General features: G+C 39.6%; 7 protein-coding genes and 1 long non-coding RNA gene across 10 annotated transcripts; 3 read left to right on the top strand and 5 right to left on the bottom strand.

The window, feature by feature from the left end:
• The first annotated feature begins 3,007 nt into the window (after positions 1 to 3,007).
• LOC115422077 (amphoterin-induced protein 3) lies at positions 3,008 to 6,131 on the top strand. Its single transcript, XM_030138133.1, has 2 exons — positions 3,008 to 3,368; positions 3,975 to 6,131. The coding sequence occupies exon 2, from the start codon at positions 4,023 to 4,025 to the stop codon at positions 5,403 to 5,405; it is 1,383 nt and encodes a 460-aa protein (XP_029993993.1). The 5' UTR covers positions 3,008 to 3,368; positions 3,975 to 4,022; the 3' UTR covers positions 5,406 to 6,131.
• A 6,298-nt stretch (positions 6,132 to 12,429) lies between these two features.
• On the bottom strand, positions 12,430 to 26,863 carry tasorb (transcription activation suppressor b). Of its 2 annotated transcripts, none has more exons than XM_030138109.1 (23): positions 26,458 to 26,863; positions 24,721 to 24,866; positions 24,361 to 24,453; positions 24,188 to 24,260; positions 23,818 to 23,909; positions 23,602 to 23,736; positions 23,359 to 23,483; positions 23,223 to 23,254; positions 23,008 to 23,113; positions 22,791 to 22,894; positions 21,623 to 21,732; positions 21,381 to 21,453; positions 21,184 to 21,258; positions 20,171 to 21,043; positions 19,228 to 19,523; positions 17,206 to 17,308; positions 16,245 to 17,107; positions 15,598 to 15,720; positions 15,160 to 15,319; positions 14,963 to 15,071; positions 14,686 to 14,864; positions 14,386 to 14,520; positions 12,430 to 14,191 (listed from the first exon to the last, which is right to left on the bottom strand). In XM_030138109.1, exons 1-23 carry the CDS (start codon positions 26,759 to 26,761, stop codon positions 12,954 to 12,956), a joined length of 5,547 nt encoding a protein of 1,848 aa, XP_029993969.1. In that variant the 5' UTR covers positions 26,762 to 26,863; the 3' UTR covers positions 12,430 to 12,953. The 2 variants fall into 2 exon arrangements, with proteins under 2 accessions (XP_029993969.1, XP_029993968.1); XM_030138108.1 differs by having other exon boundaries at positions 12,430 to 14,194.
• Positions 26,864 to 28,004: 1,141 nt separating this feature from the next.
• asb14b (ankyrin repeat and SOCS box containing 14b) lies at positions 28,005 to 32,025 on the bottom strand. Of its 2 annotated transcripts, XM_030138126.1 has the most exons (10): positions 31,963 to 32,025; positions 31,255 to 31,423; positions 31,131 to 31,183; positions 30,913 to 31,044; positions 30,637 to 30,795; positions 30,303 to 30,548; positions 29,532 to 29,700; positions 28,861 to 29,395; positions 28,569 to 28,722; positions 28,308 to 28,483 (listed from the first exon to the last, which is right to left on the bottom strand). In XM_030138126.1, exons 2-10 carry the CDS (start codon positions 31,377 to 31,379, stop codon positions 28,308 to 28,310), a joined length of 1,749 nt encoding a protein of 582 aa, XP_029993986.1. In that variant the 5' UTR covers positions 31,380 to 31,423; positions 31,963 to 32,025. The 2 variants fall into 2 exon arrangements, with proteins under 2 accessions (XP_029993987.1, XP_029993986.1); XM_030138127.1 differs by lacking the exon at positions 31,963 to 32,025 and having other exon boundaries at positions 28,005 to 28,483; positions 31,255 to 31,379.
• A 1,091-nt stretch (positions 32,026 to 33,116) lies between these two features.
• On the bottom strand, positions 33,117 to 59,652 carry dnah12 (dynein, axonemal, heavy chain 12). The gene is made up of 73 exons (XM_030138104.1): positions 59,468 to 59,652; positions 57,505 to 57,592; positions 57,385 to 57,411; positions 57,117 to 57,306; positions 56,951 to 57,014; positions 56,702 to 56,860; positions 56,394 to 56,589; positions 56,014 to 56,202; positions 55,745 to 55,898; positions 55,572 to 55,663; positions 55,301 to 55,479; positions 55,067 to 55,202; positions 54,836 to 54,961; positions 54,613 to 54,747; positions 54,105 to 54,298; positions 53,778 to 54,021; positions 53,500 to 53,685; positions 53,203 to 53,403; positions 52,898 to 53,092; positions 52,669 to 52,790; positions 52,443 to 52,578; positions 52,213 to 52,359; positions 51,958 to 52,077; positions 51,067 to 51,223; positions 50,796 to 50,968; positions 50,523 to 50,675; positions 50,178 to 50,417; positions 49,833 to 50,078; positions 49,000 to 49,119; positions 48,810 to 48,919; positions 48,512 to 48,695; positions 48,262 to 48,402; positions 48,100 to 48,183; positions 47,673 to 47,861; positions 47,415 to 47,537; positions 47,050 to 47,238; positions 46,808 to 46,959; positions 46,419 to 46,557; positions 46,135 to 46,301; positions 45,782 to 46,037; positions 45,364 to 45,660; positions 44,978 to 45,156; positions 44,577 to 44,769; positions 44,312 to 44,473; positions 44,027 to 44,221; positions 40,908 to 41,041; positions 40,654 to 40,816; positions 40,479 to 40,559; positions 40,181 to 40,357; positions 39,954 to 40,085; positions 39,747 to 39,836; positions 39,528 to 39,668; positions 39,177 to 39,418; positions 38,920 to 39,067; positions 38,679 to 38,824; positions 38,358 to 38,572; positions 38,076 to 38,268; positions 37,790 to 37,982; positions 37,503 to 37,675; positions 37,253 to 37,393; positions 36,968 to 37,126; positions 36,590 to 36,885; positions 36,179 to 36,432; positions 35,943 to 36,083; positions 35,724 to 35,861; positions 35,408 to 35,641; positions 35,122 to 35,310; positions 34,902 to 35,005; positions 34,612 to 34,816; positions 34,366 to 34,503; positions 34,168 to 34,259; positions 33,495 to 33,562; positions 33,117 to 33,338 (listed from the first exon to the last, which is right to left on the bottom strand). The coding sequence occupies exons 1-73, from the start codon at positions 59,650 to 59,652 to the stop codon at positions 33,145 to 33,147; spliced, it is 11,895 nt and encodes a 3,964-aa protein (XP_029993964.1). The 3' UTR covers positions 33,117 to 33,144.
• Positions 59,653 to 63,496: 3,844 nt separating this feature from the next.
• On the top strand, positions 63,497 to 65,912 carry LOC115422090 (glucose-induced degradation protein 8-B homolog). The gene is made up of 5 exons (XM_030138160.1): positions 63,497 to 63,608; positions 63,932 to 64,060; positions 64,169 to 64,365; positions 64,517 to 64,714; positions 64,827 to 65,912. Exons 2-5 carry the CDS (start codon positions 63,943 to 63,945, stop codon positions 64,998 to 65,000), a joined length of 687 nt encoding a protein of 228 aa, XP_029994020.1. The 5' UTR covers positions 63,497 to 63,608; positions 63,932 to 63,942; the 3' UTR covers positions 65,001 to 65,912.
• A 5,507-nt stretch (positions 65,913 to 71,419) lies between these two features.
• Positions 71,420 to 86,413, top strand: slc17a9b (solute carrier family 17 member 9b). The gene is made up of 13 exons (XM_030138132.1): positions 71,420 to 71,790; positions 72,927 to 73,124; positions 75,231 to 75,370; positions 76,315 to 76,414; positions 78,767 to 78,897; positions 79,044 to 79,140; positions 80,919 to 81,015; positions 81,184 to 81,271; positions 82,003 to 82,037; positions 82,205 to 82,320; positions 85,381 to 85,436; positions 85,590 to 85,619; positions 86,014 to 86,413. The coding sequence occupies exons 1-13, from the start codon at positions 71,666 to 71,668 to the stop codon at positions 86,190 to 86,192; spliced, it is 1,392 nt and encodes a 463-aa protein (XP_029993992.1). The 5' UTR covers positions 71,420 to 71,665; the 3' UTR covers positions 86,193 to 86,413.
• Positions 86,414 to 91,691: 5,278 nt separating this feature from the next.
• Positions 91,692 to 115,982, bottom strand: LOC115422096 (uncharacterized). Its single transcript, XR_003935786.1, has 4 exons — positions 115,838 to 115,982; positions 97,044 to 97,126; positions 96,600 to 96,712; positions 91,692 to 92,053 (listed from the first exon to the last, which is right to left on the bottom strand). It is a non-coding gene; the product is annotated as an uncharacterized LOC115422096 (long non-coding RNA).
• bhlhe23 (basic helix-loop-helix family, member e23) lies at positions 113,724 to 115,497 on the bottom strand. Its single transcript, XM_030138161.1, has one exon. It carries the CDS (start codon positions 115,095 to 115,097, stop codon positions 114,414 to 114,416), a length of 684 nt encoding a protein of 227 aa, XP_029994021.1. The 5' UTR covers positions 115,098 to 115,497; the 3' UTR covers positions 113,724 to 114,413.
• Positions 115,983 to 139,813: the final 23,831 nt, after the last annotated feature.

Consider the following 139,813-nt stretch of genomic DNA (forward strand, 5'->3'; position numbering starts at 1 on the left):
GTATGTAGTAGATGATTAGGCCCTCGTGACAAGCAAACAATCTTTCACTGTCTGAAACTCCTTTTCAGCAGAGGGCTCATCCAGACTCCAAAATCACCCAGGGAGAGAAAAGAAATAAAACTCAATACTCCAAATCTTTATCCAGGCACTGACTCATTCATATTTGAGAGGCTGGCTGTCAGCCATGCTAACAAAACACAGACTAAATACTGAACAAGGGTGAGTATGTTCAGGTTCAAGGGTTCATAATTGGATGACAGAGGCTGTGAAAACTCCTCAACTGCATCCTGAACAGAGTGAAGCAGTGAAGGAGAATGGTGATGAGGCTACTTTTTTGTTTCTACTCTTACACTTTGTTAACTTTGATCAAGGCAGTGTTTATTCACTATTGTGTGATACACTGGCTTAATCATGAATATGAGAAATTAATATTGATGACAGAAAATACAGAGACCTTGCTTTGTATTCACCATTGTGGAATAATGTGAATAGGCTGCTATTCTGTCTATAGTTCACATCCTTTTGAGCCTGATTTTCTTCATAAGCACTGCAAATGTAAAGGAAGAATAATAATAGGGGATGTCTTAGATACATTTCTGCAATCCTCCATTTCAGAGCTTTAATGTTCAAAAACATTCCTGCCGCATCTGAGAATATACCGCTTTATATTATCGACTCTTAGTGAGCTTCACTGCTTCTCAAGGGCAAGATAAGAGCAGACACATCCCTGTGCTGCTGTGTGTGTGTGTGTTTCTTTTTCTTTTTTTCTTTTTTCTCCCTCTGCAGCAGATGGTAAAGAGAAAATCACTTTCTGCTGGGGGCAGGATGCATCAGGGTCAGGGTTTAAGCTTTGAGGTCCACTCTGAACCTGGCTGATTTGACAGACCTATTTTGCATACTCTGGGTCTAATCAAATATATGCGAAAGAGGAAGGCGGGATTTGCAAAGCAGCTTGATTCAAAGATACTGATTAGATTAGGGATTTTGCAGAACAGCAGGCCGGATACACAGAGCTCTGTATGACAACATACAGGAACATGCGGAAACAAATAAAGATTTAGAAACATTTGCTGTGCACAGTAAGTAGAGAAAGGTGAGCTGATAAGGGCCCCGTGGAAACTCTACAGACTGTTACTGTATGACAGGAGGCAATAAGCAGAAAATGACAAAAATAATTGTCCTACAATTTAAGCGAATAGGACTGGGAAAAAACTTGACTATCTCCTCATCTTGTTTACCTGTTCATGCTTAGATTGAATTGATCTCAGAGGACAATGACAAATGACTGCACTCTAAAATGACGGATACTTTGCAGATGGGAAGTCAATACAGAAAATAATGAGGTACTGAAATGTTCATGTTATGTCAACAGTAGGAAAAACAAAATCTGCCTGAGGAAATAAAAAACTCCCTTTACAATTATACTGTAGCTAAAAACAAATGCAGCTACTGACGCCATACTGGCATGATGATGCACCTTATTGAAATGGCTCATATGCATATTCTTGTCACCGCATCAAACCATGAATCATTACCAGCTTATGCAGATGAACACACTGGTTTCTGGGTCTTATGTGATCTGTTTAGGGACACAGCATACAGTTCAAGATTAGAACAGCTTATTCAACATAAAGGAGTGTTACATAATACCTTAAAACAATCAATGGAATATGAATATTTTAAAAGCTTCAGGCAGGGTATTCTTTACAGTAGGACAAAGTTCAACTGCAGGAAACTAGACAAATTAGCCTACTTTAAAGCAGTGTCAGTCATGATGTAAACCCAGATAAACATAACACCTACAAGATGGGCCTGTTTAGAAGTCGTTGCTAACATAACTTATTTAAATGTACATGTGTGGGTGTATGTATTTCTTATGTGTTCCAGCCAAGCTGATGACTAGCCTTGGGACAAGATTGTATGCAGTGCCACAATGCCAGAGATGGTGGTAGCTTGTTCATTTGAGCACAAATACAGGAAAATATGCCTCTTTATCCTTAATCCTGTCCTTAAACACTGGAGGAGCAAATCTGATCTGAGGCTGAAGTCATATACCCAGCATCCCTTTCAGTTTCTTGCATCAACCTTCTCGAAGACTCCCCATGAGCTCCCATCAGCCCACCTTTAAAGATGCGAACCCCATCCGGTGAGCCTGAATCCACAGGGAACAGGCTGTGCGCCTCAGCAAAGTGAGTGAGTGGGAGTCATTCAAAGCCCTGAGCACTTACAGGAGGGAGGGAGCAGAGAGTTGGGGGTAGCAGTGAGGAGGTGGCTGCTAGGAGGCAAAGCTAATTCACTGTGACAGAAATCAGAGCTGTCAGGACCACCATGACCAAACAGCATGGACAGCATATATCCAGTCAAACCCACAGCCGGAAGGAGAAGGAGGGATGTTGGGGGCTCAGAAAGAAAGGAGGCGATGTGGTGCATAAAGCACTCAGAGAGAGAGAATGTGTGTGTGACAGTGTGTGTGCAGGGGCAGGGGGCAGGTGACATTTATTCAGTCACATCCAGAAAAATAGAAACGACAAGGTAAGGGGACACAGAGGTAAGAACAGAGTGAGAAACATCTTCATTACAGGAGCTAACTAAACCTGCAGTGAGACAAAGACGGACAGACAGGAGTGGCCAAATTGCAGTTCCCACAATAACAGGGGAATTTAAAGCAAATAAATAAGTAAACAGTACAGTAGACATAGATAAATTTCTGTCCTTTGGGATTACTGGTGAAAGGTTACCGGATAACACATGCAATATGCATGAGGAAGCTCCAAGTTTCAACTAATCTGTTAGTAAGCACAACACTAAAAGTTTCATGGAATTGAATATTAATAGATTATTGTGGGAAAACTGATATTGTTGTGCGAGGGAGAAGGCGATCGTTCCCAGGGAAGGGCAGCCACCAGCATCATTACTTAATGATGAGAGAGGGAGACACAAGACTGGTCTCTAAATGACACAGAGAAGGAGGAGGGGATTGTGGGAGATTAAGAGAGCTATGTGCTGTTTGTTATACACTGCAAAGCACTGCAGGATGTTTGTTGAGCGACGCTCTCATTTGGGACAAAGACAGAGCCAGCAGGGGACCCTAAACTTGGCTGAGGAGAAAAGGCAAAAGCAGTGCATTGTTTTTCGATTGCCTTGAGAGGAGGATCTGAGGAGCACAAAGGATTAGACTGCAATGTTGTGCTTATTCATCGATGGGATCCAACTTAGAAATGGAAAAAGCGGAGTAAAGTTGGAGTCTCATGTTGTTGCTAAGCAGTTTACTTTGGATTTGTGGTTCAGAAGTTTCTTTTTCTTGTGTCTTTTTCATTTTTTGGAGGGAGAATGGGATTAACTAAGTGAGCCAAATTGCTCACTTGTGTGTAAGTGTTTTGAACTTTCCCGCTTTCCGCTTTCACATAGACACACTTTTAAGTCAGTAGCAGGAAATGTGTTTTAACCATGAAAACATTTAAGATACCTAAAACTAGCTAAGAAGAAATTTATTTTTGAGGCAAAAATCCCCTTCTACGTATTTTGCTAATATACTATTGCATCATAAACTCTAAAAATGTATTATATTGTAACATAGCCTTATTGTTGAAATTAGATTAGATTAGATTAGATTAGACATAGATGAGACTTTATTGATCCCACAATGGGGAAATTCACAGGTCAAGGTAGCAACAGAATAAAATGCAAGAAATGCAAATGTAAAAAAATGTGCATGCATAAACATAGTGCAAAAAACAAAGAATATAGAAATAGTAATGACTGCATTTCTTGACATCTTTTGACTGTGTGAATTCATTGAAATTTCAAGGTTAAAAGCTAAATTATGTGGGGCTACAGTTATGTTTGTACTTGTTTGAGATTAACCTTGCAGTCATGTTCTTCATTTGTGCACCAGCTGAAAGCAGCTGGTGGGGTGTAAAAGGATAACTTTTTAATGCATCATACTGTGTCTCATTTGATTCTTATCTGACCAGGGACAGCCACAGGGATTAGAAAACGGGAAAGATACAACTTCCAGAAAAATGACCTTTGGAATGTATTCAATCTGTTTCCTGGTGCTGCTCTATCTCTTCCATGGCTCTGAGGAGATCTGTCCGTCCATGTGCCTCTGTGTGTCTGATATAGTGAGCTGCAGCTCCAGCGGTCTGACCAAACTACCTCAATCTCTGCCCTCTTTCTCCGTCACCTTGGACCTCAGCCACAACCATTTTTCCTGGCTCGGTCCCGGCAGCTTCAAGAAGATGTCCAGGCTGGAAAACTTGCAGATGGCTCACAATCAGATCAGAACCCTGGGGTACGGTGTCTTTCACAATGCGTCTGGCCTTAGGCACCTTGACCTGTCATCTAACAGGCTGCAGGTGGTGGAGGAGCACTATTTCCAGGGTCTGTGGAGGCTGGAGGAGCTCCTTCTGTTTAACAATAAGATTGCACAGGTGGAATCTGGCACACTGAGTGGTCTGAGCAGCTTAAAAAAGGCTTATTTCAGCCTCAACCAGATCACACACTTTCCATTCTTCTCAATCCGAGACCACAGTCATCCTTTCCTGACCATGCTGGACCTGTCATCCAACCGTCTGAACAGATTGCCATGGGAGGATGTGAAAGCGTTGCCTGGGTTGGTGCAAAGGGGGTTATACCTTCACAACAATTCTCTGATCTGTGACTGTTCCATGTACAGCGTGTTTTGGCACTGGCAACTACGAAACTATGACTCAATGAAGGATTTTACAGATGAGCACACTTGCACCATCTACGGGGACTCGCATGCTTCTATCAGATTCCTGCTGCACAACCGCTTCTTCCACAACTGCACTGTGGAAAAAGCCGTGTCAGAGCCTGTGACGGTGTACCTCTCGGCAGTGTCAGTTTCAGAGGGGGGAAAAGTGCATTTAGACTGTGAAACATCCCTCAGAGGCGCAAACCTCTCATTTACATGGCTCTCTCCCAGCAAGGGGCGTATCACCCAGGCTAGCGTAAATGACACGCTAATTAACGTTTTTGCTAATGGTACCTTGGAGATTCAAGGAGCCAAGGTCAATGACTCAGGTCTGTACGTGTGCACAGCTGTGGATATTAAACAGGCACTGAATGCAACCCGGGAGGTGAATGTGACAGTGGTGCTGCCTGCTCAAGAAGCGTTCAACACAGGCTACACAACGCTGCTGGGATGTGCCGTGACTTTGATTCTCATCCTCATGTACCTCTACCTGACTCCATGCCGCTGCAGCTTCTGTAAACAACCCAAACCTGCAGCCAATCCCACAGCCGCCTACAACCCAAACGCTCTAACCTCTGTATTCTCCCCCTCTATGAGAGATGAGCATAAAATCCCCACTGATAAGCATGTAGCATTCCTGGAGCCTATGATGAGCGATGATGGAACAGAATGGACACCTAGAAGTTAATGTTTTCTCGAGACCTCTGGACAAACCAAAACTCATTACTCAGGAATTAGCACAGATCCGTTGATAGCAACTCTTTTCTGACTGCCAGCTGCAGTTAAGACTTCCTGAACATGAAAACAGGTCAAAAAAAGAAAAAAGAAAAAAAAAAAAACCAGCAATATCTTCTGCTCTAATTCTGCTCGCCTCTGTCATCTGGCCCCTGGTTGAAATTGAAAGTTTTACTGTGGTTTATTTCCCATCTGAACTGACACTGCTAAATCACAGTACAGCCATTATCGGCCCTAAAAATCAGCTAATAACTTCTCCATGCACTCAGGTACGCCACTGGGGGGGAAATATTTCTTTTGAGATCAGAAGACTATCTAGCTCGCTTTTCGCAGAAAGTGTTTAAACAAGATGAAAAGCTTTGGAAAAGCACTTTAAATGTATGACTGTAATGGATTGTAGGAAGTAAGTTCAGCCTGTGTATCGTAGTTGAAGGTACTTTATAATTATGGTAGAGATAGGCACCAGCACGACCCAAGCAGGAGATCATATAGCTCATATATGCTTTCAATACATAGCTTGAACATGAGGCACCTAAAACCCTGTTGAACTTCCAAACACCTTTGTTCTCTGTGTTCTTATAAATGATGCAGTCCCTTTAGATCAGTTGTCTGTCCTGCTGATACAATCTTGGTTTTGAACACAACGATCACATGTTTCAATAAAAGAATTAAGACCCAATGAAGAACCAATGACTCATTCTGTGCAGAAAATATCGCTTTAAGCAAAGAAAGTCTTATCTGGGACAAAACAGTGGTGCATCCTGCAGCGATCCATTAGACATATACATATCTCCTACAAACCTGTTGCATTAATCTGGCAACAAAAAGCATTGAATTTCTATCCTTTGCTTTGCTTATCTGGCACATAGTGAAATACAGAAATCAGGAGTGTCAACAACCCAAAAACAAACACCAAATGGACCGTTCTTCAAAGACAGCATCTCTTTGATCAGACACAGCACAGCACTTTGAACGCTGCGGAACAAACACAGCCACAAAATTTGAAGTGAAGTGACAAATACTTCACGCGGCGCTGACGCAAACCCGCAGGGGGGCATTACTTTGTATAGCTTTATGATTTTTTTTTAATTCAGTCTAACATGCTTCACGATGACAGAATTACACACCGCGGCATCAGAGATGAAAGATGTTGAAGAAGGACTTTGCATGCAGTGCCGCGGATGTTGAACATAAGTGTGTGGGATGAGAACATTAAGTCGATGACATGAAAGACCAAAGAGAGCATATGGATGGATGGAGATGAAGGGATATTCAAAAGCTGATGAGGCAAACAGTAGCCTTGAAAGAAACAAATCAATTTTCTTTAAGTCCAAGCATCCATAATGTATTTGATTGTACTTTAATCTCAATGCAAACACTGGGTGGGACTAAGGATTGCATCCAGATTGAATAGGATTAGATGTAATCCCTCATATAATGTCAAAGAGATGCTGTAGGAACTGCACATCTCACAAAAGTGAACAAGTCAGAAGAGGAGGCTTCTTTGATTATTTCTAAATCCTTAATTAAAACTTGACTCCTTTCAGGCCTGAGGAGGCTAATATTGTTGTGCAACTTGAATGTAAATCCACAGACCAAAAAAAAAGGGAAAAGGTGGGGGCTTCAATCAAATGGGCAACGGTGCATAAAAGTGGGACAGTTTGATCACTGCTGAACTCTCAGGGATTAAACAGAAATCCTTTTGGCTATGAGAGCACTGTATTGCAATGCACCCCTCCATTTAATCACACTGCAGTTACCATTTTGATTTTTTTTTTTTTTTTTTTGCAAACTTCAAATGTGTTTGCAATGATGAGCACGACTCAAATTCCTGAAATAGGTTATATAACACTATGTGAATGTGTGATGTAACAACTCCTGTCAGTCTGACATGACCCAATGTTTTTCAGCGACACTGTACTAGAGATATTACGTGTGAGATGAGTTCAGGGTTAGGTTTTAGGAGATTACAACAAGGATAAAAACCAGGTGCTTCGTCAATTTCAGTATTTCTAAATCCCTCTAATCTGGTTGTGCTCTCTGACACAGCACACACAGCTGGGCTGGGATTTATTGTTTGTGATATGATTAGCAGATGGGTTAAAACATAGAGGACATGATTTGAGCATTTTATGAAGGGTTTTCTATTTTACAGACGATCCACAGGTGACCCTGGTTATGTAAGGATGCTGCTGATTTAGGAAACAGCCTCAGTGTGGGCTGTATGATGGGCCAAGTTAGTATTCTGATGCCATTTGGTACCCTGCATTTCATTTTAACCTTGTGACAGCAGGCACTTTACAGACAAAGAGAGACCTCAGCGTTACATTTGGACAAAGAACTGTAAAAGCACACCATAAATAATCATTTTGCATTATTAAACTGTTCAGCATTTTCCTTTTTACTTGACACATCAAGAGGCTGTTAACAGCCTGATGTCAGCACCATTAAAATATCTCCTGGTTAATTTGCAGTTGAGTTCTGACGTTTACATACCCTTTTGTTAAATGCATCCAAAATCAGATTCAGTCACACTTCCAAACATTTCATTTCAATACAAAGTATAATCCCTGTGTTAGTCCAGATAATTTATTTTGATGATGTGAAATTTCACAGTAGATCATATTTAACTGAATCACATTATCATATTTTCACAGGGTAAACATTTTACATATTATACAAGCTCACATTTGGTGGCGCTGCCTTTAAATTGTAACTGTAAGATGGATCAAATACCTCGTAGAAGTACAAGAGTCAGGTTTGTTGGTCTCCTTGGATTCACTTTCAGCTCATAAATCCTCTATTGGATTAAAGTCAAGGCTTTGTGAAGGCAACTCCAAAACTTTATTGCCCATATTTTTTGGATCATTGTCCTGCTCAAAGATCCATTTGCATCCAAATTTTAGCTTCTTGGCTGATGTCTCCAGACAGAGATAGCGCATAATTTTCCTTCTTCATGATCCTATTAGCTTTGTGCAATGCACAGTCGCTCTGCAGAAAAACAAACTCCAAGCCTCATTTTTCTTAATCCAGATACAAAATGTTGATCAGCTGCATTTTTGTCTCATCTGATCAGAGAACATTTGTCGAAAAGGTAAGGCCATTGTCACAACACTCATTTCCAAACACATTTTTTTACTCTCTTTACTATGGATGGATATGTTTTATACCAGTGTCCTCCAACATCTTTATCTGCTTCTTTAATTTTTTTCTGTGATACTTTGGGACCAGTTCCATCAAAGTACCTTAAAGACAAAGAACCAGAAACATCCAGTTTAAGTTATTTATCACCTATTATTATAATAATATTCATAAAAATAAAGGTCATTTCTTCTACTTTACAGAGAAAACAGGAGAAAAACTGACTTTTTCATCAAAATATATCATTAACAGAATATAAAAACAAGTGTTTACAACCGCTATTTATCAAAATACATTGGTTTTATTGGTGAATCAATGCTGAAGAAGATGAGTGTTTCTACTTTCTTTACAGAATCTCTGAACATCCAAATGGATCATTTCTGCCACAGAGAAGCTGAGGAAGTGTATTTTTCATGAATTATTCCAATATATTGATAGGATTAGTGGTTCAAAAGTAATAAAATATTTTAGATCAGCAGAGGCTGTTGGTTGCCAACAGCTGTTTAGGTCTTTGAAGGTTAATCCTTCAGAGCCAGTATATACCGTGGATGCATTTAGATCCATAGCATTTTTTTTTTTTTTTATGTGCTATTGTTTACAAAGATGACCATGATACCTACAATTCTGCAATGTCTTCTGAGGTAAAAGAAGGTATTTAATCATTTTTTTAAAGTTTGAGCAGATTTCTTGGACAGATTTTTGGAGTTTCCATTGGTGACAAATGAAAGCCAGAGGTCATAAATTACAAGCACTGGTACATCCCACGTGACTGCTGGTAATGATGATTCTCCAGACAGAAGTTTCTAAAGTCGTGATATCAATATATGGAAAAAAACAAACTAAGCTTCACAGGCACAGTGAACTTTGTGTGTGACCCTGTGAGATAAAATAAAAGCAGAAACTAAACATTCTCTCAAATTTTCTCCTGACATGTCAGAAGTTTTTGGCTAAATGAACAAAGAGAGGGAAAATTTATCAAAGTGAAATTGTGTGGAATTTTAAGGCTCACCTCGGCTGCATGTACTAACATTTACACTTCAATGGGTTTTCTTAATAAGTATTAACCTGCACAGAGACGGGCAAACATTCATGGCTCAGTCTTTCTCCTTTTTCTTCAAATTATTCTGAACTGCTTCAACAAATTACCCAGATGTAAAGGAAGGGCCCCTGGATGCTTGAAAGAACGCCTCTCTGCAAAGAAAAACACTCCATCAGGCTTCAATTAAAGTATGCACTTCCCTTTCCAGAATAATTGTTTTTCCCAGATCAGTTGGGCGCCAGGGATTCGAAATCATCTTATTCACGAATCTAATTACTATAAAATAGGGAGCCTGAAAAGGACGTGTTGAATTGCTTTCATTGGTGGAGGGCTGCCTTGACTGTCAACAGTGGCTATTACTGAACTGTCAAAACAGTCATCAGGCAGCAGTGGAGGTATCCACCAATGGGAGATACATGCACATCTCACCACAGACTGTGACAAGGCCCAGTGTCACCAAACCAACTAAATCTCTTATTTCATTCTAATTGGACAGTTTACATAGAATATGTGCTTGGAATACACACAGAGAACGTTGTACTGTAGATCTTTTTTTTTTTTTTAAAGAGGTGGGCTGGTTGTGTCTCAAAAAAGACTGAAATAAATGTGTACCATCACTCAGCAGACAACAGCCTGTTTATCATACCTCTGCACTGAATATGAACGCAGGCCATGTTCTGGGTTTAAACATCAGCTCAACAGCTTTTTTTTTTTTTTTTAAGCTGTACAAAGCAGCTGGAAGTCCGATATGTTAAACAGGATTCTGGTCTCAGTCAGACCAACACTGTGCCTGAATTAATCAAACATAAAAGAGCACAAACAAACTTGCATATCCAGCAAAGCAGCTCGGTCTAAGGCATTTGCTGGGAACAGACTTTCTCTCTATCTCTCTGGGTTTTATGCGCTTCACTGAATAGAATTTATTTAGGTATTATAAGATTTGACAAGCACAATGACCTCAAAGTATTGTGAGCTTCATGTTGTCGCTCATGATCACTTTGCAACCACATTCTCTTGTCGTTTATTCTGCCTCTGTGTTCAGCTCGTGTCATTTCTTCCATTGGATTTATTGTATATTGTGATGTTGCTTCCTTTGTTATTAGATATCACTCCTGTCAACATAAAGACGACAATGAACTTTAATGAAATAGTTTGCTTCCACTCAAAACAAATCTTCAATAGAATGACTGAAATTGTGATATAATGTTTTTTACACTTGCGTACATACACAGCTTATTGGGTACTTTTCCTCTTGGATTGGTCACAAGTTTATTTACATCTTTCTATGTCTCTACGCTACAGTACATTTTAAGCCAGTTTCAGTTACTTCTGAAACTCCTGTCCATAAAAAATCCTAAAATTAAAAATGAAATTCATTCTGATTATGAGGGAAGTACTTTTTCCTAGTCACCTGTCATTCAAAGGGAATTTTAACTCACAGGCTCGCACTAAAAATAAGCCATAAACTAGTGGAAAGTGGAGGATTTCCATAATCTCAGGTGTTGAGGCAGGAGAAGTGATACTCAGTTCCACTCACTCATACAAGACCAGAGCTACATTTTCAATTCAAGGCCACAGCCCTACTTCCTGAACGCGTTACCTGAGGAGGTAACACAAAGGGAACTCCACAGTTCATGCCATTTGATCAACATCGGACCTGCCTGAAAAGTAAACATGATCTTCTTGACAAGGCTTTGTTTTCTGTTACTGATAAGATAATCTAATTAACTGAAAGAAAATGTATTACTTTTGACAGGAAAATGTGTTTCTGCTGCAAAGATTCTCTTCCTTTTAAATTCTAAGACCCATACGACCAAGAAAAATCTAGTATTCTAAATATTAATTTTTATGAAAATTATGTCTCAATCTAATAATGAACTTTCAGTCATTTCAATCCTTATATTTTATATTTCCATCATTACCTTCTTCCTTGGATAAAGTGTATAAATTGCAGACTGTGTCCAGGGCCATTTTGAATGTAAATATATCTATAAGAGTGTGAATTGTGAAGCAAGATTTTGCTGAAAAAGCTTGAGCTCAGAAATGTGATGGGCCTTAGCCTGCAATTGATTTATTGGGAAAAAAAATGTCTGTGCAGCTTCTCCAAAGTTACCATGGCATATGCATTGCACAACTGGAAACAGGCTCAGGAGATAAAAACCATCACCCTTGCGCCACATGAAGGAGAAACAGCGCCCTCTGGTGTTCCATCCTGCACCTTCTAGTCCACTGAGCTGATGAAACAACACAATAAACACACAGAGGATATCAACCCTGGGCTGCTTCGGCTAATGATCCTTTCAGAGAGCCAACTGCACTCAGCACAGTCTCAGAGATTTGAAGTGATGCATTTCCTCTAAACTGTTCTCTACACACAGCTCACACTGCAGGAGAAAATAGATTTAACTGATTCCTACCACAGTGCTCAGCAGCCTTTGCCACAGTGAGACAAGGAATTCTCCACAGCATTTTACATATTGTGCTATGGTTTTATTTCCCCTGCTATGGTGTTTTAGATTTGACAATAAACCTCAGAAGGACTTGTTGAATCTTGACAATTCCAATTTATAGTACTTTTTTGTATTTCATCTATAACTGAGTTCATGTTCCATGACCTCACAGTGGTGCTAAATTACTGAATTACAATTTTTTTTTTTTTTTTTTTTAAGTTTTGGGGCCCTTGAAGAGGAACCCCATAATTACTAATCTGTTTTTTTTACTCCTTTCCTTACGTTTATAATTCATAATAAAGATGGCTGAAGAAAACATGGAGCTCTGAGTAAGACAGTAAGACAACTGTGATTTACATTTTTAATGGTTTGCTCGACACTGTCATCAAACCCATCACGCACACACACAAAATTTGAAATGTTTATTTTAATAGAATTTAGGACAACCAAAGATGTCAAATAAAAAAAGAAAACCAACAGCAAAAGTGAATTTTCATTCACTATTTTTTTTTCCTTAAAAAAATATCAGCCTTTCCCGTTGTTCACAAACCGTTTCATTACCGGGACAAACAGAAACAAACATGATAAGTTCCATGAAGCCGGAAGGCCATTAACATTTGTTGGCAAATATAAATATAGTGGTTTGAACAAGGTCTCAAATAGCTCACATGGAAAGAGTGTACATACAGTTTACACGACAGTAGGACACTCGGCACTGCCTGTATCAATTTTTATTAATGTAGAAAACCAGGAACCTTATTTGCGGATTTAAATCAATTATTTTTATGACAAGGAAATATATACATTCATCCAACACTAACAGTCTCTGGAGTATAGCGTTCATGTTGCCCCTTTGACCTTGTTTGATTGTCTATTCAGGAGCATAATTGTGAGAGTAAGTGTAGTCCGAGTAGTAATTCTGTGCACCCCCCCTGCCAGCTGGGAAACCCCATAGGCAGGGTGGACCTCCAGTCCCACCGCCTCGCTCATGCCCTCGTCCTGGACGGGGCCAAAGTCCAACAGGTGGAGCTCCTCTCCCTCGAAAACCCCCTAAAGGACCTGGGCCCATTGCACCCCGCAAAGGCCCATGGTCCATCTGTCCAGGGATGCCACCTATACTACTGTAGCCCCCGCCGCACATTGGATGTGGTGGAGGCATCTTAGGTCTAACTGCAGGGCCCCCTCTGGTGGCCGCCGTGGGAATACCCACAGAAGCTCCAAGTTTGTCAGCGCAGTTCAAATGAGTCCTGACCCCCTGACTACCAGGGGTGTTACTTCCCAGGATGTCCCCACTGGGGTCCATGGGGCCAGATGCAACCACACCCTGGCTGTTGGCAGTCTCACAAGTGCTGGTCCTTACTGTCCCCCATGCACCCTCCCCAGGCCCACAGAGTGTCCTCTCTGCTTGTTGTGTGGGAGTCCCACTTGCATTTTTAGGAATGCCTGCAGGGTAACCTGGTTGGGCTGTGTCACTATGGTCTGAGAAGGGAACAGAGGTGGTGAGCGGAGATGTCCCAGCAGCCCCAGCTCCTCCAGTGTCTGAGCCATATGTGTGACCCAGCATCATGAGGTGAGGTGGAGGAGGAGGTTTGACCTCCAAAGGGAGTGTTGCCAAGTTGGCTAGAGGTCCTGCTGTGGCGATCACAGGTGGGGTGGGGGGTGGTACTGTGGTAGGAGCTGTAACTGCAGGGCGATATTCAGTTTCTTGAGTGCTGCTGCAGGGTGAAGCAGGATAGGCTGGGGATGCTGCGTAGCTAGAAGAGCCAGTGTAGGATGACCACGAAGCTGAGGGACAGAGGAAGCTCTGATGAGGATTTACAGGGAAACCTCCAGGTGACAAGCCGCCAACATCCGAACCCACACCGATCTGGTTGGCTGCTTTAAACTGGGAAATGGCTGTTTTGAGAGCGCTGTATTCAGACAGTGTTGGCGTTCGCTCAGGAGTGGCCTGTTGCTCTGGAAGCGGAGGACGAAACTCCTCCATGTCTGGTGGGGGAGGCAGTGGAGGCTTCTCACCTTCCTGCCTCTTCTCTAAGGGATCTGATATGGTGGGTGGTTCACCATCATCAGAATCTAATGACATGTCCTCTTCCACACACTCTTCATTCACTACTGGGAGAGTAGGAGAGGGAGGAAAGAAATGGAAAAAAGGAAAGCACAGAGGAGGACATAAAAATGACAATGTGTTACTGATACATTCATTCAAGTTGAAAGAGTGGATAGGAAAAAAAGACAATCTGTACTATACAGGAATGAACATCAGCAATGGAACACTACTTAGCGTTGCTGTTCACAATACGAACCAGTAGAAGGTGGCGTCGGTAGCTCATTCTGATTGATCGAGCCGATCAGACTGTGGAAACCGCTCAGAACATCATCGATGCTTGCTATCACTATTCCATTCCTGGAGTACTGTAGAAACATCTCAAATGGCCTCTCTGAAAATGTACAACATGAAAATATAATTCATCATGTCCACATTTAAATCAAGTTTCCAATAAAAGCATATCTCATTAAAAAAAAAAAAAAAAAACTCACTAAAATATAAATATACAGTGGTTTGCTTGTGATGGTTGTGTAAATGTAATTTATTAGAGATGTACCTGTGAGGAATATAAGATGCCGCTGCTGGGTGTGCTGAGCTTGGAGCTTGATGAGGCATTCTAGATCTGGAGCCTGACGCGACTGAGTGTCGCATTCGTGATAAGGAAGGAATTCCACCAGGTGCTTCTTCTGATAGAGTGTCAGGAGGTTCAGCAGCCCCATGGCGTTGGTGTTCAACCTAAGAGAGAAGAGGGGAAAATATGCCAATAAATATGTTGCTAGAGATGCTCCTCATCACAGTGATCAGTGTACTAGCTGAACTACTTAAACACTGACCTGCCCAGCTCTTTAAGTTTCTTCTGGGACTTGCAATGCACCTTCCACTGCCAGGGGTGTTCTGGGGTGCTCTGCTCCTCCAAGAACTTCAGCAGCCCCTGCAAACGATCTGGACACAACACCACAAACTATGAAAAACCCCAATCCAACTACTTTATACAGAAGCAATTTTTTTACAAAACAAAGTGTAAACTCACCCTGTGTTATGTGGTCAGGATTGAGGACAAATTCATCAGACACCATGAATCCGCCAGACACAAACAGTTCATTATAAGTGTGGTTCTTGACATCGTCCAGACTGTCCACTCCAGCAAAACTAACTGAAGGCAGCTTCTTCAAAGACACCAGTGCTGGGATCTACAGGGTGACAAGACAAGACATTTACAAATGTTCCTCTTTTGCCTTCTGCATTAAATCTCTGGTGACAGCAGAAAACATACCTAACATGCTTTCATTTAATGCCACATTAAATCTACAAGGACAACTTATCCAATACAGTACATGTCAACTGGTGTAACATGGAAGGAACTAGTTTGATCACTGTTGTGCGCCCAGCTGCTGCTGAGTCGTCTGATTAAAGAAGCAAGTGTAACTGTGATGAAGAGTAACATCACGGTTACAGCAGCTGTTCATACCTTGTGCACGTGAGCGGCGATGTCCTCATTCTGAATGATGATGAGAAGCTTATCTAAACTGCCGCTGTTTTCGAGGAAAGTCTGTGGGCTGCATTCGCTGTTGCCCAGGCTTATCAAGTACTCCTTTGTGACAAGACAGAAAGAGACATAATTTTAAGAGGCCGACAGATGAATGCGTCCTCTCTTAGACATACAAATACTGACTGAGTGACAAAAGCAGAAAGAGCTGAACACTGATTCATGAAACCCGGAGCAACAAAGAGGGATGGTTTAGGATTTCACAGTCCCACACAAGGCCTACAGTATATTTTCAATTGTGCAGGCCAGTCCATTTTCTGAGGAAGATCACAATGACTTGTAATAGCTCAGAGCTGAAATATGTGCTCATTTAATTAAACAATGAGCTGAAAATAGGAGGAAACATAGACCTCTTTGCACTATTGTAAATTTAATATCTTGGGATTTAAGCTATTGTTAGTATTAAACAAACAGGCTGTAGGTCTCACTGTGGAATCTGGTCAAATCTGAAGGACATCTTCCTCTGTTTAATATTTTAATCAACTGAGCGACTCATTATAGAACTAACGCACAGGATAATCAATGTAAATGCCTGTTCATTGACGCCTTTCTTTCAGCTCATTCTGTACCTTGATCTCCTTGCAGACGGTGCTCTCCTCTGTCTCGTCTCCAGAGTAGATGTAGAATTTTACCGTATTCTTTGTTACATCCTTAAATATTTCCACCAAGCTGCTGAAAACTTCAGGTTTTAACTGACCGATGAGGCTGCCAGCCAGCAGACCAGAACCACTGCTAGAGCCAGGATGTCGGTTTTGGGAGCTACTCTCTGGAGATCCTGCAGTGACGTGAGAGGGAGAATAGATATCTTCCTGCTCTGTTAAAGCAGTGTCTGTTTTAGTCTTAGCAGGTGCGGCATCTTTGACCAGTTTACCACTCTGAGGACAGGTGGCACTCCTGCTATGAGACGACTCTACTTTAGTTTTTGGGGTCTGGATGAGAGCGGGGGGAGGTGTTGTAAGATTAGATGGTGTCACTGGGGGAGGTGGGGAAGCGACCTTGGAGGGAGCAGGTGGGGCAGGGATCAACTTGTCCATCTTCTCACACAGTGCTTTGACATAGACGTGGGTGAGGACGGGGGAGACGTAGGGGACGACAAAGTCAGAGAAGCAGCTGTTGGGCAGCCAGCGCTGGCGTTGGGGTAACCGTGGGGGGAGGTGCGAGGTATAGCAGATGTGGTGACTCTGCATAATATTTTTAATATCAGAAGTGAGGCTGTGAACTTCCTGGTTGAGTATGGTGTCCAGGCTAATTGACGGCCTGGAGGGGAGCTCCTCTGTGATGGCTACTGTGGGTGGTGCAGCAGCCTTTTTTGTTTCCATGACTGCAGGCAGCTTCGGTTCTGGGTGGCTGTCTGCCACGGTCACAGCCTCCAGCACTGGCTCCGGCTCCAGCTTTGGCTCCGGCTTGGGCTCAGATACAGGCTGCACGTTGTCTGGAGGAAGCAGAAACGAAACTTGTCACACTTGAGCTATTTCTATCAAATCTACAGCAAAAACAAGGAAAAGAGATGTGGTCGTTGTATTGTGGTACCTTCACTGGTGGGGGCGACCCAGTTAAGGGTTTCTGAGGTGTGAGGTTGCTCTATTGGGGACCCGGGGCTAAAGGGACTGCCAGGGCTACAGTCCATGTCCTCCTAAACAGAACACATCCAGAAATTTTAGCAAGTCAAATTACACATTGAGTGAAAACAGTATTTATTAATATTTTTACAAACAAAAAAATCTATTTAATTCTTTAATTGAATTTCTGTGACTGAAGATTTTCATGACGAACTGACAAAACACTGTTGTATAAATTTACTAGCGCATATCTGAACTAAATCCACTGAGAAAAGAAACTGAGGTGATGTATGGGTCTGTCCTGACCTGAAGCGCATGTATAATCATTAGTATAAATACTGATTAAAGCTTTATGAAATAATGTCAGGTGATGTGACAGTTGTACCTGAACATTAAAGTCGTATTTACCTGACATCATTTTTTTTTTTCAGTTGATCTTAAATGAACCACATAGATACCCATTAAGCTAATTTCCAGGGACTGCATTCATAAAGTACAAGTACAAAGAACTGCTCCAGGTAATGAAAGACTTTCTATTCAATGTTGCGATAAAACACCGAATAACAATCAGATACTGAAATGCTACAGATTAGCATAGCATCTGAAGGAGATAATGTTTGACTAACCAACAATCCCAAAAATGTAAGAAGGTTGAGCCATTTTAGGTTTAGATACAAAAATTACTGGACTTTTAAAGGAACATAAAAACAGAGTAATATATAAAGATCACTGTATGAATAGGGCACTTTGGAACTCAGCTTGTGTTTCAAACACCTTTTCGTGGTGGATACTTTCAAGCATGGTTCATTGTGTATTCAACAGAAAGCTTTATTCTTGATATTCACAGCATTGTATCATGTCTTAACAGACTAAAAATCTCCAAATATGTCAAGTTATTGCACTCTAGATTCTCTGCCCTTTATCAGACAGCAAATTTTCTTTCAGTCCTTGAAAAAAATGTATCAACTAATCAGACCTTTCAAAAGCATGCGTCATACCTAGAAGCATCAAAAACCAAATTTCTGTCAAACTGTTTTTATTCACATTTTCAATGAGTAAAAGCACTGAAAACTAAAAAAGGTGAAATATTGCAATATCTGGGAGAGGTAGAAAAGTAGAGAAACTGACAAAAACATATATGTGAGGAAATGAAAAGAAAATACAATTATTAAATAACTGTATGTGAGCACCAATAAGGTGAAGTGCAGTAGTTGCTTGAATTAATACATGGAACACAAACAGTCAACCTACGAGATGGAAAACAGCATAGAAACAGTACTCTGCATGAAGGGCTGCACAGTTATATGTTAGATGAGGGGTCTGACACACTCAAAGAGTTTCAGACCACATTATAGGGCCCAGACAAGTAGATCAGTTCAGAGGCAGCAGCTGACAGGTGCCTAGAAGTGCATGGACCTATTCTACTCCTCAACCAACAGCTCAGGCAGTATGTTATCATATAAAATATACATGTAATGGAAAAACTATGTGCTGTATGTGTCTCTGTGCTAATGCTGTGTGAATTAGGATGGGTAAAATGCAGACATCTAATCTCCCTATAAAAATAATGGAGTAAATGTTCAACCTCCAAACCCTGATGATGATAAACCAGGTCTTAAAATACACACAACAGCAGAAGACAAAAATGTGTATAACTGGGCATTTTCCTTTGTACATTTTCTGAAAACTCAGTTAAAATGTGTGATGAGTTCAGACAGACACCCACTTACTGAGAAAAAAAGCTCGCTTTTCTCTGAGAATTTTCACTTCTAAAAAAAAAAAAATCATTTTTACAACAGGATTCTGTTGATACTTTCAGGCTACAGTAGAAAGTCTCCAAAATGATTTGCAAAATGTTTATGAATGCAGCCCCAGGACTTTTCAAAAACTTCCAAGGGTTTACATATTTTTGTAAAACTGCCATTTTCAATTTTCCTGATTTCTCCTTTGCTAGTACAAACCCTCAGAAACATATTTCAAGTTAACCTCTCACCTCTGTGTAGTTTGTCTGTGATGCCAACTCGTTTTGTTTCCTGTGATCAGGGTCAGGGATGACAGACTCCCTCCTCCCAGAACCTGTCGATGGCTCTCCTTCATTTGACACTGACCCTTGAGCCATGGCTTTGTTGAGAGTGGCCACCAGGATTTTGAGAAGGCGCTGGGTCTCGTTGACCGCTGCGGCGTGGGGCCCATGGGCCCTCAGGTCGGTGTCATAGATGCCTATGTTCTCCATCACTGCTGTCAGATTGTCGCTCTGTCCCTCGTCTCCGATATCATCCACTTGGGCTCCTAACGGGACACATGATAATTAGCAGCTGCATTTGGTAAGTTAAAAAGTCAAAGTGAAAAGTTTTATATGTTTACCAGGTGTTTGTGATGAGGCACACGTTGATTGATTTCTGAATCACGCACTTGTCAGTTTATACAACTACAAATTTTACAGTTATTTTAACTGCCCAGAATAATACAACTAACCCAGGAGTTACCAGCCTTGGTCGTTGAGATCTACTATCAGCATGCTTTTGATGAATCCCTCTTCCAGCACACCTGACGGTCGTTATCAGGCTTCTGCAGAGCTTGATGATTGGCTTATCATTTGAATCAGGTGTGTTGAAAGAGGGATACATCTAAAACCTGCAGGATAGCAGATCTCAAGGACCAGGGTTGGTGACCCCTGAATTAGCCACTTAGTAATAGCAACCACCATCTAAAATTAAATGGTTTGGTCTAAATACCATTCTTTATCTTAAAGCCAATGGCCTGTATTTTTTTCCGAAAGCAGTTAAAGCAAATTAACCAGACTGCTGCAAAACTAACGCATCACATCTTTCAAAGTTATTGCTTTTGGACACATGAAAAAAAAAAAGCGTTATTTGCTAATTAAATTAAACCAGTAAAAATGAATGGACACAGACATTCACAGCAGGGCTGCGTACCTCGACTGGGTTCTCCGTTGCTCAGTGAATCTGTGCGTTGGTGCTTGTTCATGCCTCCCCCCTCATCTCCTTCAAATTTCCTCTTCAAACTGTTAGAGTCCCAGGCCCCGTCCTCGTCCTTCGTTGGATCCTTTACAAGTGCTTTCTTACGGAGTTGAATCAGCTTAAGTAACTGTTTCATTTTGTCTTTATCGTACTCGTTCTGAGACAGCCGCAACCTCTGAGCCTGAGGCTGTGACTCAGTGTGGGCTTTGTGCTGCACCTGGGCACCGTTCGAATGCGCCAACCCCGGCCTCCGCTTGCTTCTGTCTGGAGGTGGTTTCTCCTGGACTGGCCTCTCTGGAGGTGGCCTGTCCTGTGCCAACCTTTCTGGAGGTCTCTCTGCCCTGTCAGAGCCCCGGTCTGAGCCACCCCAGTCAGAAACAGGACTGTACTCGACTGTGGCTGTAGCAGGTGCAGGTACAGGAACAGGTACGGGTACAGGCACAGGTACAGGCACAGGTACAGGGTTTCGTATCCTTTCAATTATATCCTTTGCCTTGTTGAGAGGTAAAATATAGTTTGAGAAGTTGTGGACATAAGAACGCAGTACAGCATCCATGTTAAATTTGGGTCTGGGCACTGGCAGCGGGTTGATTCGATCGTCCACATTGTGTTTGTATTCAGGCAGAATAAAAGGCCGCACCGTGCCTGTATCTATACGAGTCAGGTAATCTGTGGCTTGACGCTCCACTCCAAAGCTCAGGTCCTTTCCTGGATTTGGGCGCAGCTTGAACAGGGCGTAGTGCAGAGCAGGGATGAAGGGCTCCATGGAGGACATGATGGCAGGCCGGGGCTCACCAGTCAGGGGCTCTGGCTCATACAGTCTGGATGCTGAAATGAAGACACACGGTGTTACAAGAGTCAAGCTTTCGACAATTTTTTCTTCATCAAGGTGCACCCTTTCATCCCTTTTTTTTTTTATTTTTCTACTTGGAAACATCGGCAACAGTCCGAACAAAAATTATACTTACAATACTTAACAACCATCCTCGACTCCTGAAAGATGAATAATGCTTGCAGGTTCTTCTCAACTCGCCCCCGCCGCTCTAGAAAACAAACAGTGATTTTTTTTTTTTTAAGCTTAACCCTCACCAGAGGCAACAAGTAGGTGTTCAACTCACATAGGAGACAACTATGAGTAGAGAGAAATAAAAAACCTGATCTGTACCTTTGGAATCATGCATCTGAGCTGAGGACAGCAGGAAGAGAAAGCCCCGGTCAAACAGTGACTTTACCAGCACCTGAGAAAGAACAGAAGGCACTGCTGTCAGAATCCCCAAAAGAGTGGAGTATGACACTTAAAGGAGCACTTAAAACTTATGTGATGCTGAAAATTAGTTTGGATACTAGTAAATGAGGAAATACTGCAAGTCTTTTTCTGCAATATCAACTGGCTAGAGGCTGACTCACCATCCTGTCCCTCTCCAGTTTGTTGACCAGTGCTGCCAGGCTGCCACTGGTTGGTTTGCCTTTTCCATCCACCACATCAAACAGACTGCAGGACATCCCAAATTTCATCACTGCAGACAAAAAAAGAACAAATTAAAATACAAAGCAGATAAATAACACATCTGTGTTTTTCATTGTTTAATCTACACTCCCTCTTACTTAATATAGATTATATATTTTGTCAAATTCGATAGCCCTTTCTATGATGCATTTTTGGCACTTACATTTAGAACAAACTGAATTTTAATATTCAGCTAAAAGCAGTGATGGAAGAGACAAGCTGTTCAGCAAGGCAATGTCACCATGGCAACTTGATGTGAATGTTTTATGAGACATGAACTCATGGGTCATTCTGATCTGACTGTAGTTAATGGGGGAAAAACACTTTAAGAGAAACATATCAACACTTATGAAGCAAAAAGGTGTTTTGCTTACTACAGCACCCCTAGTGGTCAAGTTACACATCTTGCACATCTTTAAGAAGGTGTCTGGGGTCCACTTGCCCAGTTTCTTGTCAATACACCAAACAGTTAGTGAGACATAATCTCACTCCCTGTTTGGCAGATTCGTATCTGATATCGATTGGAATATGTAACAAATGATGTAACAAACAAATGGTTCTGAAAATATAAAATCAATGTGAAAACTTTTATCAGACTTGGGAGATTAGATGGAGCAAATAGGACAAATCTTTTGACCTGTGGAAAAAAACACTAAATACAGCCTTAAAAAAGGACCTTTAATGTTGATCAGAGGAATTGAAATATTTATCTTGTGTATAACTGAGTGCTCAAGGTGTAAATATGAACCTTTTGTGAAAACAATCGGGTGACTGTACCCAAAGTCCCAAATGTAAAATGTTTTCACTGTATGGTTCTGGCGGCTGCTATAACTTTAGTAGGAGTAGAAAAATGATGAACAAAAGGTAAAAACACACTGGGTGCCTACACTGTTTTGTTTACCCCTTAATAATGCACCCTGCTCCCTTGCCCACAAAGTCTTTCTGTATCAGCAGTAGCTTATTTAACTGTAGAACCGTCCTACACTGTAAGTGTAATCCCCGCCTGCAGGGCCACTGCTGTGTAGTGTAGTGTAGTGTGTAGGTGTAAGCAGTGCAGTCCTGACTGACCTTCCCGTGATGCACTGTAAGTGTCCCAAGAAAAGAGCACAGGGGGAATCTTTCGCTTCACCTGCTCTAGCTGCATGCCCCGATTCACCTCCAGCTTCTCAGGCCTGCAGGTGAGCACAAGGAGATTTGTCACAGATGTGTATGTTTGTGCGTCACTGACACAGGAAATCCAAGAAGCACTGAGGATGTGATAAAAGAAAACATGAGGTTTACTCACAGTTTAAAGGGAAGGTATGGGCGTGTGGAGGATCGTAAACAGACCGGGAATAACTCCTGGTCTTTGTTCACTAGTGGACCACTCCACACAGTGTAGCAGCTTTTCCCTGGAAAAGCATTAATAGAACAGGTCAAAGCACAAAATTACAGTAACACAGACAGAAATTAAGACTTGATTTCATCATTTACAAAGCAAAACAAAAACAACAGTCTTACCTTTTCCTACTTCAGGGGAAATAGTGTTAAACCTGATGGGAAAAGACATAAGAAACACTGTTACAACTGAGAAAAAATAAAAGCTGTTCAGCTTTTTTTTTTTTTTTTTTTAACAATTTCCTTCATGAAAACATACCTGTGTGCAGTCATAGGAATTGTTGCACCCTCCTTGCCTTTGTACTGGAAGGAAACCACAGCATAGGGGCACACGTGCTTAGGCCGGGCCTTGATCTCATTGAAAGCAAACTCAAAAAAGTATTGCTGAAATACAATGAGAAGCACATATTAAAACACAGAACAAAATGACTAAAAGTGGCACAATAGTTTCTGAATTATATTAAATAATTTTTTAATTGAACAACAAGGACGCCATGTTCACCTGTGTGAGCTCAAAAGCCCTGTATGACAGCAACGACGTAACCCTATTGGCACTTTTGGACAGATGACAGTCAAACTTAGGTGTAGGTTCCATAGCATTCTTGGGCATGTTCTCGTTGATGTGCTTTATTCGACCCTTAAAAGATAAAATCCTTCAGTTTACTGCAAGATTTAGACAAATATGAATGTAAAATTATAACCAGAACGGTACACATACCCTCATGACTTTGAAAATGATCATGTCCCCAAATGAACCAGCTTCAAAAGGATTCATTTGTAGTAAATCTGAGTATTTGGAGAGATAAACACCTAAAATGACACCAAAAAAACATTAAGTTAGAAGAAAGCATCTTGACTGCATGTCACACAACAAATCCAAGCCATGAAAAAACAGCAGAGAAAAAGCACTCAGTTCTAGAGTTCCGTCTCAGATCATAATGTTTGTATAAACTTGCTAAAAGATGAAGAGGTGACACCTATTATTACACCAGTAACTCAAGAACAATTCTGCAACCCTCGCCCCATTACACTAACTTCAATACAATTTACTTTTTAAGTCAATATCAAGGTGCAAGAGTCTAACTTACCCGCTGATGGATTTCCTAGTGTAGTAATCCTAGAGTGTCCGACCGACAAACCCTTCTCACAGATCCAAAGAAGCTAGACATAGTCAAGAACATACAAAGCTCAAGTTCACATACAAACATCATCAGGCTTTACAACTGGTCCACAGTCTTTCATGTGTGCAAGTGAGGCTAACCTTGGATTTGTCCGGATAAAGGAAGCAGTAGGACTCTGCCAGTTCTTGTTCGGTTCGCCCCTTCTGCTTCATTTCCCTCCGTTTCTCAATAAACTGGTACACAAAGAGATGAGGCGGTGAATGAGATATAGCAGTCTGAACCTCGTAGCTAAAGATGAGCATGTGTTAAGAGCTCTCCACCTTTGAGATCGCATACTAGAAACAACTGTTAGTCATTTCAACGTCTTAATTCAGACACTGATAATTACATGGGATGGAGGTGTGATAGTTTGCTGCAACCTGAGACAGGTGTCGTCATTAAATTCTCTGTACTTTCAAAGCTCATGCTTGATATTAATGTGTGGGATGACAGAGACTCACCTCCTTCTCCAGCAGCTCATTGTGGATGAGTCTGGCTTTGCAGTAGGTGAAGGTTCCTCGAGATGAAGAGTCAAGGTAAAACGAGGAGATGATCTTCACAAGATCTTCAAACTCTCTGCTGTCAGGGGGCAGAAAATGGTACAAGCCTGTGCACACAGAGATCAAACAGTGGGGTTAGCATACACCACGCTGTGCACGAGCAATACCAGTGCAAAAAGTAGAATGATTTACTTAAACTGTCAAGGACATGGTGGCATCCTAACAAAGTATCACATTCAACTCTTATTTAAAGGCACTGAAATATAAGAGTCATTCTCCAAGTCTTATGTTAGGAGTGAGGATCAATATTTAACACGCACATTTAACAGAAAGACATCCAAAGACATGCACTGATAGGTTAACTGGTTAATCTAAATGGCCCATAGGTGTGAATGTGAGAGTGATTGTTTGTCTCTATATGTCAGCCCTGCAACGAACTGGTGAAATGTCTAGGGTGAACCCCGCCTTCGCCCGTAAGCAGCTGGGATAGGCTCCAAGCGACCCCCGTTACCCTAGTGAGGATAAAGCGGGTTCAGATAATGAATCTAACAGAAAGAAAGTGGTGTCTTAGGAGAAATCACCCGAGTGCTGGAAATAAACCTGCAGCAGACCTTAGTCTTTATCACCTAAAGCCAGCTCACAACAAACTGTTTTGTGTTTTGCCATTACAACTGAAAACACAGACCATCCACTATCAGTGCCTACAAGCTACTACACAGACCCATCTGATATCCACCTATATTTACATATGTATGATTCTGTCAACCCACATAAAGGCAAATGAGAGAAACTGCCACTGACCATACATAACCTACTGGACATGGAGCAAACATAGCCTCGAACTGTGACAAATGTAAACAAGTGGTTTACATCTCGCAAATCTGGGTACCTTGTTAAGTCTAGGGGCAGACCGACAAAGTGAACACACAGTCGAGCTGTGAAGTCTACAGCTTGATCCGTAAAGGTATTTTACACTGCTCAGATGTAACCTGGGATGAAAGATGAGCGAAGGTTGCAAGAAGTGCTGCTGTTTGAGACCCAGCTTTACTACAGATGCACGTCACTCATCACATGTAACTGAAATATGATGAAGATAGTGCAGAGACTAATGATCAGACATGTGTTAAGGTAAACTCCTGACAGTAAGGAAAAGGTGAGGGGGGTGGAGGAGGGTTGGCAGTCCATGTTTAGGTTCCAGCAGGACTTTGTGAACCTTGTTGATAGATAGGATGGGATGGGTGGATTAATCCATGCCCTTCACTGAGGTCAATGGGACACCCACATGTTGTCAAGTGAGGACTGGAGCACTCTCGTGACACCATCAGTGCCACTCACCCAGACCGTGGATCCATAAAAAGAGGAGAAACCAAACACAAGGTGGGCTTTCAAAAGAGCATTCCTAAAAGAACAGCTTCCGGGCGCCTTCACAGCAACGTAGCTGCCTGCTGCTCTGTGGTAACTTGGATACCCTAGTCTGCCCACCACAGCAATGTCTGCTAAAACGACCCACGATGCATCCATTCACACCACCAGTGGGCTTAAATATACTGAGGGGGATCCACGTCCAACCCTAAACAACTGTTAATATTGCGTTTAAATATAAGAGCAGCTATATGGCTAACAAGCTAGCAACATGCAGCAGCAGAATTATGAAAGACAGGACAGTCTCTGTTCAAAATAGCAGCGATATGGCACCACCTTTCCGTTCTCTTATCTTCCTCGGGATTTGGAAATTTCTCCGTGGCAGCTCTTCGTTCGGTCTCTGGCCCGGTAAGGGAGAACCGCTAAAGCTCCGGGCGTCTGCTTGCACGGACCTTCGCCGCTCAGGGGCTTCTTGTTCGGGCATTACACTGTCTCCACATCCAGGCTGATCGCCATTTTGGTTGGCTGTGGCCGAGGTGGCGGCGGAATTCTTCGGAGGTCCGCCACCCTCCGTGCGGAGATCGCCCGTCCCCGTACATTCTGTGTCCTTTTTCCCCACCGCGTTAGGGTTCAGGGCCATTTTCAGGCACCGTGCACGTATTACGGGCAGTGTAGGTCTAACGATTACGGCGCCGCTTCACACACACACACTCTCCTCCTCACCCAGCCTCCGCCATTGTGAAAATGACGTACACGTTCTTCTCCACCACTGCAAAACGCTGCCGTCACTGTTTACATGCGAGAAAATCCGCGCCACCCAGCGGCAGATACACGTATTACACCATTAACTGTAATGCCTCAATTGTAAGTGAAAGTGTACACTCAGATCAGTTTGAACATTTTGGATCAAAAGTGTGCCATATCAAGTCATTTATGAGAAATCACGCCCTGACTGAATATGATTAACCTACTGTAATTTCTACTCTTCTGCTTCTGATTGTCATTATTAGGCATCGTTTCTACTGTATAATAGTAACTCAGACATAATTTCCCATACATTATATACAGAGCAGGGGTGTCATTTTAGTTCAGGGGCCACATACTGCCCAGTTTGATCTCAAGCAGGCCAAACCAGTAAAATAATAGAATAATAACTGTTGAATACAATTTTTCATCTGTGTTTTAGTACAAAAAGTACAATAAAATTATGAAAACATTTACATAAACTACATTTCAAAAATGGGAATAACCTGAACAACCATGAGCAGCCTTACATTTTGTAAGAAAAGTGAGATTTTTTTTTTTTTTTAAATTGTTAAAATTATGCCTCAACATATCATTTCTACAACTGCCTTAAAGATTGCAATGGATCTACAAAGGCACAAAACATTCATTAACAGGCATAATATGTTCACATTTTGAAGTCTGGTATTTGGAGTTATTTATAGGTTATTATGCTATTTTTACTATTCTGACCTACTTGAGATCAAATTGGGTTATAGGTGGCCCCTGAACTAAAATAAGTTCGACACCCTTGACCTTTAACATCTTCAGAGTAATTTTTGTACTTCACAAGTTCAGGCCAGCTTTAGGCCAGACTGGACCCTTTGGTGGGGTGGTTTTTGGTCCACAAGCCATGTGTTTGACTCCCTTGATACAAAGTATATTAATAGTCTACATAAAATCATAGGTTGATTTAACCTTCACTGTAATAGCACGTAATGTTTCATTCTACCAGCAGATGTAGACAAAGACACAGGTGTTAATATTTTTTTCATTTTCCCTTGATGATGTACCTATAATAATTTTTTTTATTACATTTTTTATTCTTTAAGTTGCACTGTAAAAGACAGGAGACGGGTGAATGTATAATGTGCCTCATATTTACAGGATGGAATACAAAACCCATTTACATTAAGACTCAGAGTGTGTTTTCCTTTGAAGTCAAGTCAGTTTTTGTATAAATTTAACTCATTTAACCAGATCAGGCATAACAAGTCCTTATAAGTTCATTTCAGAGTGAACAGTTATAAAAGAACTCACAACAGCTCTTCAATTTTTATAACCAATAAAGAAACACAGAAGCCACCATACACAAAATATAAAAGCACACTGTAAAATCTGCAACACAGAAAGATTTTTTTCCACTTTGTTACAGGGACATTTTTGTCAAAATTATGTTTTGACTATGGGCCGACCATAATTCCTCTGCTGTAGACATCAAACTCCTTATAGCGTAAGTAATCTTTCAGCCTGGGAGGAAGAGGGAGGAAGTTGATAAAAGCTGGGGCTCTCAAGCGCAGGCGACAGAGATGCTCCCTTATCCGTAACCGACAGAGGTGCTTCAGGCTCCGTGCATTTCCTTAAAACAAGAAAAAACAGTTAAGTCATCTCATGGATAAACTTTTGCTAATAAATAAACAGAGGTCTGCAAATGTGGTTGTTACTTTGAATGTCACATATTTCTGGCCATTGTTTCTGCTCCTGTAAAGTGTCCTTCAGTTTGGTGCAGAGGGACACAGAGTCAGTGTAGTCAAGCATGATGCGAACCACCTGACCAGATAAGTGCTTAAGCCAGGACACAGTTATCACCTCACAGAACTAGAAAGAGAGTAAAGAGACAAACACAGACACAAGAATCAGACAGACATATGAAAACCTTTGAATTGGGAGTTGTTGTTTTTTCACTTGTTTGTTTGTTTAGAATTTTGAGTTTTGAGTAGCAGTTTTTTCTCTCACCACCATGTCTTTGATGACTGCAGGTGTCCAGGGGCCACAGTCATGGGAGCTGTCACTGTATGGACAGTCAAAGCAACGCTTAACATCATAACCATGGTTCAGAATCATTCTCAACATGACCTCATCTTTCAGTGCATACTGAAGAGCAGAGGGGAAGTGGGTGGTGTTCACACGCGAGTAGTAGTTGACGTTTGCCCCAAACTTCAGCAAGGTGTTGATCATTTCATAGTTGCCCTGCCTAAGAGCCACCTGCAAACAGTTGATAGGATCCTGGTTCACCATAGCTCCAGCCTCCAGCAGCAGGCGAGTGCACTGAAGGTCATTGTTGGACACTGCAAAATAGAGAGCAGACCTGCGCTCGTCATCATAGCCCCGGCGCACCCTTGGGTGCAGCATGAAGTTAGGATCGAAGCCTGCTCTGAGCAGCATCTCCACACAATGGGCATGGCCCCCAGCAGCTGCAGAGTGAAGAGGACTCATGCCACTTTCCTTCACAGCTTCCGGTGTAGTCACTGGAATGAGGTGCTCCAATGCCCTGTCGAAGAGAAGGTCTTATTTAAAAACATAGAACTGGCTCAAACTCGGAATCTGAAAACTATGAGTCATTTTGCCAGATATGGATTTAGCCTAGGCTAAGATTAAAAACTGGGAAACTATGTTATGTTCCTCACAGGACATGTCCATGATATGCCACACGGTGTATGGGCAGGTGCCCGCTGTACAGAGGGAGGTTGGGATCTGCGCCATGGTCCAGTAGCAAAGAGATTATGTCAGGGTTTCCTGATGCAGCAGCATCAAACAGTACAGAGCCTGACTCTGAGTCACTCTGCACATGGGCTCCTACAAAATGATAGCACACAAGAATATGCTATAAGCTGTATAGACCCTTTACACAGGTACTGGAATAAATGTGTTATGGTGCAGACTCATTCACTCATTTGAAAAACATTCTGAAACACATAGAAAAAAAAAAACTTATTTATCTAACACTACTACTGCAGCACATGTGATTGAAGTTGACAGATAGTGGATTATTTTAAAAGCCAACATAAAAGAAAAAAACACAGCCAATTAATTGCCCCCCTCCCCCCCAAAAAAAAAAAAAAAAAAAAAAAAACAAGTAAAAACTGCTGGAAATAATCCTTAATCTTTGAACTGAACTTAACGCTTAAAGAAATCAATAAATTTTGAATGAACATTGAACTAGCTTTTAAAAAATCTAGATGTGAATGAATCTTGCCCTTATTTTCAGAGCCAAGTTCTGCTGATGCTAGAAGTATTTGTAACAAATAGTAAAGTTTAGTAAAGGAGACCTGTTAAACTGAACCCCCTTTAAAATCTCTGCACAAATTTTAAAACACTCTCAAAACACAATGACAAGAAAATGCCCACTCAGCCTGTCAGTCCTATTAAGAAAGCTTAAACGGCCTCATCTCACATACCTTTCTGTAGAAGTACCTCCACCACATTAAGATGTCCGTTCTGTGCAGCCAGAGCCAGAGGAGTTTTCTTCTTGGTGTCACATGCATTTGGCTCTGCACCAGACTCCAGCAGCAGGTAGACAAAGTTCTCCAGGCCTAAAAAGGCAGACTCATGAAGCGCTGTTCTGTTCAGGGGTCCTATTTGGTCGACCCTGGCGTTGTAGCGAAGCAACAGAGTGGCCAAGTCATACTGGTCATTTAGAATAGCTATGGAAGAATGAGAAGAAAGAAGAAATTAATAAATAGATAACATTTTTGGAGGCTTTTTGTAGTCGGTGGAACTTTCAGAACATACCAGCCACTAATGGTGAATCATGCTCATCATTCTGTAGATCTGGGTTACAGCCGTTCTGTAACAGGAATGTGGCATTCTCTCTGAGCCCATGAACTACAGCAAGAAACAGTGGCGTCTCTCCTTTTAGTGTGCGACATTGTCCCGCACCAGGGGGAGACGCTGAACAAAAACACACACAGAAATACATTAAAGACCTGCAAAAACATAATCACATCAGGAACCTTTATAGTTACAGCACAATTTAACAGCGTTTACTAATTCAACTAACTATACTACCTGAGAAGATAATCTCAAGTATCCTTTTATTTTCCTGTACTGCTGCTTCATGGAGGGGGATCCATCCACGCTCATCAACCCTGGACAGAGTCTCTGGTTGTATTGCTAGTCTATTTAAAGCATCTTCATCTCCTAAACGTGAAGAATATAATATCAGATCTGAGTTCAATTAAACCTCTGCAACAAATCTGACAGGTTAAAACATAACATCAGCTCACCCTCTTTGATTGCTTTAAAAATCTCATCAGGGTCTTCACTAGGCTTTAAATCACTGTTGAAACAAATCTAGTCAATACACAAAAGTCGATAGAAAGAAAGAACTTATGGTTTTATCGGAGTCACCTTGGATTTAATCCTTTGAGTTTTCTGTACTGAATCAGACTTTGTTCGATGATGTATTGGGTGGCCTCATCCTCGTCTAAATCATCGTCTGATTGGTAAAAGCTATCTTCTGTTTCTGTGCTCATTTGTGTTCACGTCCAGGAAGAGTCAGTGCATGAGGGGTTTGGCTCTGGGGAGAAACAACCATAAGGTAAACAAGGCTGTAAAATCTGGGACCAAAGAACATGCACACCACTTGAATACCAATACAGAGAAACTATACAATTGTTAGGCAGTGACTATCTACAGTCACACTGTTCTCTGTAGTTCAATCAGATGTTACAAACAATTTAGTGACATTAAAATACATGCAAAATGTGGAATATAATCATATACATTTCCAGAAAAATCTTAATTTACTACCTGTGAGAGCATTTCTTGCAAAGATTTTAGTCTTTTTGCTCCTAAGCTTAAAATCTTTCCCCAACATTTACAAAAGCTACCTGGTTTCATGTGCATAGACAGATACAAGAAACACCCAAATCACATTAATGTATCATATATGAATCATGCAGAGTAAACACTGAATTTAACAATACATGGAAACAACAACTACAAATCAAGTAGAACAGGTTAATCTAAACCACAATAGCAGTGGCTTTTCAAGGTTCACACTGATCTTTCCAGTTCTCCTCTACGTGCATTATTTATTTGCAGTCTGCTGTTTACCTTCAGTCAAATGGCTGTGCTCCGTTGGTGGCTTTTACAACAGTAATGCCAGCAGGCTCCTTGTTACCCACATACTGCTGCTATTTATATGCCCTGCTATAAATATAAGATCACGGGGCCAACACACCCGGCACCTAGCATTGACCCAGTGAGCACGGCAACTGCCACTGTACACCTTGTGCACATATGAGCTCTTAATATATCATTTAGTGTCATTTAGTACAAGTACAAGATCCTCTAATGATAAAGTAAAGCCATGGATCATAGCCTACACACCCTGATCCTCTCAGTGAGAAAACAAAACAAAGGAGGCAAGAGGATATTGAAAAAAATGAGCAAAACGTACAGAATTTCTACGATAAGAAGACAGATCATCCAGGTTTTTTGGCATGAAGTGGGTTCTTAATTCTTGTAGATAAAACTTCAAGTCATCTGTTTCACATTTTGAAAGATGTTTTTTTTCCACTTTGCTTTTAGCTGCAACACTTTACATTACTGTATTCTTCACAAATAAACCAATGCACCATAGTTACACAGGTTAATGCTCAGAAGGGATTCCTTGGGAAATGAAGAGCTAATAATGCAATCAAGATTGATCACTATGCACTGTAAACCTTCACGGTGAATTAAACCTGGTTGTGTGTTGAGATAAAATAAGAATACGGATGTAGGTGATATTTGTTAAATGTATTAAAACCCCAGCAGTTCCTGATTTTCTTTTGAGAAATGAAACTTCAAGTCACATGTTTTTTTTGTTTGCTTTTAATGAATGCGTTTTAATGTCTCTGGGCATCCAAATTTGTAGAACAATGCCTCTATTGTATTTTGTGTTGTGAAATGAGATAATATTACACAGTGGCAAATGCTTTACTGTCACAACTCTTTATTGAATCTCTGCAGAGCTGAATAGATGGAATCAGACCAATGTTTATACTACAATGTCTACAATGAAATACAAGTCAAAGTGAATTTTAACATCACTGCTTTATTTTTAATGTACATTGTCCATCCCATTTCAGTGTTTTCTTATTTTGAGATGTATATTCGTACATATTCAAATATTTCAAACGAGTCATTAGACACACACATAGGTTGTGTTTAATTCTATATTGTCAAAGAACAGAGAATCCAGAAAACTTGCATTCAGTGAGTTAAAGTGCTTCTGAGCTTTATGGTGTGTTTTTAGTCATCAAGCTGACAGAGCAAGGCCACACCACGTTTGATCCAGTGTTGAGGGCGCTTACTAGTAGGCAGCATCAAAGAAATAACAAAATTTGTGGAGTGGCCTGTGGTTGAGAGGGTGCCTTTCCTCTCACTGGTCTTGTAGAGAGGGCAAACATAGATTTTTTGAGGCTGACTGATGCCCTTCTTTTGAGCTGTGAGGGAAAAACAAAGAAAACAGAAGAAAATGAGTCAAAATCAGACAAAATAATGAGTTTACAATAATGCAATCAAACAGCTTGAGAGGGGAATCGGATGCAGTTTCTTTGTGATTGTGTGTAGGTGTTGGTAGGCATTAATGTAACACTCACTAGGTTTGATCCAGATAATTGGCATCACATCAAAAAGGACTTTAGTGTGCTGTTCAGTCAGATTTCCTCTGATGATAACACGACAAAGGATGTTAGGGATTATCAAACATTTCTGTACTCAACAGTTTTAATAATATAACCTTTATTATGAAAACAACCACATTATACACAGCCTGGCCTTATTTAGACTTCAGTTTTGAATTGAATAGAATAGAATAGAATAGAATAGAATAGAATAGAATAGAATAGAATAGAATAGAACATCTTCATTGTCACTGATTGCAGCACATTTGCTGTGGCATAGTTTCGAGAAGCTTATGCAATGTCACATTTATTTCTTACCCATTTTTACCTCCGCCAAGGAGGTTATGTTTTTGCCAGGGTTTGTTTGTTTGTCTGTTTGTTTGTTTGTTTGTTTGTTTGTCTGTCCGTTAGTGTGCAACATAACTCAAAAAGTTATGGACAGATTTGGATGAAATTTTCAGGGTTTGTTGGAAATGGGATAAGGAAGAAATGATTAAATTTTGGTGGTGATCGGGGGTGGGGGGGCCCACGGGGGGGGCCACTGATCAGCCTTGGCGGAGGTCTGCGCTCTCCGAGTGCTTCTAGTCTTAGTTAAATTCACATAGGGACTGTTGTATATAAAATATATGAATATAAAAATATCACCTACCTTTCTCTGTCCCATCTTGCTCCATCCAGAAATAACCCATTAACATACACACCATCTTCTGGTGTTGTGTCTGACTCATCAATGGGGAGAACCTGTTGGATAAAACAAAATTACTAACTGCATGCTCTATAGATTGTAAGAATGTTTCTGAGGAAAAATGCAGGGAATACTGAAGGAAAGTAAAGGCTGTCTTTTAACCTCAAAGTCAAAGCCTAGCAGATCAATGGGGATTTGATACTTCCTGGCGTAGTTCTGCATCGCACCAGTGAGGAAGGCTTGGGTGAAGAAGAAGCCGGACAGCCAGAACACATTGGGCTTACTGGTGTCGTACCACTTCTGCAGGCAAACAAGTCAAATTGAAAATATAAGAGGAATTACAAACTTAGAAAAGCGTTTGTTTTGTTCACTACACAGCAAAAGTATAAACTTCTTCTCCATTCCTACCTGCAAAAAGTTGAGCCTTGAGAGAAAGTCAGTAATGTAGCTGCCCAGGGGCTTGAGGCTGGGGTAAGAGCGCTTGGCCCACTTTTCTGGGACCTTTCCCACAATTAAACTGCCTGCGATTGCCTCCAACTCTGCATCCATCACCACTAACCCCTTGATGGCCTTCAACAGGTTCTGTAGGCTGACACGGATTGTGCTACACAGCCTGAGAAAAGAGGGAGTAAAGTCATTCAAATATGGTGGTAATGATTCCTTGTAAAAGGTGAGTAGTTTGTCTTTTTTCCCCATACGTGTTGTAACGCTCCATCTCCTGGACGAGCACAGTGTTCATACTCTCTTCGTAGAGCACTGGGAACTTCTGCAGGGCTACTTCTGTGTCAAAATTAGTTGGAAGCTAGGTGAAACAAGCAAAGAAGAAGAAAATACTATTACTGTTACTTCAATGAAGAGTTACAGGTGTACTGGATAAGATGAACAACAACATTCATGTATCTGTTGATTAGATTCTACCTTAGTAAGGATGTCATTCGCTATATCGTAAAGGGTGTTGTCACTTCCAGAGCTAGTCCCACCCTTGGCTCCCCCTCCCTGAGTAAGCAGCAGTGAATCAAACAGCATCTTGGTCTGCTGCAGATCTTTTGAAATGTCAACATTTTCATGCATTCCAAACACCTCCGGGTGTTGGCTGAATGGGAGTTCCTACAACACATCACAGGCATTGTTAAATTCTTCTGTATGTTTCTAATATCAAATGTTTATCCAATCTTTAATCACACTGACATATTCAGTCCATCACCTTGATGAATTCAATGTAGTCCCCATAGCTAGATTTAGGTGGGGCGCAGTAATCACCATTAGGTGAGAAGGGGTATTGAGGTTTCTCAATGACGTCCTTGTTGTAAAAATCAGCCAGAATGGTCATGAGCAGGCGCCTATCCCAGTCATCTGTCACACGGCCACCATAGTTACACTCACCAGTCAGGTAAGTTATGGCCTCAAAGGGAACCTCATCATATTCATTCACAAATAGCTAAAGAGAAAAGACATCAATGTTATTTTTTAGAGTTGTTATCGTTAAAATGTACAACTTTGACTTGAATACAGGGGAATACCTGTAGTTGTCTGATGCTTATACGTAGGTCTGATTCATTAAAGCCATAGGGAATATTCCAACCCAGTGGGCCAAACTTCTTTCTCTCTTGTACAAGAGCATGGAAGAAGCACAGTCCATACAAGAGCTTCTCCCAAATCTGGAGGAAAAACCAAAGTGTTAGGATTAGATATGGACAATATCCAAATAAAAATAAATCAGCCCCAAATCCTGTTCTTACCAGCTCCTTATTGAGACAATTATTAAAGAACTTTGAATCAGAAATAGGATCTGACAAGTAAGACTGTAGTAGGTTTAGTCGCAGTCCTGTAGGAGGCTCATTTGTCATTTTAACCCCATTCTGCAGGATGGTCACTGGGAACTGATGTCAGAAAGGATGTTTTCTTTGTGAGTATAATCAAGAGAAAAACAAAACATGCAAATATATTCAAATAACGTGACTACATTGCCTTTTACCTTGGATGAAGGGTAGCTGGTGAGCCAAAGTCGGAAGTCTGGATGGCAGGACGTTGGACTGAAGTCTTCACAAATTTTGTCTAAGGTGGACATCCAGGAAACAGCCAGGTGACAGTTCTGCAGACACACCCATGTCCCATCCTGCATAGCTGTGGATATCATTTTTGCAGCTATGGGTCCTTGGCCCTGCCCCAAAGAGATGGACTGGAATTTGGCACCAGCCATTTTCTTATCACTGGCAAATTTCAGCAAACCTTTGAAGAGACAGTTTTTTTGTGATGTTTGCAGGCAAAGCATTACATGAAACTTAAGGACATTGCAATATATCTATACAGTACAATATAATACATACATAATAATATAATAATATACAACAATTAAACCACCCAACTATGATGTCACAGAGCTTACTCGCCATGGGATCAGCTCCTGGAGACAGCACAAACACAAGTGGGATGGTGCAGTTGGAGTCTGTGTAGCTCTTGCTCAGGTCAAATGGAGGTGGCTGTACAAATTTTTTTCCAAGTTTGTCAGTCACATATTTGGTTACAGCAGGCAGTATCTTATCAGGCCTGAGGCAGCGAATAATGATCATCTTCTGCAGTTCATTGAATTGTTCACACCACGGTTTAGGCAGAGGAGTGTTGCATGGCTCTTTGCTGTCATATATAGGTTTGAAGTCTCCTGGGGTTTTGATGAAAGCATCTCTGTGGAAGAAAGAACACTGAGATGAACCTGATTTATCAAAGGCAACAGACAGACAGAAAAGAGTTCAGTGAGTTAAGTTACTTTAGTCCTTGTAAGCCAGGTAGGTCACTGGCCCTACAGATCTCATCCCAGCTCTTGTCCTGTAGCCATGCAGGGTCAGGGTTAGCAATGGTGTTATGCAGGCCCACTCCTCCAGTCAGCAAGAACATGAATTCAGAGTATTCAATCTCCCTTTTCGCCCTAAAGGGAAACATTCACAGAATATATTGCAACATAAAATCATAATTAAAGTTAATCTAAATCAGATTAACTATTTAGCCAATGCAGCATTCATATCTGAGTCATCTACATTCCTTCAGCACTTACAGAAGTAGATTGCAGCAGAGGAGGAAGGAAAAAAGAAGTTTGTCTTTCTCAAACAAGGATCGACAGATGTTTGAGTACAAGTTATAGGTGAAGTGATCAATTAGGAATCGAAGTCTCCTCTCCAGGATCTTGGACTTATTGCTGTTGAATAACAGATTGTATGAATACAGTACATCAGATGGAGAATAATTGTTATCAGGGAGGACAATGATAAATTGCCAGCAGTTTGTTTACTAAATGCATCACTCACCTGTCATGGATAGAGTTAATGTAGAGGTTGACAAACCAGATGAGAGAATACTGGTACATAGGGTCTATGTTTGTAAGGTCAGCGATGCTGAAGAACAAGATAGAAGAATGCTTGGCAATGGGCCTGTAGCCTTCTCTAGATTCTGCAATTTTGATCTCTGTCTTTTCTGCAATCTGTGAAATTTAATAGTGGAGCTTTAGAAAAAATATCCCATTCAATCAATTGAATCAATATCCCGAATATTGATTTCATTTATAAAATATTTAGTAATTCAAACATGGTGATACCTGTTGTTTTTTTGTAATTTCATTTGACATGATCTTGGCTGAATCTAGAATCTGAATGGCACTTTCATCCTCCAGGATATTTCCCTCAGAGGATTGCAGTGTCTCCAGGATCTTGTCTTCAATTTCTTTGAGCTGTCTTTTATTGGCCGCTGACTGAAGGATTAGTGCATTCCTCTCCTCTTCCAGCTCTGGCCTGTGAAGCAGTTGCAGCAGATGAAACAATGCTCTACTAACTCTCTATAGTCTTTTCAATGGAATACCAAGGTGACCTTTTAATGAACAATACCTCTCCTTGGCAACAACAATGCCCAGCAGCTGGTCTTCCAAGCCTTCTGGGGTTATCATGAAATTAAGCAAGGACACCTTGGTGGCCAGCTCTGGTAGGTAATGAGGGTTTCTTAGCTTAGTGGTGATGTAGAAACGGAAATCAGCAGAGTACTCAACTACACTCTCTCCAAGTCTGATGCAATCCACACCACCTAGGTAAAACAAACATGAACTTAGATGTTTCACAGTTAAAATTCAATAAAAATGTAAACCTTTGGCCACTATTTCACATCATTAGCACCTTGTTTGAAGATTTGTTTAAGCAACAGTGGTTCTAAAGAAGGGTCCAGCTCTTCCCCGACATTCTCTAGTAGCAGGGGTGTTCCAAACTGAATACAGTTTTCTAAAGTTCTCATGTAGTCATTGTCTGTCAGCTTGATGATACTCAGGTTGCTATCTTTTTCTGAATTCTTCACCCACTTGTTGGCCTGGCCCTGAGGGTCAATCATCAAAGGCCTAGAAAAACACAAACATGTAGTTGATGTATATCATCTAATAGAAAAATCTAATAACATCTTTAAGCAAATAAAGTTAAATAAAACATTCCACAATTTAGACTCACCATCTACGTGAATTACTGACAATCACACCATTGTCGATCGAGAAAGAGTCACTGGGAAGGCCAGCAATGTTCCATGCCCTGATCTTAATAGGATCTCCCAGAGTTTTACTGAGGGAGAATTCATCTGATGATGGAATGTTCCTTGACTACACATGGAGGTAGGGAAAATGAAAGATGTAGTTAAACGTGTGGAATTTAAGTTGCAGAAAAAAATCTAAATAAAATATTATAACACAGTTACTTGGCAGAGTTTGGTCCACATCTTCGTACACTCTTGTCTGAAGCCAGCAGTGAAAGCCCCCAGGTAGGCAATGACACCAGCAGAGATGAGAACATCCCCAGTCAGGTTGTCATATGTATTCTGGAGGTCATCTGCTGCCTTGCGCCACCTAAAGACATCATTAGTTAAATTAGAGGCATGTATAAAGTGTTAACTGCAGGGAATAATAAGCTATTAAGTATATATGCCATGTCTGCACTCATTTTCAGTAACCTCACCTGGTCTTCTCTCCCCCAAGTCCGCCAATAAGTTTTTCAGCCCTTTCCAACTTTCTTGCACACAAATCCACCTGGAGCTCCAACTGGGCTTTTTCCTCTGTTTTCTCCTCAAATGTGCTTTGAAGGGCTGCCAAACGATCCTCAACCTCTTTTAGTTCACCTCTCTTTTGGTCCAGCAGGGCCATGGTAGCAGCAAGGGACTCCTGTGCCTCTGCAAGATTGGCCTTCTTCGGAGCCACAACCTGAAACAACATATAGATACTTAGAACAAAGAATACACAAAAGAAATTCGGCATACAATATCATGGGGAAAAAAAGAATAGCAAAAAGAATATGCCAGGAACACTGCACCTTTGCCACCCCATCATACATGTCCATTGCTTGGATCCATTTGCACAGGCCCTCTGCTGCAGAGGAAGCCTTGGCCACCACACTGGGGTCAAAGTCAGGATTTGTCATGTACTGACTACGGATTTTTTGCATCACAGAGACCTTAAACGAATAGAGAGGTGTTAGTTAAAGCAATATTTAAGTGGTTATTTATATTAAAAATATATTTTTGACACTCACAGGAATATTGTCTTTGTCATATTCTTTAAGATCACGTAAGAAGTTCATGTCACCCAGTAGCTTCTTGCTTGGACCCCAGTAGTCAAGAATCTAGACAGTAAAGAAAATAAACTACACTTCAAGATATCAGTCTGAAAAGTACAATAAAAAAAACCTACTAATTTTAAATGTTAAAAAAGACATAGCAGAAAATTTCCTTCTCCTAACCTTTTTTCCAGTTCCAGCTGGATCAGCTATTTTATCCGGCTTTATATCCTTCATTACACACACAGCGGACATTACTAACTTCACACCTGATGGAGGATTTTTCATTGACTTGACAATTGTGATATCCGAAGGCTGGAATGAGACAGACAGTTCATTGTTTAGCTGTCAAATGGCAATGTGTCCAAACGGGATACATTATTTACAGAGCAAAGTTAAGGAGAACTGACCTTCAAAGTGTCTAAGGCTGACAGAGCAGCCTCCAGGGCTGGGATGGCTTTAGCCAAGTCACTTTCACACTCATTCTTCAGAGCCTGGGCCTCATTAGCCTTTACAGTCGCTGCCTCTTCATCAACACGTACAACTTTACTTTTAGCTTCGACCTCAAGAGTCTCCACTTCAATCACCTTAAAGCAACCACATTTAATACTATATTTACCCTCAGAAGACAGTATGTTTAAATATATCACTACTAACACTATAAGCCAGTTGGATATTGTGGCTGTATAAAAAGTAAATACTATTCACCTCCATCATTTTGGTATTGTCTATCTTTGCCTGTTCCAGTTTTGGTTTTAGGTCTACCAGCTCCTTCTTCATCTCACCCACCTGAAGAGAAATGTAGGTCATGAGATATGCTGCACATATTTTAACTGAACAAATACAAAAGATTTCAGATGAAAGTGTGATTCACACACAGTACCTGTGATTCAGCAAAGGCTAATTTATCAAGCCCGTTGGTATACCTCTGTTTTGCCTTCATTACAGTGTCTCTTTTCTGAGTGAGGAGCAGACGAAATGCTGCAATCAACTCCAGATAGGATGTCGGCGTCACATAATTATGACGACCTAGCTCTGAAAGAAATCTGCAAAGTAAACAAGAGTTTGATTGAGGGTTTACAAATATAGCATGCATTACCTTTAAGCATTCATGTTATGAATAACAAAGGGTCATACCTCTGCGAGAGCTGTTTAGCAGAGGTATGAAATGTTTTGCAGATGGGTATGACCTCCATCCTCTCAGTTTCACTCATCTCCAGAGTTTCCAGGAATGAAATGGCTACCCGCTCAAGAGCCTCTTCTGGCCATGGCTGAGACGCAAGAGAGGAGTGAAAACAGGAACATAAGAGTCTTAATTTGTCCCCTTTCTTTGTTTTTATAATAATACTATATATGTTGTTTTATTTTATTATTTTTTATTTATCTTATAACACATAGGTGAGGTGAAAATAGTATATACATGTATACTGTAGAAAATGATACTCTTGTATGTATATATCACTCCCTCCAGGATTTTGCAGGATTTTTTTTTTTTTTTTTTTTTTATTGTTGTAGCCTAAAATGCCTGATTTTGCGGCAGCTTTTCCAAAAAATTGCAGTGAAAGTTACAATGATTTGAGGCTTCTTTTATTAGAGTCACAGGAAGATGGGTATTTGCAAATTACCTAGGACAGTCTTTTTTGAGTTTTTAGCCTTAAAAAGCACCAGGAAGAAATGCTTTTAAACAAAGCAGGCTTTATTTTCATTCATTCATTTATTTGTTTTGAGCAGCCAATGAGAGCAGAGCGTCACAGAACACCAGCCAATCAGAGCGTAGTGTCACAAAACGCAAGCCAATCAGAGCGGAGCGTCACACAACGTCAGTCAAAAAGAGTCCAACGTCACAGAACACCAGCCAATGAGAGCGGAGCGCCACAGAACGTCATCCAATGAGAGCAAAGTGTCACAGAACGTCAGACAATGAGAGCGCAGTGTCATGGTACGCCAGCCAATGAGAGCATAATGTCACAGAACGCCAACCAATCAGAGCGGAGCGTCACAGAACGCCAGCCAATCAGAGCGGAGCGTCACAGAACGTCAGCCAATCAGAGCGAAGCGTCACAGAACGCCAGCCAATGAGAGCGCAGCGTCACAGAACACAAGCCAATCAGAGCACAGAGTCACAGACCGTCAGCCAATGAGAGCGCAGCGTCACAGAACGCCAGCCAATCAGAGCGCAGCGTCACAGAACGTCAGCCAATCAGAGCGCAGCATCACAGAACGTCAGCCAATGAGAGTGGAGCGTCACAGAAAGTCAGCCAATGAGAGCGCAGCGTCAGAAAACGCCAGCCAATGAGACCGCAGCATCACAGAACGCCAGCCAATGAGAGAGGAGTGTCACAGAACGTCAGCCAATAAGAGCGCAGCGTCACAGAACGCCAGCCAATGAGAGCTCAGCGTCACAGAACGCCAGCCAATCAGAGCGGAGCGTCACAGCACGTCAGCCAATCAGAGTGCAGCGTCACAAAACGCCAGCCAATGAGAGCGCAGCGTCACAGAACGCCAGCCAATCAGAGCGCAGCGTCACAGAGCGCCAGCCAATGAGAGAGGAGCGTCACAGAACGTCAGCCAATGAGAGCGCAGCATCACAGAACGTCAGCCAATCAGAGCGCAGCGTCACAGAACGCCAGCCAATGAGAGAGCAGCGTCACAGAACGCCAGCCAATCAGAGCGGAGCGTCACAGCACGTCAGCCAATCAGAGCGCAGCGTCACAGAACGCCAGCCAATTAGAGCGCAGTGTCACAGAACGTCAGCCAATGAGAGCAGAGTGTCACAGAACGTCAGCCAATGAGAGCGCAGCATCACCGACCATCAGCCAATCAGAGCGGAGTGTCACAGAACGCCAGCCAGTGAGAGCGCAGCATCACAGAACGTCAGCCAATGAGAGCACAGCGTCACAGAACGCCAGCCAATCAGAGCGCACCGTCACAGAACGCAAGCCAATCAGAGCGGAGCGTCACAGCACGTCAGCCAATCAGAGCGCAGCGTCACAGAACGCCAGCCAATTAGAGCGCAGCGTCACAGAACGTCAGCCAATGAGAGCGCAGCATCACTGACCATCAGCCAATCAGAGCGGAGTGTCACAGAACGCCAGCCAGTGAGAGCGCAGCATCACAGAACGTCAGCCAATGAGAGCGCAGCGTCACAGAACGCCAGCCAATCAGAGCGCACCGTCACAGAACGCAAGCCAATCAGAGCAGAGCGACACAGCACGTCAGCCAATCAGACCGCAGCGTCACAGAACGCCAGCCAATCAGAGTGGAGCGTCACAGAACGTAAGCCAATCAGAGTGCAGCATCACAGAACGTCAGCCAATGAGAGCGCAGCGTCACAGAAAGTAGGCCAATCAGAGCGCAGCGTCACAGCACGTCAGCCAATCAGAACGCAGCGTCACAGAACGTAAGCCAATCAGAGCGAAGCGTCACAGAACGTCAGCCAATGAGAGCGCAGCGTCACAAAACATCAACCAATCAGAGCGCAGCGTCACAGAACGCCAGCCAATGAGAGCAGAGCATCACAGAATGCCAGCCAATGAGAGTGCACCGTCACAGAACACCAGCCAATAAGAGCGGAGCATCACAGAACATCAGCCAATCAGAGCGCACCGTCACAGAATGCCAGCCAATCAGAGTGGAGCGTCACAGAACATCAGCCAATCAGAGCGCAGCATCACAGAACACCAGCCAATGAGACCACAGCGTCACAGAACGCCAGCCAATGAGAGCGCAGCGTCACAGAACGTCAGCCAATGAGAGCACAGCGTCACAGAACTTCAACCAATCTGTGTGCAGCGTCACTGATCGCCAGCCAATGAGAGCAGTGTCACAGACCGTCAGCCAATGAGAACGTAGCGTCACAGAAAGTCAGCCAATGAGAGCGCAGCGTCACAGAACGTCAGCCAATCAGAGCGAAGCTTCACAGAATGTCAACCAATCAGAGCACAGTGTCACAGAACGCCAGCCAGTGACAGCGTAGAATCACAGAACATCACCTAATGTGAGCACAGCATCACAGAACGTCAGCCAATGAGAGCATAGGGTCACACAACCTGAGAGCCTGATCCTCAGTTTTTCTCTTTCCTGTTGTGCTTTTACACAGTTATAGTGAACATTTGTTGTAATAAATAACTTATACATACAAATGCAATGTAGAACAGCATCACTTTCATCCAAATACATGCAGTACGTTGTTATATACAACATGTACTGCAGATAAAATACATATTACATGTGATCACACCACTCTAGCATAATACCTGGAACCAATCAATGGTACAGCAGTTGATGAGAGATGGAAACTGCCGCAGACGATTTCGAAAGGCATCTCCAATGGGACTAAAGGCCACGACAATATGCAGGTTTTCTCTGCAACGTGCAACAAAGAACGCAAACAGAGTCAAAGGACTCAACTCCAAATGCTTATTGCCAGCCTGAGCAATGGGACGTACTGCCTGAGGAAAGATAAAAAGTGAGAGTGATATTAAACCAACAGGTTATATTTTGCTTCATAATTCAGTTTGGACATAAAGTTTACAGCATACTTCCATGATCTCTTGCTTTTCATCCACAGCAAACAGATTGGGGACCTCTCCTGTATTCAAGACACTGTCCACATCTTCTAGAAAAGCTTCATCTTTGATCTGAGAATCAGTTAACAAGAACACCGTCTTCTGACCTTTCACCCCCGCATTTTTGAGCAGCATCTACAGGAAAAGAATAGAGAAAGAGTACAGTATGATGATGATGTAGCAGAATTCAAAGTGTGTTCATGAAAATACATCCCCTTATAGAAGAATTACAGGACACCTTCACATCATCTCGCCACTCAGTCATGCCATAGTTCTTTGAGATCTCTGGCTGGAAAATGGTCATGTGGGCCATGGATGTAGCCAGACGGGTGATGGATTGGCGTCCACTGCCACCCACTCCCACCAATAGGGCATTGCCTCCTGGCTGCTTCAACACACGGCTAATACGGGAGAGGTGCTCTAGGACGTAGCTACATGGTGAAGAAATATTTCATAATGAATTAGGTCAATTAATACAAATATAATACTGAAAATGGCTCAGTTTCTTTAATTACAGTCTTATATTTTTATTTGATTAAGTAACTCCACATTTCAATTTCTTCCATAACTTTTAAACTATATTTAAAGATTTAAGATTTGCATAAAGAGAATAAACTCCCCAATAACACAGCAATTTACCGGAAGATTACAAGGTTCATGCGATTCTTGTGCATCTGGTTGTATTCTTCAAGACAAGATGACACCACTTCAGAGAAGCTTTCCACTGAGGGCACTTCAGCATACAGCCGCTCATCATCCTCCAAATCAGGGTTCATGTAGTCACCAAACAGAAGATCCCGCATGTCTTCTTCAACCAGCTAAGAAAGGAGGAATTTTAAAAGGAAGGTTGCTGTTAAGTGCACTTATTCAAAACAGGACTGTCATAGTGCTTTTCATATGAAAAGATACATATAGAGTGTTTATTAAACCATGAACAGCATTACTATAGGCAGGCCAAAGCACTGCTTCTTTCTTAACTAACTTACTATTGGCAATAACAAAAATGATGCTGTACTTTTACTTACTTTATCACCATTTTTCAGATGGTCAAACACCTGATCAAAAGACTCTCTGAAATGGTCTTTGAGGATGCTGCTCATCAGCTGATACAGCCATGCTCTGTCTTTGTCATCTACCAGACGGTCATAGTAGACACGGAAAACCTCATGGACAAACAAGCGAATTGTTGTGCACTTGTTCTCCAGAGACTCTTTCTTCAGCAGCAGGCAGCCTTGGATTACCCGTGAGAAGTCGCGTAGATTGAATGTGTAGTGAGATTTAGCTGGAGTTGGAAGCAGGTTCTCCATGGCTTTCTTATATACCTATGGAAATTAAAAGTATGTTATCAGAAGAATTCACAAATAGAATATGTTCAACCTGCTTTAAAAAAAAAAACAACAAAACAAAACATGTGATATCACAGTGCATCTCTAGAAAACTCACTTCCATTGTGGCTGTCACTATTTGGTTGCCAATAGTGAAATATTCAGGGGGGAAGTCATTGTTTTTGAGATAGAAGGCCACAATGTTGGAGAAAATGCGAACCATGGTGTCATCACTGAAGGCATTAATGCTACAAATGTTGAAGTGTCTTAGGAAGCGAGATGTAACAGCATTCCTTCCGCCACCAGGGGGGCCCATAGCCGCAATAAGTTGAAGGTCCACAAGAGTGATCCTGGATGTATCCTTTAAGTCATACCTAGAAGGAAAAGATCTGTATGTTTAAATAAAACTGCCCTCCTTTTTTTAATTATCTGTCTCTTTCTTCCTATGACATGACACTGGCATCTACATACCAGTTTCCATGGTCTATATACTGTCGAAGAAGCTCCACAGGAGGCTGTGCTCCAAACTGCTCCAGAGCAGGCATATTCAGGTCATCTACAAAGATAATGCACTTCTTCCCCATTGGGGGCCCAAACACCCCTTTCCTTCTTTTATCTAACCTGGACATAATGATATTCTGGACAAAACAATGTACAAAAAATAATCAGAGACAAAATGAAAACAGTAATCCTCTTTTGTGTTTATTCTACCACATAATGTTACAGTACTGCAGCTTTGATCCATAAATGCTGACCTGGGTTTGGTTGGCGCTGGTGCGAGCTGAAAAATTGATGAAGAAGGGTCGATAGCGGTCTTTGTCCAGGTTGTTCATCAGCTTGTCCTTCACATACACTGACTTCCCAGTGCCCGTAGGACCAACAAACAGCAAAGGCCTGAGCAGAGAATAAGTGGAAAAAGTCAGGAGTAAAAAAAATTCTTTGTGTGAATTTAATATAAGCCAGTCATATAAAATAAAAAAAAATATCCACAAAATATTGTTAGTAAATTTAAAAAAAAAAGAACAGTATTTACAAGTTGATATATTTTACTACTTCTTATTTATGTCACTGTATCTACAACAAATACATTAATAGGTTTTCAGAGATGATCATCACTGGCATTTTAACATTAAAGAATACTAACATTTCATAGGTGATGCAGAGATCCATGAGGTATGTGTAGCGAACTGTGTCTATGGTGGGAACTATGATCTCTTGCACTTTGGTGTTTTTGTCCCCCAGGCTGATATTCTTGATGGCATCATTCCAGTGAGCCCAGTGGCCTTTGCCTTTAAACTGTACAAGAGATTCCATAATGAAAATAAATATATTGTGTGGATTAATACATTTTAAAACACTTCTAAATGATGCGTGATCACACATTACCTCATAAAAATAGTCATACACCAGGCCTTTTTCATCCATTGGACACTCCCATCTCCCTACAGCATCAGGGAGTAGATGTTCCTCTGTCTTCCCTGCCAAAGTTACCCTGAGGAATTCACTAAACTTCTCTCTGCTGCTCGCATCACAGCTGCCACCCACAGACCATACCAGGGAGAAGGCAAAAGCTGCCTGTAATCATAGAAGATAGAAAAGATGTCATACAAATAGGCATAAAAATACAGAAAAAAGATAAAATTTTGTGGTGAATTTTACCACTTGTATAGTAGAAAGCATAGTTCCGCAACATAACATTGTGATAAATTACCTTCACACTACATCTTAAAATATGACAGTGTTAAGATTACCATGATCCAAGTACGAATATTTTTATCCCCAGGGTCCAATGTCTTCACAGGTTCAGTGAGCAGCATCTCAAACAATCGGCACAAGGAAACCACGGTGTTACTGTTGCTAGTGGAAACAACTTCCTGTCAACAATATCATAAACAGCAAAAAAAAAAAAATCAAATATTATTAATTAATTAATGCAAGTTTCTATTTGTAGTCCTAAACAGCATACATATGTTTACATCTAGATTGTTCTGAGGCATGGGGTCACTTACTCTGCAGTGTTTGCGAAGCACTTTGAGGGAAGGTGGCAGGAGCCAGTGAAAGAGTTCCAGTAACAGGGAACGACTATCTGGGCTTTGCAAAGGATCCGGAAGACTGTTCATCCAGGAGATCACTAAGGGCTCCCAACCTAACTGAGTTGGTTCCATGTAGATCATACCACATCTACTGACTGTGGCAGGCTGCAGCAGACAAAAACGATCAAAACACATCTTTTTTACAAGTCCAATCACATCCTATCAGCAATACTGTTGCACATTGTTGAATTAACAAATCTCTAACAGTGTAAAATGCTAATCCACACATAATAACACAAAATGAAATGCTATAAACCACTACAAAAATATTAAATTGTTAAGGACAATATTATTGAATCTTAATTACAGCTGTTCTTATATTCAATCCAAGCAGATAACTTACAGAGGCCTGGGACAGGTCCATAGCTTCAAAAATCAGACTCATCTGATTAGACATCTGAATGATCTCACCACTCATCAGACACAACTGTAGAGGCAGAATGATGTTTAACATATGTTTATAAAACACAAAAAAGTTTAACTTGACCTCTTTGCCTCTCTTTACCTTTTTGTTGTCATCGAGTACTGTGTTCATGCTTTCAATCCATAGAGTATCTATAGGACCATCAAACACCACCCATTTACGATCGGGTGAGTCGGTTGATGCAAACTCTCGAAATGTGTTTGCCACAATTCCATCTGTCCACTAATAATAGGAAAAATGATAGAGGACAAACATGAAAAAACAAGAAAGAGTCACTGCTTGAGATGAGATTCAATATTGTGAAAACCCAGGGATAAAGGTACAGGCAGACCTCATGGGAAACTAGATCAAACTGTCCAAAGAGCTGTCCCATGGTGATGGACTTCGGGTTTAATGTCCTGAAGATGATCTTCTCCTCCTCACCGTACCCTCGCTCATTCATGAGGGTCAGAGTGTCTGCTAGAACATGCAGCACTTTGGTCTTCCCAGCAAAAGGCTCTCCCACCAGCATGAACCTGACAGAACAGAAAAGTACTGAGACACCTTATCATGTGTCAAATAGGTCATTCAAGTCACATTAAATATAGCAGAACTGCAGGTGTGGTACGTAACATTTACAGATAACATACCCATGCCTGACGATCATCATCTCATATGTCTGGATCATTTTTTTAACAAATGCCTGTGTTGGCTGTACATTGTGGTTTTTGCAGCACACTTCAGTGGCCTCCAGGAACAGCTACCAAAAATATTAAAAACCATCATTATAATATATGACTGTCCTGAGAAAAAGAAGGCAGAGACACCAACATATCTGACCTGATAATCAGCCTCAGGGAGGGAGATGCCTGGAAACAGGTCACTGGTTATTCCATTGAACAGTGGAATATCATGGGAAAGAAACTTTGGCTCATTAACATCCTTTATAGACCTCAAGAGCTGGATGAATGTGGAAAAAGTAAAAAGGTCACAAACCGTAAATTAACAAGTGGTGCCAGGCACAACAAACCCCACCCCTCACACATATTGTAGCTTATTTTGGCATCAATCCAGCTGATGTCATCATGTCTATGCATGTGCTCATGTCAGCATATCAATTGCCTCTATATATGTGCCAAGTTTGAAGTAAATTGAAACAAAATTCATGTTTTTATACACATTTGAAATTTTGCCCATAATAAGTAAATGGGAAAAAAACAGATTTAAAAAAAATTCATTAAAAATTTGAATTTTAGCCTACTTTTCCCAAAATGTAACTACATCTATTCTAGGTTACTGGCAATCTAAAAACCCAATTTGATATGAATTCAACCAATACTTTTGCTGCTACAGACATTTGAAATTTCACCCATTATAAGTAAATGGGAAAAAAAAAAGATTCTAAAAATTCATTAAAAAATGTAACTTTGATGTACTGTTCCCACAATGTAATGAGATCTATTCTGGGTCACTGGCAATCTATAAAACCAACTTGGTATGAATTCAACCAATAGTTTTGCCACAAGAGTGTTAACAAACAAACAAACACACAAAGAAACAAACAAACCAAAAACAATACCCCTTACCTCCCCTCTGGGGGGTGGGGGAAAATGATAACCTAATGAATACACTAATGTTAGGAAAACAAGATGAAGAAATGTCAGTACAAATACCAGCATGTCCTCATTTTCATCTGGATACTTGAGTTTGAGGTTTCCAGCAGCCACAAGCACAGCTTTGACAGCCCTCATGCCGTAATCGTAATGGAACTGGGATGAGAGTTGCTCGGAACAAAGTCTGTAGGTCATCACAATCTTTACTGACAGTGGTTTAGCATTCAGGAAGCCATAGGAATACAAGGAAATTTCTGCTATCAGTGCATAGTTTGGGACCATCATGGCAACTGTTCGAAACAACACCTACACAGAAACACATGAAGAAAATGAGTCCGTATTTTCATAACAGACAAGAACAAATTATGGTATGGGACAAAAAAAATGGGTACACTTAATGTTTACCTTGAGGTTATCTGGGAGTTCTGAACGTCCTGCATAACCGGGATTCATTGTTATGGATACAAAGCAGTTTGGATTGAGTTTGAGCATGGTACCCTCAAAGTCAAAATACTCCAACTTCTGTTCAATGGCCCTCTGGATGCACAGTACCTGCTGGGCCACTACCGACAGCACCTCCAGCTCAATACGGTTAAACTCATCAAAACATGCCCAGGCCCCAGACGACGCCAGACCCTTGAAAAACTTTGAGAGAGGAAATCAAAATATACAGTGTTAAAGGATGTTATTCTCTTTACAACGATGGCATTACATTTATGACAGAAGTTTGTAATTTAAGGCTGGTTTTACTTTGCCCATAGCAAGGTAATCCAATCCATCTGAACAGTTGAAGACGACACACTGCACAGCAAGAGCTTTGGCCAGATCCTTAGTAGTTTCGGTTTTCCCGGTTCCAGCTGGACCCTCAGGGGCACCACCCAAGTTCAGGTAGAAAGCCCCGATCTAAAAGAGAATTGAACACTAAATTAATTATATGGTCATTTAGATACTGTACATTCCAATAAAAAAAGAAGTAACACAAATTCACAGCAACTATTTGTGATGGGGTTTTTTTTTAGGTACCAGAGTTCGGTAGCATCTGTCAGTGAGTGGAGTGATGACCAGACGTGGTGAGTTCCCAAGATACTCGTAGGCATATTTAACATCGCAGTTGATTATGCGAACGCGAACATTGTCATTGCTCCAATAGTAACGGAGCTGGGCAAGCCACTGGAAGTCTGTTTCACTTGATACACCTGTTGTAAAAGGTTACTTATTTCTATGAGATACTTAAATCTTTGATCAAATAACAGAATCAATGAGTAAATCACACGTGAGAATGATGATGACAAACCTTTCTCAATGAGTTCCATGACAACATCTCTGGCATGGACATCAATTGTGACCAGTGCTCCCAAAGTGATCCGCGTTTGTTTTGGCAGTTTCCCTCTCACAAGCTCCACGATGTCATTCAGCTGATTCTGGAGCTGCTGGTAGTAATTCTTCAAACCCTACAGAGAACAAAAGCAGAATAACTATCTTATTAAGGTTGGTTAGTTAGGGTAGGAACAGCTTTCTGTTATGAATTATCACAATGAATTCTTGATCTATTGTTCTCATGATTTCAACTGTTTCTACGAGCACCTTGTTTTAATATACCACTTACTGAGTGCAGTTTTGTAATGCATCAGAATGTGTAGTAACAGCCTGTTTTGACTTTGCTTTTTACTTCGAGTGGGTGAGTTTTTGGAAAAAGTTAGCTTTTTTCTGACCTCTGGGAAGAGGAATGCTTACTTTTGTTTCCTAAATTGCCAGAGGTTAGGTGGGACAAAAAATAATGTACATTAAAGAGTTGTAAAAAGGCCATTTTCAGGGAATTCTAGCTTTTCTGCAGTAAGTGAAGTGAATCAAGCCTTAAATGTTGATGCAAACACTTCCTACAGCTGGCCCAAGTTTTGTCGATTACTTGCAAACCTCTTAGTCTGTACAAAATCATCATTAAAGCAGACTGTGTGACTACACCCTCTGAAGCATTATCTGGATAATACTGCATTGCAGTAAGTAGTAAATTGCTAACATAATCAGAAAAAGGAAAGTAAGAAAGGTAAACGGATCATTATAACCCTTGATAATATAGGATCTTTAGAAAAAACCGAGGTGTTATGAAACTGGTATACTACAATTTCGCATAATAAGAGCATAATCTATTAAAAATAAACAGGTCACAAATGATTTAACAACCTACATCAGCCCCTGCTCTGATGGCTTCATGCACTTCCAAGGTCCAGTAAATCTGGGAAGTGCAGAGAACCACCTGCCCAGGCCACTCCTTGACCCACTGGTTGCGCTGGGTCTCAGCATAGGCCTGCAAGAGCAATTACACACAACCATTCAGATCACAAGTCCGCTTGCATAAAGGGCGCCTGTGATTGTCCAGATGCATCAGTGATACACATATATTATAGTAGTGTGAACTCTATAAGTGTAAAAGATGCCTCACCAGTCTAGATCGAGCCACCACATCCCTGACACTGCGAAGCATCACATCCTCCACCTGAACTAACCACTTTTCTACAGCCCCTTTGGCTTCTGATGTGGAGATGTGCTGGATAAGCTCAACACGCTCCCCTTCACTGCTATACATCGCCTATATAAAGACAAATTTTAGTTTAGTAAAGTTCATTAATGGTGGTGTCATTTAGCAATTAAAAAAAAAATCCTCCCTCTTACCTGGATATCCAAATTTGGCAGGAAGTCCAGTTTGGAAATTCCCTCAAAGCACTTCTTGAGATGAGGCTGCACTCGAAGTGGGTCTTTGGTCTCAGAAAGAATCTCAAGCATTTCATCATTGGACAAGAAGAAGAACCTGTCAACAACACTAGTCATTATTATCATCATATTATAATCAGTGATATTTGTATTCTGATTTTTTTTTTTTTTAAGAAATGCCTTTTACCTTGGGAAAAAGAGGCGTTTCTTTTCAAGATAAGCATTCAGTCCTTTCATGATAGTATCAAGAAGGATGTTGGATTCCTGCAGTTTCTCTAGTAAACCAGGCATTGAGGTTGCCGGTAGAATCTGCAATTTCAAAACATCAGTTTTTATTTTATCTAGACATTTTTCAGAAAATATTTTTGTCAACAGATCAAACCACATGGTCCAGTCAAACTTGTCCTGGCGTCTACCTTAGGGTCTTTAATGCAGTGTCTCATGACATCTTTCCAGATTTTGTCTACAGTTTGAAAAAGTCGGCCTTCTTCTGGAATCTGCTGCATGATGTCCTGAGAGGAGAAGATGGGCTCCAGGTAAAGCCACTGTGCCTGTACCTTTAGCCACTCATCTATGGTTTCCTGAATGCGAAGCAGACGCTCCTCCCATTGCTGTTATACAGAATAAAATAGTTAAGCACATCTCTGTTGGGCGGAATTGCAGAGTTTAAAGTGTTAACCACTCAAAACATGTCTGTTGAAATTGTACAGGTAAATAAGACCTTTATCTCATTCTCAAAAGGTTTAATGAATGGTGAACCCCTCATGGTCTGAGTCTTCACAATCTGGTCATCAAGCATCGTTTGAATCTCATCCAGTGCATGGAGGATGGACACTCCTGTTTCCCTGTAAGGCTGATGGTTGAAAGAAATGCCATCCCATATACTGACCATGGTTTGCATAGATTTCTCCAGGGAAAACTCCTGTAAACCCCCAAAAAGCATTGTAAAATAAATATTTATATAGAAGTATGGTTTTTAGAACATACTGCACAGTAACAGAAAATCTGGATTGTTTACTTTACTAGCAGCAGCACTGATCGTCTCAAACGCCTCCAAGTAGAGACTCAGGTCTTGTTTAAGAACCTTCCGTAGTGTTGTACCAGAGTCAGGAGTGAGGTCATACCCCACTGTTTCAGACATCTGGTCCCAGTGGCGCCCTCTGATGCCTGGATTACACAAGATGGACACCAGAGGAATATGTTCCTGTTGACAGTGCATGTCACGTAACAGGTTAGAATCAATAAACACAGCTGGGCTCATGAGTCACACTCAGAAATATCATTTACACAGACTACCTTGAAATCCTTGATCTCCTGCATTACAGTGGAGCACAAAGATATTGTGGGGCTCTCCTTTGTGCTTGGATCGTCCTCACCAGTCTGATGCTTAAGTTTCCCACCAGCCTTCTCCTTCTCTTGCTCAGCCTTGTTTTGTTTTTGCTGGAAAAACTTCAACATCTTGAAAATATCCCTAAAGAACTCATCCACTTCTACTTCCATACTCTCACCATCTAGGGTCTGGAAGGAACCATCCATCCATCTGCACAAAGAGGGTTAATAGGTGTTAGGGTTTTTATTCATAATGACAAATCAATTAAAAGTGAAATCACATGGAAAGTAGACCTTGTCTCTGCACGCTGCCACTTCAGCACAAGTCCAAACAGTTTCTGGTAAGGCTCAATACTCTCTCTGATGACAGCAACTTCTGGATAAGATGTTTGCTCCCACTTGTAGAGGGCTTCTTCTTTGTTGATGAATTCAATTGTTTCCTCAGCATCTCTGAGCAGTTTCTGAACTGTTCTGATATCTGCCACATACTGTCCAAAAAGTGGTGTACAGAGCATTATTGTGATGAATATGATGTATGAATTTTCATCAACACTAGCGTGAACCAAATATAAACAATACAGCTCATATATGAAAGATTGGATTTACAATAAACTGACTTTTTGATGCTTTTACACAAGCCTGATTCTTACGTATCTTCAAGTGAAACTAAAAAACCATTTGGGAAAAGCATGTTTTTTAAATATTTGACTATAATTTCCTCCTAGTTTATAAATTACTTAGGGACCTCTGCTAAGTTTTCTGCAAGTGTTTATGACCCGACTTCTTTCCCATAACATTGTACCTGCTGCATCAAATTCAGCTCAGAACATTCTGGGTAATCCTCTACCCGGTGTCCCAACTTTGCCAGCTCTACCATCAGTTTTTCTCTTTTAGCAATCAGCTCCTGCTCCCCTTTCTCCTTGGCTGTTTCAATCACCTGGAAAACATACACCTCCTGAATTAGGTTGTGCTAAAACAATAAATAAAGAATGTCAGTGAGTTGTAGCCAGATACTGAAACATTACCTCATCACTCATTTTGAAGACATCCAGGACATTCTGTGGCCAGAGAAAAACTTCTGAATTAAGTTTCAGATCCTCTGCCTCAAATATTTGGACATCCAGGAGGTAGGTTAGTCTGTCATGAGATTCCTGGTAGAGCACATATTGGTAGGAATTAATGTAACTGCTTAGACATTCTTACACATTCACATGTCATATTTTTTTACTACTGGAGCCACCCATCACATCACTCACCATACATTTTTTCTGAAGGTCTGGAATACCCTTTGTTTTGGTCAAATTTATGTAATCAATCATTTGAGTGATTTCCTCTGTGTTCGCTGGCACTTTTAGGGCATCCTTTCTGATAATGTCAAATTCAGAGCAGATCCTTCAGACACAAAAAGATCTGCATTAATAAAACATTCATCAAAATGTGGGAATTTATTTTAAAAATTTTATTAAATATTGTTACTTAAAGTGACTCACTGTAGATTTTGCTTGCGATGGCTGGTGACCAATTTCTTCAGAAGTATTTCAGCAAAGTTTTTGGCTTTGTTGGCCAGCCCATGTTTTAGCTCTTCACAGTCCAGATGGACCATTGTGAAGTGGGCTTTTGCTGGGAGGCTGATAATCTCTTTTGACAGAACACGAAACTCCTCCACTTGCTTGAAATAGCAACAAGATTATGCATTGACAAATCAGAAAAGCAGATAATAAGGTAATAAACAGTCTTTAACATAATGCATTCATTATGTACCTCTTTGTATTCAGTAAAAGAATGTTCCTCCTCCATGAATTTCTCCACTCGTGTCTGTGCGGTTCCATTGACAAGCCAGTCATACTTGTCAACTGCAAAGTAAGGTAGAAAAGTCAGCGATGAAATGAAGTAACAGCCAGACCAGAGGAAAGTGTAGAATAGTAGAATTTTACCGTAATTCTGGAAATGTTTGTCAGGTTCCTCTAGATTCCTCTGTACAGCAGTCTTTACTGTGAGCTGAGCCCAAGCCTGCACATGATCAGCAACTTTGGCATCCACAAATGAAGATGTGGCTTGAACCAACCACGACTGGACTGTCTGGACTTTCTGCACATTGATATCATAGAAATCCCATGTAAACTGACGCTCTTCTGATAGTATTCATGCTAAGAATAAGCCCAAAGTGGTCATTTTCCTTGAGTGGATTTGAACTAAAACTTACCTGCAATGTATTTGTGATAGCATTAAGAATGTCAAAAATGGCTGCTTCAAGATCTTGTAAGGTGGGGTAAATTTCCATCTTTTCATCATCAAATGTCAGGGACATACGGAAGAGGGGCAAGCGGTGGTGACTGTTTGGATCAAAGAAACTGACAAACTCCTCTACGCTTGTGTGAAGCAGAGATTTCAGCTGGGAGTTTAAAAAAAGAAAAGTTCATTTACACACAACATCATGAAACTTTTCATGCTGTATATGTATAATAATGTGCAACATAGCAAACGAGACATAAAATATAATGTACAGCAATAAATGACTTTTGATTTTAAGATGATCAAATAACATAAACTGTTTCTTTCATTTGTTATCTTGCCTTATATTACCTGATTGGACATAAGGGTGGATGCACAGTTGTAGAAAGAGTCCAGTTTGTCTTCTTTCAAACCCTTTACTGTCTCTTTATTTGTTAGCAAGTGGATGACTTTAGGAAACCAGGTATTCATGATACGATCTTCTGCCCTCTTGCATTCTACTGCCATTTTATTCTGTAAGCTCTTACAGTCGACAGGCCCTGAAGCCCTGAATCAACAAAAGTCATTGCAGAACATAAATGACAGCAAATAAACTATATATAAAAAAAAGATGGTGCTTATTTTAGCATCATAACATTGTGTGTGGTGTGTTTTGATACCTGCATCCTGAAAGATCAACCAAGATCATTGGAGAAAACGTTGTGTAGCTAATTTCCAAGATGGTTTGCATTACTGGATGGAGAATGTGTAAATTTTTTTGCATCTGTTTGTGGCTTATGATAAAGCTTTGGTGCCACACTTGGGAGAAATCAAGGACTCTACAAAAGACAAAAAGGACTTTAAAAGTCTAAAGCAACAGTTAATTATATATTATGATAAATGTGCATAATTATGTATGAGGCACTCACTTTTGTCGAGTATCTTTCTGGTGTTCTGAACCTTTTAGTGATGGATCCTTCAACACAGTGCTCACTGACGTGGATATAAGTGAATGTGTCATATTGATACATTGTTCACTAAGTAGCTTTCAGTGTACGCTCTCTCTATAAACATCAACAAAAAAACTGGCAATACCTGTGTGATTGATAATTGTGTCACGGAAGCCGTCACTGACTTCCAGGCAGAGGTCCTGTAGTAGTCTATTTTTCTCAGGACTGTCTTTAAGTTCAGGCAGGAGTCGTGCAACAATGGAATCCAGCCACTGCCTCTGGATTGGAGCAAATGGGCCACTCCCTACACGTTGCTTCAGGAACATATAATTCATCTACAAATGGGCCAAGATAACATCAGATATGAATAAAATACATATAAATAAAGTGAATGCCAAGTGAGGTGAATTTACCATTTCTCTCCTCTTCTCACTGAGCATCTGTGAAGCAAGAAATAGATCACATTACACCGGTTTAAAATATCTTTATATAATATTTGACATTTAAATTGCAAAGATTATTAGGCGTTATACAGAAGGTGGAAACTCTGGCTCTGGTGATGGAATGCACTCTCTCTGTGTCTCTTTGCTCTGTCTGTAAGCCTCCTTTGCTCTAGACACCCTGTAATGATTAAGATTCAAGATTTAAGTCAAGTTTATTGTCAAATATACAGCAGTACTGAGCAATCAAATTCTTACTTTGCAAGTTCCCTTCACACGACCAATGTAAACAGTTAAGCTAAACTAAAATGAAGTAAACCCAGATAGCAAAATCATTATGGCTTAAATCTGGCCCAAAACTGGCATGCCATTTTGGCAAAGTTCTGGGCAGATGTATGGGCCCTAAATGGCCCAAAATAGGCAAGCCAAAATCAAACCAGAAGGAAGCCAAAATTCACCCAAAACTACACTGAACAAAAATATAAATGCCACACTTTTGTTTTTGCTCCCATTTTTCATGAGCTGAACTCAAAGATCTAAAACTTTTTCTGTATGTACATAAGGTTTATTTCTCTCAAATATTGTTCACAAATCTGTCTAAATTTGTGTTAGTGAACACTTCTCCTTTGCTGAGATAATCCATCCACCTCACAGGTGTGGCATATCCAGATGCTGATTAGACAGCAGGATTATTGCACAGGTGTGCCTTAGGCTGGCCACAATAAAAAGCCACTCTAAAATGTGCAGTTTTATCACACAGCACAATACCACAGATGTCACAAGTTTTGAGGGAATATGAAATTGGCATGCTGACTTCAGGAATCTCCACCAGAGCTTTTGCCTGTGAATTGAATGTTCATTTCTCTACCATAAGACATCTCCAAAGGTGTTTCAGAGAATTCATGAAGAAGACTGCGTGAGGAAAAAGGTGGTCACACCAAATACTGACTGGTTTTCTGACCCCCCTGGACCACCCAATACAGTAAAACTGCACATTTTAGAGTGGCCTTTTACTGTGGCCAGCCTAAGGCACACCTGTGCAATAATCCTGCTGTCTAATCAGCATCTTGATATGCCACACCTGTGAGGTGGATGGATTATCTCAGCAAAGGACAAAGGAGAAGTGCTCACTAACACAGATTTAGACAAATTTATGAACAATATTTGAGAGAAATAGGCCTTTTGTGTTCGTAGAAAAAGTTTTAGATTGTTGAGTTCAGCTCATGAAAAATGGGAGCAAAAACATAAGTGTGGCATTTATATTTTTGTTCAGTGTAATTGCGGACTTCCAAAATATAGCCATAATTGTCTAAGAAAAGCTCCAAATCCCCATAATCCAGCCAAAAAGTAGCCAAAACTGACCCAAAGAGAGGCCAAAAGGGGGCCAAAATTCACCCAAAATTTGTGTTGATCATGCTTTTAAAATGAAGTGGGGTTTTCTTCTGAGTAGAAATTCTTGCTCTTTGCACAGTGTTTTGGCTTTACAGAAATATACCAAAACACAACCAAAACACATCCCTATATGGAATAAGATGTTGCCGCTCTTTAGTCAATCTTCTGGCTTGCCATAAACATGCCATACTATCCCTATACTGGATCCCGCTCTTTGTCCAGTCTCTTGGTTAACCAGACATATGCCATAACTCAGCCATATATTACCGGTGCGTCCATATCTATTATGGATAACCTTAATCATACCATAGTTAAGCCTAAAGGTTTTCATAATACCAAAGAAAGCCAAAAATGTCAAATGTATGCCACAATACTGCCGAAATATTTGCTATCTGGGAAGGAAGTAAACTGTACAATTAAACAAATCTAAATTAAACTAAAACACAATAAAGAAAAAAAAACTGTACACTAAGCAAGGAAAAATAAATAGGTAAAATAAAATGAGGCAAGTACTCTGTGCAAAGAGTAAGTGTATCAAAGTGCAAAAAATAAATAAAGCTTGATTGTGCAGATATTGTCAATACTTCTTATTATGATAATTGTTAAAGTTACAAACAGGCTAATGTCCTACTGTTGTAAATAACTGCCATAGATGAGAACCTACAGAATCATAGGGAGCCTTCTTCGTTGATCTTTACTCCTTCTGTGCCTCAGAAGCTTCTTTTGCACCTCCATACTTTTCTCTTTTGCTGCCTCTAATTGTCTTGTCGTCCCTTCTCCAATCGGGGGCAGAAAAGGATACTTTGTCAAGGCTTCCATCACTTTGTCAACTTCGCTGGAGGTAGCCATATCTTCCAGCAAAGCTCTGAAACAAGACAGAACATCAGCCACAACTAGTTAATTGAAAACCAGGAAGTGGAGTTGAAGCTAACTTTGGACCGCCTGACTCACTGTCATGTTTAAGTACTAGCAAATTATAGAATAACTTCATTAAAGCAAACACAGTAATGCTTCAGTTCTGTAATTTACCTGTTTATTATGTTTCTTCGGTGTAGCTAATACTTGCACATTTCTTGTATTTCTTGTACGTACTTCAGCATCTGCAATAAAGGACTTCCGACGCAAGTGAACATAGTCGTCACCATGGAAACGTTAAACAGGAAGAGAGGCAGTGCTTGCCACGTTTATCCGACAATGTTAGTTAATCATTATTTAATCTGTTTACTTCGTTTCTGGTTTTGTTTATTGTACTGGCGAAGATGCAATTGATTTTGCTCGATTAATCTGATTTTATTCATGGCCAAATTTCACATGCACAAATGTAAATTCTTAACCCTTTCATGCATGAGTTATGAGAACCTTAGTCAAGATTTTTTTTTTTTCCTGAGTGTTTTAATTTCTCTTTAGGCATGAAAAAAACAATGCCATTGAAATTTTTTTATGAACCTATTTTTCATGGAGTTGCAAAAATGTCCACTCAGCCGGACACCATGCATTTAATTTTTGAAGCAAAGAAACATTTATTTACTGACATACTGTGTGAAAACTATGGAATATATTTTTTAATGCCACTAATCTGATGTTTTGACACATTTTAACATACTCTAATACTAGTTATTACTCAATTTATGAAGATAATATGCAAAAAAAAAAAAAAAAAAACTTTTTATAAAAAAAAAACAACAAACTGTTAATTACAGTCTAATAATAATAACAAGCAACTGATTTACTCTCGAACATGGTACTGCAGATCAGGTTAATCAAGAACAGCAAAATTACAGTAATGGTATGAATGTCAGTTTATGGGATGATCCACTGTGTTGACTGATGTGGAACTAAAACAATAAAATCCATGATTATACAAGAGAACAGCTTTGAATAACTGTCCACTGTTGTGACCATTATGCATGAAAGGGTTAAACAGAAAGCCAAAAGTATCTGTGTTAACAAATGGATGTCAGATTTTTTTCCCTTTGTATTTATATGTCTTTACTGTTTTAGAGCCAGCAAAACTACGGATGTAACCATTCAATCTATATAATATTATAGTTAAAACAATACTAATTCACCCAAAGGAATTAATTTTCATTCATTTCTCTGAATCCTTATCAGTCATATTTTGATGTTAAGTAACTAATAAAAAACTAGTAAAACTATAAAAAAAAAAAAAAAAAAAAAACAGACAGTGACTGGTATTACACACAATAAACACAATTTCTTCCATAAATAGGTATTATTTATATTATTTTGTTCCATAAGCAGGACTTTTACCTCATATTCAAACCTTTCAGTCCACAAATACGTGATTTACCAGTAGATGGGCCTTTAACCCTCTTAGTCCAAGACTTTTTTTTTCATTCACATGAACAGAATTTTGTAACCACCAAGTCTTGTGCAGTATTTCCCAAACCTAGAGACAGGACCCCAAATTGGGTAGTGGAACTATTTTTATTGGGTCACCAATGCTCAATATAAAATGCATAACAATAATATGATTATTATGCAAATTAATTATCCTAAATAAATCAGAGGAAGAGTAGATTCTGGACAAGTTTACAATTTAAATGTTGACCTCACTAAAAGGGCCCTAGACAAGCATTAAATAAGACTCAACAAAATGAAAACATGTATGTTATGCCACGTTATTACCTCCGCCAAGGAGGTTATGTTTTTGCCAGGGTTTGTTTGTTTGTCTGTTTGTCTGTCCGTTAGTGTGCAACATAACTCAAAAAGTTATGGACAGATTTTGATGAAATTTTCAGGGTTTGTTGGAAATGGGATAAGGAAGAAATGATTAAATTTTGGTGGTGATCGGGGGTGGGGGGGCCCACGGGGGGGGTGCAGACCAGAAAATTTCAGCAAAATCTGTCCATAACTTTTTGAGTTATGTTGCACACTAACAGACAGACAAACAGACAGACAGACAAACAAACCCTGGCAAAAACATAACCTCCTTGGTGTGGGGGGGCCCACGGGGGGGGCCACAGATCAGCCTTGGCGGAGGTCTGCGCTCTCCGAGTGCTTTTCTAGTTTTGATGATAAAATAATCTGTAAAAAAAAAAAATATTGATTTGAGGTGTGATTTTATCAGTTTGGGTAAAAAAAATTGGCTCTCAAACACTTGGAACTATTGCTATGCAGTACTGTTGAGTACCATGGCTGAAATATTTTTCTTTTTTTTTTGTCCAAATGTATGCATGTATGGGTGAACAAGTACAGGTGAAAAGCAAAGTCATATTTAACCTCTATACAATGTTGTGTGTTTTTATTTAAGACTTCGCATTTATGCACATTAATAATTTGTGTTTATTCTTTTAAAACTATACAGGTACAACACACAAAATATTTATCAAATAAACACGCAGAAATGCCTAATCATGAAAGGAGAAATACATATCAATGCATATGTCATAGAACAAAAGAAATTCCTACAGAGGCTGAAGGGAAGAAGACAAAAGAACACAGGTTAAGGAAGCACTGAGAACATGTGGTTACCCCTTAAAGCCAAACCAAACAATCAAAAACCCACCAACAACACAAAGGAAAAGCCAGAAAAAGGAAAAGGCGTTGTCATTCCATACACAGCACGAGTCTCTGAAGAACTACGAAGGATTTTCAACCAGCACAATATATATTTCAAACCCACCAACACCCTGAGACAGGCTCTGGTACATCCCAAGGAAAAACTACCTAGGGAGAAGGAAAGCAACATGGTCTACGAGGGCCGTTCAATAAGTTCATGGCCTCACCCAGAACAGAACAACACAGACTGATAATTTATATTTTATTTTTCAACATAATCTCCATTTACAGCAATGCACTTGGTCCATCGATGTTCAAGCATCACTATCCCATCACGAAAGAATGTAACATCCTGTATTATAACAACCAGTATTTCTGGGTGAGGCCATGAACTTATTGAACAGCCCTCGTATGCCTGTTGTCATCAGGCCGGGGACTACAGCAGGATACTATAGCTATATTGGCTGAAGCTGCCCTTTTTAGTGTTATTGGTACAGTTAATTAATTGGGATTGTCCACAACAGTAAGGAATGTATGGATTTATACATAGAAAAAACAAACAACCCCTCCATAAACACACAGCTTAACACAGGAGAACCTCCACCTCAGACCGAGACTGTGCAGTCCATCTTCACTTGGATGAAAAGGGACACTCCTTCTATGACAGTAATGTCAGGATGTTGGCCAGAGAAGACAAATGGTTTGAGAGAGAAGTCAAAGAAGCCATTATTATGAAAATGGAAAATCCTTCCCTGAACAGAGGTGGTGGTCTGAGACACTATAACACCATTTTAAACATTCCCAAAGAGTTTTCAACAAAATTCCACACCAGGGTTCACCTGAAAGCGAACAAACCCCCCTGAAGGATTTGAACAGTGACCCACATCCTCGTCAACGACCCTGAAACTCACAATACCCCCCCCAACGACCCCACCCCCAGGGACATACTCTGTGTACGACCCTAACACTTACATCATTAGCATATGGAAAAACACCCACACAGACCACTACCCCCACAGCTTTATACATACTGTTTCCTCCACCAGTTATTACAACTGAAGAAGTCTCCAAACGTTTTCAAAAGAGCAAAACCAGTCCAGCTGAACCTTGAACAACTGCCAAAAAGGCCATCCATCCCAAACATTTCTTTTACTGTACTATAGGGGGCGACGTCGTCCTGGCGCCAGGTTCTACCGTACCGGAAATTAGCAGGAAGTTGAAGAAGAAGAAACATCTCCGCTAGCTGACTAGCTACTGCTGGGAAGTAGCCACAAACATTTCAGGTAGTGTGAATAAAATCACAATAACATTTGCTTAGAGTGTAGATAAGAAACTGCCAAGGAACATTTAAATGTCACAGCGTCTATATGCGCCTTGTGAATCAGATATAATTGCAGTAACGGACGGAAGCTTTCTTTGTTTTGATTCTCGTTAACGAAACTCAGGCTTCAGTGTTGTGTTTTTATCACAGGCCTACAGTGTGACCTAGGGTTTCCGGTACCGTATTTTTGTCGAAAGAAACATTTTCCAAAACGCTGTGGTGGTAAATAATGCTGTTTATCACGGCTGTGTCTTGCCAAGCTGAAATCTGTTTGATCTCCTCCAGGATATTCCATAATGAGTTATGCAGAGAAGCCAGAGGACATAACAAGGGAAGAGTGGATGGAGAAGCTCAACAATGTCCACATTCAGAGGGCTGATATGAACAGGCTCATCATGAACTACTTGGTGACGGGTAAGAAGCTCTTTTCTTTTTTGTTTCTACTTTAAATGTTTACATTAAAAGAAGTAAATGTAGTTAAATGTGAAAGTTGTAGGAATTAATTTGGTTTCTTTTAAACAGAGGGCTTTAAGGAGGCAGCAGAGAAGTTTCGGATGGAGTCTGGGATAGAGCCCAGTGTGGACTTGGATTCTCTTGATGAAAGGATTAAGATAAGGGAGATGATCCTAAAGGGACAGATCCAGGATGCAATTGCGTTGATCAACAGCTTGCACCCAGAACTGCTGGATACTAACCGTTACCTCTACTTTCACCTACAGGTAAAATAAATTATGGTTTTGTGGGTCATCAAATGTTTACTCTGATGATGCAAAATTAAATGCCAGTCAGTCCTGGCATTAGGATTTAGCACCATAGTCCTTTGTCTTCCTTTCTTCCCTAATGCTCTCTCTCTGTTTCCCGCATTTGCAGCAACAGCATCTGATTGAGCTCATCCGGTTAAGGGAGACTGAAGCTGCCCTAGAATTTGCTCAGTCTCAGTTAGCAGAGCAGGGGGAAGAGAGTCGAGAATGCCTGACTGAGATGGAGAGGACACTGGCTCTGTTGGCATTCGACAACCCTGAGGAATCGCCCTTTGGAGATCTGCTTAATATGATGCAGAGACAAAAGGTAACATCCAAGAGTCTTAATAGGCATATAATCAATACTTTTTTGTAGATGTATATTTTTCTGTTGTGCCATATGACATGGGATGTTTAGAATCTCCTTCATCATTTTTCAGGTATGGAGTGAAGTCAACCAGTGTGTGCTCGACTATGAAAACAGAGAGTCAACACCTAAGCTGGCCAAGCTCCTGAAGTTACTGCTATGGGCTCAAAATGAACTTGACCAAAAGAAAGTGAAGTATCCCAAAATGACAGACCTCAGCAAGGGAACCATTGAAGACTCCAAATAAGGAACACAAGTGAAAACATACCAGAGCATTACAAAATGGACACATTTCCTTTATCTATTTATACCCCTGACAAACTGACTCATGGAGTACAACCTTTTCTTTTTTGTAAGGGTTGCTTTTTGATACTTTAATAACTTAGAATGTTCAGAACTGGATCGGTGGTGTTTTAGATGATTCACACTAACGTAACATGCAAATTGTTTTACTTTAATAATTGAGAAATTACACATTTGTTGAAAATTGGTATTTTATTTTGCATATTTCATTTACACTAGTTTTTCTGTCTATTGGCAGGGAAAGTTGGCACAGGAGGGTATGAATGAAGCCTAAATTAGGCTGTCACTTTGTGTGTGACCACTTAGAAGGAGCAAAGTTTGACATTCAGGGGAAATGGGTGGCTCAGAGTACACTGCCCCGAATAAGGCTACTTTTTCCTTTCAAGATAAAACACATTTCATCTAGTGTTCTATGTTAGGGCTATTGCCAAAACAGAAATACATTTTATGTTTTAAGCTGCTGTGACTATGAAAGATAAATGCAACTTTTAGATTATCACTGCATTGTTACTTAAAACAATACAAAAAGGTGTTGACAAAACAAAAAGTACATTATATCGCATGGGAATAATTTAACAGGTGGCATAAGGCAAGGCTTTTGGAGTACTGAAAACCTTCCAGTTTACTGTGACTGTGCAAGCTTAAATGCAACCAGAGTTTCATACTGTTATAAGGCTTCACAAATGTGATAAGAGATGTGAATGGAAGTCTATGTATTCGTACATGGAGACGCTTTTACAGATGGAATATTTACATGTATGAAAGAAGTAGTGCTTTTGCAAAATTTGATGTGCTTTTTTCGCTGGTGTATTATTTTGCAATAAAAGTGGATTTTAAAACTGGGCAAGTCATCAAAGGACATTAAGACTTGGCTTTTTTACATTGTTAACATTTGGAAATGGCGCTGCCACACAGGAGAGGAAACCAAGTACAGTACTGGTTTAGTATTTCTGCTTGAGAAGTTATGACTTATTAGCATTACTTTATCTCAACACATGATGTGGTAATAGGCCATAAACTTAATAGTTAATATATTTCTGGTGTAATTATTTTCTATTTAACCAATGTCCATTGAGAGTAAAATATCTACGTGAAGTGAAAGGAATGAATAATTTTACTTTGGTTAGAAACATACACACATAGACCAAAGATTTCAATAAACATTTCCCCAATCTCAATAACCTAAAAAGGAATTAGCCCAAAAATGCAAATACATGTATCTTCAATTAAGTTACATTTAAATCACTTAAAAAAATTTTAGTGAGTTGGATCAGTAGAATAATAGTACAAAAACCTGTAACTATTGACATCCAATTCTTTTAGTGCAAAAAACAAAAACTACATTATGAAAATTTTTACATTTACAAACTATCTTTTACAAAAATATTACTAATCTGAATAACCACAAACAACCTGAAATGTCTTAAGAAAAATAAATGCAATTTTAACAATGTTATGCCTGTTAGTATTTGGAGTAGTCATTATTTCTAGGTTTTTGTGCTATGCAGGGGGGTCAAACATATAGCCCACAGGCCAAAACCATCTCACCAAAGGGTCTAAACTGGCATTCAGGATGAATTTAGAAAGTGAAGATTAACAGTTATTTCAGAGGCCACACACCCCCCCCATTTAATCTCAAACGGGCCAGACCAGTAAAACCTCAGCATGAAAACTATAAATAACAACAAATCCAAATTTTTCTGTTTCTTTTAGTGCAAAAAAGTAACATTACAGTATGAAATATTTGCATTTACAAACTATTCTTATTAATAATATTAATATTGTTCTTAAGAAATTTCAGGTTGTTCACTTTGAATTTTGAAAGGATTTGGGTAATATGAACACTTTCAGAATGTAATTTTCCTTTTTTTTTTTTTGGCAATAAAACACATACATTTTTGGAGTTGTCATTATTTATAGGTTATTCTGATATTATTTTACTGATCTGGTCCACTTGACTGTATGTGGCCCCAGAACTAAAATGAGTTTTACATCCATGATCTAATAGGTACTTTTTCTGGATGATAGGTTTTTATTTGTGTTAGAACAGGAGTGTCAAACTCATTTTAGTTCAGGGGCCACATTCAGCGATATTTGATCTGAAGTGGGCCGAACCAGTAAGACAATAACATAATAATATATACGTAAATAATGTCAACTCCAAACTTTTGTCTGTTTTAGAGCAAAAAAAGTAAATTTATATTATAAAAAGGTTTACATCTACAAACTATCCTTTCAGATGTGAATAACATGAACAAACTGAAAAAATAAGTGTAATTTTAACAATATTCTGTTTATTCAGTTTATCATTTACACATGTACATTATAACTTACAGATCACAGTGGATCTACAAACACACAAAACATTTAATAACAGACAGAATCTTGTTAAAATTGTACTTAAGACATTTCAGGTTGTTCATATTTGTTCAGGTTATTCACATTTTTGGGAAATTATACTTTGTTGTAGTGTAAATACATGAAAATATTTACCTTTACAAAGAGAAAAATTTGGAATTGTCATTATTTATATGTTATTATGATAGTATTTTACTGGTCCTGCCCACTTGAGATGGAATAAGTCTGAAAGTGGAACCTGAACTAAAAGGATTATTAATATCTTCAGTGTAATTTTTGCATTACTATGAACATACTAATGAATTGTTTATGAAATCCCATATTATGAAATTTAATGATTTGGTTTACTATAAAATAATGCAAATAATGTATATAGCCAAATTAAAGTTATTCCCTGTCTGTGTACAAAGGTTCTTCTCAACACATGAGTCTAAATATGATTTGCGAGATGCTTGTAAATTTGTTGAACAAAAAGCTAAAGAAAAAAAAGAGACTAAAAGAAGATGTATATCTGTTGTTGGAGTTAAACTATGGGATGAGGCCAGCATGGATTTAAGAACGCGTAGCCCATTTTTGATATTTAAAAAAAATGGTACGTAAGGCAATTTTTGAAGGAATTTTTGAATAGGTAAATAATTTATTTTTGATTCTACATTAAATTACCATTAATTTGGTTGGTTAAGTTTTCTATTTTTCTGGTTTATTTTCACCTTTTTATATTTTTGCTTGTCTGTTTGGCTGTACGCATTGTTGTTGTTTTTTTTTCTTTTCCCTATATTGAAAGCTGGGTAGCTGAATTTGTTATGTAGGACAGGCATTAATATAAGCATTCTGCTTCTGCCTGTGCCTTTTCAGTCATTAACCCTTTCATGCATAGTGGTCACTCCATCGGACAGTTGTCTACAGCTGTTCTCTTTTCTTGATGGATTTTATTGTTTTAGTTTCTCAGCTGCATTTGAATAGAGTTTTTATTCATCAGTTCAGGTCTGCACTGTTTCTTTTAAACTTAAAGTTTTTATCTGATTTATCTGTTTTGGATTTTTTTTTTTTTTTTTTTGGGGGGGGGGGGGGGGGTTGCTTCCCTGCTGTAATGATTTTAATGTTTTATGTAAAGCACATGAAATGTGCCATAGGAATAAACCTGCCTTGCCTTAGTTTCATTTCATATCAGTCGACACAGTGGACACTCATGCATCAGCCCATACACTGACATTCATACCATTACAGTAACTTTGCTGTTCTTCATAAATCTAATCTGCAGTAAAATGTTTGAGTCTAAATCAATTGCTTGTTATTATTAGACTGTAATTAATCTTTTTTCTTTTTTTCAAACAAAAAGGTTTTTTTTGCATATTATCTCCATGAAGTGAGTAATGACTAGTATTAGAGTATGTTAAAATGTGAGAAAACATCAGATTTGCTGCATTAAAAATGTTTTTATTTCATAGTTTTCACACTGTTTATCACTTTCTGATATTGCGTTTTAAATACATGTTTCTTTGCTTCTAAAATTAAACACATGGTGTCCAGCTGAGTGGACATTTTTGTAACTCCATGAAAAAAAGATTCCTTTGTTTTTGCACAATAAAGAGTTATTAAGAACACTTTGATGTATAATTTTTGACTTACACTTTACTTAGAGCCTGCAGATACTGCTCATACGTCATCATACTTGTGTTATAATATCATACAATTGCTAATAACCTTATACAGTGTTGTCACTTTACTAAAAGCTCTTAAAGTCCTCCTGTAAGTTATTATTGATGTTTATTAGGCATTGTTCAGTTTCAGAAACTACATGTCAGAGCAGTTCTCTGTATCTTTATAACTGGCTAGAGTTATGATGGTTATAATGTGTTATGTAACCTATGTATAAAACATTATGAAAGCTGAATTTATAATACATTAGGCCTACACTTATAATACTTTATTAACCTTGGTATAAGTTGTTTTACATGATCATAAACTGTTGTAATGACTTCTATAATGCATTATAAATGCATTATAATGTCTTATGAATGTGCACTTAATGCATTATAAACTAGACTTTCAAATAAAGTGTTACCAAAAATTCAATCACATTGTTTTCTTCATGCCTCAAGAGGAATAAAAACACTCAGGAAAAAAAAAAAAAATCTTGCCTAAGGTTCTCATAATTCATGCATGAAAGGGTTAACCTGTTGGTATAGTTTGTAATGTTTGTAGTGTTGTTGTTGACACTGGTTGTATTATTATGTGATGACTGAATAAAGAATTTCATCATTTCATCATCATCATTTCACAAATTCATCCTGTGAGCCAGACTGGTAGTGATGTGACGTTTACAAATGCATCAAATCTTTTGAACGGCTCTTTGAAATTAACGATGGGAACTGAGTCTTTATAAAGAGCTGTTCACTTTTTTTTTTTTTTTTTTTTTTTTTTTTAAAGGAGGGAGTGTCCGATTGCCTGTCAGTTTAGGGAGGGGGAGGCATTGGGCAGGAGGGGAATGTTCGAGCAGAAAAAAGAGAGCTTGCTCACTGTACATGTCTCATGGCAAGAAGTTAGCAAAAAAACAACAGTATGAAGCATGAGGTGAGCATACTGGAGGAGGCGGAGCTGGAAGACTGGAGAAAACTGGAGAAAAGTTTGAGAGTGAGTGAGTGACCACCTGTGAGTAATGAGCCAAAGAAAAATGTTATTTCATAGGAAAATGTTTTATTTTTTTCTTCATTTTTAGGCTACAGACTAGTTCACATAATGTACCGTGATGTTTTTGGTCAAATTCCAGCATTTGCCTAATGTCACCTCTCATCCCAGATAGCAATTACCTTTGGGCCGGATCCGCATTAAAGCCTTTACATCTGTTTATAGCTCACATCCGTTTTCTGACTCTGGACCAAATCTGCATTGGATCCGTCTTTCAGCTCTCTCTAGCAGTTCCGGAATTGTGCTGGCTTACGGATTCGGCCCAGAACAGTCTCCCATCACACAACTAAGACTGATTTTCAAAGTAGTAATACTGATCTGGACCAGAATCGTAATACGAATCTGGACCAGAGTCGTAATACAAATCTGGGCCAACATGATTCTTGTGTATATTCTAGATGTGATTGAACGGAACTGGGCCAGAGCTGGACCATGTCTGAAGAAAATCCGTTTCACGGAGCAGTACCTGTTTTGGCCCGATGTGCATTTGGACACCGGGCCAGATCCGCCAAACGGTTTCGGGCCGAATCGGTCAGCGATTCTGTTCTAGATCCGTCCCAGTGTCTCTTTGCTATCTGGGATGTCATGCATTTAGCCCACACATTTGAACTAACTTTTTTTTTTTTTTTTAATGGTAAGATAATATTTACTGCCGCACCAATTAAACACCTTTAAAATGTAATGTCAATCATCACATGTAGCCTATTTAGTCATTGAAACATTGGTGTTTCAAAATAAAGCAAAAACCATAAAAGAACCAGTCTTTTGAACGGCTCTTTTCAGTGAACGGCTCCCTTTAAAGAGCCACAAGTCCCATCACTACAGACTGGTCCCTTTGGTGGGCCAGATTTGGCCCCCGGGCCGCATGTTTGACACCTGTGTGTTACAATAAACCCAGGTAATAGTCTAAGCCAGTCAAAGTAGTGCCTAATGCAGTACCTTACATAATACTGCTTGCTAACTGCTATGGCCAGTGGACTATTGGCCATCCTGGGTGGGAGTGCGCAGTAGTCCATCCACAGCCTGTCTACATCTGTGGGGCACCGTCACCTCCACATCCGGCGCGGAGGACAAGTCAAAGAGGAGCCCCAACTACATCCTGGTGCTTCTGAAGCTGTGACAGTCTGCTCCACAGATTAAACTGCACCGTCATGATCGGAGCCTCGGTACCGGGGCCGTGTCCGTGGGGGTGTGGGTGATACGGATGAAGTTCAATGAGAAAGCCCAGAAGCACTTCCTGATTATTAACCCTACCGATAGCAAGAAGAACTGCGTGTCTGCCGGAGGAGGAGGAGGAGGAGGAGGCTGGGGAGAAAAAACTGACACGTGGATTACTCCTCCTAGGGCATCAGGAAAACAGTCCCTCCGTGTTCATCGCCCGTCCTGTTGTGTTCATGTTATGGATCTAAACGTCGGAAACCAGAGCTATGCGCGCGCCAGTACTTTGTGAATCGGTTTATTTTCGTGTCAGAATTGACTTTTAGTCCCAGATTCGACCGACAGGAGGTTCAGAGTGAAAACAGCCGAAGCGGTTGGAAGGAGGCTGCCGTAAGCTCACGTTGAATGGCAGTGATTCAAAAATATGGCAAGAACTATAGTCCAGATTTGGTCTGTCACAAGGAAAACCATCCGATCGGAGTCCCTGGATGCCATAAGAAGTGGACTGAACAGAACACCAACTGGCCACGGTAACATTTGGATCCTTTTTCCGTGTTTATCCTCATTAGCAACTCGACACAACACGTTGGATTTAAGTTTAACTTTAAGCCATAATCGGAGTTTTTCACCAACTCTTTTCCTATAACCACGAAGGGCTTGGGTTAGGACTAACTTAAAGATCCTAACTAAGACTTTTATTTAGGTTTTGATTGTTATTATTGCCTTAAACGACAAAAAAATGTAGCATCTTCCATGCCCATCACCTCTAGGTCAGACGTGGCTGATGTGCCACATAAGCTAAAGAAGGAAGTAGCTTCAGTTTCCTTTATAAACCCCTCATACTCTATAATAATCCTCATATTTATATACTGATACCAGATTGGGTGTCAAACATATAGCCAGACCAGTAAAATAATAATATAATAACCTATAAATAATGACAACTTCCTATTATTTCTCTTTCTTTTAGTGCAAAATAGTAAAATGAAATTATGCAAATTTGGATATTTACAAACTGTCCTTTCACAAAGAAGTGACTAATCTGAAAAAAATTAAACTTGTTAAGGAAAATGAGTGTAATTTTAACAGTATTGTGCTTCATCCTATCATTTATAAATGTGCGTTACTGATCAGATCTACAAAGGCACAAAACATTTAGTGTCAGACATGCTATTGTTAAAATTTTACTGTTTGGAACTACACAGTTTTTGACACCCTTGACTGTTAATATCTTCAGTGTAATTTTTATACTTAGCAAATTTATCCTAAAGAATAGAAATTGGGGTTAGGAGTATATATGTTTTTACTTCGTCCTACTCCTTTTTGAGAATGTATAATTTCATTTATTGTTGTTTTTTTTCTTTTGTTTACTTATCAACCTTTTATGTACCATTGCTGATATTTTGTTGGTTGGTTTTTGTTTTGATTTCACTGTCTACATGTTCGAAAAATAAAGATTTCAATCAATCAATCCTGCTGGCCAGAGTGGAACGTTTGGCGGGCAGGTTTTGGCCCACGGGCCATACGTTTGACACCCCTGTACTAGATGTTTTGTTAACATGTAGCTGGAGCACCACAGCAGGGGTCACTCCATGTCAACTCGTGTCATGTTTCCTGTGTTGCCACCTTCATATGGTTGATTTCTTTGTGTTTATTCCTTCTGCAGGCCAGTGGCGAGGATATGGACAGTGGTGCTGCTTCTTGGGACATGCCTCCTCTACTGTGCCCGTGTGGCGATGCCCATCTGTGCGGTCAGCATGGCAGAGAGGTTCAACTGGAGCAAGAGGGAGTCAGGCATGGTTCTGGGCAGCTTCTTCTGGGGCTACTGTTTCACCCAGGTCTTTGGAGGCTACGTCAGCGATCGGTAAGAAACCATCTGATGTCACAAAGACAGGAGACAGTTCTGACATCATCACCACGCTGCTGTCATGATGACCTCTGTTTGTCAATAATACTGGTCTGATGTGATACTGATACTTCCTGAGAGGATACTTGGGTTTAGTTGGCACCCGTTCCAGCCTCTTCCTCAGGCAGTATCATTTTCAAGAAAGCATTTGCGTCACTCAGAACTGATTGAGAATGAGCCAAAGAAAAACCTGTTTTCCTTGTTATGATGTTGTAACTACATTACTGTGATGTCTGCTCTTGTATGCTTACAGAACAACAAAAACAAAGGCTGCTCTATATTGGATGAATTTTATTTTTGTAGAATAGTTAAGATTCTTACTTCAACATAGAGTTGGGTGATATGGCTGAGGACAAAACATCATTAAAATACTTCTTTTTATACTAAATTATATGTCATACATGACTGGAGAAACACATTTAAAGGTATTATATGTACCATTAATATTCCAAACTCTCAGCAACAGGGGCAAGCTGTGTAACAGAACACACTTTGGAGTCCCAAAACCACCAACAAATGTATCACTCACTAAATAAAGTGTAAAACTCATTGTTTATACACATCTGAATTAGGGTATCATCAAGTTTTCTTCTTAAAACAAAAATTCATTCAGTCAGTTTTATAATTATTATGTGCTGCTTCAGTTGACAGTTTCTATTATAGCTCTGTTAACTTAGCTGTTTTTATACAGAAAACAGTCACAGTAAAACCACAAATCACCTCTGTTTTCTGTACAGTTTGTGTTGTCAGTATCTGCACTAAAGATCTGTTTGGAATCCTCCAAACAAGGTCAGAACTGTCACAGTTTAGTCTGAAGCATGGATCAATAAACACATAACTTTAGTAAAGATAATAACAAGGGCATTCAAATTTAATGTGTTTATGTGGATTAATCTATCATCATCATTAATCTGATTAAAAATGTTAACGCAGTTAGCCTATCTGCAGTGCAGAATGACTCTCAACATTTCTGGCAAAGCATGTCAGGCAGTTTGTCCAAGTGGAGTTAGCGTTGCGCATGAACAAATGGGCAGTTGATCCGGTAGTGACAGGCAGCAGAAGCAACCCATAAAGATGGAAGATGCTAAACAGCATATTGGCCCTCTGGATGGAAATATGAGGACAAAAAAACCAAGACGGAACAGTTGTTTCCAGTTGTTTTGCTGAAACTGTTGAGGGTGGTTAATAAACACGTTAAGTGCATATATGTTCCCTTCTTTCTTGAGGCTGTTTGCTCATGCAAAATGAAACACGATTAATATAGATTAAAAATGAATGATATTTAAGCATGATTAATCAAAATTAATCCACAGCAACCCTGTGATTAATCTGATCAAAAATTGTAATCGCTTGACAGCACTAATAATAACAACACATATTAACTTTATACCGTCATAAGCCTTATAATCAAACTCACCCATGTAGAAGAAACACTGTGGTTTTAGCTTCAAACTCCACTCCAGTCATTTTGAGCTGTGTTCAGTGGTGAAAACGACAGTCCCTCTAGGTTTTATCACTTTGTCATTTTCTTTGACCCTTAAAGTTGTTTCTTAGCCCATGCTGTCACTTTCTGATGCTTTGGTCAAAGGCCCTGTGGCGATAGGTTTCCTCACTATGGGAGACCAACAGAGTGACTCACTACTCCCTCTAGTGGGCACATAAATCAATCAGACTGTGACTGAATCTCTACAATCCATCACACTGGCATCTTTGGCATAAATTCTAATGATACTTTTATGTCATATTTGAATATTTTAAAGTAGAAATACTATATATAGCTCCTTTATTACATTACAACAAGCATGTGAAGTTTTGTTCTACAAGAAAAGTCTCCAGGGGAATAATGTAATTTTTGCGACTCAGGAATTCTTCACAATTTCCAGAGAGAAAAACTTTGATTAATCAAATTAATTTGATATATTGCCTGCCCTACTTTGATATTAAATACACTGATATTATGAAGAGTCTTGTTTTAAGTCTTTTTTTTTTTTCACTTTACTGTTGAATATAACCTTTGTAGATTTTATTAAAAGTTAATTGAATGTCTGTGTTGTGTGTCCACAGTGTTGGAGGTGAGAAGGTCCTGTTGCTTTCAGCCGCTGCCTGGGGGTCGATGACAGCCTTCACCCCCATACTGGCCCACTTCTGCTCCCAGCCCATCCTCTCCATGACACTGGCCCGCTTCCTCATGGGCTTGTTACAAGGTGAGATGGTTTTGAAAGCGTGTGGAGGATGACAAGCAAGTAAAAGTAAAATATTAAGTCCACATTTACCCATTCCATACCTTGAACATCTGGTCTGGAAACCAAACATAAATATCACTCATATAAACGTCTCCTGGGGCATTTAGTTTCTTTTTACACCAGAAACTACTAGGTTTGATTATATTGCAACACAGTGGCTGTTGTTGTTTTAATGTAGCCCTGGTCTGATTATTTGTGAACCTTCTTTAGCACTCAGCATACAGTGAGAATTTCTTTAACATGTTTTCACAAAAAGTATTTAGACTTAATATAATCTCCTTTTTGCTCTGTGTCTAATGTGTCTGTATCCTATGAATAAGGAAGTCAAATACAGCAGATGGCATTTGTGCACACATAAACCGCTTAATTACACACACTGTTTGCCTTCTTTTATATCTCTGTGTCAGTGCTTTCTCATATTGTAAAGGTGTCCTACAAAAGCCTGTTTCTAATGTATGACAAGAAAGGCCGAAAATCAGTCAAAACATCATATTTGCTGTATTTTTTAATAGTTTGTGTGTGTTCACAGCAGGAACTGCCTGAATGTTGTCACATTTATCTGCACCGTGCAGCTGTATGTGTTTTGGTTGAAGTAGAGTTTATTTGTAGTGTCACTGGGATTGTTGCAGGATTGTCAACTGCACCACATTTAAAGAGGCATTGACTAATCCACCATGTGATATTTAATGATCGTTTCTGGTAAATGGTATGTCTTTGAGGCAGTTCATTTTTGTGGCACAATGTATGTGTCATCCCTGACAGATTTGGCCTGATACCAAGAATTTCTCTTCATTGTAGATGCGGTGATGGGGAGTGTCAGACTTGTGGCTTTCAAATAATCTAGTGTTTGCCTTGCTATTCAAGTCGCAAAAGCTCATTTCACCTCATTCGGTTTTTGTTTTTAGGAGTTCATTACCCATCATTAGCGAGCCTGTGTTCTCAGAAGGTGGTGGAGAGTGAGAGAGGCTTCCTCATGAGCACTGTGGGTAGCGGCTCCTACCTGGGGTGAGTCACATCTTATGCAATAAAATGGGAAATAATGGGGAAATGTTTGTGGCAGTGAAATGTTTTTTTCCAGAAGTTTAAGTCTACTGTGATTTAATGCTCTCTCGTGATATACTCTATATTCATGTTATAAGGTTTCTCCTCTGGAATTACTGACTTTGACAGAAAATAATAGCTCCAAAAATAAGAATTGCCCTTAAATTGCCTATATATTTGTGATAGGAGGAGATTTATTTATCAGTTGATTTATTCATTTATTACTTTCAGTTCAATATCTATTTCCCATACCGCTGTTTTTTCATGATAGTGATGATAACACTCTCATTAGAATATTGATCTTTAAAAACCCACTATAGGTCAACCTCTTGTAGGGCTTTTTTTTTTAACTTGTCATGGATTATTCATGATGTTATTTCCTTGCTTTCTGGTTACATTAACTGAAGTCAAACATGACATGAAACAGTCTTTCTTTACTAAAACTATAATTTATATACAACTGGAGAAACCATTGACAATTAACATATTACATGCACCAAACATAATTTTTCTGTTTGTTGAGCAAACCAGAGGAATAAACTCCATGTTGTAATTCATGCATTTTCCACTGTTTTCAGAAGCAAAACCTCAATTAATTGAATTCAGTATATTGTCCAGCTCTAACCTCTTGTACAGACAGTAATTTTCAAGCATGTAGATTTGATCAGTGGAAGGAGTGTGTCTCTCTGTAACGGTTTGAATAGTGTTAACTTGTCTACAACGTGAGTATACACCAGCCCTAAGGAAAACCTAGCAGCTGATACGTGTATGCACATTCCTAAAGGACACAGACGGATATAGTTTCGGTTTGTCTGTCTGCCAGCCTTAGTCTGGAGACACTATGCCTCTGAGGGATAAAGGAGATAGCAGAGGGACCAATACTCTAACTTCACAACAGCTAAGAATAGCAAATTTCTCTAAATGATCTGATGTTAAGACCAAATACTTTTGACCTTCAGGCATTAAATTAGCTGAATGTGCCTTTATATAGAGTATAGAATTCTATATCTACTTAAATCCTGAAGATGCTCATTTTCCTCATCACTGCATTCTTTAGGACTGTCACAATGATCAAACTTTAGTTGATGATTAATTGTATCAGAAGTGCAATTACTGTTGTTATCTTTTTTCTTTTATTTTATGATATTAGTATGTTATAAGGCTAACAATATAGATGTAGAGGACATCAAATGAAGAAGAGCTATTGATGAATAAAGGAAATGGAAGTACAGGCTGTTGCTGAAGTATTTAAAGGAAAGGACTGTAATACTGAAAATAACATGGAATTAGTGATGGAAATATTACATTACTGTGATTTATCCAGTTATGTTTATGCAGGTGGATGGGGATGGGGATGATCATGATTGTGATTTTGATCTGGAATGCCCTCCCGGAACACATAAAAAATTCAGACTCTGTTACCATCTTCAAATCCCAGCTTAAAACTTATTTATTTAGACAGGCCTACTCTATTCCATAATTTCACTATTATCTGCTGCCAGTTGTACTTATGTGTTTTATATATGTATGTGTGTAATTTTAATTGTGTTTTATTTATTTTAACAGCTTTGTATGGTGATCTTTAGTGTCCTGAAAGGCAGCTATAAATTAAATGTATTCTTATTCTTATTCTTATTCTTATTCTTAATCTTATTCTTATTCTTATTCTTATTCTTATTCTTATTCTTATTATTATTATTATTATTATTATTATTATGTAATTGCAGTCAGCTTTCATCTCTCTGTTCTGCTGCTGTGTCCATATACAAAATAGTCCATTAATTGTGACATTTTCATGGAATGTTGTAGACTCACAGTTACCTCCACAGTTCCATATATCCACCTGTTTGATGTTTCTTCCAGCTGCTAGTCTATCGGTGAGGTCAGGTTGTAAGTTTAATTTTAAAACAATGTGACCTCTGACAAGCTAATCTATTAACAATTATTAACACAGCAGGTGGTGAAAAAGCTCCACGTTTCCTCTTTTTTTCAGTGATAGTGGTATTATAATATGCATGGAACACTGACATGGACATGCTTGGGTTATGCAGACAGACGAATATAGTAGTTACTCTGAGTCCAGTTCTGTTAGTTCGTGCTTAACAGATTTCGTCATCTGAAAGATAAGCTAACACAAACAAGTTCGTTAAATATTGTTAGGGACAATTCTGTCTTTCCAAAATATCATTATGGGCGTGTGTCGACTCTTCTGTCCATGTTGGGTATGTGTGAGTAATCACATAATTCCTCCTCATGTCGAAATGCCTTGTTGCAAGAGTGTGTTTGTGTGACTTGGGATGCCTTTTTTCTCTTTAGGACACTGGTAATCGGAGGGGCTGGCTCCCTTATGCTGGACCTCTATGGCTGGGAAAGTGTCTTTTATGTGTCTGGTCTCCTCTCAGTGCTGTGGGCCTACTGCATGTGGAAATATCTACTCAAAGGAGAAGGCAAGGAGGAGTTTGACTGTGTTTACTGAATGATACAGTACAAGTCGGATGTCACTGACTGCTGCTATCTTGGAGCTCCTTATTTGTATAATGGGAGCCGATGTCCTCTTGTGCGCTCATGTGCCTGTGTTCGTCTGTGTTTGCAGGTCCTATCATCACCCTGGAGTCTCTGGGAAGTGGTGGGCCCCAATCCAAACTGTCCAAAAGACATTGGTTACGGCTCTTCAAACAACCTGCAGTCTGGTGAGATAAAGATAAAGCCAGTGTGCACATGTGTGGGTGTGAGCTGATGTGTGAGCCTACAGGGTGTATACAGTGTCGGTTGCTTTGGATATCCACATGTCCAAATTTCTGTTTTTTCAGATCTTTAAAGCAGCTGAGCCTTTAATTGTCTTGATTGTCTTGCACTTGTACTTGCATGTTAATAAAACATAGACTCTAATACTCTAATAACCACATTCCTACTTCTACATGAGACCACATATAAACCACATAACATTCCCATTTACATGCAGTTAATACAAAAATGAAGATAAAAAAGGCTAAATGACTGTCCAACTGTCCAAGAATCTCAAAAATGTAAAGCACAAGTCAAAGTCTGAGGACTTTACGTCTGAGGACTTAAAGTCCTTAGGTCAGTGCCTTTTGACATCAGAAGATCTTCTACAAGGCGTGGCATTACAATGAAGGCATATGTTGAATTTAAAATGTATCATATGACACCATATTCAGTGAGTAAATTGATTTTATCTTGCGATAAATTCTCTTTAACTTAATTCACATGATACATGACCATGATAAATTGATGAGTTTTGGCCGAGCGCATGTTTTCATTGTAGTTTCATGCCTTGATGAAGACTCCTTGGAGTTTAAATGTGTTGAACTTACTGCTCTTGTTGTACTGTTCTTACTATTGGACAGTCAGGTGAATGAATGAACATCTATTTTTTATTTACATTCACTCCTGCACAATACTCAGTATATACTTTTTTCTTGAAATAATGATTCAGTTGAGGTAAATTTTGTTAAAGTGACCTTAAAAATGTTTTTAAAGCATCAACTTTAAGTGTCTCTTACTCACAAACACCTTTAACATACATCACTTACGTCTACGAACTCTGTAAGTCAGTGTAAATTGAATAAACACCTAAAGTTTAGCTCATTCCATGTATGTTAAGTATCATTGTGTATACCAGATAGTGGCTGATTTTACAGAAATATCCCAATATTTTGAATGATGCGCTGATGCATAGGTCTTTGTTAAATTTCACTGTCAGATGTGCTTGTGTGCATGCGTGAAGTTGGCACTGATGTTAGTTAATTCCATTTTATAAATTAATAGTTGCTGTTGTAAAAGAGCAGATGAGTTGCACTCAGAACTGAGGAGCAAGCACAGAGATTTTAACAAACGACGACCATTTACATATAACTCTACATATAAATCAGGCTTTATCATGGATGCCAGTTGTGACTTATGAGCTTAGAAATGGAATCAGCAAATGTCAACAAACGACTGCCTCACAGCACAAAACTAACTCCAATGCAAACCTCATGTCAACACACAAGCAAGTGTGAATCTTACCACACACATTAAACCTCTCTACAGTCGTAGATCTCTATAATACAGCACCTCTGTAGAGAAATAATGAACCTTTTGTTTGGAACAGCAACCCTTGTGTCTCACAACCTCAGCCTGGGTATTTATACACAGTAATGAAAGTGATTTCCTTCATTTTCTCTGATGAGGAGCACATCTGTGAGCTCGTATCTTGATTTCCCTGCTCTGACTTGAGAATAACAGATTCAGCGACAGTTTGATGGATATGGAGCTGAAATATTTACACACTCTTTCAGCCACATGCCACCTGTCATTCCACTGGAGTGAATCAGAAAGAAAAACAGTAGCTGTCAGAGAGGCATAATTGCACAAAAGTGCACCTGTCTGATCAAACAAAAAAAAGCCATAAATGAAGATGCAATGTACTTAATTTATTTGTCTCTGTGTTCATTTTGTGGAGCAGTGCTGTGATCGTCACGCACCTGTGCACAGCGAGCACCTTCTTCACCCTGCTGTCATGGCTGCCGACGTTTTTTAAAGACACTTTCCCAGACGCCAAGGTAACCTCACACACTGCATGGCCCTTTTGTTCTTGCACTTGACCTGACGATTAAAGCTTTTATAGACAAAAAAAAAAACACATACAGTACAAACCTAAAGAAGACCTAAGAAGAGTAGAACGAACACCTGCAGAGCATTCACACTCACAAAATATGTTGTTGTTTCAGGGTTGGGTGTTCAATGTCATTCCCTGGCTGGTGGCAATTCCTTCATCCCTCTTCAGCGGCTGCCTGTCCGACCACCTTATTAGTCAAGGTAAAGCAGCCATACATATCCTCACAACTTCAACAAGGGCATTTGGAGGAAGAAGTTAAAATGAATATACAGGGTTCCTGTATATATAAGTATGGAAAAGTATGGAATTTGATTTTATAAATTTCCAGTTCTAGAAAAGTATGGAAAGTGGAAACAAATGTATGGAAAAATATTCATGTTTCCAAGACTGTTACCAGTGTTCTATTTTCTAAAACATAAAATTATCTAAAAAAAAAACCAAACAAATGGATCAATCTGTTTTTTTAAGGCGCTTGCTAGCATAGCTAAACTGTTTGTGTGAGAGCACATACAGTAGGCTACGCGTCCCAGAAAACATTTGGGCAGATTGACAAGTCTAGCCTAGCCTTCTGCTCTTATCCTCCTCCAACCCATTTTAAGGCCCACCCAGGTGTCATCAAGTTTCACTGCTGCTTTGACAGACAGGTGATGTCCACACACTGTTTGTGAGCGAGCTAGTCAATATGCCTTGTATGTTCGTTAGCAGAACTCATAATGAGCAGATGTACTTTCTCTGAAGAGTGGCTCATAAATCTCAAATATAAAGACGGGTTGGTTGGCTGGTTGGAATTTTTTTACCAAGACATCTGAAAATTAGGGTCTGAGAAAAAGTATGGAATTTTGAAATTTCAAATGTGTAGGAACCCTGAATATAACCCTGAGTTTATTCTTGAGAAAGCATCTGTATATTTTTTCTGCTTTTATCCCAACAGGCTTTGATACAGCCTCAGTGCGAAAGTTGATGCAGGTATTACTTTCTTCTTTGCAGTTTTACATTCTTCTAAATATCCGTCTGTGTGAACGTTAACCTATTATGTTTCATTGTGGGTTTTCTTCCAGCTAGTCATGATGCAACTACTGTACACATCATTGTTTAATTAGTGTGTTTGTGTGTGCATTCATTCCTCTGTGTAGTTTTTCTCCATGGGTGTGTCCAGTCTGTTTACTCTACTTCTATGTGGCAAAACCACCTTCCCCTGGGCTGTAGCATTTGTGTCTGCCACCATGGGCCTGACCACCTTCAGTCACAGGTACTGGCCTTCGCATCATCTTCACACACCTCACACTATCTCTGGCCCTTAAAATGACACTGTCATATGAATTTGTTGTTCATCTTTTTTTGTTTGTCTGTGGTAATATCATTGCGTTCATTTCCATACATGTGACGACAGCTTCCAATTCAGTGTTAGAATGTGGGGACTTTAGTAACCGTAGATGTTATTGAGCTAAATGTCACACCAGTCCCTAAAGTGCTAAATAATGCTGGTTGGGAACTTATTTTTAATAGATAATTTTAAAGGTATAGTAGTGATGACTTTACACTAGCTATTATTTAAAACTATAGTGCTTATACTGTAGGCACTAGGCATTATGGGTAATCACTTCATCTGCCTCTCTTCTCACCCTGATGTGCCCATCACTCTGAAATAGGGTCAATTTGGACTCATCAGACCGTATGACAGTTTTACAGGCTTTATACTCTCTATCAAACTGGTGGTTATTCAACAAATGAGGAGCTGAAATATATCAGCATTTTAGAGGGGGGTTTTTTTTGGGTCGAGCAGTGTATAATATAGTAAAGAGAACACTGCAGCCCCCTCCATTTTGGAAACACTAGGTCACTACATACCAGAACAGGGAGAAACACTGACTTAGAAACCAACAATGCAAAACATAACCTCAAGTATGAGAAAGCACTGGATGAGCAAGCTCCACCAAAGAGTAATGCAGTCTTCATTCAGTACTTGGTTATTTAAGAGGTTTATGTGTTTAGTACTAGTTATAATGCATTGGAGAACATTTTAAAATGTTTAAATAATATTTAAATTTGGATCTTACTGAATCATACTATTATTTATACATGATACAGTTTAAATTAAAATAAAAAGAATTTGCTTTCACTCTTATTATTTTATTTTAATTAAAATATGCTAAAAAAATCAAGCAGCGTTACTCTTAACCCATAAAGACCCAAACAGCCACTGGTGGCCAAGACCATCTGCTGATCTAAACTGTTTAATACCTGTTGATGAGGCACGGCCCTGTTCATGTGGGGGCCCTAAGCAAGAGAAGTTGGGGCCCCCCACCATGCCATACATCCATAAACACAAAATAATTTCACTCTGAATTACGACACTAGTTCATGTCAAAAGCTCACCAGCTATACATACCAATGTGTTATATTTGAACACAGTGACAGTAAAACAATAAAGACTGTAATAAATATTGATGAACTTTGGTGCAGGAGGCTGGGGTTTGTATCCTGATCAGGGTGTTACCAGTTCCTGTTGCACTCACCACCTGTCAGGAAGGCCATAAGGGGCTGGTGCACTGCAGCTGGTGAAGTGACAGGAGGTAGGCACATCTAAGATGACTTGTCATAAAAGGGTTAAAATCCCATTAGTTGTCTTACTCTGGGGCCCATAAAGCAGTGGAGTAGGGCTGGAGAGTTAGAGTAATAGTAAAGCATCTTCAGTTTCAGTTTCACCTTACCCCCCCACCCCCCAGCTCCGACAGTCAAAGACCACTATCCCCCTGTTCTAACATAACGTATTTACTGGACTGACAAAAATGCATTTGGCATAGCATATAAAGACTTGAAAGTGGTGTTGACAATGACTCAGGACGTCATTGGCACTGCATTAGATTGTAGCCAACACTAAAAAGACAGCGCTCAAACACTCCGCTGAGTTACCGTGAAGCATTTGTTGCCATTATGTGTTCATTGAAAAATGTATTCTACATTACCTTGAGAGAGTTGTTTCTTTTCTTCTTCAACTTTTTTCTTCTTACATTTATTGGCACCCAATGGGTATAGTCATTTGGACATGGTGAAACTGCTCCAATAAACTGACTAATCGCTTCATCCTGGGCTGCCAGGTTTTCATTACAATCACCGTTTTCACTGTTTGGCATTGCCAGATCATCAACAAATCAAATGACATGATACATAAGTTCGGGGTCCCCTGGTGGCTATGGGGCCCCAAGCAGTCACTTAGTTCACTTATAGCAGGAGTGTCCAACCCTGGTCCTCGAGAGCTACTATCCTGCATGTTTTTGATGCATCCCTCTTCCAGCACACCTGATTCAAATGATAAGCCTATCATCAAGCTCTGCAGAAGCCTGATAATGACCGTCACGTGTGCTGGAAGAGGGAAACATCTAAAACATGCAGGATAGTAGATCTCGAGGACCAGGGTTGGACACCCCTGACTTATAGGGTGGACTGGCTCTGCTGTTGATCCACTAATTCTATCAGTGTAAATAATTGGTGTAAAATGCAGTTTGTCATCTTTTCATGGTCATCAGATATGACCCAATTGGACATTCAGAGGCTCTGTAGTGAACATGGAAACACCGTCATCTTCTACAACTTTGATTCACCAGTAAAACCCATGGAGTTTAATCAATGAGAGCAGATAGTCACTGGGTTTATGTTCGGTTAATGATATATTTTATTAAAAAAGTCACTTTTTCTTCCGTTTCTCTGTGTCTGATATAATCGCCTTTGAATTTACTTTGAGCTTTTGTGAACATCTTATGATCACTGAATTAAATATAGGAAAATACATGATTTACATAGAAAAAAATCTAAATACAAAGAATAATATTACATTAAATGTGTTAAAATACTTAAAATAGGTTAAATATAGAGAAAAAATAATAATTTGGGAGCTGCCACAGAAGTAGTACTGGGTCTTTATGGGTCAACAGAATTTTGAAGCATTAATATTAGTTATTCCTCAGAAGGGCTGACCTGCACTTAGGTGAAAGAGATGTGTTTTTACGTTTCTGAAACAACAGTAACTGTATATTTTTACTGTAACTTCAACTATAAGAGCAAGACTATTCTGGTAATTTGGTTTCCAGATTCAATAGACAAATGTAGATACATGCCACGATGACTGATAAATAACATTTCCTGAGGTACAGTACATGGTGTCATTTTTTTTTTTTTTTCAAACTTGTCTTTAATCAATTTTATGGCTGTTTATTGGTTTTAATCAGAGGCAATTTTGTGCAAATGAAGATTTATTTTTTTTTTTTTTTTATAAATGGGAAATGGCTATTGACTTATATTTTTTCCACAGTGGGGTTTCTGTTAATGTTCAAGATCTTGCTCCGTCCTGTGCTGGAGCTTTATTTGGTAAGTGGTATAAAATTAACTATTTGTATAAAACCTGTTTTTATCTTAACCTGGCCAACATAGAACTGGTACAATTTTAATTGGGTGTTAAATTGTACATCTAACCTTAGTGTGAGAATTAATTGTGCATCTACATTTTTTTTTTATCTACAGGTGTGATGAATACATGTGGAGCTTTCTCAGGTGAGTACGGGAATCAAAGTTCAATCGCTCGCCTTCATTTGTTTTTACCCTTTCATTTTTTGCTTTTGACTATCTGTTAAGTGAAATTATTCATCCATTTCTCTCTACTGAAACGCTGAGCAGACATGTCCACCGTCAGTCAAACTGGCTCCTATGTGGCATACATATTTCATCAAGGGGTGGGGGGGTTGTGTTTGTGTCAGATGAATAATACAGGGAACAGAAGATGACAGTTTTCAGTCCTATGAGAGACGTTGAATAGTCTGTGACACGTTCTTTTCAGCTATTTGCATCAAGGGAAACTGAACTCACCTATCAAGTGTAAGATACTGTGTGCTTTGTTGATATTCTCATGATATTTTGCTATTTGTAATGACTGTTTCCTCCTCCCTAGGGGTCCTAATGGTGTATTTCTCGGGGTATCTCATTGAGGCGACTGGCTCGTGGGCATCTGTCTTTGCCCTCATCACCACAGTCAACTTGCTCGGTCTCTGCACCTTCCTGGCCTTCGCTGAGGCTCGCCGTGTCGACATTGACTCTAGTAAGGGCCGCCACCACAACATTCATATCTAAGTCATCAGTCATCACAGGGAACCAGAGTGCTATCCCGTGGAGATTCGACCTTCTGCATCCAGCAGCTAGGACATTATCTATATTGGTGTAGCAGCCAATATATGTATAGCACTGATAAAACCTGTAAACAAGACGCTGAGATACGAAGAAACAATCGTCAAAAAAAAAAAAAAAAAAGCACACAGCGGAGCCTGCACAATGCTAAGGAAACACAATGAGAAGATATAGGATTGTGTCCTTAAAGAAGAAACCAATACGAGAGGACACTCTGTAGGAAAGATGTGGACTAGTGAAGCTTTCAAGACAAGTCTACACGACTTCCCAGTTTTTGTGTTACTGTCAAACAGATGCAGTGCTTCTGTTTACACTTCGTTATTGAATGTGTTGTTTAGAGCTCGCAAAGTCATGCAAATCGTTAATCCAAAGCATTTGTGTGTCTGTGTGAGAAGCTGTGATACTGATGGATGTGTTACTGACAGAATAAGGTGATGTGTTCTTACCTGCCTGAATGGTGGGCATATGTAGGTGATGCAGGGAGGGGGTCAGCCTCTCATACTGTACCTTAGTCTTTTTTTAGCACATGCCACTCACCCATCACTGAGTGAACTGTCTGAGTGACACCTCATTATCCAAGGACTAATTACTCTGCAAACGCTCTCAATGTCCTGGACAATTTACCTTTGTCCGTCCCCATCTCCATGGTTACAAGTGGGTCATTGTGTTACAGTTCAGATGGGTCGTGGAAAGCTTTACTACAACAAAGTGTTGATTGAGAGCATTTTGCCTTTGTCATCTTAATGAATATGTTTCAAGGAGGAAGACCAAAGGTTATTATTTTTTTAATTTTGTGATTGCATGTAATAGAAATACCTCACTTAATTATTGTAATTATATATTTATATGGCAAATTGTTTTGTTCATCTCAAAAGTATTTTTAGAGAAGAGATTAGAATGACAGAGAATGAACCTTGCTAGGTAAGAAAATAAATTAAAACTTCTCTATTGTAAGTTAATGCAGTACCAATGTCTGTAGTAGCTATTTCTCTGAAAGTATGTCCTTTTTTTTCATTATACCGTGTTAGGAAACTGATTAATGGAAAGATAGCTGTCGACAATGTCATCTTGTTCACAAGCCTGCACAGGGAGACAATGTGGCTCCACCATTTGTGTGCTCATGATCCGCCCTTATTATCGCACTTAATGTCATTGTTGCCGATGATCCAGACAGAAATTGAAGTCAGTAGTAGGGACACGATGGCACTGAATGGAGCCCATTCACTTACAATGGCAGAGAGACTCCGCGTCTCCACTGTTTCATTAATTTGTCCCCAAAGCTACTTGTTACACACTGACATGATGAATGTTACAGGACAGGTGAGAAGACGGTTCAGTTCAAATGAGGAACTGGAAGACATTCAATAATATATTATGATTTCTTCATATGTAGCAACACACAGTTAGCAACAAGGAACTGGTTGGATGTTGAATTGAATATAGCATTTACAGCACAGTGTAACACTGAGGATTCTATGCGAATGATTCAGACACATACTTGACATCTATACTTTTAATCTATGCATTTATTATTTGGTGTCTGATTTAAGTAGTTAGAGAATTGCAAGATTTTGCTCATACTGTGTCATTGTCATCTGTTGTCTTGCTAGAATTTCTGTTGCCTTTGCTTCACTTCTAATGCAGACATTCGGTTTCTTGGAGATTTTCTGTTGACTCTTACAAGTTTATTCTTTCATGGGTAATTTTTGGTGGAACAAACTAAAGGGATTTCTGAAATTCTTGTTGCTTTCCTTAGAAAGAAATCAATGGGTTTTATGCTTGGATTTGTAATCATTAGATAAAGAACCATATAGACACATTTTTTTGTATATTGAACATGTTTTTAAATTATTTGTCTCTATGCGTTCCAAACACGTGTGAACCTAATGACTGATGTGTATGTGCAATTATTTAATTAGATCTGAGATCTCACACTGATGCCATATATCACTTGGGATCTGTATACTTTTTAATAGTGGCAATGCACAAAGTGTATGTCTAGACTTTTCAGATACACAATGGAGTCGATTTAAGACCACTGTATATAATTATTCAACACAAGATGCTCATTTCTTCAGCCTTCTTGTCAAAGTAATGCCTATGTTTAGCTCATGTGTGACCTGCTTTAGCACATGTGCATTAAGTACCATTTCCTTTGCTCTTTACCATTTTCTGCAGAAATGTATACATTTTAAGATAAATGGCTGGAGTTCTGTTGACCAACATATCTCACTGTAGTTTTTTGAAAGCCTTCTGACAAATAGTTTTGATAACATGTAAAGTATGTATTATAAAAAAAATCTTAATGCAAGCAAATGCAGTATTGTAATGCTTTGTTGTATTTAAAAGCATATATTAACTTTGAATAAAATATATTTTGTCAGCATCGGTGAGTTGTTCGTGTCAGTGTATGTACATGTATTTCTGGGTAGGACCACAGAGAGGCAGCATAGTATCACCAATGAAAAGAACATGTGGCGCCACCAAACAACCCATTCAGCAATTTCTGTCTGTAGAATGGAGCCCCACTGCAGTGATAATCTGTCCTAAAGTTTTATTTGAGATGATTTCTAACTCCAGGTAACTTTCCTTAGTAAATACTCTAAGTAACTTATATAGTACATGCTATACATGTTTAGAGTTCAAGAGAGCAAAGTTTTCCTCCATAACATACAGAATTTTTCTTTACTAAATAAAAGACTACATGTCCCAAATGTACATTTCAGATCAGCTGCTGAACAGGTTCTAGTGCAGGCCTGTCCTGTTCACACAAGCAGTTCACTACAGGCCCAGATCCGGAGTCCGGGCCAGCAGGACGTATGTGGTGGCACCATATGGCAGGATGCTGCGTGCCATGTTGGCTAGCTGGCACTGCCCACGTGTGAATGGCCAGACGCTAGTCAACCCAACCCACTCCTTCTCATGGGACCGAATGGCTCAGGTTGCCATGGAGACGCGTGGCAAGGAAAAGAAAGGGAGGGGTCATAAGTGCCTAAAAGTAACAAGTCAGTTAGAAGTCAATGAGTGGATCCAGTACAGTACATCCAAAAACAGTCAGAGTGTTAAAGAGGTGGCCGGTCACTTGCTGGAGAGCTCTCGCTGACAGAAAATGATGTTGTAAAAGCAGACATAATCATGATGAGTGGCCCACTATTTAATTAGCAGAGATGAAACACTTTAAGGAGAGTGTAGAGGAGACCCTCCCCCAACTCGTGGGCTGGTTAGAGTAACCCAGTAAAGACAGGCTCCATCAGAAAGCCAGAGATACATGTAAATGAAATAGCCCCATTAATTAGTAATTAACATCAAGTTAATGACATTTCACTGTGTCACCATCTCATCCTATGTCCTTCTTCTGTGGTGGAGGGGCTGCCTTTCCACTCCCTGATCTGAATACTAATTAGTGCAAAGCTAAACTGCCATATAGGGCTACCTAATAATATAGAGGCCCACTTTAAGACTGGTCATTGTGTGGGGAGGATTAATCACTTTGTAGTAATAGATCAGGAGGCTTTATAAGTCTGCCACTCCTTAGAGGGCTGTGATATCGAGGGCCATTGACAGGTTTTATGTGCTAATTGCGTTGCGCCTGTTAGCCTAAGGATGTTATCCCCTATGATTTAAAACTACTTTTAACTATTCTCCTAGTTACATACTCTTCAAAACGTACTCCACATTTTCTGTGTGAGTACATGGATACGTGGTAAAATAATCTGGTTTGTCATATCTCTTTATTTCAATGTCTTGCTCGGTTTGATTAAGTTTCAGGGTCTAGCGTTGATACTCTCATTTGCTTTGGATCCCCTCCTGAGCCTAAATCAGCTCTCTGACAATGGTAATTTTATATGATTTGACTGCAGCAGACACACTATCTCTGTAATACCAGATGAAACACGAAGTTAACACTCTGTACACAGCGGTGTTCCTGGAATGGACAAGAATGTCAACCCCTAAAAGAAAGGAAATGTATTCACCTAATTAATGTGCGGGGTTACAACCATGTAATGTTAAATTTTGTGGCTTTTTTTCCTAATGTTCTATTATGATTCCTTCCTCTGTTCTATTGCTATCAGTGCCACTCTTTGTCTGTTTCTTTCTTTTGTTTCCTTTATTTTCCAACTCTGTTCTGATACACATTTGACCCTTTAAAAGGATCCCCTGATGCCCAAACACACCCATATTAGCACAGCAGCACACACACAAACACACACACACACAAAACTGAATATGTTGATTTCTGTCAATTAAACCCCATCAGCTGTTTGCCTCCTGCTAGACATATGGCCTGTGTTAAATCTAAAGAGCAAATGGAGCTGCTATTGAGAGGGGCATCATTTTAATGGAACCCTGAGGGACAAGACCCACACCTGCGCAATAATAACATTAAACCATGCTCAATCCACTGGCCAGATGAGGACAGTGTGAGTTTGTGTGCACGTGTGTGTTACATGCATGTTCACTGCATGGAACTCCACTAAAAACAAGAGTATTTTTCTTCACAGCAAAGTAAGTTCTCAAACTGAGTTTTGTGAAAGTAGCACTGCAGTAACTTCTATCCCTATAGGCTCCACAGGTATGGTTGATATACTTCCTGCTTTACTGTGAAATGTTTTCTGTTTTTATTGTGCTCTCTCTTTCTCTCTCTTTTTTTTTTATACCAGGGAAAAGGCGCCTGCACAGACTCTAATATTTATTATATAAGCCAACAGACAAAAATACAAATGCACTCCATCACTGCAAACCAACTCTCCCCTGCAGTCAGAGAAATGGAGAACAGATATGATTTTTTTTTTTCTGATTTTGCCAAATGAATGGTTATGGAGTTCACAGGTCCTCTGTCAGAAATGGAGACAAATAACTGAGCAAATGTTTAGAAATATAATTTTAGAAAACAATATGGTACTATGCCTTTGGCAGGGAGCGTCAGATGCTTGGTTTTAAAACAGCGAGAGATTAAATTCAATACTCTTACAACTACGTCGTGTGCCCATTACAATTTAAAGCCATTTTTAATGAGAACATTTCAGAATTTTAGATATTTACCAGTGTAACCACCTGCTATATAGTTTTAGTGATAGAAAGAGATGTACAGCATTAAATGGGCTTATTTGTATCTAAAAAAAATGAATGTATTATTTTGAAAATATGTTGTGGTAATTAATGTAATTTAGCATTTCAGGAATAATATGCTTTTACTGAAAATCTTGCCAGCAAACATGCAGAGCTTTCAAATCTTTTCCTCTGAGATATAAACAGAGGCTGTATATGTAAGAAAACTTTATATAGAGAAACATTATCACATTGTGCTGTTTTCCTTATTATGTTTGCTGATTTTTGCTAATAATTTGAAGCATTCTGTTTGTGCATGCATGCGAGGAGGTTAAATACCCCACCCCCTGTTGTCCCCCCCATCACCCACCCCTCAGTACCCCTCCACTCATCTGTTCCAGCTCTCCCCAGCTTCACACAACTCACATCTCCAACACCACCAGATCTCCCCTTTTTTCCCGCTTGCTCTTTACTAAAGTTTGGCTGTCAATCAGCAGTGGCCTCAGGCAACAGGCACTGATGAAAAGACCCCTGAGACAAGGAGACCCAAATTAGATTTCAATAAGGATGTTGAATATTCATATCAGGGAAACATCTAAAGGTAAATGCTTTTTGATCTCAGCGCACAAATATCACTTGTGTGCATTCCCAGGTCCTGGTGCTCTGGTTCTACAGTGTTTTCTCCCCCTGCCTGGTCCGGCCCCGGCCTCAGCTCTGTCTCACTCCTCGGGGGATGCAGTAGAATAATGATGATGGCGCTACAAAGGAGAAAAAGAGCCATAATGAATGTTTATACTAAAGGGACCCAATAGAAAGGGCATCCGTACTAAGTATTCAGTAATTAGTATTTAGCAGAAGTTGATCGCTGAGTGCACACATTCAAGCGCACACACACGCGCACGCACACACATACACACACACATCCACACACACATCCACACACACATCCAGGGCAGAAGCACTGAGGCATAATCATTTGTAAACTTTGGACGAGTGAACGCCCGTGACAGCAGCAGTCAAAACACAGTTTCATTTCTCCTGTCAACATGTTTACTTTGTTTTTATAATTGACGCCACTTCGAGTCTTTCTCTCCAAAATGTCAGCAGAATTCATAATTCAGTTGCTCTTCTTCCTTTACATACCTGCAGCAGTTGCTCATTAGCACTCAGAATAATAATTAACCATTCACACTGTGGATGAATGTCTTCTCTACTATTATAGATGTGATTTCAATCAAGGTGTTTTTTTCACTTACCTTGATGTGCATTTTTGGAGGTAAACTGTTCTTTCATAAGTGTATTTAAAAAGACGAACGGTCTCATAATAGCCTGAAGAAATTGCCATCATTTCCACCTTATTGGAGATGGAAACGTGTGGGGATGGCAGAGAATAAGGGGGGGTTGCAATCTTTGAGGGGGGGTTATTGCCTGAGGCTCTTTTCCCCACAGAGAGTCCACTCTGCTCTGGAACACACTATGAAGTGAGTCCCAAAATGAGACCAAAGGATGGGAACACCATCTCTTCTTGACGCAGGAAGGGATCATCCAACTAATAGTCCACGTCAACTTCTATCATTAATAATGGGTCAAGAGCGTCGGTGATAGTCAAGATAGAGCTACTGTGGCTTATGATGCAGGGAGACAGGCCATCTCGCATCTCTGCCCTTTAGCAAGGCTAATAAAAAGAAACCCATTCTCATCTTACGTTATACTTTTCTCTTGTTATTTCTCTCACTCTGTGTTCCTCTCAACCTCCCCCCACTCCTTCCTTACAAGATGATGGTCAGTCTATTGCCAGGCAATCTGGTCTGTGATGTTGTTCACACCTCCATCGAGCCAAAAAGGAAAAAAAAAAAATCTTTGACAAGATATGATGACTTGCCCAGGTGGTGTGTTTCACTGGTCTTACGGGTGAGGGCAGCCAACCAAGGTATGTGTATGTGCGCGTATGTGTGTGTCAGCCTACAGTATATGGTGGTGTGTTTACCCCAGGCCCTGTGCTGTGGTGCTGTGATGCTGAGTGTCACCCTGCTCCGGCCTGAGCCCTGCAGCCAGAGAAACCAGCTGTGAAACTGACAGGTTTGTCTCGTGCACTCACCTACACTCTTTCTTCCCCTGCACATACACACGCACTGATGCAACCACATACACATAATGAACCACACATACAGACGCACACACACTTTCATGGCCTGAGGTTTAAGTACACATGCACACACAAGCCCCCCCACATCCACACATATCCACAGACCATCACACAAGCTGCAGGCAGTCTCTCTCATGCCAGCTACGAACACAGTGCAAAAGGAATATGCTTACAGAGCTCTGATATATAGTGGCTACTCAGAACGTGAACACATTTTTACTTTACACCCATTTGATGAACGTCAGCAAGCAAAGATATTAAACATTATGCCCATATAATCTACGCTTTAAGACACTTATTTCATGTCAGAATTCACTACTTGAGCCACTGAACAGTGCTACAATTTTATCTAACAAACAAATAAAGAGATTTTGCAGGTATCAAATGTTTTGCAAGGGCATATTAAGGTCTCATCCTCAAATTTTTTTTAATATAAAATGACATGAGAAAAATACACTTTAATCCCTATGTAATGGTTTGGTTCTTTCCTTATTTCATCCCCTTTTGTAGGTTATAATAAAGAAAGAAAAACTCACAGAGAAAATATGTAAGTATTTTCCTTATAAAGGATTTACATCAATTGACCATTGAATGTTCCACACAAATAAGGTAATGCTTTAATATTTTTAGAGGCCTCTATACTATACAGTGATGTTGCTAATTCACATGTATTGTAAATAGTGCTTTATTCTCCTCAGTACCTTTGTTCCTCAAAGAATCTGTGTAGAGTCTCACTGGAAATGTAATTATAACCACTAACAAAGATTTGCATGATTAAATATGAATGTGACTCCCATGTGGATGTGCGAGTCTTGTAGTATGCATTCATAGGTTTACATGGTGGTATGTTATACATACATGTACAAGTGTATTTCGTATCATGTAGGTCAATGAGAACAAGCAACATTGCCACAAGCATCTGAACTTGTGGTCCATCCAGGAAAAGCTGATGAGTTACCCTCAGGAGATGCTCCCTTCGATGGCACCTTCCCCCACACCTAACGCACACCTAGTATGCACACAAAGCTTGCATACACACACACGGACTTTGACACACAGTAGTGAAGGATGCCATGTGTATCCAGGTGTCTGGCTCTGCAGTAGCACCCTTCAGATGTCACAACGACAAAAATCAGTGTTCTGACCAGAAAGTCTGCGGGCAGCATGCGTGTGTTACCATGCCACATTTGTGGACATGAATGTGTGTGTTCTTTGTGCATCTGTGTGTGTGTGTGTAGCCGTGTTCTCCGGTAGCTTGTTCCTAGAGGGTGGGGGTGAGAAAAACAAGTGAGAAAACAGCAAAACAAGTTAAGAGACAATGAAGAAAGCAAAACTGGCACCTGTTTCCCGTGGTGTGGAGGGCGAAGAATCCACCTCAGAGGCTTCACTGCCTGATCTTTCAACCCACTGTGCCATTACTGATGCTACTGATAATACTATTTCCAGATAGTCTATTATAACTGCACACACTATATCACCTTTATCACTCCTCCTAACCCTCCATAAACATTATGCCTTCCAAACACACATGCACACTTTTTTTGGTTCAGTTATGTGGCCAGATGTCCAAGTTGACATAGCGCTTAAGGCGTTTGACTGGATGAAACAGTGCATTGGCTGCGGGTAAAGAGGGATTAAAACAGGGCCTGAGGCACTTGTGTTATATTGAAAACATCCTGGGCTGCTTTGTATGGAGATTTGCATACATTGGGGTCTGTGCAGTGATGGCCCATCTGCTGAAGTGCATTGTCCCCGAACAACAAAGTGTGTTTAAATATTTCACATCTCCATCTATGGGGACAGAGGTACGTAGAAATGAAAGGAGAGTTAGCGAGAGAGATGGAGGGGGTGAAAAAAAAGACAAAAAAAGGAATGAGTAGATTGGCACAGCTTTGAATTTGAACTGCTCCCAAATGTGCCTCAGTAAGAGGCACAGTAAATAACACTACTGCGGGCCAGGATCCTGGAAAATGACGAGAATCTAAATATAATATCTTGTAAATCTGAATCTGAAACATAGTTATCTAGAAACATCATGTATATGTTTAGATGTGGTCAAATATAAGATACTCTAATCATTTTTACCTTTTGCAACTGATTCTATAATAAAAAGCCATGATTACACAAACATTTAACCCTATGATTATTGATTTGAACATGCATACTGTGTGATTTTAACTATGAATGACATCAGCAGTATTCATAGACTAAAACTGGCAAAAATCCATCGTGGACAGTTTGTTATGGACTGGTCCAGTATTAAGTTATACTCCCTCCAGCCCAAACCCTCTTTATTGTATTAATGCCATAACTCTGGATTTCTATGACATTTAATGGCACTGTAAAATTAGATAATTACTGTAATATATCTGTGTACTCATGCCCGTTTCCGAGGTCAGAAACATAAAAATTAATAAGGAACAAGTGGGAGAAAGGGGACGTAGAAGAGAGATTAAATGAGCGCGAGTGTCTTTACAAAAGAGAGAGAGAGTTTGAAGAGACAAAGATGGCAAAAGTTAGTTTTATTAATGCATAGAGAGTCAGAAGTATTTTGACATCCAATGTTTATATGTCCTCTCTTGATACCCCTGCATTTTTATTTTCATTCTCCTTTCCCTGTGTGTCTTTCATTTCTACCAAAACACACATCAAATGAAAAACATGCTCAGGGCAGTGGATGGTGGATGGAACAGTAAGGTGATTTAACGACGGGACGGTTTGTGTGTAGGCTGGACAGCCTGGTGCAGCCTCCGTCTTCACAACCCGCACATACACACACACACGTACACAAACCCATGCACACATTTACACATACACACATACAGACAGACACAGACACACACACTGACACCAAATATCTGAAAAAACAGCCAAGATGGACGTGAGGAACATGTTGCCTGCACGGGGGAGGATTTTGGAAAGAAGAGCGTGGTCAATCTGTTTGTTTCTCTGCCACATCCAAGAAGAGTGATAATTTCATTTTCTTTCATTATTTTCTCTCTTTTATTTTACTCCTAACCTCAGATTCTGAAAGCTGCTGAGGTTTATGTTCAGGGATATCAGACAATGGATTTTGTTTATTTTGTATCAAAATGTCACTCATTCTGTCTCACTTGCATATTGAGACATTAAGATGCAGACAGAGGCATGCATGTTACCTGGATGTCCTACCCTCGCCTTGTCTCGCTGCCTCTCCCTTTGTCTAATCACGTCTCATAAGCCAGTTCATTTCTCTAGACGCTCCAGTTGTAGAAGGTCACAGTTGGGGAGCCTGTGAAAAAGTATAACAGACACACATTAACCCTCATTTAATCAGGATTACAGGGAACAACCAAGCATTATTTAATACACATCACAGAGAATGACAGCAGTAGGGAAATATGGGACACACACATACACAAAATGCACACACACACACATGCACACAAACGCAGAGCAAACACAAATCCTGCACAATCAATCTAATGGTGTGCATTAGTTAACTGCCAAATGTTGGGCTTTTTATGGCAGGATCACCCGTCCCTTGAAAAGATAAATACGGTGCACAGATCCCAGTAATTACAGCAATCCCCTTACAGCACACAGAGACCGTTCTCACTCACCAGCCTCTCTGGAGGACTGTTGCTCTGTAGATTAAGTCATTTAGGACAGTTTTAGGGCAACGGGGTGACTGACAGAAGAGGAGCTGCATGAAGAGGAGACAAAAGAGGCAGAGGGGTGGTTAGAAGGGGTTTTTTTAATAGTATTTTTGAGGGGTAGGGGTCGGATTTTGTCTGGCAGGTGAGACAAATACAGATGGATGCAGACAGTCAAATGCAGGTTGTGCACAAGCAAAGCCATGCATGCAGATATTATTATTATTATTTATGCCACCAAATAAACAAGCAAACGTTTTCTGAATAATTTTGCAAAATTAGGACATTACCTCAAAGTTTAATTAACAGTGGTTCAACTGCGACTTCATTAGGACCTTCTTTTTTCTTTTTTTTTACCTCTGTTAAGCCTTTATAGGGCACTCATAGAAATACTCTGAAATTCAACATTTCAACCTTAGTGTGTTATTGGAGGACCTAACAAGACTTTATTAGTTTTATGAATTTTTTTATTGTCATATAGAAAATCAAGGTCATTGAAGTTACCATATTTGATTCCTTATTTGTAAGTGGCCAAAAAAAAACAAAACAATAAAAATACCCAAGAACTACATATAAAAATACAAGAAAGAAACAAGTATTTTAGAACATTAGAACAACACTTTTAGAACATAAGTGCTGATCCAGACACCTGTTCACATCCACATTATCCCTTTGAACATCATTCCTTACATTAGTACCATTACTTCATGGTACCTAACAAAGCAGGTACACTCACTGTTCATACAGAGGTGGACTTTACAGACCCTATAGACCACATTGGACCTGAGATTGTTTTCCCACTGTCCTCACTGTAACTGTTACTGTCACTGTCTTGTAATCTATGTGGAAATGACCAAAAATAGTCACTTGCCCAACAAAGGGTTAAGGAGCACATGTTTCCATTACTATTTCTTTATTTATTTGCATGTTTTCAGGGTTGTGCAAAGACTATTTTATGAAACACAGTGAAGATAGAGTCACGACTGAACCCTTTAAATTTGGTGCAGATCCTGTTTTTTTTTTTTTTCGAACACTGAGGGATTCTGTGTTTGATTAGATTAGAGTAAATGTGCACTCTCAGAGCATATAGTTCACATATTTCTAATGAGAACTACCTCTATTGCCCATAAAGTTGGAATAAAACATTTTTACTTCTTCTCATGACATGATTGTGACAATGTGATTTATTCTTAATGATAAAGTGTTACTGGGACTCAGTATATAATCATTCCACCTGCTTAAATGTGATTACTGATGTGTATAAATAGGAATAAAAAGAGGAATGTGTCTGAAAAGAAAATGACTAACTTTATGGGAAACAGTGTATTAATCATATGGTGGAAATAAGTAAAACAAAAAAATATACATATTTATTGGATTGATTTTTTTAAAAAATTTTATCAGTAGTTTCTAAGGAAGATTTTGCCCAGTTCATATTGACCTTGTGTCTTTAGAGCACAGGCCTGCAGAGTCCTGAGGACACCTCGGCTCAATCTGTGAACGCTCGCAGATCTGTGTGGGTGTGAGCATAAAGGGTGGCAATCGGTGTAGTTTAGCCAAAGGACCTAAGTAAAGCCTTCAGGGGCGATTGATGTCCACCGGGTGGCTGAGGAGCACTAACTCACCCTGGTCTCTGACTGCATCTAAAACTCTCATTAGTTTAAGTGTGTGAGAGTTCTCTGCCTGTGCACCCTTCAGACCACACACAACGGCAGAGGGCCAAAACCTCCTCAGATGGCTTTCGCTACGGGAAGGCATGCAAGGAGGCAAACATGCATGTCTGCAAGCTCACATTGACACAATACCTCATTTGTGCACACACACCTCTCTATTTCTGTCTTTTCCTTGCACACCACACGTACATAGCCATGAGCATGCAGCTTAACAGCAGGGTGTAATGAGGTCTGAAATATGAGCGGTAAACATTTGTATGGACAGATGTGGATTAATGTTCATCTTTTCTTCAAGCTAGAGATTAAACCTGATTTACTGCCTAACAGGTTTTGGATTTTTTTTTCTATTTGATTACAGAGATAGAAACGAAGAGGAGAGGTAAATTAGACAGAAAGAGAAAGAGAAACAAAGGAAGAAAAGCGAGTGGTTGTGTCAATTACTCATGGGGGAAGTTGCCAGAAAAAGCCAGACAGTGAAAGTGGAAGGAACAAAGAAAAAACAGAGGGATTGGATGGAAGGCAAGGCAGAGGGAATCGTCAGATGCTCCTCATTCCTGTTGTGGGTTGCTGAAGTGGAGGAGAAATTTGAGTCATGGGGACGGAATCAGAAATGTCAACAGATTGAGTCAGAGCAGAGCTGGGACCGTCTGGAAGGAGAGAGTATCAACACTGACGGAGGGGCATGCAAGATTTTGGGACTGTCACTGGGCTAATGGCGAAATTTTTGGACATTATGAGTGTGCGTGTGTGGATGTGTGTGTACATGTTGCATGGGGGCGGATGTGGGATTGGCTTAGTCTGCTGTCTATAATGAATGGTTAATGTTAGTCGGGGAAAAAATGAATACGGTCACCATCTGCTCAATCTAAGTCTGTGTTCTGTTCGTGTGTATGTGTGTGTGTGCACATTTGTGTATATGAGAATCATGCAGACACACACACACACACACACACACACAATGTGCTCTTGGAGAGGGATTTGGAAATATGGAATGGAAGAAAGGGGAGGGAGGAAGAAAAAAGGAGGAAGCAGCAAGCAAAGAGAAAGACATGAAAAAATGAAGAAGCACAACAATAAAGAGGAGAAAAAAGAGATAAGGAATAAAAATATATTTAATGAGTATTTTTTTATGTGTAATTTATGCAGAAAAGTAAATGCAGGTGGGCACAAATAGGACACAAGTCATGACTTGTGGTCATGTTTCTAATGCACAAAATATACACACATGCCAAAAATATTTACACAGCGTAAACCTTTTGATGTAAATGCTTAAAACTGTGTCAGCAACAAGATATGGTGAAGGAAATGTTTAGAACTGATACAGGAGTGGAAGCTGAAATGGCATAATGTATACAATAAATCTTAGTTTAAACAGAAAATACAGAAGACATTTCGATTAAATCTATATGAAATGTATAAAATTAAATTAAATGTGTTTAGTGTGGGTGATTATTATTATTATTATTATTATTATCATTATTATTATTATTATTATTATTATTATTATTATTATTATTATTGTTGTTGTTGTTGTTGTTATTTTGTTTTGTTTTGTTTTTTTTAAATTAAATTACTAACATGCATGTTTTAAAGTATTTTACGACTTGTAACCAAATGAGATGGAGCATTTTTTTTTGTACTTTTTTAATGATACAGAGCAGACTATCAAGCAATTTATAACTCTAATGTAAAATATAAATCCTCACAATAACTACAGATGTCAGAGTATATGTGTTTCTGAAATATAGCATGGAATATGTATTGGTAAAGTACCAAATATTGCTTTTTCACCCCTGTAGACATTGTTCACACTTGCAGTCTTTCCCAGTTTCAATAAAATGTTTCTCTGCCAAACTTTGCAATAGTATACAGTATAATTAATTATTTTGAGGAGCTAAGTGAAAATATATAATTAAAAGGTGGAAAGAATTATCCAGGGAAAATTTAATGATACCAGGAAAAATGTAGTTTAAGTGTTACGAGTACAAATTTAGGGTTTTTGTGCTGCGATCTATTACCAGACTGACATTTCAATAGACAGTAACAGTATTTAAAGCTTTAGTGGGATTACAAGTGTTGAGGACACCCAGAACAGTATCATCATCGGCTGTGCTCACACTCTCTCTCGCCCACTCACACACCAATACAGAATAAATTGATGTCAGTTATTTTTTGTCTTGTGAACACATTTGTCCCAAAACTTTAAAACTTAGAAACTCCCCACATTTCATGCCTGTCTGTGCTCTTGGGTTACCATGACAGGGAGGAACTACAGCACTAATAAAACATTTGTGATACATCTCTAAACACTGGGTTGATAAGTAAATACTGCCTACATTGATAATCCTCATGTCACTATGAATTACACACACACACACACACACATGCACACGCACACACAAGCACACACATACTACCAGGTTGTGATTAAATTCTCTGTGGCCTATGATCCGCCTCTAAATCTTTGCAATTTTCATTTTATGCAGCTTTAATATGGATCATAGTTGCTCTCAGAGTGCCCCATCTCCTAATCTGGAGCAATCTGAGTTGAGCCTGGCTGGGCCAACAGCTGACGCTAAGCCAACCCGTCATACTCCAACAGCCATCAAGTCAGCCACAAAAGCCTCTGTGCAGATACGGTGGCAGCAGCCACGGACGAGACGAAAGAAGTTTGAGGGGAGGTATTCAGGCAGCGTCAATTCATATCCATGTTGTACTGGTGTTGTTTCAGATATATATGCATAGTACAGAAGAAAGAAAGAAAGAAAGAAGAAAGAAAGAAAGAAGAAAGAAAGAAAGAAAGAAAGAAAGAAAGAAAGAAAGAAAGAAAGAAAGAAAGAAAGAAAGAAAGAAAGAAAGAAAGAAAGAAAGAAAGAAAGAAAGAGTCAGTGTAATAATAATAATTTGTAAAAAAAAAAAAAAAAAAAAAAAAAGCATTCACTGGGTCTGAACTCACTTTTAAGTACAACCACATAAAAAAAAAAAAACACTTCAAAAACAGACGCTGTTTTTGAAGTGTTTGTGTTTTTGGGCTGTACCCAACCTCGAAAGAAAGAAAGAAAGAAAGAAAGAAAGAAGAAAGAAAGAAAGAAAGAAAGAAAGAAAGAAAGAAAGAAAGAAAGAAAGAAAGAAAGAAAGAAAAAGAAAGAAAGAAAGAAAGAAAAAGAAAGAAAGAAAGAAGCCGCTCCATGGATATGAGTATGATCTGATGGACTTAGTGTTAATGCATTAGCTGACAGTGGTAAAGGGAGGGGCTGTGAGGTCAGAGAACTGCTGTAGCATGTTTGGGTGGGGTACCATGTGTGGATCATGACATCTCTCTGTTGGACACACATGCACATCAAATATTTTCCCATCGTATGTACACACACCCACATATGCATGCATACACAAGATGACCCTGTTTTCAGGGTAATGGAGGGTGCATAAGAGGATTAAGTAATTAAGAATGCACTGTTAAAAAATGTATATTGTATGCTTACATCCAGGAAATCAAAACCCATGAATTGTACTTACAACAACAGTTCGTGTCATTCAAAGATCATGACTTGCAGGGTGTTTAGTGTCAGACACAGAAAGGTGCATGTTGGTGTCTTGTGTATATCTGGATTAAAGTAGAAGGTCAAACAGTACCCAGCTGTAGTGTTTGACAGAGGCAGGCCCCCCACTGGGACTCATGTAAATAATACTGCTGCTGATGGAGGCAAACACTAACTGAGCAAAGCTAAAGCTAGGCTTATCTTTCTCTGTCTCCATTTATTACCCTGAACTGCTCATAGTTAAAGTTAATATATATATATACATACATATATATATATATATCCTCACATATGGTAATTCTTGGTGTACTTCTTCTGTTTTTTTCAATACTGGTGGTAGCAGTGGGCAGAGAGTGAAAAATGAGGGAGAGTGAACATCAGGGGAAGGGGGTCACCCCACCACCTCAGCCAAGTTAATCCTCCCTGTGGCAGACGGCAAGACCAGTTTAGAAAACCCTTATGGACATATTTAGAGCACTGTATTTATGCTGACACCTTGGTGGCAATATTTAGTTGATTGCTGGAAAAAATACCATCTTATCAATAGGTGGTAAAATTGCATGTTATCTTTTTACACATTAAAATACTCGCAATTTACATCAAATATGTTTTTGTCCACGTGGTATGTCATGCATAGCTTTTATCTTTTCTTCATTGTTCATGACATAATTTAACCACATGGCATTTGCTTATACATAATCTGTCTATTATCTGTCTAGATGTACTTCATACTAATCCATCCTGCTAACATCCATCCTCCTACTAAACATTTAACACAAGTCCAGTCAACTTACCATAAATGTATGACATATTGTTGCTGAATGTGCTGCACAACAATCAGTGAAATAAAACCATTTTCAACATCTTTCCATGCCAACACCACCCACCTCAGCATCCAATCATCAGATATTCTGTATATCATTCTTGTAAAGTATTACTCTATTTATTAGTCAAGAGACACAGTGTCACAAACAAGTCACATGGTTGAATGAATGTTTTATGACATACCAGTAGTATGGTTTTAATACCAGCAAACTTGTTCCTGTCTGTGCTGAGACATTAAGCCCCCTCGTCTGCCTGTCAGGAAGTGGACAAGTGCAGGTTCACCTCAGTGATCATGATTAAATCACACAATAACCTCCTTCCTCTTATCAAATCCTCTTAAGCAGACTGTATTACATATCTGCCAAACAAAGAAAACTCAATCAGAACAATCAACCGAGCCAGGCCAAGCCTGCCCCACCAGCTTGTCTGATCCCATTGCCGTGATTAAAATGAAAATGGAGCTGGGACATTACCAGAAATCCCATGTTCACCTTATAAGGAAGATCAGAAGTCTGTGTGAGCATGTGTGTGTATGTCACTGGTGTGTGTGTGTGTGTGTGTGTGTGTGTGTGTGTGTGTGTGTGTGTGTGTGTGTGTGTGTGTGTGTGTAGAGGGGGATAATATAAATGTGTCGTGTAATTCCCTGGTTTGGAACATACAACACTGTTTTTACTGTATGCAATATAAATAGAAGAAAGATTATGATTGATGGGATTGGTTTAGTGATATTTAGCATTTTCATTCTCCGACAGTAATAAATTAATTTGTTTATGAGCATTGTGTTCAGCGCAAAACATGTTTTTGTGTTTTTTCACCTGTGTGTAAATTTAAAAACATCATGAATATGACAATGGATTCTGGTTGCAATACATTTAATAAATTCAGAATTAAAAAAAAAAAGTACCTGCGCTAGCACAAATAGTAATAGTTAGGTGTACATGATCATGATTTTTTTCCTTTTTTTTCCCATTTGCTCAATATGGCAATACTTTATATTTATTTCACAACAAGTTGTTGTTTATTGAGTAGACTGCAGAAAATAACTTGAAAGTGGACAAAAAATATGAAGTGATTTTGTTCCTGTCGTGTTCATGGTTGCTTACACACCAGACATTCTTGAGATTAATGTCAAAAGCACTCACAATCTGGCTTTAGGTTATAATGCACACAAAAACACACTAGCATTTTTAAAAAATCACCTTAATGTCTTTTGCAATGTATAATATCTACTGGTATGCCTGTATTGCATATGCACTTATATTTGTGTGTGTGTGTGTGTGTGTGTGTGTGTGTGTGTGTGTGTGTGTGTGTGTGTGTGTGTGTGTGTGTGTGTAAAAGACTCCTGCAAAGGCTTAGAGTAAGAGGCACACTTCATATTACTGTTGCTCCAATTCACTTCCTGGGATAATCCTTAACACAACAGAGGGAACGGCAGGTGACCTGGACCGACCAAGATACACTATGGGGATCCATTAACACATACACACACACACACATAGACAAACAAAACACATGGACACTTACATGTACACACACACTTACATACACACACAGAGCCAACCATTCATAAATAATATCAATATGACCCTCCCTTCACCCTTCACTCTTTCCCTCTGCTTTATCTCCATCATATTGTTCTTCAACATATTTCTCTCTCTTTTGCTCCCCTCCTGAACTCTTAGTGAAACATATTGTAGCCCTGCTGTCTGAAATGACAGAGTGTCATTCATGGACGGCTCCAAAGTCATCTCCTCCATTAACAACGCCGTCTAATTAAACCTGTAAATGACAAACACATAGACACAAACACAGGCTGTGTTCTAATGGCCTGCTGTGGCAGGAGAGTGATGGGCAGCTGTCTCTTGTCCATCCACTGTGCAGATCAACCTTGAGACAGGAGAACTGGGGGATGTCTGTTGGACCAGTTAGATAACACTAGAAGGTTAGCAGAGCATTGATAATGAATGATTTATATACAGTAGCCTGGCAGTTAGATAAGCTAATTGGTTCATTAATTGGAAGCTATATTGTCCTTTAACATGGCAATATTTCCGTTGCTGTGTTTACTATATCCCACATATTATTTCATCTCATTCCAGATATTCATACTATCAAAACAAAAACAGCAGGGGACACATTGGATACAAACAAGAGGTGTTTTTATGTTGTTTGACTCAGGACCAAAACAATTGGAGAACAATAGCTGTCTCTGAGGATCATATCCAGTGTTATTATCCTCTTACTTGCATTCTATGAAAAAAGGAATAACAAGGTAGTGGAGCTTATCTGATTTCCTGTATTAACTCTTTAAAACCTGATGTGTCATCGCTGACCCACCCCGCGCATATGCATTTTGGACAGGCTGTAACTCTTCCACTGTTTGTGCAAATGGAAAAATTCCAATGATTTCTGAAACCTGAGATGTTGTGCTTTAAAGGTTTTATTGGGTCATTACGGTAATTTCACTCACGCTTCTACTAGAAGCTGGAGAAGAAGCTGTTTTTGCAGAATTATAACATGTAGTACATTATAAATGACTGCTAGATTTTGAAAGTTCTAAGTGCTCTGGAAAAATGTGCAAAATGACTCACTTACAGTACTTTTTCTAACCTTTTTATTGTCAAAATAAGAAAAAAAAAGTCTAAACAGACCATTTTAAGCTTAAGGTTTAAAGGGTTAACCACTGTGGCATTAGCATTAGCAGCCAAAAGCTAACTCATTATTGCTGCATCTAAAAGTAATAAAACATTAAAAGAATTTTTAAAAAAAAAACATTAAAATTCACTAGTTCAAGAGAACCATGAGACTGTTTTATTGCATAACATGTTTGTATGAATGGTTCGTTCTGTTTTCTCGCTTTCAAAATGATTCACTTTTCTATTACAATGTCCTGAAGAAACCTCAGCGTAATAAATGAAAACCATTTCCATATTAGTATGAAAATGTTTCAGAGGAATTATCCCCTCCACAAAACAGAATAAAACCCCTCTTACTCTTGCTAATCCTTCAAAGACCGCGATATTACCTGATAGGATGTTGTACAGTGTGAATACTATCAACAAGACATGCCCAAAATAATGTAAGCAGGTCCCCAATGTAGAGATTAGAATAAGCATGTCTCTCAACCAATTTATCTCTTCCCCGAAATGCGGCGCTCAGAGTCTGTCTGTGTTTTACCTTGTCGTCTTTTCCCTCCTCTCATTCAAGAATCAGCTCACTGGAAGCTACTTGGATCCTTTTCCTCCATCCTAAATCCTAAATTATGCAGTGAAGGGTTTGAATGAATGAAAATTTGAGGAATAAGTGCCTTGTGAGTGAGATGTTTCCTGATTTTACTATAAAATAAGAACACAGAGGCAGCGGTCAACCCTCTTAGATATAACCAGTCTCCAGCAACCAAAAGCATCTACTGATTCAAAACATTTAATCATTTTTGAATCACTTTCATTACATTGTAATATTTAAAATAAAATGCAGTTTCTCAGTTTTTCAGTGGCAGTAGATGTTTGTTTTTATGTTCATTTTGCTGAGAGAGTCATATTTTCTTTTCTCTGTTTTGATAGAATTCTCTGAGCATGTATGATCAGCTATAAGACTACAGGAAAATCACCATCATCATCATCATCATCATCATTGTCATCATAACCTTTATTTAAACTCAGAGATATATTGAGGATGTGACCTCATTTACAATATAGCCGAGACAAAACAAGACATATGAAACATCCAATGGACATATCAGATATACCAAAAAGTAAAAGTGACAAAGACAAATAAAAACAGAGAACTCTACTTAAAAACAGGAGCAGCTGGGAGTAAAATAAAATGGAATTATGGATTTACAACACAAAATATTTGAAACATACAATGCCATATGAGAAGTATTAACTAACATCACTGGAAAAATGCCAAGAATAACATTGGAACAAATGGTGATAAATCACTTAAGAAAGGTTAAATGTTGAGGAAAATTCACCTGGAAGTTGCAACAAAAATCTTTAATGATTAAAAGAAGAAAAACACAACTTTCCACTTTTTAACATACAGTCAGGTCTGTATATACACTATTGCCCATAAAGTTGGAATAAAATAATTTTACCTCTTCTCATGAAATGATTGCAACAATGTGGGTTATTCTTCATACATAAAGTGTAACTGGGACTCAGTATGTAATCATTGCACTCAGTCAAAGGTGATTACTGATGTGTATAAATGGGAATAAAAAGAAGAATGTGTCTAAAAAGAAAATTATTCCAACTTTATGGAAAACAGCGTATTTGGACAGTGACATGTATTTGGTCATTTTGCATCTGTACACAGTGGAAATGAATGATTGAAATGAAACATAATGAAGATCTGGACTTTCAGCTTTAATTCAAGGGGTTAAACAAAAATATTTCATTAACTTTTTAGGTATTGTAACCATTTAAAACATACCCACTTCATTTTCTGAGACAAAATAAGATAAGATAAGATAAGATAAGATAAGATAAGATAAGATAAGATAAGATAAGATAAGATAAGATATGACTTTATTAGTCCCACAAAGGGAAATTCCAGAAAAATAGAAAAACATACATGCACTTGACTGTATTTCATCTCACTTTATTATATTTACCATGAGCTACATGAAGGTTTGTCTCTATTTGCCTACTAAACTCATTACCAGGATTTCAACTGTGAAAACATCCACTATTTTGCCCAAAATTGTAATTTAATAGATTTTTAAAGCTACTCTAATTATGTTAAATGGACTGGAAATAATTTCCCAGCAGGTGATTAAAATGGCAGGTGTCTGAGGACTTGATTGACTGATGTGACACGTTCTAACAAAGAAGCTCTGTGTCATAAAACAAACCGCTCAGGCTGTTTTCCTCTGCTAATTGGTCTGAAAGAGAGTAAAAACCACAAAGACTGAGCTGCTGGACACTCAAAACCCCTCAAGTCCAGTTCTTTTCTGCTCTATACATTTTGAACGGCGGAGTCAGGGGGGCTAAGAAGATTATCACAATGGGATGAAGAGGCCGTAAGAGCCTTTGTAACCTCAGTGTTAGCAGCCCACAGTGAAAGTTACTATAGCTCTCTCAAGCCCTTAAACTGCTTGACCTCAAAAGCTCTGTTTATGAGCGCTTAAGGAAAAAAGCCGTGAAATGACGAGGGAATAAAACAATAGCAAACATAATACATAATACATAATGGAAAAACCTTTACACACAGAGAGGGATGCAAAAAATAGTTGTCAGTTGTCATTAACACTGCCTGAAGCCAAAGTGTCATTGTCTTATTTTCACCTAAAATCTGAGCAGCCTTGGTGCACCTTCCCCTGTTCAGCACATGATTATTTAACGTGTATATATGAGTGTGTGTGTGGTGAGAGCGACTGAAGCATTGAAATGACATGAAGAGTTATTTGGGCTGTAATGAAGCTGCTTAATGAAATCAGTGCCCTTGAAAGTTCTTCATCAATTTTAGCTCCCTCGCTCTCTTGCTTGCACTCCACCATTCCAGCCTGTCAGCTAATCCACGTGCGCGACACAATATTAATTAAACACAGCGTTTCCTGAAGTACTTAAGTGAAGCGCTATCATTGATAATGAGCAGGTTTAAAGGAGTCACATCCCTCTAAAATTACTTTTTAAACTGGCCTTATTAAGCAGAAAATGAGGCCCAAATCAGCCTACAAGCTCCTCATTAAAAGCCACTGATCCTTGGCCACGCGCATGTTCCAATGGTTTTAATTAGGCGAGCACAAGATAGTCGGCGACAGGAAGTGCCATTAATCTTGTCTTTCATTCAGAGAAGGGGTACAGCATGTTGCAGCCTGGTGCACCAGCTTGGGCCCAGTGGAGCCTCAAATGCCACAACAGAATGACTGAAAGAAAATGAGAAAATCAAGTGACATACTTGTTCCTCTTTTGTGTGGAGTCTGACTGAAGTCATGGAAATCTACGGTTACATTTCCCTTATGTGGCAACCTATAGTGTCAATTCATAATTACAAATCAGCCTTGCTATTCAAGTGTATCATTAACCACACACACACAGGATAAAATGTGTCTTCATTTTCTATATGTGTGTGTGTGTGTGTGTGTGTGTGTGTGTGTGTGTGTGTGTGTGTGTGTGTGTGTGTGTGTTTATAAGTTGTACTCGCTGTAGAGGATGGTCCCAGCCCCGCCTGTCACACCGTCTCCGCATGGAGGATTATGGATGGCCAATTACATTGCTTTTGTCATTAATTAATGAGGATAACGAGCTCCCCCTGCACCCCACAAAACCACGGTTCTCCTCAGCTGGTACTGAACCGACAGAGGGGTGCTGGGCCATGTGTGTCTGTGAGTGTGAGAAAGCTAGAAGTCACAGTGAGTGAAGGAGGTTATAGAATGTACACAAGACTGAGCATGGAGATGATTGTTGACCCCAGGGCTTTGCATGTACATTTGTCCAGTGAATTGAGGTGTGTTTGGATGTGTGTGTGTGTGTCTGCTCCTATGTGAGTGTTTGCTCACCACCAGTCCTGTATCTGTGGGGCTATTACAGAGATTAGGCATCACTACAGTAACGGATGCCCCCGTTTGTCATCTCGTATCCTCTGTCAAGGCAGAAAGCTAAAAAGAAAGAGTGTGAGTGATAAGCACAGTGATAAAAAAAAAAAAATCGGGGGAGGGACAGCAGGGGGAGGAGAAATATTATAGAGTAGAAAAGAGGAGGGGAAAAACCACAAAAGAAAAGACTGACAGAGAAGTCTTTGAACAGAACATAACTGCACTTGAGAATTGAGAACTCATCACTCATGGAGCGCCCCTAAGAGATAAACGGGCCTGAATGCAGACCTGAATTGGACACCATCTTCAACAATGGCTCACACTGTTGTCATCCAGTGCTGCCTGTCTCTCCTCCATCTACGCTCCCTCCCACCAGGCCCAATTTGGCCCTTGCCACACTGTCTGGGTCTACCATGCGTGGTGTCAGGTGCCTTGTGGCGATAGGCAAAACGCTTTGCCTGACTGCCATGTTTCGAGGGTTTGCGGCCATATGAGCACAAAACACAGGCACACACACATGCAATGCACAAACACACAGACACATACAAACAGACACCCCCCCCCCCTCCCCACCACCCCCCTTGGACGTCTGATTAACGAATGAAAGGCCGAGGCCCATCTCACTGCACTTGCAGCAACGTCGCCCCGAATCACATGGCTCCTCGGAACCAACTGACTCACCCACTCATCGCTTTCGACAAGGCGGGGCTGGGAGGGACGATGGACTGTGATGTCATAGTGGAGCAAAGTTGAGGGGCCCATGGGTGGGGGCCATCCTTACAGTGCCACCGGCAGCACATAAAGACTAAGGGACAAGTTCCCCATCCTCCGTGCCCTGTGTCATTTCTCACCAGCTGATGCACCTCACACACTCATGAACCAGCGCATACACACTCATGTGTACACCCACTTGTCTGGCCCTATTGTTTTATCACCCCTTCCCCCATTATGAACCTGCCCAAAACATCATTTCTTCTATGTTACGTGGCATATAAAGCCATGCCAGTGCTTCTGTGAGCAAATTTAAATAAAAAAAGAAATACCTAATGCTTTAAAAACCCTTTGGTCCTCCACTGTAAGCATAATAAGAACTGAAGTATGTTCATTTTCCTGCAAGGCCCCTGTTATAAGTACAGTATGTGTGTAAGGCTGTAGTCGTGCACTGTGTGTGTATGAGATGGAGTGCTACAATGTGCATCAAACACATGAGGTTGCACATAGAGATAACTTAATTAGAGAAAACAGCGCTGTCAGAAGCATTAGGCAGAGGTACGCACTTAAGGGCATATGGTTTTAGTATTATACCATCGGGTTGCAGCAAAGCACACAAACATACCTCAAAGCTTCGAGCCATGCTAATGAAATCACTCCCTTTCTATCCCATGGAGAGCAAACACAAATGTTTACAGACATCGCACAGTCTGTCTGTGCTCCTGCACCACACTGGGCTGTGGTGAGAGTTTAGTGCACTGACTAGTGCTGTGTCTTTTTCTGTACAAAGACATGTCAGCAACACACAAAAATGGGCAACAAGATATAAATGTGCAACATTTTATATGATTCTGGTACATTTAATTTATTTCATCATATTTAATTTGTATTTTTACCTTGGAATTAAGAGGATTTTCAGCAGGTTGAAGTAAATGAATTATTTGGTTTTAGAAAAACAAATAAGAGCAGCAGTACAATTAAGTAATATGACCATTATTTTATACACTTCATCAAAAAATGGTTCCAGTGAGTAATGACCAGCTTCTATACAGCTTAAATTATAGATCGTATAATATATAGACATGTACACACATCCGTCTATGAAATGTTGGTCATTATTTTGGTATCAGTGAAATTCTTCTCTTCATTTACAAGGTCATAATTGTCTTTCTCAGCATATTATGCTGCCTTTTAAAATATATATATATATACTTTGCGCATTAAGGAATTTATTAAATTGTTGCTCTCCTTTCATGTTTCGTTCAAAAAGACTCAGTAAATGTTGTTTTGTACGTCGTGTCACACATGGTGGACTTTGTGTAGGGGCATGCCCGGGGCACATTCAGGCGTAGATCTGTTTACTGTGTTGCATTCAAAAATAAAGCAGTATGTATGTTAGTGGAATGGAATTGTACTAATAAAAATGTCAGATTATACTGTTTGTGTTAAATGTTACTGTTTATGTTTATACAGTCAATTGAGTTTGAGTGAGCAGATAAATTTAAAAACACAGCTATATTTATCTGAATCCAAGTAGGTGGCATTAGTAGTGTATTTGTGTAAATGATCATAAACTAAACTGTATAAGACTATGTAAGTCCTTAATGTCTGACAACACCGAGCAAAGGTTTTCTCACTGCTTTACTCCTTGGTATAAGCTTTTGTTTTAATACTCTGCAGGCCTTCATCTGGATGCAAAATACAAGAGCAAAATGTTGTAGAAATAATCTCCAATGTATACAGTTAACATCATTATAAAGACAGTTTAGAGTAATAGTTGGTTTTATGTCCATGCCATCTATTACTGGTAGGCAAGAGGGTCAGAAGTCAAGTGATCAGCAGAATTACAAACCCGTTGTAACCTATAGATACAGCCTAGATGCCAAGTGACATGCTGCCACCATTCACCATAATGGCCATTAAGATAATAAGGTGACACAATAAAACATATATTTCAGCAGCACGACATCGGAGGCCTATAGGGAGGGAAAGTGACCACCCATCCGTCCGTACAAAAAGGCAACCGCCTCATTTGTGGCAATTAAGCAGCACGGAGACTGATGGAGCGCAGGCCCCAAGTCCTCACATCATCTGCAGCATTTGTCACATTTCATCCTTGCTGCCCTGACTGTCTCATGGGGCCTCAGACAAGACATGTGTCATCAGAGGGCCAATTTAAGATGCCATGGGTGGCCTGTTGTTGTGACATGAAGCTAAATTGTATGAGAGAGACTAGAGAGTGGATCACTTAGTCACTCAGTGAGAGGCATAAATAGAATAGCTTGATCTTGATGTCTTAACTAAACTTTGTGGGGAAACAAATAGAAATAGAAATTCAGTTAAGAAATATCTTTAATATTAAAAGTTATGATTATGACTATCTCAATGTTGGTGTATGTTAATGTTTGATGTTTTACTAGCCTGCAAATGACATTTAAATGTAATATAACAGCAAAATCTAATAAAATAAAAGTTTGTTGGTTATTATAGAACAAGGTAATATAGTTTATATATTATATCCAATGCACTAAATACACTGTATTATCATGCAGGATGGTTTTTTTACACCAAATATAATGCAATAGTTGAAAAAAAGAGCCAGTATTATTGCAGAAAATGTCAGTATATGGATAATTGTAGACCACTAAAGTGTGTTTCTGTCAGATGAATGAAGATAAAGAAAAAACAAAGCAAATACAGGTACTTTTTTCTTTTTTTTTTTTTTTTTTTCCAGAAGCACTTAAGATAAGCCATCACTTTTCACACACCCCCCTTCCCCATAAAATTAATATAATCCCAACCTGCAAAAGCAAACTGTCCCTGTAACGTTCACTGAATTAAGTCGAGCAGGGAGACAGGAGCTGAAATCGTGTTAATAGCTGTCCGGGGTATGAGAACCCGCCAAGAAAGCCTGCAATCATACAAATACCCAGAGACAGGTCCTGGGTGCCCGGGGCGGCTCTTGCGTCCTTCCCCTCAGCGCCACCGACCCCAGTTCGTGCCAAACGGGCCCCACCAGCCCCACTGAGCTCATTTAAACATATACTCTTCATGTCAGGGGCTTCACATGCAAGAAGAGACAGAAAAAAGCTCAGAAAGTTGACAATACATTTTAAGAGGGTCAACAATGAAGAGGTGAGTGTTACCGTTCACATAGTTTTTTTTATGATTTGCTAATAATAAGAGTTTGCCTGGGGTATATTATTTTTCTTTAATATAACCCATAACACTATAAATAAAATGAATAAACTATCTGAAATAATTATTAAATAGAAATGACACGTCGCACAACTATTGTCTGCACCAAATCCAAGTGTCGTGAACCACAAGCTGTAATGTTTAAAAGAAGCAAACCACATCCAAGCATAGATATGTGTTTTAATTATAAAGACATATAAACAATATATGAAATCCATGTTGCAACACAACCAAAACGCTTCTTCAGTGTATAGGCTGTAGTTATATAACCAGTTATATAGCCGGGCTTAGAGCAAGTGATTTTTCACAGTTGTACAATACAATCATGTGAGATGTGCAATAATAGCCTAACTAAAAAACCCAAATTTTCAGTACATCATTTCAGAACGTACATCATATTTGATTTTTTTCCCCCGCATGGCAGCACTATAGTCGAGGGAAGTCCTGTCAGAATTACTGTATTTATTTTTGAAGTCGAGATTAGGTCGCATTTGTGGACATTTCCATTTATCGTGTTGTTGGAGAAGATTAATGTTGCATAGATCACAAACAAAAGCTGAAAACAAAAACCTGGTCAAATTCGCCCAAATGACAAACTAATTTAGACATGGCCTGCATTCTCTTGAAAGCACGAGCAAGAAAGTGACAGGGTGTTTGATTTCATCAAGGCCCAAACAGTTTCTTTTCTTAGCGTTTGTTAAATCTGGAGAAAACATCGACCATTTCTTAAACAGTAGGCTATGCATTAGACTAAAATTGTTATTTTTCACAGAATGATTTAAAATAACTAGAGTGGGATAGAGACCGACATGGGTGCAGTGTAAGTAAAAGTTCAGGAAAATAAACCAAATCAAGGCTTGTCATTACAGTGTTTGAACAGACTCGATGGTGTCCCGGAATAAGTAGTGCACTTTTCGGCGCAGGTTGCGAGTGCAGAACCCGAGAAGGGGTAGACGGCAGCCTGTCCAAACGGCGCCAGGGCGGTGGGAATTGGTGAAGTTATGGTCTGTCCCTGGTTAAGATAAGCCACCAGCCGCCTCATTTCCTCCAGAGCCTGAGCCTGCATGAGGATATAGTTCTTAGCCAGGAGGAGAGTGGCTATTTTGGAGAGTTTTCTCACCGAGGGGCTGTGGGCGTAGGGGATAACTGCGCGCAGGCCGTCCAGTGCGTCGTTCAGGTCGTGCATCCTCCTCCTCTCCCGGGCGTTGATGCTGAGCCGCAGGGACCGCTGCTCCTTGGACTTCTTGGCCAGGGGCCCCCCGGGCTTGTCGTCCCCAAATGACGGGCCCCTCTTCCGGGACTCCAGCGAGTCGAAGCCGTCCTCGTCGTCGCTCGTGTGCTCCCCGCCGCTCTCGTTGGACTTGGCGGTCTGTCCGGAGAGGAAGTCGGTGGCCGGGGTGAGCGGGAACCGACCCGGACTTCCAGCACCATGGCCAGCGCCAAAGCCGAACGCGGACTGGCCGTAGCGCTGCGTCAGGTCGAGGAGCGCGTCGTTGCTGATGGACTTGAGCAGGTTCTCTTCGCTGACATTCATTTTCTCTTCCAGAGCAGATTCTGACCAGGAAAAGTCTACTCTTCCGCTTCTGACCCTATCCTATGTTTTGAAGACTGTAGGCTGTACTCACGTACTTCTGTCCAAGAGTTGCTGTTTTCTAGGAGTTGCTCTGTCCTTCCCTCCTCTCCTCTCCTTTCCTCTGTCAGTGCAGTGACTCTTGAAGAAGGAGGCTGTGAATCTGAAGCTGAGCCTCTACATGCGTTCACCTCCTCTGTACACTGCGCTCCCCCCTTGTTGCGCGCATAGCCCACGTTCAACAACACTTGTCTAATTGTGCTCGCTGAGACCGGAGCGCTCGTGTCCCCCTGTCTGTATAGTCGGTTTCCTCTCGTGCGTCTCTCTTGCCCTCCCTCGCCTTGGGCAGATTGTGACTCGCGCTTTACCCAGCTCGCAAGTTAGTAGGAGCACGAGGCCCTTCGGGATTATCCGCCCGTCCAATCAGGGGGGCGTTTTAATTAACTCGGGAAGAGCGCAGGTCTGCTCCCAATTTCAATCACAAAGTGAGAACTGCAACACAAACTGAGGCACGGCACAGCTGTTTGATACCTCTTTGTCCGCGAACATATTATATTCTGTTCAACTCTGTTTTCACAAAAATATGCTCATTTCTTCATGTGCATTTAAATGAAGCATAAAGAAAATACATTTTATGCTTTTTATGAAACAAGTAAAATATCAGTGTCTTGCAAACCCCTAACAGGTAAATGGATGTTACGCACCTGTCTGAAGCAGATCCTCAACAACCGGTAAGATCCAGAAACTTTAAAGCATCAGGTGTGTTTCTTACGTGCAGGGCACTGACATAAGGATGCAACGTGGCCCAAACATGTGACCTCCCAGTTCTAGGTGCTTCCTCCTCATAAGATCATCTCTAATCTTTACTGTGTATCTGAAATATTTCTATAAACAAACCAAATGACTGTGCAGCTATAGTCACTATAGTACATTGAGCCTGCATTGGACAGAGGTGCTCCCTGAAAGCTATTGACCTTGCACACCAGCAGAGTCAGCAGGTTACACTCAGTCACCTTTACAGGTAATGTAGCATCATCCATCGGCCAGTCAGTGATTAGTCAAGACAAATAGCTTCAGTTTTATAGTTGATTTCTATACATCATAGGTCTGATCACCACAAAACAGACTGGAATTAATAATGAGCTTTCTTGCATCTTTAATAACAATTAGTATTGGACTTATCTAATTCATATTGATAAGGTATTTATTTATAGCTTCATTTGACTCCTATCTTAATGACAATATGTTGCATTTATGGTGTAGTAATAGTAGCTTGTATTAACTGGATAAAGTTATTATCCTATGGAATGGTATCAGGCATTTGATGTTTACCTGTTTGTACCAAAATGTAAAAAGAACAACGAAAAAAAAACCTTGCATGAAAATCTGAAGCCACAGGTGATATGGAAAGAGTAATAAATAAATCATAACTTAGCTCTGAATAGTCTTTCCATACCCTACGCAACATTTTTTTTTGCAGGAAATAAAATGTTATAATGAAATGCATGTAAGGGTTTGCACCTGCAGACACTCACCAAACACATCACTTCTTTCCTGCCAACAGGGGTTTTGATGAGGATTTGAAACAGGTGTCCTGCCTGCCACCAGTTCAATAATATACAACTCAATATGGAGAGTAAGACTGCCACTCTGTGTCCAAAAGGCGACATTACACCACGAAGAACTTACATGTGCACGGTCGTACAGACACACGTCCTATATGGCTTTATGCTGGGTGGATTTCTTTTGCACATCCTGGTAAGTATAGGATAAAAAATGGTTGAGGTGGTGCCGCCATCTAGTGGATGAGTCGCGTAAATATTCAAAGAATCACTGTGCAGATATTAAGTGTCTTAGTGTGGAAGGAAGCGTCTGCAGTGTCATTGTATTTTCCCACTTCCTCACTTTAGATATTTGATCCTCATTGTGTTGAAAATCCTCTAATTAAGTGGTGTTTATTAGAGGGAGGCTGACCTTTAAAGGCAAACATGATGACAGTTTGGAACAGGAAAAAGCCAACAGCCACAAGCAGAATCATAACAGACTTTAGTGTCATTGTACAATTGTAGGCAACAAAATTATGGTGTTGAGACCAAATGCAGTGTGCAATGATATAAAAGATGAGAATTAATAAAGAAAAGAATTCAGGCTAAACAAACCTAAATAAATACATGCACAGTTATTAACAAAAAAAAAAAAAAAGAGCAAAAATCTAAGATATAAAGACGACAGTATAATCACTTCATATCTTCCACACACTTCCTTCAAAAAATGTTGACTAAGAAAACACAAGTTGACCACAATCAATGTGCTTGAATGAACCATAGTTTAGAAATACAATAGCTGTTAAACTGAATATCTGGATTAAAATATCAGGCTACCCTAAATAAATGAATGACTCAAAATAAACAATTCATGAGTAACTGAAGATAAAATTCCTTAGAAAAAAAAAAAAGTTTGATCCAGAAAATGTTAAATGGGATGGCAAGAGGTCTCATGAGATGATGTATGTGCAAAATCCCAGTTATACATATACATATACATATTAGTGCTGTCAAATGATAATTTTTTTAAAATCAAATTAATCACAGGGTTGCTGTGGATTAATTTCAAATAATCACAATTAAATATCATTCATTTTTAATCTTTATTAATCACGTTTCATTTTGCAATAGCAAACAGACTCGAGAAAGAAGGGAACATATATGCACTTAAGGTGTTTTATAAACACCTTCAACAGTTTCAACAAAACAACTGGAAACAACTGTCCCATCTTGGGTTTTTTTGTCCTCATATTTCCATCCAGAGGACCAACCTACTGTTAGGTGTCTTCCATCTTTATGGGTTGGTTCTGCTGCCTGTCACTACCAGATCAACTGCCCATTTGTTCATGGCTGACGGTAACTCTACTTGGACAAACTGCCGCAAATTCATTGCCAAGTACAGACTCAAGTACAGAGTCATTCTGTGCTGCAGATGGGTTAATTGCATTAAAACTTTTAGTCAGATTAATTATGATGATGGATTAATCCATGTTAATTAATTTTGACAGCCCTAATACATATACATACACATACATAAAAATACTTTTAAAGTAACTATTGTTGTATTGTTATTTTTTTGTCATAACTAATGACTACAAATGAAACTTATGTTCTGTAAAAAAAATACAGTACTTTCCTCTACAACAGTGGAACAGAAGAATAAAACACTTCTTAATACATTTGGGTCATTCTTTTGATCAATTTATTGTTTCTTTCAACACTTTGATAACCTCGTAGAGATAGTGTCAGTTTGTTTTTGTAAATATAGTTTTAATGTGACAAAAGTTATGGGGAAAGGCTCTACAGTGGAGGGCAGCTGCTCCTCCTTTGCCCCCATGTAGTTCTGCCCCTGTTTAGTTGTATTCAAAGTCAGGATTTCCAGCTTTGTCTAATTTTAAATATCAACCTCTGCCAGTCTGTCTGTCATTCCTGAATCTGTTTATATCCAGTGCATATCTTTACATTTTGTTGTCAGTTTAATTTTTGCCTAAATAACTGAAAACTCTCATGCAAAGTAACGATGAATGAAATACTGTGAGAACAATGCACTAAATGCACAGAAATAGACTTAGACTTGCATAAATACAAACCCTTCCTTGAATATTTTGCACTAATTCTCATTAACACAGAGGTGGTTCCCAAATCCAAATATCTCCTTGAGACAATGCATATTTTGTCATTGATTGTGTATTTTTAGTCAGTGAATTGAACTGAAGAAAAATAGAAGAACAAGTGACAAGTTACTGAAAATATTAAATTGAATATGTAAACAAAACAAGATGGATTTAAATAGCAGGCACTGACTTCAAACTGGTAAATCCGTGTAAATTGTAAGTAGTAAAAACAGCCAATATGCTGACAAACACACAAACAAACCTAATCCACTCTTACAACTATAAGATTTGCTTCTGAACAAACACATCTGCACTACAGTAGTACTAGTCTGGAGTGTGTGTTAACAAACCCTTTTCCCAGCATACATTGGGGCTTATGATAACAGGCCATAATCAGTCCAGTGCCACTGCAAGCCATGATTAGTCAGCCAGCATTCATGAACCACGAATCAGAAACTGAGACGTCTGTGAAATCCAGTCAAACAGTAATAAAAGTCATTACATCAGTGCATTTTCTGCAAAAACTAGTTAAATGTGTAAAAGTGTTCAATGTGATTCATGTCTGTAATGGTTCACATTACTGCAAGGACTCAAAGGAGGTAGTAAACTCTGGCCAGTAGGTGGCAGAGAAGGCCATCAATTGGACATATACTTAGTAATAATAGATTATGGAAATCACATACCTGATTAAAAAAAAAAAAGTTTCTTTTTATTGTTGATTAGAAAAAAGTTTTGTTTTTTTCCAGATGTGACACACAGCGACCATCTATTGTACTCTAGCTCTATATGAAATTACACTTCAATTAAATTACAAACTAAATTGGAACATAATTAACCAAAAACATGTATCACCAAAGGAACAGGCAGGAGCATCTGTGCAGAGAATAGAAAATGTGCAAGAGGCAAGGCAAGAACTATAGTGAGAAAAAAAGGTGCAACTTAAGTGTTTTGTTTTTTTTTCCAAGGACACACATAATGGCACCACTTAAACATGGCAAGCATTATCATGAAAGACATGGATTAAACTGTAAAGAGTATTTAAAGAACAAGGGACACAATGTGACAAACACACAGAAATAAAAGCAGGCAACAAGAACTCAAAGTGTGCAGTTAAAGGCTTTTATGTTTACTGTTTTAAGGCTTTAAGACTTTATGCTGAGGATTAAGACCAGTTGGGACATTGTGGCTTCATCCAAAACATATTCAGGCATCAGTTCTTAATCTAGATCATGGGTCAGCAACTTATACTATCTAAAGAGTCACTTTAGGACAGAAATAGACAAAAATAAATGTCTGGAGCCCAAAAATATCCATATATGTTTTACCTCAAAGTGGTGACTTTAAGAAGCTCTTTAAGATTAGTTTGTACAGAATATGTCAAAAATAAATCAAAGTTTCTGTGCATTTACAGAAGTACAAAGCAAGTACAGAACTACACTAAAAAATAATGACATTTGTGCAGCAAAAATTCACTGGTATTTGCACTTGAGTCTACAGATGAATACCTTCAGTGTCTTCAAATAAAACGTAGACTATATTCATCGCTACAACAGCTTCTATTTTCTATTCAATTAGAGTGGAGTCTACATTTTTACAACTGCATAACATTAGAATTACTTTAGGGTTGCAAAAATAATAGTAGTTACATGAACTCGTATGAATTTAAAGAAACTTGATCACTGTATTAATATGAATTTGCTTTGAATTAGAGTGGCTTGATCACTGTGTTTATGAGTTTGCATGAATTTGGAGTAATTTGATCATTGTGTTTGTATGCATTTGCATGAGCTCACTGTATTTATATTAATTTAAAGAAACTTGATGATCGTACTTGTATGAATTATTTTGTATTTAAAGACACTTATTTAAAAGTTACTGATAACATGAAATGATTTGCATCACCTGTCACATGATATTGCAATAAGTACCCTAGATAAACAGCTGTATGTCATGATCTGTCCCATGTCTGATGAAGGACTGTGGTCCGAAATGTCATTACTTGTAGAGACTAATATTCTTTGGGAGCTCACAGGTGGTGCGGACTTTATCTGATTCTTTCATCCACTGTTTTTTTGGGATCCTGCACACCTTTCAGTGACTGGATGTGCGTGTCATCACCTCTTTTCATGCAACAATAATAGCAAAATATGTTAAGAAAATAAATAAATAAATAATTTCCATATCTTTTTTTTGCCAAAGCTACATGGAGCCACTTGAAAGGGCCCAAGAGCCTATGGTGGCGCTGGAGCCACAGATTGCCCACCCCTGATCTAGATGGTTACAAGCATCTTTCTCAGCAATGACTGCACCAAAACATTTGAATAATTTCAGAGAACCAGAAAAAAACAGTACAAATCCATTCCTGAGGCCACTGTGAGCACAGCCCCTAGTGTCCAACTACCCACACTGCACCGAGTTGTCACCTTTTTCCAGGAGGACTGAACGCTAAAAGCTTCTGATTCACAGAGACTGGAAGAAACATAGAAGTGTCAACACACCAACTAATAATACATGATGCTTTTAATGCCTGTGCTGGAGCTCTGGGTCACCATGGCAACTGCAGGCTCAGCTGCCACACAATGGTGGCATACCACATTTGGCTGTTGACTGTATATGCACAGAGGAGAGGTTGCATTGCAGTGACTGCGGAGGACCACCATGCGGCAGGAAAGCCTTTTGTTTGGTGTGAATTTTGTGGCACAGTCATGTTTGACAGGAACAATGCAAGTGTGCACAAGTGTGTGTGAGTGCATGTGTGCAGGGACCGAAGAAGTCAAGGAGTACAACATATGCAAAGCACTGTATTTACACATAGCTAGCACTTTAAATAGATATGGCATGTTTAATTCAAGAGTTGCTGCATGTATAGTCTTTAATTACTTGAGTTCATTATGTGGAATGTATTGTTTGCTTCATATCATAATTGCCTAAGTCATATTTTTCCAATGATGAAAAATGAATCAGCAGTGTTAGGAGAGTAAAGTTACACAGATATCACCATTTGGTTAAAAATATGACTTGGGTAATTATGCTATGAGGCTCATGTTGGCTCAACTCATGATGGTTCACTCTTATGCTTGTCTCTCATATCCTAATTTTCAGTCGAACTCTCAGTCTGACTCACTCTCTGTCCTCTCTCACACACACATACACACAAACATACATCAAAGTGCTGCTCTGAGTAAAGATGGAACAGGCTTCTTTGATCTCTCCCTGCCGACTCTGATTAATGTGTGGATTTACAGTGCAGACCTACAGGGACCTGGCAGCCATGACACCCCTCTGCTGCACAGGAATTTAGTTTTCCCCGCAACCAGTCTCATCCCTTAATTTCACCCGCTGCTCCAATCATGATGCTCTCTATAACAGCGCTCCCAAAAGAACAAAACAAACCCAGGCTTCAACCTTAAGCATCCAGCCTAAATTCTCTAAAATCTCAGCACTGTCATGAGCCACGGGATGGTGTTTTCTGTATCTGTCCAACAAGAGAGATCTTACAGTCTTCTGTGAAAAGCCTTTCGCCCAAAGCAAACCTCGCTTCATCTTAGAAGAGACAGAAAGTTACATGAAATGGCCGTGGAAAATGTATAATTCAGTTCGTCTTGGCAGTCACCTTTCATGGTGAGTACAGTGTTAGTGTTTGGTGCAAGGTTTGCTGACACTGACAAGAAGTTGTAAAAATTTAGCACTGTGTATCAAAGGAAGTGTTTGCACAGAACACACTCCACATTGTGCTTTATACATTGCACATTGCACTCCCATTTCATCACAATTCCAGCCAAAATAATAGGTAAACAAAATCCCCACTCTTGACTCTATCTCTATTTTTTTTTTTCCAATGTCAAAACCTCTCTCATCCATGTATCGCCTAACTCCTTATCGCTCTCTCCATTTTATCTCCTCTCACTGCAGTGCAATGCAGATTTTTCACAGGATGGAGGTATGGTTGGGATAGGCGGGGCCCATGAATAATTGTTGAAGATATTTTCACTCTGACCCACTTTGGAGTCCCTTTTACCCCCCTTAAAGGTGCCGCAGCCCTACACTGGCTTAAGTCAACATAGGGTATCATGCCACAAAAAAACGGAAGTTGTGTTGTCTCAGCTTTTAACTAAAATCTCTACATCTATTGAGGAAATATTGGAGAATTTCTGATAATACTGTTGGTCTTATGAGACAGCTTACCTGTATCGCATAGCTTTATTGAAACATGTTTTAGACTTTGAGTATTTTCTGTAACAAAACCTTACATCCCAGCTAAAACCTTACGTCCCAGCTAGAGGCTAACTAACCATGTTGCTAAAAGTAACAGCTATGATGCTTATTTTAAACACCATATGGGCTGTAGAATAACCTGCATGGATGTGTGAGATATGGATGTGCGTTCACTGATGTCCCCAGAGCAAAGAAACATTAAGAGCAGCAGTGAATTCCAAGGTACCTGTGCTAAACCACATGAGGGATTAATTTAGGTTTGTCTGTGCTGTTGTGGGAAGGGTCAGGGGCAAAAGAAATACCTACACTATATATAGAATATTTTTATTGGTTTTCATAATGCAGCCTTTTCACTGACATGGAACTGAAGATGTGAAGTGCTCCTCAAAGCTGCAGCACTCCCCTTGAGAAAAACTGAAATATTATCTTGCAGAAACACTTTACATTTTGTTTATGTTACTACATGACTTTGGTGTTTTAGCAAAGCATTACCCTCCCCCTACCACATTACTGCAATCGGATCAGTCTATCTGTATGCTCACACATGTAACAAAAGAAAAAAACTTGAAGATTTTACAACAGTCATGTCCTCTTGAGACCCAGCAATGCATTAGGGTCCTTTGCAGAGGGCCGGAAATTTCACAGCCTTTAAAAAAAAAAAAAAAAACATCTATTGCAAAGGATTCCATAAAAATAGATAACATCAATCAATGAAAAGATTTGTTTGCTGTTTTCTCCCAATTTAATGCATTTATTTATTTAACTTTCCTGAGTTTCAGGAGCATATCTCAATCCTTTTTGAAGCTGATGTGAATCTAGGTCTGGACACAGATTTAAGATTTTTTCAAAGCAATTCTCCACCATTGCTTTGAGAAAAAAAATCACACACATACTGCATGACAGCATCTATCATTGTGATCCAGAGGATGATCCAGAACTGAGTGAACATTTTCATTTCATTTCTAAATCTGCTGTTTTTGATGTCATTCCTGACCTCAGTATTGAACACACTTCATCTATGACCTGTTCATACTCTGATAATAGAACTGGCAATATGAACACTGAGATCTCACCCCTTCTACTCCAAGTAACTTCAAAACAATTGATGATAGCAACATGCATTTGTGATGGGCTCCAGGCCCCCCGTGGTCCTTCAGAGGATTAAGTGGTTATGAAAAAAAAATAATAATTTACAGCTGAAAAAAAAAAAAACATTGTAGTGCAGAGTCCCTTTTGGAATGAATAATCCTTTTGTAATTCTTAGAAGTTACATTATAGCATATGTGCTCCACTGAAGACATCAGACATGACATGAGCTTAAAGACAGGCCTAACACTTGGCTTGAACTTGTACTTTGTGACTTATGCATCATCTGTGTGTTAAAGAGGCTGTGGGCTTATGTATTCTCTTTTAACGCTGCACAGTTTGAACACAAACACAACTGTTCATAACAAATGGTTTATTTATAATGTAAGAGTGTTGAACTTCGCAGGCCGCGCCATCCTTGCAAAGACTTTGAACAATACAAAAGAAACTATCAGATTTGAACATTTTACATAACTTCACATTTCTGCAGAACTGTTTGGTTCTACTCAGACGTCAGGTCTTTGAATTATGAATGGTATAAAGCTGATTTCAGAGCCCAACAGTTTCTGCTCAACTCTCATCTTCTTCCCATAGCTGCTTCCTCTGCGTCTTTATCTTTTTCAATTCTCCTTCTTCTTGAATCTTCTTCCTCGTCTGCTCTGTAATGATTTAATGACATTTGTTCACTGTCAGGGCTTTAAAGATAAATAACAACACACAAACCACATCACAGACATGATATGAATGCAAAACTGACCTGATGTGTGATGTGCCGGTTTACAGAGATCTGACAGGTCTTCACCAGTTTCCACCTCACTGCCTCTGTTATCTCGGTTTGCCTATTCATTTTTCCAACCCCTGCCATATTTCTCTGCCTTTGTCTTTTTGCGCAATAGTTTCTCTTTCTGCCTCCATCTTCCATGCTTGTTCTTCTCCACCCCCACAGTTTTCCTCATATTTCACAATGTGAAAAGTCACCCAGAGTTTTCCTCCTAGGGTTTTTGCGGACAGGAAGTCCATATTTAATGAAGTGATTCTCTTGTTAAAATGCTTTTAAGTGCTCCTGTGCAGGGCTTGGGGCTGGAGGGGAGGCGGGGAGGAAGGGGCTGAGGCTTTTATTTATTCATTGGGCGGTTCAGTGCCTCTTCCTTGCTCCGACTCTGTGAAGAAGGGAGAGGATTAGAGGAATGAACCCCCCCCCCCCCCAACACACACACCCTTGCTTCCCTTCCTCCCTCTCCCTCGCTGACTGTATTCTCTCCCTCGGGGGACACCCCTGCGTCAGTCCACATTAACATCCATCAGAGCATGGTGCTCTAGCCTCTGTCCCACTGAGCCGCACGTACATGCATGAATACATGCGAGCACACACAAAAAAGCACTGCCACATATGTACAAATGCACACAAATGCACACAAATGTGCAAATGGAGTGCACACACAGAAACATGGCGTAGCAGCAAACACATCCTCACACACTCCTCATAGTTATGAGTCACACACACAAAGTGTCTTCGTCACCCTACTGCTGTTCCTGCCTTAAGCTCCACTCAAATTCAGATTTGTTTATATGCTACATTGAAATTGGACTTGTTTCCAGAGAGCCCTCCAACATTAGAGTTACACAAGTGCAGCTGTCCCCTACTTGATCAGTAGACGTATTTGAACAAGTTTGAAGAAGCCTCTGAAGACTGTCGGGAAACAGAGGAGAAAGGGGACACAGAAGAAGTGAAAGTTTCACTGAGTGAAGGCTGAGATTGCGCGTTGTGCTGATTCCTCTCCTCTTTGTGTGAAGTTTTAGGCTGTCTCCCTCGTTATCTCTCTTCGCTCTCAGAATGGGAGGGGAGCAGAGAGTCGGGCTGGATGAGAGAGGCATATCATTAACCAAGAGTGTTTCTACAACAAAGCGCAGACTCCATCAAATCCCACTCATTCCCACACACTGGTGTCACACTCATCATTCTCTTGCACTGAACTGCTGTGTGAAAAAAATGCCCTCATTTGTCGAAGGCACACATCATTTTTTTGTCAGCACGCCTAATAGAAATTCCTTTTAATATTTTCCACTCTGAAATCTTTGAGAATTTAGAGATACTAATGCTCACATCTAAAATTGGATTGTATTTGTAAGGTCTTGACTGATGTGTTTGTCTGTTTGTGTGTGTGTCCGTGCGTGGGTGTAGTGTGCATGTGAAAGCATATGAGCTGTACTGTAGCCATGCAGATGGATGCAGATTGTTTCTAATTCACCACGCTGACCTAGATTTCCAAAACCAGGCAAATAAAATGGACGAAGCCGCTCCATGACAGCACACGCAGCCAAAGACACGAACCTGTACCTCACTCTAATGTGTCACAAAATCTCTCCTTTCCATTCATCGCTTCACTTTAAAGATTGAGCGTCTGATCAAATCCATTCACACCAAATCACATATCTGTAATTCCTCCCTTTTTCTCATTTCAGAGCGTCCCTTTCTCTTCTCTCATCTTGGAATCTAACATCAAACTAAAATGTTAAAATGCAAATTTCCTTTCCCAGCTAGCTCAGTTCACACAAACTTATAATTGGATTCTGTCTATTAATATAAAAGCTTTCTTCATCTCTATGATTCGATTTCATATTAGTCTTTCCCCAGCACACACAAATCGACACTATTTTACGATAAGACAGAAATACAGAAGAGGACAGTCAGGACAGTTGTCTTCATTAGCATGGAAAAGTGCCTTATTGATTGAGAAAGTAAGACCAAACCAAGGTAGCGTGGTTAAAATGAGTTAGGAATTAATTAGCAACATAATGAAACTGTGCACATCTGCCTGGTTAGTGCGGTCAGTGAGTTTCTTCTTGACACTCTTTTCCACCTGATTACATTAACTTTTCCCCCGTGTTTGCTCTCATTTGCAGCGCTGTTAGTTTGATGGGAGATGCAGAGACTGCAGGCGTAAAGCTGCACTGTGCCACTGCAGGCCTATTTAGCATGTTCAGAGTGAGAAACAAAGAAATTCAGGCAACCGAAAGAGGTAAAAGAAACAGAGCAGCAGGGAATCAGCGTGCGGCAATCGGGAAAGAGACAGACGGTCTGACGGAGAGCACCAGATGCTATGTGGGAGGGTTATTTAATTGATTATATCACACCTCTTTCCCTCTTCCTCTCCCTCTTGTTCTCTATCTTTTCTTCCTCAAACACACACACACTCATGCATCTTCACAAACACACATAGTTAATACATGTGTACACCATATTTGTCCTGTCATCCCCTTATCACTGTACAGACACACTGCCCACACTTCTTCTTTTTCTGCTCTGTCCTTCCTACCTTATGGCCTTCTAATATTGGGAGACCTATAGCTTGTGCAACTTTACAAAAAGTTTTTAAAAAGTTGCTTCTATCAGAAGGATGTAGGAACAATGAAATAAAAAAAAAAAACAAAGACATGTTAACTCAAGGATGATGTAGAACAGGTCGAGTTTTAAGCTTGTTTGAGGAGAACAAAAAAAGAGGAAAACATTTCAGTTATTGTTGGGTTGAGCTGGTTTCCCCACTTGTGCCAAAATGATTCTTTCAATACTTGACTAAATGGTTATTTTATTTATTGCTAAAGCACATTTGAACTTGTAACAGAACATTACAGTGGAAGTCTTACAATTGCACAATAAATTCTTTGCCTAAATATTCCCATACTACAGTCTCACATAAGCCCCTTCTACACAGCATTTCTAATACGAGACTATTTCGCCTTTATTCCAGAACGCTGTCTGTGTAAATGAAATGGTGGGATCGTTTGGTCCCACCTCTGTCCTGGCTCTGTAACGCCTCTGGAGGTAGTAACAGAGCTGTGATAAAGGTGGAATCATGATTCCGGAACGCTATGTATAAGGAACACGTCTCATTCCACAACCAAGGTGTGACGTTTTGATGACGTATTGTGTGTGCAACCCCCACACTGGGGGGATTTAAAAATGAGTGCAGGCCGTGTACAGTAGACAAATATATCAACACAACCAGAAAGATGTTGAACTGGGGAGATGCTGAGATCCATGAGCTATTGTCACTCTGGAAGGAGGACTCTATCTATGCTAACGTTTGTGGAACAGTGAAAAACGAGCTGACTCTGGAGAGGTTAGCATCACTGCTATGCTTGGAGTTTTTCTGACACGGAAGTTATATGTCACACTATACGCTGCACTGCGTTACTGCCCCTTTGATTCCAGAACGCTGGTCTGCTGTGTAAAAGTCCAGCCTGTCTCACCTCTGTTACTCCTTTGTCTTGGCTATGTAAATCAGTCAGTGGTGGAAAAAGGTGGGATCACCATCTCACCTTTTTTTCCAGGGTCTCTGCGTAATAGTGGCTTTAGGCTATAACATGGAAACAGACCAGTTTTAAGAGTTTTGACCATGTTTAAAGGAGCAACTAGCTATGAATGAAAGCAACAAATGACCCTTTCCTCTTATTTGTGACAAAGCAATTTTTTTGTACTAACACATCTTTTAGGTAAATTTTTTAATGTAACTGTGAAAATTGTGAAAAGACACAACTGCATAATTGTTTGAGGTAAACTGTATTATGGAATGAACCCCTTTTTTTCTGTGGATGCTTTTAAATAACAACTGAAGATTTATTTTTTTTCCGGAAACATTTAATTAATTAAACATGGGCTATATGACTGATATACATTTATGGGTTTGATTCACCTAAATTTTCCTGTATGTTGACAGACAATTATTGCGTGATTGGTCTGGAGTTTGAAGTGGGCGTGGTTAATGCGGAAAAACGAAGGACTTCCCAGGCAGTGCCATCGGGATGAGGTAGGCAAGGTAGGCAGCTGCCTAGGGCCCCCTCGCTGAAGAGGGCCCCCGATGGCCGCATGGTCATTTATCTGTACAACTAATTATAAACCATCCATTGTCAACAAACCACCACAGTGAGGCAGCGCTAACCCTCTCCTGTACTGTTTTGTGACTGAGGCCCCCCAAACTAGAGGGATTCCCCCTATGCAATGACAAACACTATGAGGGTCATGTAGAAGTGACCTCCGCCCTCGCGCACCCCCATCGCACCCCCCACCTGCTGTCAGTGGAACAAACGGTCTGTCCACACTGGGCACGGCGGCAGCCATTTTAAAAGAACATCAGTGATGAAGTGCTCCTACCCTTCAGGGTTTGCAAAAAGACAAAAAAAGAAAGAAGAAGAGGAAAAACACCAACGACACAGCGGTAAGTATTAAGTAAACTATTTTTTTCTCCAAATAGGCTACAACTGTGTGATATGTTTGAAAGTGTGCGAACAAAAGCCCTCACATCAGTGACCAAACACACAGATAGATGTTAGCATGAGAGGGGGAGGATTCAGTTCAAGAACTAATCATATACACACAACACAACTGTGTTCTGTTGGAAGAATTTAAGGAGAGAAGAAACACAACTTCTCCATCGCCCTTTTCTACTGTTGTACAGTGTTCCAAAACTTATTTTGAGCTAAATAAGTACGACAGCATTAAAAGTATTTAGTCATGAAAAGCCAAAGCTAAGCCTACTGAAGTGTTTTCACTTACTCTGGACGGTTGTCTGCTCCTGCTGCGGTCACCCACACAACTTTATTCCGAACAAAATCGTCTGGTCCTATGAATCCCATCCAGTTTGGACAAATAATCCATCCAGTTCAATGGACATTTTCGGTTAGCTAGCAATTTCCGTTGGTGATCTCTTCATCCCATTAAGAGAAAAATGTCCCTTTTCCATTGCGTTTGTCCGTCTCATCATTTGTCCTTGTGTGTCAGCTGGTTTAGGCACAGAAGAGGACTAGAGTAGGACTGCAGCAAAAGTTTATATTTTCAAGCCAACATTTGTTCGAGTCCCTCACATCAGCTCTTTGCCCTCACTGCGGAAATGAGTTCTGTTCACGTTCAAGGAGGCACACGTAAACAATACATGAGGCGTTCATGAACAATTAGAATAATTAGGAAATTACAACACTTTTCAAAATCGTCAAATATTCAGAATATTCAAATGCAACATCCAAAAAAAAAAAAAAAAAAAAAAGAATGGCGGTGTCTGTGAACCATGTCTGTGAACCATGTAATCACAATCCTACATTTTAAACTCTGTAATTATCTATATATCCCACACTTGCCCATCAACACATCACAACACTTTGCACCATGTGCTCAGGTAGTTTTGCCAATGAGGTCTGACGTTACATTTTGGTGCATTATGGGAAGTGAAGTTCTTTTCCTGCAAAGTTACTATCAAATCCTCCGCACTTTAATCATATACTTCTAGGATAATAGGACAAAAGTAAGCCTACTCACCAAATGCCTTTTTTATTTTTTTTATTTTTTATTTATTTTTTTTTTTAATTTTTTTTTTTGCTTTTTTAGGTGCTTTGCTTAAATTTCTGTCAGTGCCAATTGATAGTGACAATGCCACCTCCTCACAAGCTGAAGGTATTTATCAGGCTACATGGAATTAGTAACATCACAGTCTAGGAAAAAAAATCTTATCATTATTAAATCTATCACAATCAGTACCAATTGCATATTATTATATAATAACTAGGCCTAAAAAAATAAATGAACAATAATAATAATAATAATAATAATAATTTACATAATTTTATTTGTTTATCCTTTAATCATCAGTAGTACTAATACGAAATGCAACAGAAAACAGGAAATCGCATCTGGATTTTAGTTTTCTTCTTCGGTGATTCGACCACCACATCTTCGCGTATTAGGGGCCTCACTTTACTGTCATGTCCTGACCAGAACTAACTTTGTTTTTGCCACTTTGAGAGAACAAACAAATGTACTCCATTTCTAATATGGATATTTTATAGAACAGATATTTTCCTCCATACTTGGGCCACTCATCTATATGTAAACGATATTTGAGGCTGCAAAAGTTGAGATTTTTAAAAATGCTTCCAGATGTTCTTTAAAAACTCTGGTTTGTGTGGATCCATGTCGACAGTGAAAACAGATAAGCAAATGATGGTGTCACTCTCGATGTTGCACGTCTGTTATTGCTGAACCTGCCCCTGAAACATCAAATCCAGGTTATCAGTGTATGACCTCATCAACATCAGCATGGATACATGGCCGTAATGTAAAGAAAACACTTTACGACACTTGAGGGGACTTTAGTGTAAATCTTAACTTGTAAGTTTATGAGCGAACTTGTTGCTGCTCACCTTCATGACAATGCAGTTTTAAGTCCACTAGAAACAATAATTTTCCTCAGTGTTTATAGTCAGTTTTGTGTTGTTGTGTGAACTGTGATATTTTGTGAAACGAAACTTGTGTGAACAGAATTTAAAAAAAAAAAAAAATAGATGAAAAAAAATATCTGTTTTGGAAAATATCTTTATTGACATGGATGTTGCATCAGACCCAATCATAGCCAATTGAGCCTGATGCTGAACAAGTGTAATCTTTGTCTAAAAATATTGAAATATCTACTGACAGAAAGTCCAGATCCAACAACCGTTAGTAGAGAATGGTTAATGTTTGTTGTGGGAGGTAATCCTGAGGGCAGGATCACAAAACTTCAGCAAAGATATGATGGCTGCGTTCAAACTGCAGGCAAATGTGGCCCAAATCTGATTTTTTTTTGCCCATATGTGACCTGTATTCAATCTGTTAAAGACAGTTTGAACAGCACAATTTTTTTTTTTTAACATCTGACCCAGGCCACTTTCATATGTGGTCCTAAATTTGATACATATTTGATATTTTGCAATGCGACTTCAATCTGAACAACCAGGGCACATTTATCTGACCTTTACATCATTGACATGCAACAAACATCACAATTCTGCATCCCAGGAGGAGGAGCAGCAGGAAAAACATATTTACTTCCTGCATGGTCACATATTACTTTAGGACCTCTTTTGCGCATGTGGGTCACTTCAGGGTTGCATTTAGTTCATACTCAAAACTGATCAAAGTTGCATTTAACGTTTAATATGAATGAGCACACAAAAAAATCTGACTTCACCAAAAAATCCGAATTGTGCATTAAGACCTGCTGTCTGGACGTAGCCGATGTCTCTGTTTCTGGACTCAACAAAAGCAAACATTCAACTATCAAGATAAATGGTATCAGAAAGGTGGTTATCAAGTCACCCTGTCAACCCAGAGGCTCTGACTCTAATAAAAGGTGGAGATAACACCAGGTGACAAATATGGACAGGTTGGGATCAGCTCCCATTGTAAGACAGTGTGAGCCTTTTTTCAGCTCAACCCCAGAGCTGTCAGTGAGTCTGAGAGTAAGTAAAGAACACACATACGGTAAAAACACAATTCAAAACATAAAGAAGACTTACAATTACATAATACTAGCGCCTTGACCCGTGGGGATCCACAGGTTCTAGATGTGGTAGTTTTTATGCTGTTGTGTATTTGTGCACACTGTACGGCATTTGTCCAGCAGTCATCGCCAAAGCCTTCTGGGCAAAGCAACGTGATTGTAAGGCTGTTGTATTCCAAATTCCAAATATCTCCCAAAATATTGGTCCTATCAACTTGCCTTTTTTGCTACTGTGTTCCTTGACCAAAAATCCATAAGTATTCTATACCGCAGCTCTTTCCGGATTTTGTGTGATTCCCGAGACACACGTACACAGAGGCCATAATATAATATAGATATTATCAAAAACTCAAATGCTTTAGTACTCCAATTATTCAAGGTTTTAAAATTATATATTAATCTGTCACAAGGGAAAGTCAAAATCTCCTCTTTACTCACAGACCCACTCACACTTTCTTTTTTTATGCATACACTAAGGTCTGTGGGATCTCCACTGGTTAGTAGGTGGTGCTTTTAGACGTCTGGATTCACTATATTTTACATAATCCACTATGTTCTATTTGCAAGTTAGTCTACCATGGTCATCTACAGCAGACAAACCACATTAACGATACTGAAAATCTAACCAGTAGCATTAGCAAATGTTAGCTCACTGGCTTTGCTCACTTAACCCTCAAAAACCTAAACAGTCACTGGTGACCAAAGGCATCTACTGATCTAAAATTATTAATACCTGTTGATCCATAAACCTATCAATACATGTAAATAATTGGTGTAAAATACAGTTTGTCACCTTTTCATGGTCATCAGATATGACCCATTTGGACGTTCTGAGGCTCCGTAGTTCCTGTGGAAACACCGTCATCTTCTACAACACTGATTCAGCAGTAAAACCCACGGGGTTGGATCAATGACAGAGGATAGAAGTGCATGGTTTAAATTTAGCTAATGATATATTCTACTGAAAAAGTCACTTTTCTGCAGTTTTCTCTGTTTTTGATATAATAACCCTCAACTTTAATCTGAGCTTTCATGAACATATACAGTCACGAAAAAAATTATTAGACCATCAGAAGTCATCAAAAACAATGGTTATGCAATCAAGTACTAACTACTGTGTGTATCATGTGATTAAAACAGACAGAAAAGAAAAAGTACTGTTTTTAGCAGTACAATGCCATAGCTATTGATGTAAGAACCTGTGTGATTTTGGTTTTTATCAAGAAAACCATGGAAAATGGATCGATATCAGCTCTTACATTCAACTCTTATGAGCTATTTTTGTTGTTATCATTATATTTGTCCAAACAAATGTACCTTTAGTTGTACCAGGCATTAAAATGAACAAGAAACTGAAAAAAACAAGGGTGGTCTAATAATTTTTTCCACGACTATATTTGATCAGTAAAACAGAGGAAAATACCTGAATTATACTGACAAAATACAAAATACAGTGGATAATACGATACATAAATGGTGATAAATCACTGAAGAAAGGTTACATATAGAGAAAATTTCATTTGGGAACTGACATACAAGTAGGACTAGGTATTCATGAGTTAAATATAGGAAAATATACGATTTTCACTGGAAATGGTGATAAAGCACAAGGAAAGGTTGAGTGTAGAGAAAAGCTTAAGCTTAACCTATATCTATACCAAAGATATCACAGTTCTGGGTTGTTTTATTTCATTCCTGATAGAGGTTGTGTTGTGTAAGATTATAAATGATGGGAGTCAACATGTTGCATTACTGAAAAATAATAGAAAACAAGTAACCTTTACTCAAAGAAAATATACATTACTCTTATTGAAGCACCATTTCATGACTTCAGCCAATCATCCAGTATTGTTTAAACCTCTGCCTTTAGATAATGCCCAGGTACCTGATGCCTGAATGTGATGATAAGTGTGTGGTGATGCTTCTGCAGATTGAGCGTTTGAAACATCACCGAGCAAATACTTCAGTCGACAGCTTAGGCCGTTAAATGACCCCCAGACCACTCACTGAAATTGCTGTGTTCATATAGGAGCCAGGCTTCAAGGCCCAAACCTACAATTACTCTGCTCTATATGTTACGCCAGTTGAAATTCTGTCGCAGCATGATTCTGGTTGCTCCTTCAGGGGTGTGAACAACTGCGTCTGCTCTCTGGGCCTCTTTTTACATCTTGCTTCTCTGCACACAGGTAGAAACTGTTCCACATGTTTTCTGCCAAACCAGAAAAAGCCCCAGAAAACGAGTCTCATTAATTAGCTTCTCATTTGTAAATGCAAATGAGCTTAATTAAAAAATAGACTCTCCTTTTGCGGGCTTCAAAGGGAGACAGTGAGGCCTAATCAGGAGGTTTGTTCAGCTGTGGCACTAATGAGACATATTTGGCCTAACAAGGGAGCGATGCCCTAATTTGTTTATGCTAATGATTTGAAACAGTGCTTGTCCTTTTGGTGTATCTGGGTAGGGATCAGTCACACACACGCCTATGTGCAATGTACCTTCAGGGTTTCGTTCGGTGCAGGCGAGGTGCTGCAGAATTGTTTCAGTAGGTTAATTGGCTTAATTAGTGTAATAGAGATCATCAGGGCGACGTCTCAATGTCAAGGCATGAGTGTATTTCTGAGGCATTTTCCAGACGAGCGTTGTGGAGTAAAAATAAATGAGACTGCTTTTACTGTAGAAGAGGTGTCAGCTTCTAATATTTCACTTGACCTTTTTACTAGCAATATTGCTTTAAACAGCACAGAATACAACAGAAAAAAGGGGTAATTGTGATTCGATCTGTAAAAAAGGGACCAAAACTAGACATAAATTTGATTAATTTAACAAACAAACAGTAATTAAAGGGGTCATATTTTGCTAAACCCACTTTTATTAGTCTTGAGTACATTTATTTGTGGATTTGGACCCTGATAGTTTAAAAAGTTTGAATTTGACAGGTGCTGCAAAGCTATTTTTATATTCACTTTGGCAAAAATCTAGTGGATTTCTACAATGTGTTTTAATTCCTTACATCACGACATTTGCACATATAAGGTCAAGATTTCCGAGGAATATTTCTCCGAGTGCGACATAATTGTTTGTCAGCAGCAGCGGTTGTAGTCCATACTGATAATATGTTCAAACTTCTAAACTAAAATGTTCAGTTGTTGGTTGAAAGGGACAGAGCAGCACAGCCAACAACCTGGAGGGGGTGGGGCGTGAAGTGGCTCATGTGCATTTAAAGGGCCAGCGCTCAAAACGACCTTTCTGGTGTCATTACTCAGAAATAGGGTTGAAGATGGACCTGTGGAGTTGAATTAATGAAGAATTCAGACCCAAGCATCGCATTTACAGTTTATGCAGACCACAGGGAAATGTTTTAAAATACATAATTCCATTTAAAAAAAAAAAAAAAAAAAAAAAAGCAAAATATCACTCCTTTTAACAGTTACATATTAAATTGTTTCCTCAAACTCCTCATATGCCGCATTTCCATTACGTGGAACCAGCTCAACACGGCTCAGCTCGGCTCGACTCAGTATTTCTGGAGACCGTTTCCATTAGAGGATACTACTGACTTTACAGTACCTGGACGTCATAGCGATGCAGCGTGTTATTTCCATGTCGTCTGCTCAGAGAGTTGCTGAAAACTCGCGTGTTGCGTGTTGTCTCGTCTGAATTTTTACATCGGCCACCAAAGACTGAATCTCCTCGACCGACCATGGTGTAGTTTTGGGCTGTTATCATGTGGATTAATGTACTGCTATATTTATTGTCAACTTCCACATCTGTTTTTTGTAAAACGGTGGGTAACAGAGAAAACTGTGTGACCAATCAGTGGTCTGCAGTGTTATACGTCACGGTTTAGTATCGCTTGGAACCTCGGCGGAGGTGATACCAAAAAACTAGTACCAGGTACCAGATTCCAGGTCCTTTTTTGTAATGGAAACGCAAAAAGGCCGAGGCGAGTCGAGTCGAGTCAAGCCAATACAACGCAGTGGAAACGCAGCATTAGACAAATAATGCAGCTTAAAAAAACTGTTGTTGCTGTCTGACCTAAAGCCGACTCCAGGTCAGACATCAACTGATTTTAACAGCCGATACGAGACAAACATAGATACATCATATTGATCAGGGGCTAATCTATAAGGGGGCATGGGGGACAGCTGCCCCCTTTCTGTAGAGCCATGCAGCATACATTGAATGTTGATCTTTTGTTGGATCCATTTGTATACTGTATATATGAGGTTTCCAGTGTACCACCTTTTGCCAAAATTATCTATATCTGACCCTGATATTGATGTATATGTTTCTACATCAGCATCATATTTGCAAAACCATTTTAAAGAACATATAAGCGGTTTCTCTAAAGGAGCTTTTTCTATTAGCATCTACTCAACAAGACTCTTTAGGGTTTTCCATCAGGTGATAAGATCAGGTACCACGTACTTTTTTAGTACCCACTTACGGACCACTGGCCACTGATAAACCAGGAAGTGACATTACTGGATGAGTCTTGAAAGTGACTCCCTGTCCTCCATTGTTGTGTTCTGTTTGTGTCTCATATAAATGACATCACAGGAGTTTCCAGCCACCTTCCTGTGATAACCCCACCCACACTGAGGTGGTAGTTGTAATGGAAAACGACCAAAACTGAGTTGACTCGAGTAAGTACTATAACTGTGTAATGGAAAAGCAGCATATCAGCATCTTTCCTTGGTCATCACTACTTTCACAGACTTGAAAGGAGTCCTTCCTGCTAATCAATATGCAATAGCGAATGGATCATACAGACTGTATATTTAAATGGAACAGTCTGGTGAAAACAGAAAAGGTCCTGCTCCCAATTCAGTGGGACAGTGGTAATTAAAACTGATAAATACATTCACAAAGGTTTTTTATTAAGGTGAAAATATGTTATTCTGTAGCAGCATGAAGCAAACTTAATATAAATGTGCCCCAAAAAAATTCACTTTTCACATGTCCATGATTTAACATTTAATTATTTTTATTCCTTTTTTTTTAACTGTATGACACACTGGTAAATTCAAGTGAAACTGTTCCCTGTTTTAGATTTTTTACTCTCTCTTATAATTGTATGTATTCTCTGCTCTCTTTTCTTAATATTTCTGTCTTTTATTATTTTATTCTTTTCTCTGAATTTTCCATTTATAATAATATTACATCTTATTTGTTTGTCACTTTCCAGATACCTAAAGATGCTTTATGTAAACCAAAACAAGTAGGTACAAAGACTGTATAACATTCCAAGGACAGGACATAGAATGGAATGCAGAAATAAAAACAGCATCATGAATTTTATTATTTATCTGTAAGTTCACTGATTTGCCTTTGCTATATAATGTAAATAAACTTTGCCTAATAAGATTTCTTGATTATATTTAAATCCATTTCACACTGGAGAAGCGACCGACTCTTTACTCTTCCTGATTGAGGTGGTATTTGTGGATGTGGTGGATTGTGGGTGCTTAAAGATAACTGAGGATCAACATGAACGTCCTTGAAAATTACCCAAAGGACGGACCCAGAAGGATCCTGAACAGTGGAGTAGTCCACCTTCATGGCCATAACCACCTATGAAGTTACCAACATATGGACCTCAGTAAGTTTAATCTAAAAATAAATTTGGATGCTAAATAAAAAAAAAAAAAAAAGAACTCAAGCAGTTAAAATGTCTCAGAGAAAATGCGTAGCGTTAATTCAGTTAAACTGTATTATTGTGTTTTCTGTGCCTGTATCGTGCATGTGTGAGAGACTAAGAACATGAAAACCAATGAATAATGAGAGTGTCCAGATAGCAGTGGTGGAGAATTGGTTCTACCTGTTCAATTCACACAGGTGATTCCACTAGTTATCCATCTACCTGGATGAGGGGTTGTGCTCATCAAAATGGGCTGGTTCAGTGAATGGTTGGGACAAATGCATGGCAGGACTTTTACTTTATGGAGCTGGGATTCTCCACCACTGGCACGTAGACACTGCAGTAATCATTGGGGAGCGTGTGCATGGTGAGCATTCAGCACAGTTCAGTTTTTGAAGCAGCACAGAGGTGCCTTGTTTACAGTGGTGGTTGGTGAGCTGAAAATGAGTGGGGCACAAAACTGTTCTTTAAACTAATATTGATCTTAACTAGTTTTCACTCATTTTCCTTGGTTAACAAGTACCCCAATGGTCAAACTAATCAGCTGGCAAGTGCACATAGGTTATGCTAATTGCAGTAGGGGTGATTGACTTATCATTTCAATTTGAAAATGTCTACAGATATTTTGAAAGTTATGCCATATCATCTTCCAATGTAAAAGCAATAGCCAAATATGTGCTTTACGATTGTTTAAACTCTACGCATTGCAAATACACTTGACTATTTGCATGAATAGCCTACTGGGAGTATGAGTGCAGGGAAGGAAGACACTTACTGTCTATGTATCTGCAGCCAACTGAAGTTGATATATGATTTTGCAGCACAAATAAAAATGATTGTATTGCATGTGTGCATAATTGGGGAGAGCTGGTTAAATCTGCCATTGCTTAGTGATTAAAACACCTTTTTCCAAATCATATTCATTTAATCTCCTTACTACGATGTGTGGAAGCTATATGTTGCTTTGCAATTGGTTATCCATGTCATTGGCATAGTTAATCAAGGAAAATGAAAACAGTTTGAGATCAATGATCATCTTAAAGGGGAAGTTCTGTTTTTTACAAACTTTACTTTATTTCTGGCATGAATTATGATCGTTTACTCACCCAGATAACTTTGGTGTCATTTAGAGCCCTTCAAAAGATTGATTGAGAGCCACGTATATAAATGGGAGCGAACAGGGTACCGATAATGCAGCCTCTAAACTGTTGTTTTTAACTCACTATCAGTGCCCAAAATCCAATGACACTTCGGTGGTAGAGTAAGAGTCTTGACATAAATAAAAGCACTTCTGAGGAGTACACAGATTTTATTTATAAGATTCTTTCTAAAGATGTATGGGCCTGAATTCAACATAGCTTTGGAGCTCAGTAAAGTCAGCAAGAAATAGACAGATTCTAAGTTTGTGCTTCAATAAATCATCTGAGAAACGCTGTTATAACACACTACACAGATCTATCTTACCGTATAAGGTAGACAGATTGTGGATTTCTTGTGTAACAGCGTAAACTGCTTCTTATCCAAACTAGCCAAGCGGTCTGCGTTTAGAGAAGATTTTAGGGACTGTCTGCAAAGTGCAAGATAACCCATGCATCTGTAAAATGTCAATAGCTTCATTCTTATTTCAGCTACTGCCACCAAAATCACACCACATATCTACGGTATGATTCCAGTCATAAGTTATTACAGCCCTTAGTTTTGGGACGTGTCGGGAAAAAAATATTTTTTAAATTATTTTTCATTTTATAATTCCATTTCTTATCATCTTGAACT

This window comes from Sphaeramia orbicularis, chromosome 7 (assembly GCF_902148855.1).
Source record: "Sphaeramia orbicularis chromosome 7, fSphaOr1.1, whole genome shotgun sequence".
NCBI lineage: Eukaryota > Metazoa > Chordata > Actinopteri > Kurtiformes > Apogonidae > Sphaeramia > Sphaeramia orbicularis.

Bases quoted from the DNA above. Each gene is read 5' to 3' on its own strand.
- bhlhe23 (XM_030138161.1), bottom strand. From the start codon at position 115,097: ATGAATGTCAGCGAAGAGAACCTGCTCAAGTCCATCAGCAACGACGCG.
- tasorb (XM_030138108.1), bottom strand. From the start codon at position 26,761: ATGGCCCTGAACCCTAACGCGGTGGGGAAAAAGGACACAGAATGTACG. The intron at 23,737-23,817 runs GTATGTGTACCG...TTATCTTTTAAG, and splicing joins TCATTTTCAAAGTCATGAGG to GGTCGAATAAAGCACATCAA. The intron at 15,320-15,597 runs GTATGAACAGCT...GTCACCCTGTAG, and splicing joins TCGCCGCTCACGTGCACAAG to ATCCCAGCACTGGTGTCTTT.
- LOC115422090 (XM_030138160.1), top strand. From the start codon at position 63,943: ATGAGTTATGCAGAGAAGCCAGAGGACATAACAAGGGAAGAGTGGATG. The intron at 64,061-64,168 runs GTAAGAAGCTCT...TCTTTTAAACAG, and splicing joins CATGAACTACTTGGTGACGG to AGGGCTTTAAGGAGGCAGCA. The intron at 64,715-64,826 runs GTAACATCCAAG...ATCATTTTTCAG, and splicing joins ATATGATGCAGAGACAAAAG to GTATGGAGTGAAGTCAACCA.
- dnah12 (XM_030138104.1), bottom strand. From the start codon at position 59,652: ATGGCTACCTCCAGCGAAGTTGACAAAGTGATGGAAGCCTTGACAAAG. The intron at 56,590-56,701 runs GTATCAAAACAC...TTGTTGATTCAG, and splicing joins GTTGATCTTTCAGGATGCAG to GGCTTCAGGGCCTGTCGACT. The intron at 40,358-40,478 runs GTGAATAGTATT...GGTTGCTTTAAG, and splicing joins ACAATACCAAAATGATGGAG to GTGATTGAAGTGGAGACTCT.
- LOC115422077 (XM_030138133.1), top strand. From the start codon at position 4,023: ATGACCTTTGGAATGTATTCAATCTGTTTCCTGGTGCTGCTCTATCTC.
- asb14b (XM_030138127.1), bottom strand. From the start codon at position 31,379: ATGAGCACAGAAACAGAAGATAGCTTTTACCAATCAGACGATGATTTA. The intron at 31,184-31,254 runs GTGACTCCGATA...TTGTTTCAACAG, and splicing joins CTCAAAGGATTAAATCCAAG to TGATTTAAAGCCTAGTGAAG. The intron at 30,796-30,912 runs GTAGTATAGTTA...GTTTTTGTTCAG, and splicing joins ACTTGAGATTATCTTCTCAG to CGTCTCCCCCTGGTGCGGGA.
- slc17a9b (XM_030138132.1), top strand. From the start codon at position 71,666: ATGGCAGTGATTCAAAAATATGGCAAGAACTATAGTCCAGATTTGGTC. The intron at 81,016-81,183 runs GTAACCTCACAC...TTGTTGTTTCAG, and splicing joins ACACTTTCCCAGACGCCAAG to GGTTGGGTGTTCAATGTCAT. The intron at 82,321-85,380 runs GTACTGGCCTTC...TTTTTTCCACAG, and splicing joins CTGACCACCTTCAGTCACAG to TGGGGTTTCTGTTAATGTTC.